This window comes from Asterias rubens, chromosome 5 (assembly GCF_902459465.1).
Source record: "Asterias rubens chromosome 5, eAstRub1.3, whole genome shotgun sequence".
NCBI lineage: Eukaryota > Metazoa > Echinodermata > Asteroidea > Forcipulatida > Asteriidae > Asterias > Asterias rubens.
The window spans coordinates 11,630,810-11,774,988 of NC_047066.1; the positions used below are offsets into that span (position 1 = coordinate 11,630,810).

General features: G+C 38.1%; 6 protein-coding genes and 2 long non-coding RNA genes across 10 annotated transcripts; 6 read left to right on the forward strand and 2 right to left on the reverse strand.

Moving 5' to 3' along the window:
* Positions 1–5,168: 5,168 nt before the first annotated feature.
* Positions 5,169–5,708, reverse strand: LOC117290163 (lectin BRA-3-like). Its single transcript, XM_033771419.1, has one exon. It carries the CDS (start codon positions 5,706–5,708, stop codon positions 5,169–5,171), a length of 540 nt encoding a protein of 179 aa, XP_033627310.1.
* Positions 5,709–9,522: 3,814 nt separating this feature from the next.
* Positions 9,523–31,366, forward strand: LOC117290556 (glutathione hydrolase 1 proenzyme-like). Its single transcript, XM_033771995.1, has 11 exons — positions 9,523–9,648; positions 19,384–19,602; positions 21,446–21,669; positions 22,937–23,129; positions 24,092–24,252; positions 25,642–25,788; positions 26,452–26,588; positions 27,205–27,389; positions 28,798–29,038; positions 29,903–30,016; positions 30,747–31,366. Exons 1-11 carry the CDS (start codon positions 9,581–9,583, stop codon positions 30,891–30,893), a joined length of 1,836 nt encoding a protein of 611 aa, XP_033627886.1. The 5' UTR covers positions 9,523–9,580; the 3' UTR covers positions 30,894–31,366.
* A 4,995-nt stretch (positions 31,367–36,361) lies between these two features.
* On the forward strand, positions 36,362–74,629 carry LOC117290411 (synaptic vesicle 2-related protein-like). The gene is made up of 17 exons (XM_033771800.1): positions 36,362–36,960; positions 40,317–40,397; positions 41,867–42,081; positions 45,316–45,401; positions 47,084–47,254; positions 58,865–58,989; positions 61,042–61,105; positions 62,093–62,218; positions 62,945–63,076; positions 65,207–65,283; positions 66,205–66,281; positions 68,376–68,480; positions 70,016–70,127; positions 70,903–70,984; positions 71,768–71,857; positions 72,242–72,355; positions 72,941–74,629. Exons 1-17 carry the CDS (start codon positions 36,812–36,814, stop codon positions 72,998–73,000), a joined length of 1,866 nt encoding a protein of 621 aa, XP_033627691.1. The 5' UTR covers positions 36,362–36,811; the 3' UTR covers positions 73,001–74,629.
* Positions 74,630–78,276: 3,647 nt separating this feature from the next.
* LOC117290165 (fibrinogen C domain-containing protein 1-like) lies at positions 78,277–82,256 on the forward strand. The gene is made up of 2 exons (XM_033771422.1): positions 78,277–79,833; positions 82,204–82,256. Exons 1-2 carry the CDS (start codon positions 78,924–78,926, stop codon positions 82,254–82,256), a joined length of 963 nt encoding a protein of 320 aa, XP_033627313.1. The 5' UTR covers positions 78,277–78,923.
* Positions 82,257–89,999: 7,743 nt separating this feature from the next.
* LOC117290575 (3-oxoacyl-[acyl-carrier-protein] reductase FabG-like) lies at positions 90,000–107,311 on the reverse strand. The gene is made up of 9 exons (XM_033772031.1): positions 107,172–107,311; positions 100,556–100,695; positions 99,460–99,552; positions 96,045–96,183; positions 95,523–95,563; positions 94,536–94,605; positions 91,875–91,911; positions 91,489–91,555; positions 90,000–90,398 (listed from the first exon to the last, which is right to left on the reverse strand). The coding sequence occupies exons 1-9, from the start codon at positions 107,206–107,208 to the stop codon at positions 90,234–90,236; spliced, it is 789 nt and encodes a 262-aa protein (XP_033627922.1). The 5' UTR covers positions 107,209–107,311; the 3' UTR covers positions 90,000–90,233.
* Positions 107,312–107,654: 343 nt separating this feature from the next.
* Positions 107,655–108,644, forward strand: LOC117290984. Its single transcript, XR_004519106.1, has 2 exons — positions 107,655–107,795; positions 108,399–108,644. It is a non-coding gene; the product is annotated as an uncharacterized LOC117290984 (long non-coding RNA).
* A 9,845-nt stretch (positions 108,645–118,489) lies between these two features.
* LOC117291004 lies at positions 118,490–124,668 on the forward strand. Its single transcript, XR_004519112.1, has 2 exons — positions 118,490–121,183; positions 121,746–124,668. It is a non-coding gene; the product is annotated as an uncharacterized LOC117291004 (long non-coding RNA).
* An 870-nt stretch (positions 124,669–125,538) lies between these two features.
* Positions 125,539–141,126, forward strand: LOC117290630 (phosphatidylserine decarboxylase proenzyme, mitochondrial-like). 3 transcript variants are annotated; one of them, XM_033772139.1, is made up of 8 exons: positions 125,539–125,619; positions 126,512–126,615; positions 127,715–127,908; positions 131,813–132,049; positions 134,047–134,190; positions 134,798–134,942; positions 136,645–136,805; positions 139,447–141,126. In XM_033772139.1, exons 2-8 carry the CDS (start codon positions 126,519–126,521, stop codon positions 139,693–139,695), a joined length of 1,227 nt encoding a protein of 408 aa, XP_033628030.1. In that variant the 5' UTR covers positions 125,539–125,619; positions 126,512–126,518; the 3' UTR covers positions 139,696–141,126. The 3 variants fall into 3 exon arrangements, with proteins under 3 accessions (XP_033628030.1, XP_033628031.1, XP_033628029.1); XM_033772140.1 differs by lacking the exon at positions 125,539–125,619 and adding an exon at positions 126,172–126,188; XM_033772138.1 differs by lacking the exons at positions 125,539–125,619; positions 126,512–126,615; positions 127,715–127,908 and adding an exon at positions 129,929–130,691.
* Positions 141,127–144,179: the final 3,053 nt, after the last annotated feature.

Here is a 144,179-nt window from a genome sequence, read left to right on the forward strand (position 1 = left end):
GTTGACTTCAAAACTAGTCCCGACTACCTGTTTGGTGAAACAGTTGTGTTGCTTACTACTATTCGCAACATAATTAATGTTGCGCTTGCGGCACATTGCGGCACAAATCTTGAGAATCCGTAATTTATCTCGACAAGTGTCGTAGTTGGGTTTGAGGTGCGACTAGTCGAGTAGTAAATTTCACTAGTCACCTAGGCCTATCATGATGGGAACTTGCATACTGAAAAATCCTGTGCGAATGGGCCCAATATGCTCTGCTCTGGAAGCAAATATTCAGTGCTAAGCAGAAGCAGTGTTTTCTGCGCTTACGTCAAGCGAAATAGACTACTAAGCAGGGATTTATTTTGTTTGTGTGCTTCCAAGCTCACACTTTGTATTACGTGCTTGCACAGTAAGCAGAAAATGGTGATCGTAAGCGCAGAGTTTGGTGGCCGTTAAGAGTAAAGCGAAATCCACTCGTGCTAAATCAAACATCAAACCACTCACCAAATACAAGGATTTTATCCTTAATGTAGTTTTTTTGTGACATGACATTGGACTCTTAAATTACTGCATTAAACTCAAGAAACCAACAAATCAAACAATCCTGAGTCAAATATTAGTTTTATTTACATTTATTAAACTTTTTATTTGAACTTTTTGAGATAAACATTTCAACTGAACATTTGACTAGTAATAACATCTCCTCAAGTATACAGACCACTCATATTACATACCGCCCTCTAGTGACAGTAAAAAATATTTAATGGAAGACAACAATAGCAATTTTGTAAACGCTTTTTGTTTCAGCCTGTTCTCCTAAACCATAACTTGAAAAGAGTTATATCATATATCAAATTAAAGACTAGGACCTAAGCTTAATTCCTCATGTAATTTTGTTTTTAAATTCTTCATTAATTAACCACGTGACCCTCATTTGCATATTTAATGGGGAATCTTTGTAACACCATATCTCAAGAAGTACCGGGCCGATTTTTAACCTGTTTTTAAACTGAACATTTGACTAGTAAAAAGGAGATGTTGATAGTTAGACCACTCATCTTACATACCGCCCTCTATTGACCAGTAAAAATATTTAATGGAAGAAAACCAAAGCATTAGTTTGTAAACGTTTTTTGTTTAAGCCTTATCTCCCAAACCATAATACGAAAGAGTGCGTTTATTATACTAAATTGAAGCATAGAACATAAGCTTTTCTTAAAATGTTTTTTTTTAATTCTTAATTAGTTAACCACGTGACCCTCATTTGCATATTTAATTGGAAAATCTTTGTAGCACAATATCTCAAGAAGTACAGGGCCGATTGTTACCCTGTTTGTAGTTAAAGACTCCTTGGGATTGGAGATTAATTTGGAAAAACCGTGACCTCAAGTTGACCTCTACTTCCGGGTCAACCAGAAGTGGGACCATATCTCAAGTACTGTACAACCGATTTTCAAACATTTTTAAGTTTTAGACCCCTAAGGCGTTAAAAATAAACTTTGAAAAACCGTGACTTCAAGTTGACCTCTACTTCCGGGTCAACCGGAAGTTGGACCATATCTCAAGAAGTACACGGCCGATTTTTAGACTGTTGGTAGTTATAGACTCCTTGGGGATTGGAGATAAATTGCAAAAACCGTGACCTCAACTTGACCTCTACTTCCGGGTCAACCCAAAGTGGGACAATATCGATGTTCAAACTTTTTTCAGTTAGAGACTCCTTTGGTATTGAAGATTAGCATTAGGTTACCATTACCCCATGTCGACCTCTACTTCCGGGTCAACCGGAAGTGGCACCATAACTCAAGACACTGTTCAACATGTTCAAACTTGTTTTCAGTTATAGACTCCTTGGTCATTTTAGCACATAATCCAATCATAAGAACACGGAACAGCTTTGTGTTTGTTCACAAACGCCTAATGTCTAGTTATGGAATGAGTTAATTTTCTTGTACAGTATACAGATATTTCATGCATCACCAGTGTGTCCGAACTAGAGCTATTGCAACAGTTCTGTTGTTTTGTCTCGATCTTTTTTCGTAAGCGATTATTTTCGATTTTTGGTTTTCTGCAGGCTTCATTAATGATTTTACTACTCTGTATACTTTTTGTATGTAAATTAATGAATAAATAATCAGCATTTATTTTTATAATGCATCTCTTTGAAACCGCTTGCCTTGTGTGTGTTTTCGTCTATCCTAGACTGTGTACCAGGCAACCCACCTGGATTTCCACCTTAAAGGGAAGGTACACGTTTAGTAATTGTCTTCTCACTTGGTGTATCCCATCATAAGCATAAAATAACAGCCTGTGAAAATTTGGGCTCAATCGGTCATCGAAGTTGCGAGAAAATGATAAAAGAAAAAACACCCTTGTTGGACGAATTTGTGTGCTTTCAGATAAGAATAAAAGACTTTTAGCTAGAAGTCTTTTATTATTTTAATGAGAAATTACCTCTTTCTCAAAAACTACGTTACTTCAGAGGGAGTTATTTCCCTCAATGTTTTATACAATCAACCGCTCTCCAATGCTCGTTACCAAGTCAGTTTTTAAGTTAATATTTGTTTTGAGAAACTACCAAATGTGTACCTTCCCTTTAAATAAAATTATGTCGTCTCGTACCATGAGTGGCTTTCAAGGAAAGGAATACAAGTCAATGTCCTGTATTTACAAGTCGGTGCTCAACATTGGGCATGATACCCCCCCCTCACATCTTATTGCGTCTCCATTGTGTTTGAAAGCTGACTCGGTGCACAGTGCATACTACATTGTATGTGGGAATAGACGATGCCCGATGAGGACGCCAGCGTGCTTGGGTCTCTAAAGACTTGATGCAGTTCTTCCATGGTTCTTCCAAGGTGTGGCTGGGAGGCAGGACGACGGACCATCTATACATGAACTGTTGCTCTACGAACTACCCTGAAGCCAGGTACGGCTTTCTTTACCAAACCGGGGGGGGGGGGTACTAGGGGCAGTGGGAGCAAATATTCCGCAACAGCGCCCCTATGTTTGTAAGGTCGCCGTAACCGAGTTGGTGCAAGTTACAACAGGCAGTGACAACAAGATAGTTTTGAATTTTAACGTTAGTTTATTCGGCGTATTTACAGGCTTTAGAATACAAATTATGTTTAAACGACAGCCATGGTTCTCCGAAATTTAAAAAATAGAACCAGAATTAAGTACATTGAAGTTACACAAGTAAATATCTGCCTATCTTTTCCAAATGTAAATTTGGAGATGCATTTTTTTCGAAGGCATTTATGCTAGGATTCCAAATGGTTATGCTATAACGTCTGAATGTTTGAGATATGGTGACAATGAAAACTACATCATAAAATTAGAAGCTAATAAACTGCGAATCATTAAGTCGAAAATAACGTGCATGTATATATTTTTACCTCAATCCACTCAGTAATGTTCAAGTCGGTAATATTTAAACTTATTTACACAATGTTGCATTCAAAGTGTTCATACAGTTTTGCATCTTTGATTAATATTGACAAACTACATTCACAAATTCTAATGCGCTTACAGGGATGTACTTTTTCCTAACACAAAACACAATGTCCACAGATTTACATTAAACTTACACAGTTTGAAGATTATGATAGTGGAAAGCTTCCCTTGAAATTTTACTCACTGAGGTGCTGTAGTTTTTGAGAAATGAGTAAAACAAATAATTTTCGTCTCAGTTTAAGCATGTAAAAACGTATAAACCAGTTATGCTATGTTATTTCATGACTGGTTAATGGGATTTTACTGGTTAATGGGATTTTACTGGTTAATGGGATTTTACATGCTGACATAATTTTCGTTTCATGCTGACATAGTTTAATGTAAGTCTGTGGACATTTTGAAAAAGTACCCGAATCCTTTAATTGATTTCCGGTCGCATGTATAGCCTACTCCCGTTTAGCGATACCTTTTTATATTTCAGCAACAGTTAAGCGGTTTAAAACAGGTGCATGTTGTCTACGATCACAGTTTTGAATACCAATGTTTCTCCACCATACGATACATTAAAAAATATTAACATTATTTAAATAATATTATTTAAAACATGAACACGTTTACTACGTCTGGTTGTTTTCATTAACTGATAAGATTATTGCGAACGAAATATTTGTTCTAATGGACCCTTCCCAAGAATTATGATAATTACATTCACGCATGCGTGAATACCCTATGGGAGACTTTCTGGGACGATAGAGGGCAGCAGACTTACCGGGTAAATCCATTGTTCTCAGAATTATGCGCATGTTCAGAACTACGTAAACAATGGAAATTTACCCGGTATGTCTGCTGCCACCTAGCGTTGGAAAGTCTCCTATTGGTTGTGCACTAAGCAGACGCGCAAACGCGTCTGCGTCACGCAGCCATTAGCCGTGTACAAACAGCGCGATGTTTCCTTATTATTTTTTGCCAACCAAAATTTTAGTGCGCTTGCGCTATGTGCAATTTACATAGTTTCGTGGGAAGGGTCTATTGCATCGAAAGAAATAAATGACTATAAATGTTTTTTTTGTTTGCCGTGATACTTCCAGTTCCTTGTTCAATAGACCATCCACAAGAGTAATTGACAGATATTTTAGTCCTCACACCGTCATCTGCAGTAAAACCGAGAGCAAAACTCTCGTTATAATTGCGGGGTCCTTGTATACAAGTACTCTGAGAGTCTGTCAACGATATAGTTATATCCTTTCTCTTTCGATTACAATATAAGCGCTCAACTTCAAAAGTAGTTTTTCTTGCGTTTGAAATGGTTTAGTCCTTTAAAATGCTGTAGAAACAGTTTGACATGCAACAGTCAGTTATATTTCTCCAATAACTTTCTGGATTTGTAGTCAACGATTCTTATTTCACTTTTGTCCACTATCCGATTGGATTTCATTGTTTAGTTCTCCATTTGCCTGATTTTGATTCTCAAACAGTGGGTTTCGCCCTTCTATACTGATGTTATTGTGGGTTGAGGCTCCTATAAGTATTGTTAGAAGCTTTGCATGGTGTGGAGAAATAAGAAGAAACTATAAATCAATAGTAAACTTGCAGGTACAACCATGTGTAAATCTCTTAGGGTGAGTGTCGGCTCTGAAAAGAGCCGGTTGGGTCTCGACGTTTCGAACAGTATTCCTATAGTTCAAACAAGTGGTCATAGATGCCTCCATCATTTTCTTCGTCAGTCGTTTCTAAGTGGTCTTGTTACCAGGCGGGCAATCTTGTTCCATCAGCTTGAAGGAGTGACTTCGGGGGTGTGATCGGCAAGACTTGCCGCACGACGTAACACCATTGCCCATTAGCTCCTTCATGGCGTGGTGTAGCAGGCACTGAGGAGTGAGGCGGCCGTTAATGTCGGTCTGCGTGGTGGATACCGGTGTGATATTCACATGTTGCACACAGACTGCGTAAATGTCTTTACGACTGCATTGAGTATCGTCCCATTGGCCATTACCTGTATCCCACATTTTGACACAATCTGATTGAGGCATATTGTTTGGTTCTCCGTCCGCCCAATTCTCATATCCTTTGGTCTCACCATTCAACGGGCAGTGCTGCCACTTTCCCTCCTCCTCGATGTCATTACAACCAATCCACAGACTGGTGTCTGGTGTTTGATCAAACTCATTCATGAATAGTTCCCATATGTAATCCTGTTCGGATTGAGAGGTTGGGATGGCTAGGTTTGCTCGTGACTCGGCACAAGTGCGATTTGCTTGAAACCAATCCATCATGTCAGTTATAATGAAGTAACATGACTCGCCGTATCGGTGCCAATCAGGAGGGCAAACTTCAGCCAAAATATGGCCAGAACAAACATACAGTGCAAGAATTACTTGAATAATGTTCATGATTCTGTATGACAGGAATAACACCACAAGAATAAATCAAATGAGGACTAAAATGTAGACAGCGATATAACCAATTCCAATAAGTTATAACAGTTGAGTTTAGAAACGGATGCTCTCTGGCGCTGTAAACTAGAAACGTTGTCGTTGGAGCCGAATTGTCGAATCCAGATTTAATCAAAACCAGCTTTGGGTAATACCATTGTCAACGTTTTAATATAAATCAATATTTTTTTTTTTTAATATTGACTTGCATTAAACAATGAGGTTGGTTGGTTACCTGCCAAAATAGCTTGTTTTGTGCACGCAATTTTAGTGGTCCCCTGCTACCCTTTACTTAATTAGGCCTGTACAGAATCTTCCATTGTTTAATTTTAATCTTATAGCTTGGCGTTCCCATTTTTCTCTTTAATCTTTCCCTCTAAAATGAAAGGCAAAGTCGCGAAATCTGTATATTTTTTTTATATTTTTTTTGGCAATGCTCAAGTTTACACATACATGTAACAATGCAACAAACAAGTATATCAAGGAAAAACAAAGAGGGGAAAAAAAAAACACACAAAAAACAGACAATCCGGTAACCTCGCATCTTATTTAAAAAAGGTCATTTCAAGAGCAGTCCACTTATTATCAAATTTGTACAGGTTGTTGTTGTCCAAAGCTATTTTTTTCTCATCCCATAGTGACTGCAATCACAAAGCCACGAGTCCACGTTCAAAAAATATAGGGAGCGCTTTCCAGGGTAAAGCACAACAATATTTCGATAAACACAAGTAATAAATGTTGTTAGTATTTGTACATGCATTGTTATCGAGGTGGACGATTAGGTTTAGAAAGCTGTGTGTGTAATATACACTGGACACTATTGGTAATTGTCAAAGACTAGCCTTCACGGTTGGTGTATCTCAACATATGCATAAAATAACAAACCTGTGAAAATTTGAGCTCGATGGTCGTCGAAGTTGCGAGATAATAATGAAAGAAAAACACCCTCGTCACACGAAGTTGTGTGCTTTCAGATGCTTGATTTTTGAACCTCAAAATCTATCAGTGGTCTCGAAATCATATTCGTGGAAAATTACCTCTTTCTCGAGACTATACGTTACTTCAGAGGGAGCCGTTTATCATAATGTTTATACTATCAACAGCTGCATGTACTAGCATGTAATGTTGGTAAAGAATTTGAATGCGTATCTCTATGGGTGCGTTCGATTAGCTTCCCTGGGTCGACCCCGCGGTGCTCACTCGGGTGAGGCCCTGACAAGAGCTAATCGAACGATCACACTCGTCCTCTCGTGGTGAAGCTCTTGCACCTCTGTTCACCCCCAAATGACCCACTCCACAAGCAGGGCACAGGGGGCTGACCAGGGTGAGCCCCTTGAATGACGTCAAAGCTATTCAAACGCACCGGGGGAAGACCGTGGTCGACCTAGGGAAGCTAAATGAATGCACCCTATGTGAACTGAATGTAGGTTAAAGGTGAATGTACACACCGTCTAGAGGGGCGGTCTCTGGCGTTATTCACGAACCTCGAAATGTGACGTCAGATTCTGTGGGATTCAGAAGAGGGCGCTATTGGAATAATTTTGGCGTGGTTTGTGCACAGTTCGCCGTGGGGGGGGGGGGGGCGGGGAACAGAATCTCTGGTGACAGAATCTCCCGCCAAGCCAGCGTACTTTTAATGAGCCTCATTAGATTGTGCACTTTAATCCAGGTCCAATGCCTTTTCGAAACCAGTGCTTAGGTTGGGCTTGGGCTCCGTCCACTACGATTGACTCCACATAAAGAAAGCGTACATTTACAATTACTAAACCTGACAATAAGCCCAAGCCTGGAAGCACCCGAAGTGGTTTCAAAAAGGCCATTACCAGCCTAAAGGTGGGGTTGTCGATGATGTGTTCTTCTTTGATTTGATTAGATTTTTTTTTTTTACGTTTGTTTCTTTATTCTTGTAAAACAATTATTGATCATTTATTGTCCCTATTCTGAAATGTGTACACGTGTTTAAGCTGATTTGGTTTGAATCCTGCTTTGTCACTATCTCTATACATTTATGTATGCCTATGTGGGGTAACATTTAGGTATTGGTTTGGTTTAGCTGAAGTGTTAATAATTTATTAATTAAATGAAAGATTCACTGGTTATACAGTCCTTCTTAAGAAATGTGTTCTCAAAGGCGTCGTTTTTATTTTTTTTTTTTTGGGGGGGGGTTTGGGGGGAGTTCGTTCGTTATTTTTTAATCGATTCATGTGACACTTATATCATTGTGTCGTGACTGCATGTCTTAATTGTGTTCTCATGAACTCTTTCGAAGATTTTCTCTTCTTCCTCTCTTTGTTATTCTTCTCTCTTTCTCATGCGTCTTCGGATGTGGTACTTCTGTCCAAGAGGAGAATAGTGGGTTTCAGCATGTAACAAATAAAAATTACGGCACTTTTTACCCGGCACCCTAGCTGCCAGGTAAAGTGCCGTAAGTTTTACAAACTACCCTTTCAATGCACAATTTGCAAAACTTCCACCGTGAAATTTACGGCACTTTACCTGGCACCCTAGCTGCCAGGTAAAGTGCCGTAAATTTTACGGATATTTTGTACAACGTTGGATTGTTTTGTGTGGTAGAGGCCTATAAGTTGTTTTCCAATTTATATGTAAAACACACGCATACACAAACTCACTGAAAACCAGTGACTAAGCAAAGTCCGCTTTATACACACACATCGCTACCCAAAAATGGCATATCAACCCAATAATATGACCTTGAATATTATTTACCTACTGCGACCGCCCTGTACGCTCAACCACTAATCGCCGCACTCTAAACACGATAAAAGTCAATTTATTTACTAAAAACACGGCAATGAATAATTATTTGCATAAGACACAATACTGTACACGCTTTATTTAAGCACACCCGTGTACAGTTTTGGCTGATAGTGACATGGTATTCGGTGGTTGTTTTTTTAAATAAAATTTGATTATTGTCCAACAAAAACACTGTCATCTCAGATAGAACCACGAGGATAGAGGACAGACTATGCGTTGGACCCTTTTCTGTGCGTGTGGTTGCATCATTTAAACACTTGTGTCATCTCAGATAGAACCACGAGGATAGAGGACAGATTATGCGTTGGACCCTTTTCTGTGCATGTGGTTGCATCATTTTGAAGACGTGTGCCTGCTATCTGACCTTTGCACTCCAACCCCTTAAGACTGGGGATATTTAAGTTTCCGAGTCACACGAATCAACCATGGTTATCTGAAAGTGGGGGACGTTCCAACTTCTGCTATCCTAGGCTACCTCCATTCACGAACAATGCACGTACAGACAAAGTTTTAGTGGAGTCAAAGATCGTTTAACAGCAACACCACACCCGTAGCAACGCTCTTGAACAGATAGATACACCATAAAGCAATTCACGTGTTCCCTGATGAGTTGCTCTTTTGTATTATCATCTAGAAGTTTCGTGTGACAGAACCACTTGGCACCACTGGTGTCGTTTCACTGGTGTTATCTCCAGGCCATTGTACAGCGACGAGCACCAGTTCGCCGAAGTCGGGCTACCCGTGAGTGGTTGATTGTTTATCTGGCATTTCTAATCTCTCTTCACACAAAGGCTTTGAAGAAAGCTGGGTCCGGATATCAAAGGCGTGCCACCTCCATCCACTGTGAAACACCCCCGTCGTGCATTCAGGTTATTGATGCCCGGTCCAAGCGATTCATGAACTTCTATTATACTTCTTAAAATCATTTTAAAATGGAGACTGAAAACGGGAAATCCACACAGCAGTTGACGATTGAGATTGAGGGGGTTCAAGATAAAGGGTAAGAATGAAACATTTAGTGAATATGATTATTAGGCTGGCTCAATCGATGTCGGTAACTTCGTACCCAAGTCATTTCGACGACCCAGTCATTTCGTACCTCAATGTTGTCTGACTCTGACTGATGTGGCCGGTCTACATCATCTTTCAGGTGGACATCGACATCGATTATATCAAAAACGACTTGCAGGAAGATCAAAATAAAAAGTTCCTCTTCAACCTTTGTTCAATGATCATGGACTCATATTATGCTTTCGTTGTCTTTAATGCATGGAGGTGGTAGAATAATTCTACCTCCATGCTCAATCAACGAAGCACTGTTCGTTCTGAGACAGTATCCCCTTCAGGTTCAAACGGTTTTGATAAATCTTTACCAAAAACATTCATTTGATGATGAGGAAACGACTCTTGCTTGAATCATTCTTCATATTTCTAATATGGGTCGATTACAAGTTTTGGTTTCCGTGATGAATGCTGCGGCCAGAAATACGGTTGATATAACGGCTGTCGTCTTCGCTAAACTTGGATGGGTACGACCTTTTTGATGACAATACCGAAACAGTGACTCTGTTGTTTTCTCTCTAAGTAGCCATTTTAATCCCGAATTTGATTTCGAGACCTCAGATTTAGAATTTGAGGTCTCGAAATAAAGCATCTGAATACACACAACTTCGTGTGACAATGGTGTTTTTTCTTTCACTAGTATTATCTCGCAACTTCGATGACCGATTGAGCTCAAATTTTCAGAGGTTGTTATTTTATGCATAAGTTGAGATACTCCAACTGTGAAGGCTAGTCTATTACAATTACCAATAGTGTACAGTGTCTTTAAAGACCTGCTTGAACGAAAATGTCAAATCGTGAACTTTGCTGAATTCCATTTAAAATGTTTTCAATGAATAAGGAAATCGAGTCATATGATTATAAATAGATTTTGATTGTGTAAAAAAACAATCATTTTGAATACCCTTATCCAGTGCTTTTCTGAGAGATTTGCGAAAAGCCCCGTTACGTAATCACTCTTAAAACGTCATAGTTAGGAGCTCCAATTTGTAAAGCCGCTTTGTTGCAGCGTGGAGGTATAACAAAGCAAACTCCCACAATGACGTCAGCGGCATTGTCCTTTGGCGCGCGCTCTCAACGGCAGAAGTGTTTTTAGTTTTTCAAAACCTTTCGGTTGGGGCCTGATTTTTTAATCGATAATTACGAAAAACTCAGAAGTGTAAACATATCAAAATTACATTAAAATGGTCAACAAGTGCATTATAAACAAGTCTAAATACCATTTCCGTTAAAAACCTTCCGCTCAGGTAGCTGTTTAACAAAAATGTTCGGTTGGTGCAGTCTGCAATGTTTTTTTTTTCTTTTCATTTTGACATTTTCTTCATTTTTCATATTGTGCTTAAACCACTGCATCCATGGAATGTACACCAGATTTCAATATTTACAGATGATTTTTTGGGAAAGGTATACACATTTTGTATAATAAAAAATAATAAATTACTGTAAAGCGCATAATGGCACTATCTCGGAGAGTCTCTATGCGCTGACGCGGTTGTGATTCTTATGGTATAAAACTTACTGATAGAAGTACAACAATTTTCGATAGTATAAAACATATCTGAAACCATTTCACTTCGAAGGTATAGGTGGATATAGAAATAATATAATTTGTTGTCCTAAAAAAATTGAGTCTGAGAGAGTTACTGTCATCAGATACGTTTCTTTGGTAGTATGTATTCAAATTACGGGTTAATCTTTCAAACGTGGACATAACCGCTCCGGATGTTCGGTAATGGTCTCAAAACGCGACCACATTGAAATATTATGCTTTAAAGACAGTGATGGACACTATTGGTAATTGTCAAAGATTAGTCTTCAAAGTTGGTGAATCTCAACATATGCATAAAATGACACCCCTGTGAAAATTTGAGCTCAATCGGTCGTCGAAGTTGCGAGATGATATTGAAAGAAAAAACACCCTTGTCACACGAAGTTGTGTGCTTTCTGATGCTTGATTTCGAGACCTCAAATTCTAAACTTGAGGTCCCGAAATTAAATTCGTGGAAAATCACTTCTTTCTCGAAAACTACGTCACTTCAGAGGGAGCTGTTTCTCACAATGTTTTGTACTCTCAACCTCTCCCCATTACTTGTAATCAAGACAGGTTTTATGATGATAATTATTTTGAGTAATTACCAATAGTGTCCACTGCCTTTAATTGTGCACATATACATTATCCCACGGTTAAAACCATCGAACGGTTCCATAAACGAAAGGCACAATTTCCCTTTAATATAGTAAACAAAAAACAATTTCTCGCAATGAAACACCGCAACCTTTTCGTAAAAAGCAGTTAGGTTGCAGTACTGAACGTGTACCGCCCGGTAAAGCTCTGCCTGGATTTCAACATAATGATTGTAAAAGTTATTTTCCAGGAAATGTCTTGCACTTTATCTCATCCAACGTTTATCTTCACGCTATGGAATTACTGGAACTGCCCTTAACTGGTTCTCTTCTTATCTGAACAACATAACCCAGCATGTTCTCATCAACAATGTTAAATCAGATCGTCATCATCTCTGGTGTGGTGTTCCACAAGGTTGAGTAGCTGGGCCACTTGAATTTATATTGTTCAGTGCACCCTTGCAAGACCTCATTGCTGCCCATGGTATTTCTAGTGTTGCTTACGCTGACGACACCCAGCTTTACATTACATTTGATCCAGCTGATCGCGCTTCTGCCATTGCAAAAAATGAAGTGTGCATTCAAGATGTCAAATCTTGGGCGTTGTCTAGTAAACTTGCTTTGAATGACTCAAAAACTGAGATTTTATTTTTGAGATCTCGTTTCGCAAAAAAGATTTCGCCGCCAACAATTCAAATTGCCCAGTCTGTCATTGAACCATCTGAATTTGCCCGTAACCTCTGTGTTATTATGGATTCATCATTGTGCATGAGTAGACATTGTGATAATGTTTGCATCATTGTGCATGAGTAGACATTGTGATAATGTTTGCAAAGGAGCTCTCATGGCTATTAGGAAAATATCACACATTCGCCGCTACCTGGATGAAGCAACTACTCTTCGTCTTGTTCATGCCTTCGTCACTACTAGACTTGATTCTTGCAATTCACTTCTGTATGGACTCCCCGATAAAGATCTTGCTAAAATTCAACGTGTACAGAACACTGCTGCTCGCCTCGTTTCTTGTCTGCCTCGTTCTCACCATATTACACCTGTACTAATGCAATTGCATTGGCTCCCAGTTAAGTTTCGAACAGTTTACAAAATTCTTCTGTTAACTTTCAAGGCTCAAACATGTCAATCTCCTGCTTATTTATCTGAACTTGTTCATCATTATTCCCCTACTCGGACTTTACGATCATCTCAACAGTCATTGCTTTCTGCAACTAGAGCTTCTTCCATTTTTTATGGCCACAGATCTTTTTCTTACGCCGCACCGTTTCTTTGGAATAGTCTTCCTGTGCATATTCGCCAAGCTAATACTTTACAATGTTTTAAGTCCTTGTTAAAAACTCATTTGTTTAAAGCTTCTTTTTTGTAATTTGCCTATTTGTATCTTGTATCTTTCTCTAATTGTTTATTTTATTGTTTCTTTAATGCGCTTAGAGGCTTTTGCATTAGGCGCTTTACAAATGTCTTATTATTATTAGCTGTTCCGACCTACCGTCGGAACAGGTGTTGTTTTCGTCGAGATTTTTATTATTTTTATTTATTATTCTTTGTTTCCGCCTAAAACCCCATAGCGTTTGTACAGCGTTTTTGTTCAGGCCCCTACTCCTAAAGTATGAGGATAAAATATTTAAATCATATATCAAATTGAAGCTTAGAACATAAGTTTTACTCTAACAAAAAAGTGTAAAAATTCTTCATTAATTAACCACGTGGTCTTCATTTGAACTTTTTAATTTGTAATTTTGATGCAGTCATGTTATTGTGAAACATTCTCTTTGGTTATACAACACAGTATGTACCTCAATGAGTTGTTGACTTCTTGAGAGGAGTCTATACTATTTTGTTTTCTACCCGCGTTCTGGACACATTACTCTGTACACGCACAAAGTACGGAGGTTTGGGATTTTCGTTAGAACGTGCGTTAAATTGTCCTTGTTTTTCTAACCGCGTTCTGGACCAATTACTCTGTGCATGGGTTTTCGTTAAAACGAACGTGCGTAATTAGATATGGGTTTTTGACGACATCGACGTCGTCGTCAAAAACCCCCTTAAGGCAATCTAATACTACATTTAAACCCTACTTAACAGTTATAAAATATTACTTGCTGTGGTGTTGTAGTTTTTGAGAAATGAGTGAAAAAATGTCAAATTTAGACTCCGATGTGTTTTCTTCGTGGACGAACGTGCGTAGTTGAAAAAAAAACCTAAAGGCATCAAATACTACATTTCAACCCTACTTAATAGTTAAAGGCGTTAGCAGTTCATATTTAGTGACAATGTTCGCAAAATCATGACACGAGAATTATTTCGCCGGATCATAATCCCCTCTGTTGAACAGGTTCCTTCAGAAAAATAGTTGTAGAGTTAGAAAATAATATATCTAGCGAGACCACACCACTTCCAGAATGGGAAACAACTCTTGTTTTCGAGGGGTCGCAATTAATACGCCCATTGATCTCTTAAATAAACAGTGACTGTCTGTTTCCTCTAGTACAGTAGTACTGGTAGCGTAGTGTTATGGTAGGCTATAGCCGGGGGTGTGATTATAAACAGTTTATTATTTAGTTTATGTATAAGGTAGAAGGCACAACAGTAATTGCCTCTGTTCTCCGGTATGGTCAGTAGTCTCATGACAACACTTCCAAAATGGCCCCATAATCAGTGGTATTTCTACCTCCATTGTTGTACGTCCCTTCTCTTAAAGGCACTGGACACCTTTAGTAATTACTCAAAATAATTGTAATAGCATAAAAAAATACTTGGTAACGAGCAAAACATTGTGAGAAACGGCTCCCTCTGAAGTAACGTAGTCTTTGCTCTGGAATTCAAGCATCTGAAAGCACACAACTTGTGCGACAAGTGTGTTTTTTCTTCCATTATTATCTAAACTTCGACGACCAATTCAGTTCAAATTTTCACGGTTTTGTTATTTTAACACCAAGTGAAAAGACAATAAGTATTTGACAATAAGGTGTCCAGTGCCTTTCATTCGATGATCACACAGCGTCAACCGCACACTCCTAGACTTGCCACAGTCCGAGCTGGACAATCTAAGTTGGGGCCTGAATATCATCCCATTACAATTCTTGTGAAATTGTGTCTTTAAAAATGTAGCCTGTAATACTTGGGCAAGTTTAAAGTTGCATACCGGAGCATGGGTGTATATCCAGAGTTTCACACCACAGTGTTATGAAAACGTCCATAAAGTAAAAAAGCCACAACAATGCAAACTTAACATAATTTAGGATGATTAATACCTGTTTCTTCTATAAAGCAATAATTTTTTGTGGTGAGCAAGTTCTTGTGCCTACGAGCTTTATGGAATTGGGCACTGGTGCTTTAAATCCATGGACAACTCGATCAAGGGTTCATGACAAAAAACAGTCAGAAAGATCTCCGTATCCTGCCATCACAACCTGCATTTTTACAAATTATCTCATTCCGATTAATTATATACTTATTTAGTCTTTATAACACAATGAAAAGGTTTGGCAGGATACGTAATATAGTACAGCCCCTACTCCATGAGCGCTTGTAAAAATGTGCACCGCATGCAACCACTGCAGGAACGTTTCTTTCCTGGCTAAAATAATTTCATTGTGATTCAGAAAATGGCCTTATTCGTACCAGTGGTCGTGCATTTCTTATGGTTAGATAGGTCAATCCTTTAAAGGCAGTGGACACTATTGGTAATTACTCAAAATAATTATTAGCATAAAACCTTTCTTGGTAACGAGTAATGGGGAGAACTTGATAGTATAAAACATTGTGAGAAACGGCTCCCTCTGAAGTGCCATAGTTTTCGAGAAAGAGGTAATTTTCCACGAATTTGATTTCGAGACCTCAGATTTAGGACTTGAGGTCTCGAAATCAACCATCTAAACAGGCTAGTCTTTGACAATTACCAATAGTGTCCACTGCCTTTGAGCCATCATGATATGTGCACCATTGTTCAAGTCAACATGCTGGAACACCATATTATTGACCCTGCAATCTGCAATCTGTACTTTCGACTCATATGGGTTTGTGTGTCGTTAGAAAACGCTGTACAATAAACGTCACCCGGTAAAAAACATGACGACGACGACGACGGAGTGTGCTGATGACACTGACACTGACAAGGAATGGGACGAAGAAACAGGTCCCCTTATCGTCAAGGAAAAGGGCCGAAAGGTTAGGCGTGCTGCAGCTGTGTAAGTCTTTCCACTACGTGACTATAAATATTCCTGTTTATAGCTATCGGGTTCCAACCCATGTTAAAATACAAAAACAGTGTTTGCTCAAGCTTAATTCAGTTGATATACGTTTAGTCAACACAAATTTGTTCAACGGTTTACGTATACAATGACATTGCAAAATGATCATCATGCGCATTTTCAACGAATCTTCGGGACCTGCATGTCTTTCTCACCAAAACTAATTCACATTGTCATGACTCGTGATTATTGAGGTCTCGATTCCTATATTGACTTTTACCCTTCATTTGACCCCAAAACAGACCGCGAGGGAGTGACGACGGGTACCAATACAGCACCTCTAGCCGCAGCATTCGCGAAAGAACACCACGGAAATGTGAATAATAGGGTGCGTTCGTTTAGCTTCCCCAGGTCGACCCCGGCGTGTGGTTGGTTTTTTTTTGTTCCAGGACGTACGTGTGCAGATAATAACCCACGTTCGTCCTAGAAAAAAAAACCGTTACACACCGGGGTCGACCCAGGGAAGCTAAACGAACGCACCCATTATCACTGATGAGGGGTCTGTCGTAATATTTTTTTTTTAACTGGGGGGGGGTGGGCACTTGGATAACCTTCTTTATGGGCACCACCACTTTTTCACTCAATTTTACACAAAGGGATACTCGGACTGTAGTCGTGAGAGCATTAGTCTCGTGGGGCCAGCACTCTCGCGAGAATACCGCGGGAATCGCGGGGAGATTCGGAATCTAGAGTCGCAACGCTATCACCGCGACAGATTTTAACGACTTGTCCACAAGTCTAGGCTCGTTAGGTTTGAGCTGTGTTTTGATACTCAACTACTGAACCTACTCCATACGGTCCAAGCTACCTCTAAGGTTCAAGGGTCTAACCATTGGTACTTGCTCTATGATGGTACTTGATAGTTGGTATTTATGGTATGTTTATGGAAGCAGAAAGGTAGTTAGGCGTTTCCAGAGTCGATGTGCACATTGCACAAAGGTGACGACAATGTATGTGTTGATATATTTACCTGTCAAATCACATATTCTCGTAGTGTTTCTCGAAAGAACCGACCCCAATCAAACAATGGGGGTAAACCGATCACAAATGTATGGGTAGATCGGTTATCACTTTTCCATCTATTCCTCGCTTGTTTGGTTAATAATCACCCTAACGATCACCCTAACGATCACACAAATTGGTTGGGAGCTGCTAAGTGACTCGTGTGAACTGCGTGTAACCCTAGCTTAATTGACGTATGCAACCGTGGGTGGTAAATGTTATTTTGTTTATTAAAAATACAAATAAATCCCCAAATCCCCAAGTTCCCCTTACCATGTTCTAACGAAAGCATGCGCTCTTTAAATCTTATATACAAAGAGTACAAAGCCATTATGTCCATTTCCTTCGTGGTCAATATTGTTCCACAAAACATTGGAGGCCCGTTGGGGGCAAATGTTGACACAACACCAGCCAAACCAACTTTTACGGTTCCATTCCGATAGGCCAACCACCATGGGCATACCTACCGGCCGAAGAAAACGATTCATGGATTAATCCTTTCTTAGATCCGAAGATTCATAGTAATTCATTATGGAGTAAGCCTATTTGCCCATCTTTGACAGCTGTTAAGATAGAAGAAACGATGTATGGCGTCTGTAAATTAGAGCATAGGTCTTCCGAATTTTGTTCGAGACCTCTGTCAGTGTCCGAAGAGGTGGTCGGTGTCGCATGCAATTATGTCCTCTATGCAACAATATCCGGAGGACATGATTGCATGACGGTTTTGTATATGCAATCGTGTCCGCCCGGACGCTGATGCATAATGCAATTGTGTCCGCCCAGACACATTTGCATATGCAGTTGTGTCCGCCCCCGTGCAAAACTGTCCTTGTAGTAAATGAAACGCCCTTGGTCGAAGGAACAAGTTCGCCAAGCACACAAACGCTCGTTTCCACAGTCCCACATACACCGCTATTCCACACACCGCTACAGCGCGCCCACAATCCTTGCCCGTGGGTAGCCTAGAAGCAAGATCCATGCATGGAAGTCACCCGGATTATCATGGGTACCAGACAACATATCCGGCCTTTTTATTGAAATTTTGATTTTTAGGTTGTAATTAGGCACCGGGGATGTGAACAATTTAAATGTGAATAAGAGCAAGAGAACAAGCACGAGATAAACAGTGTTCCAACGGCGCGAGTATCTTAATTAGATTACCGTTAAACGCAGTGGACACTATTGGTAATTAGTCAAAATCATGTTTAGCATAAAACCTTTCTTGATTACGAGTAATGTGGAGACGTTCATAGTATAAAACATTGTGAGAAACAGCTCCCTCTGAAGTGACGTAGTTTTTAAGAAAGAAGTAATTTTTCACAAGTTTGATTTCGAGACCTCAGATTGAAAGTCTCGAAACCAAACATCTGAAAGCACACAACTTCGTGTGACCATGGTGCGACAAGGGTGTTTTTTCTTTCGATATTATCTCTCAACTTCGACGACCGATTGAGCTAAAATTTTCACAGGTTTGTTATTTTGTGCATATTTATGTTGAGATACACCAAGTGAGAAGACTGGTCTTTGACAATTGCCAATAGTGTCCAGTGTCTTTAAATCAAAGAAATAAGAACAGCCGGTAACACGGTGTGTCTACCGTAGGTCAGTGGTCCCCCCCCCCCCCTCTGTGATCCTGGTTCCCGCCCCGGCTAAGGCCACATCCTATGTGTGTTGAGTTGTTGTGCAACAATGTGATTTCTTCTTGTGCAACAGGTTTTTTTTTCCGCCAGCAAGGCTCTCTGTTTTTTTCATCCTTCGGATAGGGCTCCGTGGTCCTTGAATGTGGTCACATGCTTACGGGTGGACCACATTGTAGCTGCGTAGCTCGCCATTCAGCTTCTCAGCTGTGAGCAAGAATACAATAGCTCACAAGTTATACATTATAGTCCGATGTCATTTATAAATGCTATATCTTATCTTGGTTCACAGATTTACAACACCAGTGGCATGAAGTTGCAGCTCAGTTAACGATAACGTCGTTAAGCAAAGGTTATAATAGTGCCATACAAACATCACCACGCAAGGCTGTACTTTATCTTAATTCCACGACCGCTACCAATTTTACACCTTCAAGATTACACATTTTTTCCTCTTAATGAGTTGGGGTGGTTCTGTAAAGAACCATGGGTTTCAACTCGACGTTTCGATCAGTATGCTCTGATCGTCTTCTTGGGATTAGTCATTACATGGTGTTACCGCAAACCTTTCCATATCGCATTTCCACCATGCAACGTTTCAAATCCTACATTTTTCCTGTTTGTTTTGTATTACCCCTCCAGAAGAAGCGTTGTACGGAAATGGCAGCTCGCCTTTGGTTGCTTGTTTTTTGTGGCAGCAGCAGCTGCAGTAACTTTGGGATTACTTTACTACTATAAAGACAAAGATGACGTCATCATCAAAATCACCGATGCACCGACACCAGAGGGTCCGAGTGGTCAATATCAATACGCCAAGGCAGCTGTGGCTGCCGATGCTGGAGCATGCTCAGAAATAGGAAGGTATAGCTCGACTACGTAATAGGCCGAGTAAAAAAAAGAAACATAGCGTCCCCGCCCGCTTCATTTTTAGAGGCCGCCTCCTTTTTATTTTATTTTCTATTTTAATTTTTTTATGCACATTTTCTTTTCTTTTTTATTTTTTTAATTTTTTTATTATGAAAAAGGGTTATTTTAAAAGATCTCAGCTAAAAACAATCTGACTGTCTTGTCTGAATGTCTTGACCAAAAGGTTTCATTTATGTATTGTGTGTTTAAGCAGAAGACAAAACAATGGATATTTGACATAAAAAAAAATGGCGGCCATCTTGAAATAAAAAGCCCATCCTCCTTCCTTTTTTGAGAAACCCGGACGCTAAACATGTTTCTTTTTTGACTCGGCCATAAGTTTAATTTTTTATTTTGTTTGCTTTCTTTTAAGGAGTGCCCCGTGAAAAACAAGCATAATATCCCATAAGGATAGCCAAGTGCTTATTTCAACAGACAATTCCACGATAAAAAAAAACAAGAAGAAAAGAAAGGAACTAATGCATTATTGGACTATGCCTCACTCACTAGTATACAAAAATTGACTGCTTCGAGTGCTATGGTTAAAACTATGACTCCCGAAGTGATCCCCGGAGCGTTCTATTTTCCCGAGGCGAAGCCGAGGGAAAATAGAACGCTACGGGGATCACCTGAATGCTACAATCCACGGACGACGCGAATACAGATTGCAAACACTTTTACTGTGCTGCATGTAGTGTCGTGCAATCCGAAATGGTTACAGACTATTAATTTGTCATCCTCGTACACGCAACGGACGTCTGGGTACTGCACGCCGTGTGCTAGTCTTCGGACTAGCGCATGGCAAACCGACGCACTATCACACGACCGTCGTCTAGCAAAACTAAGACATGTCATGTGACGCGCTCTAAACCAATGAGCAGGCAGAATACTTGCACGGGGTGTTATAAAAAGTGATGAGAGACACAACAATTAGCATCACACTGCAATCATAATTGCCGTAAAACAGGACATCGCACAACATCGGTTAACAATTTTGTCCAAAGGCCCACACTTCGTGTATTACAACTTATATTTAAAATAACAAACCTGTGAAAATTTAGGCTCAATCGGTCATTGGAGTCGGGAGAAAATAACGGGAAAACACACCCGTTTCCGCACTTTTGGCCGTGTCATGACATGTTTTTAAAAATCCGTTATTCTCGATATCGAGAATTGATAATTATTGTTTAAATGTTTTCTCAAAAAGTAAAGCATTTCAAGGAACAATATTTCAAGGGAAGTCTTTCACCATTACCTTCTGTAAACCCTGTAAGTTATTTGTAAATCTGTGAATGTTTAATTTTGTTTCTGTTCAGAAAGTGTCCAATGGCTTTAAAGTATTGTACAGTTTGATGGCCTTTGCTATTGTTGGCTGGCGTAGTGAATTGACCACACAAAACCAGTTCAATTGCATTGAATGATCAGTTGATATTGGGGTTAATTTATTGGATACAATTGGTAAAAATGTCAAAAACCAGTATTCTCACTTGGTGTGTACACAACTTCAACAGTTAAATTATTTTAGAAAAAAAAAATAGCTGTTGCAACCTGATCACCAACCAAAAGTAGGTATAGAATAATGCAAACAATTGTTAATGGCCTGACGTTTCGAACCTCTTTCTAGAAATGAAGATGTCATAATATATTGCATACATCTTCATTCACAGTGGGTAGAGATTCATGTCATGCCCAAAACCTTGATTTACAAAAGGTATCAAAACCCTTTAAGGTAACTGTTAGCTCTGTTCGAAATCCAGCCAAGGAAAGCAACTAACGTGAAAATGGTTTTCCATTCTAGGGACATGTTGATGAATGGCGGGTCTGCTGCCGATGCTGCCATTGCAGGGCTCCTGTGCGTCGGTCTCCATAATGCGCACAGTGCCGGCATCGGTGGTGGTTTCTTCATGATGCACCATAACGCTAGGACCGGAACCACCGAAATGCTGGATGCCAGGGAAGTAGCTCCATCGGCTGCCACAGAAGATATGTTTGCCGACGAAGCTCCTGACGCATCTCTATTTGGTGAGTGTACATGTATTTATACAAACCCCCATAGACCTTATCGCAAATACTTGGTACGCGCACAATAGACGTGGAATGAGGTGCATGCTGGTTCAGTTATCTATCAAATTTGATCACTAGCTAGACCAGCATGCACCTCATTCGACAGTTTCCGCGTTTGCAATGGTATTTGCGAAAAGGTCTATTTTGACCCTCTGCTCTGACGTCATAATACGTGGACACACTCTGCCCATGGTCTGCCATTTTGGGGGAATTCGAAATACATGTAAAGCATGCGCGTCTTAATATCTAGCCGAAATGGGGCAACCAGGTTTTAGCAGCGTGCCTTCCACTATAAAATAGGGAGAAAACAGAGCGTCGGACTCGTTAATATTTTGTAGACCCTCAAAATATTTTATTTTAGATAGATTTCAGAGCCAACGAAAAGGGATACATGGTAAAAACTTTGCCCAGGTGAACTTCCAGATTTAAAATTTAGTAATTTTTCCCCATCAGATGACACCAATTATCATCGTTGTGTTTGACAAGTTATCGTTTATGAGTGCGGTGTTCCCGTCTTTATTTGTTACAAACACTTATAAATGCCTCTTCTTTTACAACCAATCTTACAAAGGGTGAGCGTTTTACAGATGTATTGCTGTGTACAACTCGGTGCAAGGTGACACGAGTTCGGGAAGTGATTTGAGGAGTTTCGACTCGTGCATTCGACTTTGGGTGAATTTATGGCATTGAAGATAGATAAGAATACAAAGGTGGCCGGCTTAATCTGTGTTCTCTGTCACCATAATAGGACTACTGGATTATTTCTGTTTGGTGATAAAATTGTCGCGAACTTTTATGCAAGTCAATATTTGTACAATATGGAGTGTGTATTATAAGGGCCTAAATGTCTGCGAAAATAAAAATAACTTCTTTCGAATAAAACATTCGCTCTTGTTAAAAAAATAACAACTCTAATTAAAAAACCACCAAAATTAACGGGCTTTTGTATATCCATGCCCTTAAAAACGAATGAATAGTCCTTTTAACTTCTCGTGTAGTTTTTAATCGAATAATTAACGAACCCAAACGAATTGAAATGTTGAATTGAATTGAATCGAATTGAAAATTTGGTAAAACAAAACACATTCTGAAATGGAAGATAGAAGTAGAAGCTGCTCAAAAAAACCTTCTCAAAATTTGCCCTGTGAATAAATCGAGGAAATGCTCTGACCAACGATATCACTTAGAGAGAAGTAAACCTCGTTTTACCTCCCAACTCATGCAGGCGGTTTGGCCATTGGCGTTCCAGGGGAGATAGCAGGCTACTGGCTGGCCCATCAGCGTTATGGGGTCTTAACGTGGCAGGAGCTATTCCAACCATCCATTTTATTAGCTAAGAATGGTTTTCAAGTTCAGAGGGCACTCGCTTCTGCCATTTCAGCTCAAGAGGATGTTATAAAGGCGGACGCCAGCATGAGGTGTGTATAGTTCTGGTCCTTGCTCTATGAGTTCTTGGTTCCCGAAAGGCAGTGGACACTATTGGTAATTACTCAAAATAATCATAAAACCTTTCTAGATTTATGGGGAGAGGTTGAAAGTATAAAACATTGTGAGAAACAGCTCCCTCTGAAGTGACGTAGTTTTCGAGAAAGATGTAAGTTTCCACGAATTTGATTTCGAGACCTCAAGTTTAGAATTTGAGGTCTCGAAATCAACCATGTAAAAGCACACAACTTCGTGTTTACAAGAAATTATTTTCTTTCAGTATTATCTCGCAACTTTGATGACCAATTGAGCTCAAATTTTCACAGGTTTGTTATTTTATGCATATGTTGAGATACAGACTGGTCTTTGACAATTACCAATAGTGTCCACTGTCTTTAAATTATTGTTGGTATTCTTCTTGATTAATGTTTCGTATAAAATAGTTTTTATTTTTATTTATTTTTAAATACATGATAGTTCACGGTTGCACGGGTTTTGACTGGCACACCCCGAGCAAAGATATTTACCGAAAATATTATGAGAACGCCAACATAGTACTATTGATAGCTCAGATGGTAGAGCGCCGGCAAATTTATACGGTAATCGTTTGTTCAAATCGCGCTTTTAGTCAAATTGTGTTTGTTCAATCCTAAATCAAACTCTTGTTATAATTCATTCAAGTTGGTTTGATTATGATCTGGATTATTTTCTCTCAGTTGTTACAAGTGAATTTTAATTTCCAATCGGTTCGGGATTAATTGTCCATTCGGCTTGTTCAAGGCTTCCCTCGGTAATAGTCCAAGAAAGATTTTTTGCTAATAATTAAATTGAGTAATTACCAACAGTGTCCACTGCCTTTAACACTGGTTTGCAGTTTTTGGATCAATTTTAGCTCTTTGTGAAATCGGCCCCTGGTCATTATAACAGCCATTTTCTCCTTTATAATGTGTTACAGTGAGATCTTTCTGAACAGTACAGGCGGCCTACTTCGTGAAGGTGATATGATGACGAGACCTAAACTGGCAGAGACGTACAGGAAAATATCGCTAGAGGGCGGAGATGCTTTCTACCGAGGCGATCTTGCAGACGATATTGTAGCAGATGTTACAGAAAGAGGTTGGAGCTAAATTATAAACCCCTGAGATTAAACAATGGAAATCAGCGCACTACTCTAAGCCAAAAGGTCTTCTTGGGCATCAGTGGGCGCCGTTTTGGGCTTGTGTCATCGTATGTTTATAGGGGTCTATTGATAAACAAACCGCCTTGGTTTGCTAGACCGTCGAACGGTAGAATTCAACCGTGTTAACAGAACTGATGTTGAGACAAAATTCAACATTTTCTGCAACGTGTCAGTAAACAAAATACCAATAATTTTCGAATACAAATCATGTGACATTGTCACAAACTGCGGCCATACGGTTGTGTTTTGCATGTTTGGCTTTCCATGGTTTTCAAACTTCGTTTGGCAAAAACTCGGGCTGTGAGTGACGCGTTTCAGTTGAACGTCTGGTAATCATGCGCAAGGTGCACAACGTCAAAACGTTACGAAGTGTAGTATGGTGCCCACTGCCCAAACAAGCACTTTGTTTGTACGGACAACTAGAACATTTTAGTTAGGACAGTCATGTTCTTTACATTTTAATTGACCAACACGTTGCAACATCAAATGCATTTATCATAATGGTTAACTTTTACTACATGTTTGGATACTTAATTTTTATGCGTTAAAGCCATTGGACACTTTCGGAACAGAAAAACAATTAAAAGTTCACAGATTTACAAACAACTTACAGGGTTTACAGAAGGTAATGGTGAAAGACTTCTCTTGAAATATTATTCCATGATATGCTTTACTTTTTGAGAAAACATTAAAACAATATCAATTCTCGATATCGAGAATTACGGATTTATTTTAAACACATGTCATGACACGGCGAAACGTGCGGAAACAAGGGTGGGTTTTCCCGTTATTTTCTCCCGACTCCGATGACCAATTGAATCAAATACCCTTTGATGTTAACTTCTCAATTTCATTCTCTCACTTTTCTTGGTGTTTCCACTTTCTCAACTTTTGAACCAAAGAAGGTATCAACTTGGGGTTTTAACAGTATGAAAGCGTTATGCTCTTTTCAAAATGTATAATAAAAAAAAAAAAACTATAACCTGGGTCTACAAATGACTCATTTTGCTTGATCGCATCACATTGTTATCTTAGTGGAATGCCCACCTGCATCTCTCTGCCTTTAGTCTCTATAGGTAGAAGCATATTTTCACAGGTTTGTTATTTTATATATAAGTTGTGATACACGAAGTGTGGGCCTTGGACAATACTGTTTACCGAAAGTGTTTAATGGCTTTGAATGCATATTAGGCCTATTAGTTAAATGGTTTGGAAAACGTGCAGGAACAATGCTATCAGTACAATGTTTTTCAATAGAACCAGTCTTTTCGAATCTCTGTTTTTGTATTCCTTCTTAACCATTTTTTATAAATCTAACCTACCAGGTGGTATCATTACGAAAGAGGATCTTGCCCAATACCGATGTAAGAGAAGAACAGCTCTGATGATCGAGGTTGACGATGTTCACATCTACTCACCTCCTCCCCCTGGGAGTGGTGCCGTCTTTTCACTTGCAATGAACATTCTTGAAGGTAAGACCTTTGGCTGATTAGAGTGACGGGTGACTTGTGGTTTTGTTTTGCACTCTAGCCAATGCCAATGCCCGAGGAATATCTGTCCACCGGAGACACTGTCCCCTATAAATTATGGGAAATTAACATGGGCTGGAGGAGTATAAATCAAAAGAGGGTGCAATCAGAAGAAGTTTGTTCACAGGTCGCCAAATGGGGAGGACGAACTTCCACGGGGCTTTGAAACGCTAGGTGGCAGCAGACTCACCGGAAGAAAAATACATTGTGAAGTTTCGAGAATGCAAACACTATTCCTCAATCGATCGAATTCCCTGACAAGTTTGCTGCCACCAATTGTCCGCCAAAGTCTTTATAAACTAACTTGGTGGTTTAATTCTTTCTGAGGGAAGTTTAAGCATAGAAAGTGCATAGTTGCAATTCGAGGCCAATCTTCGGCATTGCTGTTTCACATTGACAATGTGCCCCCCCCCCCCATCTCCAATCGAATCAGACATGTTTAGTAGAGCGGCAACGGGGGCTTCCATGTGTCATATATATATATATGATACAATTTCTATAATCTTTCATTTTTGGAATCACTGCACCCCAGAATGTTTTCCATAATGTTGCTCTCGTTCACCAAGACTGATCAGAATGTCCTTCCTTCACACCTGTTCTGTGTAGGATATAAATTGAGTCCCGCGAGTATGGCCAACACTGAAAATGCGATCTTAACAACGCATCGGATGGTCGAGTCCTTCAAGTTTGCTTATGCTGGACGTTCTTTCCTCGGTGATGAAGACTTTGTGGACGTTAAAGAGGTGAGAAGAATTATTTGAGAGGTTTGTTAATCCATTTTTGGTTAGTCATTCATCTTGATATACAGGTACCCCCCCCCCCCCCCCCATACAAAGAAGAACACCCTATACAGAGGTTCTGCATAGATAAAGAGTAAATTCTGATCTAAGATCGGGATTGTCACTGCTTTGTTTATCGTTGCTTTGCTGTCCTCTTGTTTAAAGGAACTTTAAATAATCGGTATGAACAACAATCGTACAGATCACAGATTTACATAAAACTTACACGGTGTTATGATGATGATAGTAGAAAATATCCCTCTGTAAATGTAATTATTTTGATGTGAAATAAATAAAACTGAATTCCCGTTTGGAGTTTATGGCTCAGTTAGCGTTTTATTAATTCGATGTCATGTTAAAATGTGTAACCATGGCGGATTACATAAAGTGCTTCCACTGCCAGCAATTGTTTCGTTGGCACAACAAATTCTGTATAACGTGCCTTTCAAACAACCTTCCTCTAAGTAAGCGGTATTTTAGCCAATATCAGGATCTTGCTACAACGACAGCCCCCATGTATACATGTTACAATCACGGTTTAGTATAAACATTAGCTAATCTTCATGTTTCCTTGATCCAGTTGGTAGCCAACATGACGTCACAGGCTTATGCCGACTCGCTGCGTGCGCACATTGACGATAACGACAGTCACGATCCTTCCTACTACACATCGTACTTCAACCGGCCAGACAGTGGCACGGCACACTTGTCGGTTGTTGACGGCAATGGGAATGCCGTGTCTGTGACGAGTACAGTCAATACATAGTGAGTATAAAATGGAGATTCCAAGAAGTCGTACAATTGCGTGTTTTTTTCTGTCATTATTCTCCTGCAACTTCGATGACCAATTGAGTCAAATTTTTCACAGATTTGTATTCTTTATGCATATCTTGAGGTACACCAAGTGATAATGCTGGTCTTTGACAATATAATTACCAAAGGTGTGCATTTAAAGCTGTAGTTTTAGTTCTATTAGTTTTGCTCTTTCCAGCGCTTTGATCTCGATGAAAGGGCGCTTTACAAATGCTATGTTGTATGTAATATGTATGACTATGTAAAAGTAACATCGAAATTAAAGGTAGCAATACAAATTTCAACTTTATTTAGTTTATTCATGGCTGATGTTTTTTCACCCGATCTTGTCAATGTTTGAGAGTTTAATATTGGAGGTTGAAGACTGTCAATGGTAATACACCCATCCATCCAACTCGGCCCATAAACCCAGCCCATAAACCAAGCACTTAATCTACAAACAAACCAGGTTCAATTTCTGCAACGGAGCCTGTTCACTTTTTATATAAGGAAATGTTTTCTTACATTAGCATTACCGAAACTGCCACTCCAACAGTTTTTCCTTTCCTAATGGTTTTAGCAATTTTTGCCATGATCATTGATTAATCCACACTTTTTAAAGTCACCTGGAAATATAATTTTTTTTCTTTCAAACATAAGAGTATATGCTTACGAACAATAAAACAATTGTTTGTCACGATTTATATGTTTAAAAAATATATAAAGTTGTTTGGGGGGCTGACTCAGCCTACCCCTTTTGTGACGTCAATCGAGGCAGACTTTGCCTGCAATGCGTATTGTAAACACACGTGCAAAGTACATGTACGTCCAAGTCGTGAGTTGGTACATTTCAAAAAGTGTTTTTCTGCATTCCGCAGCAATACACCTGGTCGGCATTGCCGGGAAAAAAAATAAAAAATTGTGAAACGTACAAACTCAAGACTTGGTCCGTAAATGTACTTTGCAATTGTGTTTACTCTACGCATTACAGGCAAAGTCTGCCTCGACGTCACGAACAGCGCCCTCTCGGGTCGGGGTCTACTCTTAAATTTGTAAATAACATAAGAACTGATTTTTTAAAACCTTAGTTAACTGTTTATTCACATTACGCTCATCAAAACACATGAATTAGTGACATAAGCTTTATTTTGAAAAAAAAAACACTTCCAGGTGACTTTAAACTTTCCGTTCAAAACCTTTCCAAAAGAAGTAAAAGTAGTAACATGAAAACAATGCATTTCCTTTTATTTCGGTAACGTCATGTCTTTTTACAACATTTTGGTCGTCTAGTTTTAAAAGTATGTCATGGTAACATTGGTTTTCCCTTAATTTCTGTATCCATCACGTCTTTTTCCACATTAAATTTGTTATATTTGTCTAGTTTTGGCTCTAAGGTCCGTGGTAATCGAACCGGAATCATATTCAATAATGAGATGGACGACTTCTCGCAACCCAACGCCACAAATTTCTTTGGTCTTCCACCGTCTCCAAGCAATTTCATCCGGCCTGGAAAGCGCCCCATGTCCTCCATGGCTCCAGTTATAGCTATCAGCAAAGATGGAACCATCAGGTTGGTTGTTGGGGCGTCAGGCGGTTCGCGTATCACCACAGGGGTCGCACAGGTAATTATTAAAATCCTTAAAGGCACTGGACACTATTGGTAGTACATGTAATTCAAAATAGTTGTCTGCGTAAAAAAAACTTACTCGGTAACAAGCAATGGACAGCTGTTGATAGTATAACACATTGTGAGAATTGGCTTTCTCTTAAGTGTAGTTTTTTGAAAAAGAAATAATTTCTCACTCAAATAATAAAAGACTTTGGGCATGAAGCCTCTTTTATAGAACCCGCAAGTTTGTGCATTCAGGATGTTTTTTTTCTTCAGATTATGTTGGTGTACACCAAGTGAGATAACTGGTCTTGAACAAAATACACCAAAATGCACAGTGCCTTTCGAGATACGAAACGAAAGGTTTAGACAAAATAAAACACCTGAAAGAAACTCCAGGACTTGGCACCCAGCACGGTGTATTTGTTGACTGGATAACCTCTGCAACGAAGGACTATTGTCGAAGTGGCTAGGCAAACTCTATCAAGGAACACGTTGCCTTGGGTCGGACGAGTTGCTCTTTGAAAAGCGTTTGAAACCGTTTGTTTGACATGCACATGGTTAGAGAGATATTTTAAAGGTAGAATCCACACAAGAGTATCACTCGAAATTTCACCGTTTTCTCTTTGCCTCGCGAACTAATGCGGTCGGCCATTTTATGGAGTCAAAATTTTGACTCCACAAAATGGCCGACCGTGTTTCTTCGCGACGTAAAAGTAAATCGTGCACTTTCAAGGCATGTCTGTGTGGATCGTTATAATCTACTTTTAACTTATCTATCTAACTATTGCATTTCATAACAAACCGCTTCAAACGCTTTCCAAAGACCACCTCGACCGATCCGATGGTTTCTGAAATGACATTATTTTGTTTGCAGGTTTCTGCGGATACATTATGGTTCGGTGACGGCATAAAGGAAGCTATCCAACGCAGACGTCTCCACCACCAGCTTGTGCCAAACAACGTGACGTATGAAGCAGGATACGATCAGGTGAGTGCAAAGATGGAACGTCATTGGCCAATCGATCAACGTTTTGGTCCAATTAAAACAACTGTACTATCTTCTCGTTGTCTACTCATCTTACGGTTCACGTTATTGGTTGAATGTTTATATTTTCTCTTCCGTCTGTCACGTTCATCAATTGCGCACGCCAAAGACCAACCTTTCTTTATAAAAAGAAAATGACTTGTGCATTCTAGGGCATTTCCTGACAGACAAGAAACCACACTTGCCGTGTGGCAAATTACACGTTATATTTCATATTCCACAGAAATTCAAGAGTTTTACAAAATTACAGATGAACAAAGTTTGAAAATGTTTGAAATGTTACTCAATCTTCATATCAACGGACTATGAAATCTGGTGTGAAATGTTTCTTCCATTTGGCTTTGAATGTATAAATCTTGCCTCAGTGTAGTCATTTTTCTTCACAATACTTGCACATAAGGTTTGAATCAATGTAATTGATTAAGTGGTGGGAGACTCCTGAAAGCAAGTTTGTTTGGTTGAGACTCCCGATATTTATGTAACTGGATTAAGGAAGTACTGAGTATTAAGGAACCTAAACAGAATAGAACAACAACTTATTACGTAAACCCACAAGGGAAAACATAACAAACACTAAAGGTAAACACTATTAATTTGTTCTACCGATGCTGTTTTTAAATAATATCTTGTTTACATGTTGAAGTTTCTCGTGAATTCCCCCCATTCTCTATAGGACGTTATTGACGGTTTGAGAGAGAAGGGAAACTTCCCTTACGAGTCCGGTAGTAACTGTGTGGTACAGGGCATACTACGAGATTCAGACGGATTCCTAAATGCATACAGCGACGACCGGAAAGGAGGCTACCCCGCTGGCATTTAGATTACACTCTTTGGGGAAGTTTTGGGGAGTATTTTGAATACTTGTTTTTACTATGGGTTGGCCTATTGGTATTTTTTAAAGCTGTTTTATTATGGAGCTGGCCAATCTTATTTATGTCTTATCTAGGATATTACTACAGTTATTTGAATGGAATTGATTTGAACTGGAAAGGAGACTATTCGACCCGTTTCTTAGACTACACTCACAAGTGGAAATGGCAGGTAAAGACGACTGTAGGTAAGACTAGCCAGCTGGTTTTAAAAATTCTTGCATTAACATCTTAACTTGGGCTCGAATCCCCAACAAGACTGGTTTCAAACTTTCATTTAGAATAATTAAGAATAGTGTACAACAGTGTTTTATTGTCGAGTTTTTCTGTTTGATTCTGTGCTCTAGTGTGAAGAAGTTGTTGAGTTTCCTGATTTGTCTACCATCTGTAAACTTAAATGCACTGGACACTATTAGTAGTTACTCAAAATACATGTAGGTTTTAGTATACAAACTTAGTTGTTAACTATCAATGGAGAGCTGTTGATAGTATAAAACATTGTGAGAAACGGCTTCCTCTGAAGTAGCGTCGTTTTCGAGAAAGAGGTTATTTCTCTCAAACATTCGAACTTGGTTTCGATACCTCAGAAGTTGATGTTGAGGTTTCGAATTCAAGGATCTGAAAGCACACAACTTCGTTTGACAACGGTGTCTTTTCTTCCAATACTATTATCTCGCACCTTCGACGACTAAATGAGTTCAAATTTTCAGAGATTTGTCATTTTCTGCATATGTTGAGATACACAAAGTGAGAGGACCGGTCTTTGACAATTACCAAAGGTGTACATGTCTTTTAAGGATTGGTAAAGCTAACTGAAAGGGTCACAGAGATAGCTATTGTTTTGTGTGATCAACCGTACCGGTATATTTTTGGGATGAATCAGTTGTGCGTCAAGAGAAAGTAGTACAAGAAAACATGCACAATTTTAAGCATGTGCCACAATGCTGTTTTATTTTGGATCTTACACCTGAAATAAGCTGTTGCATTGGGTTTCATTATAATTTGGTTTTCAGATACTGTGACTAATAAAGTAATAATGACTTCTTTAGAGGGACACTGTCACAGGAAATTATGGTTTTAGTTTGAACTCCATGAACAGTATATAAGCTATCAGACATTACAGTAAAGAGTTATGTTTTATTCTGTAGCATACCTTCAGATTAACCCATGAACTTCATGTACACTGGCTTCAATGTTGCAGGTCATGGCGCATGGGCAATAGGTGGCAAAGTGAGGTTGACCTATAGACCTTTCTTTTGTTGATAAACACACCGCCTTGGTTGGCATGGTCGGCCGAATGTTAGTAAATCATTAAATCGTAAAAACAGATCTTTTAACAAAATTCAACATTTTCTTCAAACTTTCAATTAAATAAAATACCTCTCATAATTAGTTGTTTTGTTTTAAACAAAATTAACAAATTTGGTTCATTGTTACAAAAAAATATCGATCTTTTCTTGATTTGCACATATGGCTTTCCATAGTTTTCCAATCTGGGTTGGCAAAAACTCGGGCTGTGACGTTGCAAAAGAAAGGTCTAAAGTCCCCCTAAAGTAATCTTATTCTGCAATGTAATGTTTACTACCCCTGTACAGTGTGTGATATTTTTTAAACATTACTTTGAGAGTAGGAATTTTCGTGAACAGAATTATTATAATAATTTATTTGTAATGAGTTGAGTATAATGCTGTTTAAATTTGTAAGTTTGATGCTTAAGAAAGAATTTAAGTTATAAACATCGAAAACCAGCTCTTATAACTATACATTATAATACGAAGGATTATTCAATTGTCAAGCTTTAAATGTTTTTAGAGACAGTTTTCTTAGCAAAATACCTCGTTTTAGAGGGGCTGTTTCTCAGAGAAAAAAAATGCTTCAGTATGAAAGTGATCCTGTCTTGTTTTACCGAGTAGTGGACAAGTGGAATGTCGCTTTATTTTAGATTAGGATGGTCTTGGGTTCAATTGCAGGCCGCATTGTCTTATATTCTCACAGGAACCCAGTCAAGCATAGAGTAGTTATTAGTGACCACATTAATTTTAAAACAATAAGATACATGTTTGGGTGGCGCTTGGTGGCAGCAGACTTATACTTATTATTATTATTATTATTATTATTATTATTATTATTATTATTATTATTATTATATTATTATTATTATTATTATTATTATTATTATTATTATTATTATTATTATTATTATTATTATTATTATTATTATTATTATTATTATTATTATTATTATTATTATTATTATTATTATTATTATTATTATTATTATTATTATTATTATTATTATTATTATTATTATTATTATTATTATTATTATTATTATTATTATTATTATTATCATTATCATTATCATTATCATTATCATTATCATTATCATTATCATTATCATTATCATTATTATTATTATTATTATTATTATTATTATTATTAATATTATTATTATTATTATTATTATTATTATTATTATTATTATTATTATTATTATTATTATTATTATTATTATTATTATTATTATTATTATTATTATTATTATTATTATTATTAGTATTATTATTATTATTATTATTATTATTATTATTATTATTAGTATTATTATTATTATTATTATTATTTATTCGACCAATACAAGGTACAACAAACAAGTTACAATAGCACAAGACAGAACATTAACGGGGGAAAAAAAATTATAAAAAAGCAAGAGTAAGGAAAATAAATACAGAATTAAATAAAGGAATAAGTATAGGTTAAATTAAATTAACTTAAATAAATTATTTGAAAAAGAAAACAAAAGCAAAAAATAAACACAATAAGAGGGCGGCTGAGGGCGGAGCATGCAGGAGGAAAACAGAACCAAATGGGAACGACAACCAGAAGGGATAAAAAACAAAGACAAATCATGCGGGATACAAAATTATTTGTATACTTTTATTCAAAAAATTACAATATTTTGTAAAATATGCCGCTATATATTTTAAACATTGTTTCAGACACAGAGTTTTAAAAGAACATTCAGGTAGAAAAACTTAGCACGTAAAACCCTATAAGATGACTGTTATTCAATAATTTAGTTTATTATTATCATTTTGATTGCATCATGACACAAATCGTTCGTGTACAAGATTTCTAATTTTACAAAGACAATTCTTTTCCCCAAAAATTATTTGTATACTTTTATTCAAAAAATGACAATATTTTGTAAAATATGCCGCTATATATTTTAAACATTGTTTCAGAAACAGAGTTTTAAAAGAACATTCAGGTAGAAAACAGTTTAATGTTCCCCTTCTGAGGTATGGTAAACACCGGCCGACGAGCGCACTGTTTTGGGTGTCTAGTCAAACTTACCCAAACCAATAGTGCCATTGTTTGTCCACCGTATCTCGATATGGCGCAATGTTTTAGCATGATATTTTGGATATTAAGACGATGTGTATTATTTTCATCAGAAATCTAGGGCGGTGGTGAGGGATCAGTTTTTATTAAAATATGCGCATAATAATAGACCCACCAAGAGTGTCTATACATGTTTACGTCATTGCCCTAGTTTTAGTTATCATTATTGGTAGCACAGTTCAGATATGCATTCGTCATAAAACGTTCCCAGATTTGATTGTTGTTTAAGTGCTCAGTGTGAAGTGTTCTCTTATCAAAAAGATAAACATGATTTGGATATTTTTTGTCAGTGTATCAATTTAAGAGAGCGGTTTCGTGTGTGTGGCTTTCAACAATGTCTAAAGTCTAGTTTACTTTAATGGGTTGGCCAAGTGTCGTGAGAGTTCGGTTGACGGGCACTGATTGAAATAAAAAAAAACATGTACACAACATTGTTGCGGTAAATTGTATTAAAAGTATTAAAAGGTTACAGAAGTTTTTCGCGTTTAGTAGTCTGTTGCTTCAAGACCTAGTGTTTTTCTTTGGGAACAGTTTAACTACATAGAGGGCGCTGTGCATGAAAACTGTGTGAGGAAATTCGATGATTGGCTGTGGATATGGTCAGGGCCCAATTTCATAAAGCCTGTAAGCACAAAAACTTGCTCAGCAGATACAAATAGAAACAGTTTACCAAACAAAACACATTAAGTTTACATTGCTGTGACTGCGATGCGCTTAACTCAAATTTTGCTCAGCAAAGAAATTTGTTGTAACTGCTGATGACCACTTAGATTTTGCCTAGCAAAGAAATATCTTGTAACTGATGCCCCACACAAAAGATTTACTTTTATAGCAAAGAAATTTGTCAACATTATTTTCTTAATGAAGATGGACCAAGTTCCCTAGAAATCACCCTCGTGTGTGTGTTACGTTATTGATGAAGTCAACGCTGCAGCAGTTGCTGAATCTTTTCGAAACCGCGGGTTTGGGCTTTGGTTTGGGCTTTGGTTTAGGCTCCGGTATAGGGGTCTCGATCCACCGGAAAGCATGTTATTTCGGTATGAGGGTTTCAAAACAGCCGGACGGAACCTAAGCCGCAGCCAAGACCATTTAAAAGATGAGCCAAAATCACCCATCAGGTCTTCAGAAATTTCCTTCCAGCAGAGTGAAGTGCAAACCGCCGTGCGCCCTCTGTTGGCCAAATCACTGCTATCTTCAGGCGGCTAATACGCGGCTATGACTGGATTTCCTTGTCATAATGCGTTGAAGAGCACGTCTTTAGCAACAGCCGTAGCCGTAGCGGTAGCCACCAATTTGCATACGGCTACGCTTCTCTACACGCGTGTTTGTTTGTCATCTGTGGATCTCCTTTTTTTCGGTGGGAGGGTGTTTTGGAATGGTGTTTTGGGGAGAGGTGTTTCGGGTGTACTTTCGTCCAATGATCTGTTAGGGAAAGTATTATTAATTTATTTCATTTATTCCATAAGCTCTATCAAAAGTACAGGTGAAGTAAATGCATTTTCACCACAAATTCACCGGATGGATCAAGAACACAATTGCTGATGATATACTAAAAATAGGTCCAACATACATCATGTAGGCCCATGTTGTCATTATAAAGAATGGTCTTTTCTCAACTTGTACCCGGAGGAAGATATCTGATATTTTCTTCCGCCACGTTTTCTGCACCGGAAGACAGTATGAATTTACCGTGAGAGCTTGGTATTACAGAATGCAACGTGTCATTTCATGCCACTTATTAATTACGGGTATTAAATTCAAATTGGCCCCCGGGATCGTCCAAATAAACGGGTGGTGAGAGCTACCCCATAATAATACCTCCCCCACCCTCCCTCACCACCAATACCCCCCAGATACACAGCAAACTACATGATAAGCGAGAGGCATCGATGCATAACCAGCCATGAATAATAATAATTACAAAGCACATTGTTGTTGCTATCGAACGTGCCAGAGCTCTTGACTGTTGTACTGTGAGTGTAGGCTTTTTGACTGGCCGGGCGCCATATTGTATGTTGTCGCCTGCTGGAAATTGTGTTATAACTGACAGCAATTTGGGTGGCTGGCTATTTTCTTGTATTGCACCTTCCCAGTTGAAGGATACACTCTCATCGTGTCATCCTCCTCCCGTTTGTAAAACTCCTAGCTCGAACCCCCGACTGTGTCTCAATGCGAAATTTCACCAAAAAACGATCCCTGCTAATGCAAACGACAATAATGTATTGAAAAACGTTCGTCATCGACATACACCCCCCTTTGGGAGAATGGTATCAACCAGCTCTTAATTCGATGGAAAATCGAAACATGGTGGTTCGTCATGGTCGCATCCAATTTGTACACAGATCATTATGAAAACCGGGGGCAGTTTATTCAGTGTCTGGTGGCCATAAATTTACATAAATGATGTCAACATTACTCTACGTCAACTTCGAGCCTTGTATACGACAAATAATGTCTTATTTTCATGGTGACATTTATTGAGGAGATATTGACCAAAAGATGGACGAAGGGTTTTGCTGAATCTCGAAGGACATACAACGAAGACTGTATCCAGCTCCCGAGGAACGACTTCCTCTTTGCATGCTCTTTGGCATCTACGGATTGGTGTGATAGGTGAGTGAATGTAGATTACTATTCATTTGTTTGTTTTTTGTATGCTGCGGTATTTGTAACGACACCTTTAATTTTTGGAAGGCAGTGTTTGTTTTTCGTTCCCCTGGGAATAAGCTTATGTGAAACCTTAATTTTTGAAGTGTTTGTTTTCCGTTCACTAAATACGGGAAGAAATAATAATAAAATGTCAGTTATAATGTACAGGCTCATCTAACAGAGACGACTAGGAATAGAATGATTATGTGTAAACACAAAATCATTTTGTTAAAACTAACTGATATTATTTTATTTTCTGGAAAGGATGCTGACTGAATGTTCACTCATTATGACCCCAAAATGTCTTCTATCCAAATAAGAGTGTTTGGTTGTGTGTTTATTTAGTGTATTTTGTTTATTATTTATTTATTGTTTATTTGTTTTTTGTTTTCACAATGAGTGAACAATAATTATTTGCGATCTGTTGATAAAACATATCACCGTTTTATTTTCCATTGGGATTAAAAATCTAAATCTATTGTATAAAATAGGCCATGCAGTATGTATTCTAATCGAATATAATTTAGTAAAGCATATTAGGTCAACTATGGCACTTCAGAGGGAGCCATTTCTCACAATGTTTTATAATAATAATAAATAATAATAATAATAATAATAAGACTTGTAATGCGCACATATCCACCCTGCTGGGTGTTCAAGGCGCAGTAAAACCAAAACAGTTATACCATCAACCTCTCCCCATTACTCGTCACCAAGAAAGGTTTTATGCTAATAATTATTTTGAGTAATTACTAATAGTGTCCACTGCCTTTAACTCTAGATGAACCATGTATGAATAAGTGTCCCCCCCCCCCAACCGTGCTCTAACCAGTCACACTTTAATAGTACTCCAGAAGCTCTATTATATTATTGTAAAGTGTAACTTAAGTGCATAGGCTTACCAGTCAAACCCTCCATAGAACCATGGAGGTGGAAGATAGAACCGGGGAAGACAGAACACAGACGAGGAAATGCTCCTAAAAGATTCCCTCCCCCGGCCGCGTTTTTATTTTATTTTCCACACGACATTGCAATATTTTGTTCCGCTTTCCGTCAAAATTGGCTCTTTCCGTCAAAATTACGTCAAAATGAAATTGGCCTGCCCTTTTACCAGTCATTGCAATGTCGTTGGGGGGGGGGGGGTACAGCCCGGCCCCCTTAACCGCCTTACGCACCCCCACCTCCAAGCCCCCCCCCCCACCTCCAAGCCCAACATTTTGGTTTGTCCCACTTCATCAATTACCTGACAAAGCGATGTTGGGGGGGGGGGGGGTTACTGTCAGAATTCCACAAAAACAATTATTTCTTTTTCTCAACGGTGGGCATGTTGTGTTTATAGAAAGTAAAACGATAGCAAAGAATTTCCTTGGCTCTTCCCACAAAATGTGATGTGAAGTAAATCCCATTCACATTGGCGTAAGGCATTGATCACTATTATACGCTATCCATGCTGGTGACGTGTGTTGGGTATAATTATTTTGTTTCCCGCCAGGTCGCTGAGCACACATGCATGGTTACAAAATGGCGACCGAAATAAATTAGCAATCCTGGTCGGAGTGACGGAATGATAAAATTAATGTTAAGTGGTTCGTGTAATTACCGCCGGCCATCTGTGTAAATGCTGCACGGGTCAATGAAGAATGTGGTCTCACTCAGATATACGGCAATAATATTACTATTTATTATTATTACCATCTGAAAGAGGCAGTCTGGACACGTTTTACACTCAAATTAATTGGGTGCATAAAAACCTACCCAACGAGCAACGGAGAGATGGTGTTGGTATGAAACATTGTGAGAAACGGCTCCCTCTAAAGTAACGTATAAGAAAGAGGTATAATCGCACTCAAATAACTATTGAATGCAGTGGACACTATTGGTAATTTGAAAATAATTATTAGCATAAAATCTTACTGACGGTGACGAATTTCAAAGGGAAGGTAATGGCATACGTAAAATGGCAAACAATTTTTCGGGATAAAACCCTACTGCAGCTTTTCGATGTCTAATGCATTTTATAGAAACTTATCTGAGGCATTATTGTGGTTATGTTTGAATTTGAGAAGCGTTGTTGCAGTAACGCTTGCCAGATTGTGTTTAGTCTATCCGGATTTTCGGAGACAAATAAACGGAGCCTCTGGTCAGAACCCCCCCCCCCCCCGTCATACCCCTTTCCCTTTCAGTAAGTTTAACAAAATGCACACAATACAATGTACATAAGTTCGGTTCCTAGAACATCACATTATTCATATCATTGAAAATAATTACCATATTTCGCAAAAGCAACTGTAAGAACTGGTCACAATCGTTCACGTTCAGCATGTGTAAGAAGCCTACTATAATAGGGACACGTTTATTGTAAAATACCTCTTCTCACTTGGTGTATCCCATAATGTTCATAACAATAATAACAAACCAGTGCATTTGGGCTCAATATTGGTCAGCGAATTTGCAAAAGAAAAATGAAAGATTTATGCATTTATTTGTGTGCTTTCAGGATGCATAATAACGGGCTTCAGCTGAAGTCTTTCATTCTGTCATTTGAAATTACCGCTTTCTGAAAAAAATACTTTACTTCAGAGGGAGCTGTTTCTCACAATGCTTCATAACAGCTTTCCATAATTGCTCCTTACCAAGTACGTTTTTATGCTGATTTTTTTTTATATACAGTAATCCAATAGTGTCCAGTGTCTTAAGAATGGTGAAATTGTACTAATGTAAGGCCATACCAGTCATATTCCACTATTATGTCCATAAATGAAATAGAATTACTGAAACAAAATGGGAGTCATGTGCGCGAAAATGAAATTAGTTGGATGCATTAGCAGCTGAATAAAAATCCTTAGTTTGAATGAATTATAACTATTGAATGTGTGTTCATGCAACTGAATTTGATTCTGCTGAAATTGGCTGGCAAAAAAAAAAAAAAAAAAAAAAAATAGGCACATCAAACATCTCCGGAAAAAAGTACGAGATGTGTATTATTTTGTTGCTTGTAAGAGAGCAATATCCGCTAAATTTTCTTGAGCATTTTAATAATTGTAGAGACATTTTGTGCATTAGCCGGCTGCTTTATTTCATGCAATTAATTTTGGTTCTGTGTGTATTTTCCCGGTACTTTGCTTTCAACATTGTTGCTTTCGTGGTTTCTTCTCCTTCAATAGATGCTTGGGAGGACTGGGTGTCCGTTGGCCTCCTTGGAAAACCGTCCTCATTCGTGTCTGTTTCTAGCTATCTAAATGCTCTGCCTCATCGAGTGTAATGCTGGTATAATCCTGAAAATAGGTTTGACCAAGAATTTTAATTTCTTTATTTTGTAGACAGTGTGTTAAAAACCGTACAAAATCAAACATGGCATCGAGGTTTGCTGACGTCACCAGCCATCCTGAAGATATAGAACCGTAAGTTTAATTATTGCATTTAGTTTTTAGAACCTCCATACTCATATCGGCTGCATGTGCATCATAAGCTCACTAGGATTTGCCTGGATTGAGGAAAGAAAAAGCTTGTTGCGCGGCCCCTGTGGAAACTGTTAAGTTTTTCATAAACGTATTCCTTTTTAGACTGGAGGTTGTTAGACTTAGTTCCTAATCTATAATCAGTTTTTTTTTTCGGATCAGCCTGAATCGCCTGAAATAGCGCCCTCTTGTGGATTGAATGCCCGATGCTGAGAAATGAACTGCGATCTCAGACTTGAAGTAGTGGGTTGTCATAATAGACCCATCAATGCAGTCGCGATAGAGGCTGATGGCTGATTCAGGTGGAGTTCAAGCTTTTGTTGTATCACTTTAAAATTGGAGGGCCGGGGACCGATAGGCCTACATAGGTTTTTTTTTTTTTTTTTTTTTTTTTTTTCAATCTTCTAGATTTTTAAATGCTAAGGATTTTTTTTTTGTATAATTGAATTTTAATTGCTAAAGATTTAAAATCTTAAAAATGGATTGGTCCCTCATGAAAATCCTTTAGATTAACTTTGACACCATTCCTTCTTAGAGTGCACACATGTGTGTGTTTGGCTCAGACAATTTTTACATGGATTTTTCTAATTTCCTTGCGCGCAAGTATTCAAAATTCAGTGTGGCAAATTGCTTTTAGTTTACTTGATTTATGCATGGAGGTAGAAATGCCTTTGAGAAGATGGCTTTTCAGCCAGCTTTTGGAGACCAAACCACTTGGCCTTTGTGTAAAATCTTGAGAAATCTGATAATAATTGACATCTCAATTTCATCAAGATAAAGTAAACAGGAAAAAACCATGGCCATGCCAGTGCTTGTGTTCTTTTTGTTCATTCAATTCACTGCATCTGAAAAAAAAACCACACAACTTGTCCGACAAGGGTGTTTTTTTCTACGACTATTCTCTTGCAACTCTACAACCAATTAAAAACCTGTGTGCACAAAAAAAAAACGAAAACAAAACATGTAAACCACCAAACAAGCTGTGCTTTCAACGATCGAATTTCTAAATGCCGCCCTCTGTTGGTTCAAACGTGATCGATCAAATTAATTGTACAGCTCATACATGGGTGATTTGATACAAAACGTCTCATCTCACACGTACCCAGCTGCATTGGTTTAGTTCAGAAGACAGAGACATGAAATAGTTAAGTGTAGCTGTAGCTAGCTACTGAAATGTCACACACGTTTTACGTTTGTTTTCGTTTCATCGCGAAAAAAGAAGTATTAATTTGTGAGGAGTGGGTGGGTGGCGGTTGGTGGTCTATTTCTTCCTCCATGTTTTATGATGTTTAGTCGTGGTCGGACACACTTTCCTAGCTGACACTCTCTCCCCATCGTGAAATAAACTAATTCCGTGTATCCATCTTTTATGAGCTATTCAGCCAAACACCGTTCATGAATTTTCTTGCCAGGGTGGTGAAATTTCGCCGGGGACTGTCAAGCGATGGTTCGGCACCGGGAGGAGACCCTGGGAGTTACGAGGATGTGGACCTCGGGACGTTGGGGTCTGACAGCATGAAGGCTGCCGGGAAAGAGCGACGAAACACGGCCGAGCTGGCGAGCGGGTTCGGTAGCATCGTCGGGGACGTGGGAGAAGTGGACCCGAACGCTTTGACTCTCTGTGAAGGTTGGTTTATTTATTCGTCATACTATGGAAATTTGATGATTTCTTATTTATAATAGCCAACAGTAGGGCCTACTATTAATTTTTTTTATTACATTTTCTATAGACTAAATTGGATTGTTCGTAAATATTTTGACAAATTGCACTAAATTAAAATAATAAATAGGCCTACATCAATCATTATCATATTTTTTTCAACGTACGAAACACAAAATATCAACAGTTTGTTGTTAGTTAGTACAGACAGTGCCACTGGGTGTTATGTTTGATTTTATTTGATTATAATAGAGGTTTTTTTAATAGTTTTTTTGCTGTTTTTCTTCAAAATAGCATTTTTTGCAAAGTTCCTTTGCAAAGAAACTTTCAGGGATGAAAGGTATTGGTGGACTCATAATCCTAAAACAATGACGTCATGATGAAATCAGCTGTCACATGACGTCATCTTGAAGGTAATTAATTTGAACATTTAAAAAATCTACATTAAATCAGCCACAAGAGACCGTAGTTTTTTTTTTGCGGAATTGCGTTGGACAAAATTTGGTCTTCATTTTATTTTGTGTGCGTAACCTCACATGACCTCTATTTCCGGCTGAAACCTGGGCTCGATTTCAAAAGTAGCAAAAGTTATAGAGTTGCTTTCAACGATGTTAGTGTCTGGCAATGGTGGGTAGTTAAAAAAAAATATTGATAATGTCACAATACATTAGAATTGTGAATGATGATGTCATCACAATGTATTTTTATGATTTATTTTTAATTTTTGCATCTTTAGGCCTCAGTCATAAATTGCTAACTGTACATGGTATAAATATAATCTAAAATCCTATTTAAATCGGCTAAATTTGATAGGTCATAATTGCTTTGAATACAAAAGAAATTTCATTCATTTTAGAAATTTGAAAATGTTATGAACGAAAAATGCAATCATGTAAGTTTATTATTGTTATTATTACTAAAATAAACCACACAAAGCAAAAGAAAGGAAAAACAATTAGGAAAATTGTTAAAGAATTTTTTTAATTGAGAAAAATTACAATTTTGAATCGGTATTCACAGTTTTTAACAATGCTAATATTCTGTACTTAGAAAGTCTTTTATTTTAGAGGAACACGCTATGTGAGCGTCGCTCACATAGTTAAAAAAAAAAAAGGGAACACATTGCCTTGGATCGCTCAAGTTGGTTTTTGAAAAGCGTTAAAATGCATCGTTTTCAAAGTATGATCCACACAATTTGCCTCGAAATTGCGTTGATTTCGTTTTTTGCTTTGCGAACTAACACGTTCAGCCAGTTATTGGAGTAAAACAATTGGCTCCAAGAAATGGCCGAGCGTGTCAGTCGACGAGGTAAAAGGAAACCACGCAATTTCGAGGCATATTTGTGTAGATCATTGTACTCTACTTTTAAAACATCTTTCCAACCATGCATTTAATAGCAAACAGTTACAAATGCTTTCCAAAGACCTACTCGACTGATCCAAGGCAACGTGTTCCTTGTAAGCAGAAGCTGGCAAAGGCACACTTTAAAGTAAGGACTGTAGTTCTGATTACTGTGTGTACAATTTATTATCCAATTCGCAATAGCCTGTGAGGCTTATCCAGCTGACTAGGATAATGAATGTTTTAGTGCAAAACCTAATAGGGTGTGGATGTGCACAGCATGCACAGCTGTTAGAGAATTGTAACACAACTGTATGGTCAATCAACAAATGCATCAATACTGTGTTTTCTTGGGTGTCAGTGGTTTATGAAAACAAAAAAATCAATTTAGAACAGGTTCAGTGCATATCATTTGAAGGGATTTGTGGAGCTAGAATAACATTTTGGATTGTTGTCAATTCTGTAAGATTTTGAATCAGTTAGGCCTTAGAAGTGATTAGTAGGCCGGGTGCACAGCCTTTTCAAAGACATCAGGGCACAGTTTAATGACTCTGATTACTGCCAAATTCTGCGCAATTGCGATCATTATTCTTAGCTAACTTTGCAAGTGCTGAATTTTTATTCAGTTCTGAATTGGTCTCAACGTTTCGACAAGCTAGTCGAAACGTTGAGACCAATGTTTCGACAAGCTTGCTCTAGTCATCGTCAGGATGACTAGAGCAAGCTAGTCGAAACGTTGAGACCAATTCAGAAGTGACAGTTAATTACGATAAGCTAAAGTAGTAGTCCAGTCTATTTTCTATACCATCCGCCCTGGTAATAGTTAAAAAGCAGGACAGTTCTTTTCAGAACTGAGAAGTCTCCCGAACCTCCGATTATCTACTCCTCGGCTGTAGAATAAAGCAAGACAGTTCTCTTAAGAACAAACTCTACCTGGCAAGTAGATACACACATAGTGTTACCGCAAACCAACACATTGATATCCCACCATGCAATGCCTCAAATCCTATATAATATAAGAACAATCATGAAGTCTCACAGCTTTTTACAGTATAGGGGAAAATTGTATGGTTAATTCCTAAACTTAAAAGACATAATTAGCAATGGATGTGTGAACACAGGGAAGCCTAAATATGCAAATATTGAAAGGGCTAGGGCACCAAGGCATTTATATCCTTGGTAAAGGGCACCTTACATTTCAATCGCCTTCGTTGCCTCTGTGCCAGGCCTGCACACCTGCAAACCAATTGATGCATCAAATCCCATAAACCCACCATGTTTGTTCTGGTTATCAAGGACATTTCTTTGTAATCAATTAGTTTATGCAATGAGGTACTCTGGTTTGTTGTTTTGCAGTGTCCCTATTGGTTTTGTAAATACAAATTTTAACAGGGATTTCTTTGGTCTTGCGCACCACCCAGATCCTTTCCCTCTTTACCAAATAATAAATAATAGTAATAATCGCATAAAAGGACATGTGTACGGTGTAGCCCCTGTTACAAAAGTTTCAAAGCGCTGTAGTAAAAGAGCTCAGAAATTTTGTTCCTCAAATTTCTTATGGGTAATTTGAATTTTGTGAATGGAAACAAAATCATCAATATAAACCACAAGGGAAACTGACTGGGTATTATTACAGGTTCACAAACCACAGCAATGATGTATTGCATGTATTCTTGAGTGGAAATCAGACAATAGTCTGGTAAGTAAGGACATGTAAAAAATTCTCGCTGCCACAGTAAATAATATTTGAAATTCAAACACTGGATTCCATGTGTGATTTGTATTTAAACACGTTTAAAATTTACACTTTTTTGGCAATATTAGTTACCATATATATTTTGTGGATTCTTTTCATGACAGATGAGTTTACCGTTGAGCAAGCAGTGGAGGCGATTGGGTTTGGCTGGTTCCAGATCAAGATATCTGCCCTAGTGGGATTCTGCTGGGTATGTTAGACTACCAATTTCTTCACCCCTTGCCCCCTTTCCTATTCACCCTTCCCAATACCCCAAGCCCCCCTTCAAATGTCAGCCTCCGACTCACCCTTTACCTTCATCTTTCACCCTCTTTAACCTCACTCCCTTCACATTTAATGCTTCACGTTCTACCCCCAAAAATTCAAACTTTCTCCCTTAACACACTTCAAAATGTTTACCTAATGTTTTCCTAATGTTTTCCTAATGTATAAAACCTTCACCCTGTTATGTTTAGCCTTCACCATTTAACCTTTACCTTTCCTCTTTTTACCTTTACCTGATCACCCTTCACCCTTTAACCTTTACCCTTCCCCTTTTCACCTTTAGCCTTCATCCTTGAACCCTTATCCTTTTAACCTTTACCCTTCATCTTTAACCTAAAGACGATGTGACCTGTGACATCACATCAAAAGAGCCACTAAGCTTGGACTTCCTGCAGGCACGATTTGTACACAGCTCAATGGAAGAAAACAAAAAAACTTATATTTTATGGAGATTACATTGTCCAATTCTTATCAACTTTCAATATGATTAGAGGGGCACATCTCAAAACTTGTCTGACAGCTTTTACTTTCATAACACTTGGATTGTTGTTGATATTATGACACAAAATGTCAAATTTCCCATAATAAGACCACAGTATCTTGCCTGCCAGACTAGCCAAAGAATGTATAAGGTCACACTTGTGGTAAACATGGTCTCTACCCTTCCGCTTTTTACCTTTACCCTTCACCCTTTAACCTCTACCCTTTCCCTTTTACCATTACCCTTTATCCTTTAATCTTTACCCTTCCCCTTTTACCTTTATCCGTGCTCCTTCACATTTCATTCTCCACCCTTTAACCTTTACCTTCCCCTTTTTATCTTTACCCTTCACCCTTGAACCTTTACCCTTCACCCTTTAACCTTTACCTTCCCCTTTTTATCTTTACCCTTCACCCTTGAACCTTTACCCTTCACCCTTGAACCTTTACCCTTCCCCTTTTACCTTTTCCCTTCCTCCTTCACATTTCATTCTCCACCCTTCACACTGCACATTTCACCCTTCACCCTTTAACCTTTACCCTTCCCCTTTTACCTTTACCCTTCACCCGTTAACCTTTACCCTTCCTCCTTCACATTTCATTCTCCACCCTTCACACTGCACATTTCCCCCCGTCACCCTTTAACCTTTCCCTTCCCCTTTTTATCTTTACCCTTCACCCTTGAACCTTTACCCTTCCCCTTTTACCTTTACCCTTCACCCGTTAACCTTTACCCTTCCTCCTTCACATTTCATTCTCCACCCTTCACACTGCACATTTCCCCCCGTCACCCTTCAACCTTTACCCTTCCCCTTTTTACTTTAACCTTTCACCCTTTAACCTTTACCCTTCCCCTTTTTACCTTAACCCTTCACCCATAGACCTTTACCCTTCCCCTTTTACCTTTACCCTTCTTCCTTCACAAGTCATTCTCCACCCTTCACACTGCACATTTCACCCTTCATCATTTTACATTTACCCTTCACCCTGAATCCACTTCATCCTTCTTATTTCACCCTCTTACATTGTACCTTTACCATTCACCCTTCATTCCTCACCCTTCCACTTCACCAAGTTACCTTTGATTCACACCTTTTGAATCTAATATTCATTCACTGTTTCCCCCAGATGGCCGATGCCGTGGAGATGATGTTACTAAGCATCATTTCTCCAGAGCTCCGCTGTCTCTGGAACCTGGACCGTTGGCAAGAGGCCATGATAACAACAGTGGTCTTTATCGGGATGTTCACTAGCTCCACTCTGTGGGGGAAGATCTGTGACAAGTACGGCCGCAGGACGGTGAGTAGAAAGGGGAACACTATGTGACTTCTTAAATGGCGCTCTTATTTGTCACTCAGTGACGCTTAAGACGTCTTAAAGCCAGTGGACACTACTGGTTATTGTCAAAGACCAGTCTTCTTACTTGGTGTATGTCAACATATACATAAAATAACCAACCTCTGAAAATTTGACCTCACTCGGTCGTCGGAGTTGTGAGATAATAATGAAAGAAAAAACACCCTTGTCACACAAAGTTGTGTGCGTTTAGATGGTTGATTTCGAGACCTCAAATTCTAAATCTGAGGTCTCTAAATCAAATTTGTGGAAAATTACTTCTTTCTCGAAAACTATGCCACTTCAGAGGGAGCCGTTTCTCACAATGTTTTATACCATCAACATCTCCCCATTACTCGTTACCAAGTAAGATTTTATACCAGTAATTATTTTAAGTACATTGTAAGTACCAATAGTGTCCACTGCCTTTAACTTCAGTATTTTTCTGCAAGGTATGTGGGACTCCATTTGAATTACGAGGCCTGGTACTCCTTTAAGCTATGTTAAGATGTAATTGTTATTCCAAGGTACATGTATTTGGTGCAATATGCTGCCAATCAAACCAGAAACATCAGGGCGAACCCCTTCTCTTTTCAATAAGTGCACTGGTTTTTTTTTTACGTGTACACAACCAACAGGACCAATGGCTTTACGTCCCATCCGTCTATTTCTAAATGATTATGAATTGGTCAACGGAAAATTGTGATTTAGTAAACTAGACATCTCTTTTTCTAGTTATTGTGAAATCAGTTTATAAGCTTGGCTGTATTTGAACCCAAAACCTTGTGATTGCAAGTCCGGCAGTCCAACCACATGGCCACCATGACACTTAGTTTTTATTATGCATCAAAACTCAACGCAGAAATAAGATTCAAGACCTTGGATATTACTTTCTAAGCAGAACCTCTTCATAACAGTGTGATATAAGAGTAAACCATAGGTTTTGTAACTACCTGTACGTAAGTCCTGAGACTTAATGCTATCATTGTTACAAGAGTTAAGAGGGTCGAACCCAAAACATAGAAACTCATCACAGAAATAAGATTCAGGTGTATAGCAGTCAACCATAGTTTTTTGTAATTGGGTCCTGGAAGACTGGCCAACGTACTCTTTCTAACAGAATGCTGTTAATGTGTATAATGTAAGAGTTCAGAGGATCTCAAAACATAGAAACTCAACACAAAAATAAGAATCAGGATGGATCCTTCAGATTGAACTACCGGTACATAATTATAAGCAGAACTAAAAAAAAAAAGTACTCTTTTTTATCAAGGGTTGACTGTATGATTATCTTCTTTTTTTTTACCATGATAATTTTGAGCCCGTTCATGCATTGTAGCGCATGAACTAACTCTGTTTATTTGCAGCAGAAAAGATGAGTGCATCATAATGAACTGTGAGTCTGGCTTGCTTGTTGATGTAGAACAATAATTTGGTTCAAGGATATTCCTCACTCAATGTTTGTTTACCAGCTGGGTGTAGTCGTCATTAGAATACAATATCTTGACAATCATAAAATGAATGTGTTTTTTGCATACCTCGTGTATGAGTGATGCATCACTGGTTAAAAGGCACTAGACACATTTGGTACTAATTGTCAAATACCGGTATCTTCACTTGGTTTTTATCCCAACAAGCTTTTAAAAAATAAGAAATCTGTGAACATTTTGTCTCAATTGGTCATCAAATTTGCAAGAAAATAATTAAAGAAAAACACCCTTGTTGCATAAATTTGTGTGCTTTCAGATGCCTTAAGTTAGGCTGCCAGGCCTGAAGTCTGTCAATATTTGGGTAGGCCTATTACAAAAATTACCTCTTTCTCCAAAACTACTTGTATGTTTCTCATTCTCACAATGTCTTATACTATCAAAAGCTCCCCACTGCTCGTTACCAAGTAAGTTTTTATGCTAACAATTATTTTGAGTAATTACCAATAGTAGTGTCCAGTGCCTTTAATGAAGTACATTAAGTTTTATCCGTTTACAACTACCAAGCGACGTACTTTGTGCAAGAGCGTTTTATCTACTCAAAATTGCATAATTTATGTCACGCATGAGTTCAGAAATTGTAAATTCATAAAATCTCGCATAAAACAAATCCTAGATGTCTATTGAAAATGCTTGGGCACTGAGGTATGACGTTTTTTCCCAGGGCCTCTCTCGTGCAGGATTCAGTCATTATTAAAAACACATTTATAATTTCAGTTATTACAAAAGATAACTCTTTTTGCACTGACTGTGATGGCATGCATTTTTATATGACATACAATCAATGTTGGTATCTACATGTACTGTATTTCAGCATTCAAACACAGCTCTTTGCCTTTAAGCTGAGGCAAGTTGTAGCAAAAGAACCAGGGCTTTAACGGCACTGTACACGTTTTGTAATTGTCAAAGACCAGTGTTCTCACTTGGTGTATCCAATCATAAGCATAAATAACAAGCCTGTGAAATCTTGTGCTCAATTGGTCATTGAAGTTGCGAGAAAATGATGAAAGAAAAAAGACCCTTGTTGGACGAATTTGTGTGGTTTCAGATGGGAATAAAAGACTTTTAGCTTAACCTTTTAATATTTTAGTGAGAAATTACATCTTTCTCAAAAACTACATTACTTCAGAGGGAGTCTTTTCCCACAATAATTTATACTATTAACAGCTCTCCAATGCTCGTTACCAAGTCAGTTTTAAAGTTAATATTTGTTTTGAGTAATTACCAATTGTATACCTTCCCTTCTATTTGTCCACCCTGGACGGCGACAAATAAACATTCATGAAGTATAACCTTACAATCTTACAATGCGCCGTAAGAATTTACAGACTCACTTGAAGAAAGAGTCACGATAAAGACGTTTTATGTGAATGTATTAGTTTACGCTTTGACCAGGAACAGCAGGACGTGTTACCATAGTAACCACATGAAAAGGGAATCAGGATGTAAGGGTTGCCCGGTGTGGAAATGTCAATGATGAGGTACTTGCTAACTTAGGGATATTGACGGGATCGATTCTGGGAAAATAAGGGAAGGGTCTGATGAACAGGTAGTGTTTCATAAAGAGCGGTTTAATAATTCTGATGAACATATGTACACTGTACTGTGTGAGGACGTAGCAATGAACAAAGATTTGGGCAAATTTTCCTGGGGAGAGGCTTTGTCGAGAGGTTGCCAGGGTTTCAAAGGCAAATAATACCAATTGGCTTATATGGAACCTTTAGATTGTTTTAATCCTATTAAAATGTAGATATGCACACATAATAAAAGTACATGTAACATGTGACAATTTCATTTCAAAAGGTGGTCGCATTGCATATCACAGAAAATTCGGAGCCAACATTTCCATGCAGAAAGAATTTCAATCCCAAATAGCATGAAGAGGAATATACAATCTGAGAAACAATAACCAGAACTAGAACTTACAAGGACAGTTAAACGCCACAAGCGATTTAGCGATCTATGCCATTGTCATAAAAAAAACATGTAGGCCTTACATTTGTACGTATGTACATGTAGATTTAAAGGCACCAGACACTATTGGTAATTGTCAAAGACCAGTCTTTTCACTTGGTGTTTCTCAACAATATGCATAAAATAACAAACCTCTGACAATTTGAGCTCAATTGGTCGTCAAAGTGGCGAGATAACAATGAAAGAAAAAACGCCCTTGTCACACGAAGTTGTGTGCCTTTAGATGCTTGATTTCGAGACCTCAAATTCTAAATCTGAGGTCTCAAAATCAAATACGTGGAAAACAACGTCTTTTTCAGAGGGAGCTGTTTCTCACAATGTTTTTTTTACTATCAATAATTATTTTGAGGAATTACCAATTGGTATTAATTTGTCAAAGACCGGTCTTCTCACTTGGTGTATCTCAACAATATGCATAAAATAGCAAACCTGTGACAATTTGAGCTCAATTGGTTGTCTAAGCGAGATAATAACGAAAGAAAAAATGCCCTTGTCACACAAAGTTGTGTGCCTTTAGATGCTTGATTCGAGACCTGAGACCTTTTACTTTCAACCTCTCCCCATTACTCGTTACCAAGTAAGGTTTTATGCTTATAACTGTTTTGAGTAATTACCAATAGTGTCCACTGCCTTTAAGATAGGGAAGCTTCATCAGAATGAAAATTACAGGACTTGTCTCTCCCCTTGCCCCTTTACTGTTGTACAGACAACAAGAATGTAAATTCAATATTTTAGTGGATTAAGAATGCATCAAAAGTAAACCATTAGAGGTAGTGGACACTGTTGGTAATTACTCAAAATAATAAACAGCATAGAACCTCATTTGGTACCAAGTAATGGGGAGAGGTTGATAGTATAAAACATTGTGAGAAACAGCTCCCTCTGAAGTGACGCAGTTTTCGAGAAAGAAGTAATTTTGAGCGAATTTGATTTCGAGACCTCAAGTTTAGAATTTGAGGTCTCGAAATCAAGCATCTGAAAACACACAACTTTGTGTGGCAAAGGTGTTTTTTTTTTCTTTGAAAGTTATCTCGCAACTCCGAAGACCAATCAAGCTCAAATGTTCACATGTTTGCTATTTTATGCATTTAAATGTTGAGATACAGCAAGTGAGAAGACTGGTCTTTTACAATTACCAATAGTGGTCAGTGTCTTTAAAGTCAACAATTGTAGCCATACCCTACAAAATTGTACAATGATTTCACAGTCTTTGATGAGCTTGAATAGAATGAAACAAAACACTTGCGCAAATACATTATGTGCGGGAACACTTATCCTTGGGGCTTCAATGCAAAAAGGGTGCTTTGTTTTAGTTCATTTATGTTTCTTTTTATTTTGTGACCTACATTTATCTTTTTGTTTTCAAGGATGTCTGAACCAAAATTATCTTCCTAAAGGACATCTTTAGAGTTGGTCGCAATTGACAAAAGATATTTACAGATTTCTTACCTCTGTTTCATTTCGCTCTGTATTTTTTACCTCTTTATTCAGTGTGGGGAAGTTGTAGATTCCATGGCTGCTGCTTGTATTATGGGATTCTGCAAAAGCCCTAGACTTGTGGACAAGTCGTCAAATGTTTGTTGCGATGATAGCATTAAAGACTCTGGACACTATTGGTAATTGTCAAAGACCAGTCTTCTCAACATATTATTTGCATAAAATAATTAACAAATCTGTGAAAATTTGAGCTCAATTGGTCGTCGAAGTTGCGAGATAATTATGAAAGAAAAAACACCTCTGTCACACGAAGTTGTGTGCTTTCAGATGTATGAATTCGAGACCTCAAATTCTAAATCTGAGGTTTCTAAATCAAATTCCTGGAAAATTACTTCTTTCTCGAAAACTATGTTTCTTTAGAGGGAGCCGTTTCTCACAATGTTTTATACTATCAGCCTCTCCCCATTACCTGTTACCAAGTGAGGTTTTATGCAGATAGTTATTTTGACTAATTACCAATAGTGTCCACTGCCTTTAGAAGTCGGGAGCCAGCAGCCTTGCGTAGAGCAGATTTGTTCTTGGGAAAGCAGTCTTTGATTTAACAAATCTGGGGCGGATTGCAATAAAACGGTCTTAGTCAGCAGTCTAAGACCAGTCAGTTATAGCAGGCTATCTGCCTTAGACGGTCTTAGCTTAGTCAGTCATTAAGCCTGTTGCAATAAGTCGGTCTTAGATAAGTCGGACGAAAAGTAATGCAATACGAACAAAAGTCCCATAAGCACTTCTGCAGGCACTGGCGGTATGGCATTGTTCTTATTGCTTTGGTTTGAATCATCGGATATCCAATCTGTGAGTTGTATCATTTTTACTTTTGGGAACATACATTTACGATACAAAGTATCAGCACATTATGCCTCCAATGGGTGTAAGCTATTTCTAAAATAAAATCTCATCTCATCTGGAACTCTCTACCACTTAATCTTCGATCTTGTGTTTGTACCGCAAAATTCAAGTCTCTTCTCAAAACTTATCTTATGTCACAGGTTTTCAATGACTAATTTTGTTGTGTCTGTTTTTCTTTGTGTTGTGTTTTGTTTTTGTTTTGTTTTTGGTTTTACTGCGCCTTGAACACCCAGCAGGGTGGATATGTGCGCATTACAAGTCTTATTATTATTATTATTATTATTACCTGCATACAAATTGACAATTGATGAATTTATGAAATATAACAATTTACTACCCTCGACAAGGGTAGTAAATTATTTAATTTCATAAAAAAATTTGAGGCATAATTTGTGTGGATTGTTATATTTTACTTTTAAAACATCTTTCTAACAACAGTTTCAAACGCTTTTCATAGACCAAAGCGCTTGATTCAATGCAACGTGTTTCTTTAAAGATGGTTGAAATTGAACAAGAAAACTTATTTGAATTTGTCACATTATTCCAGGTTGTAGACTGTCAGCCTGTTCTGCAATAATTACATCCTATCTACTGATTTCTTTCTTTGTGTTGATCTTCAGAAATTACAGATTAGCATTGTAACTGCTTTCCTCAGAAAGCCTGTCCCCGATCTCGGCTCGATTTAATATTTCACAACATTGATATCACCAGCGTGAGTTGTTTATCGCCTCAGAAAAAAAATTCATTAACTTGACATTTATCATTCTAAACTACCTGGGTGGAAAAAGAGCTTTGCGGCATCTAAAGCTTCATTCACACTTTAGTGCAATACAGTCTGTCACGAACGTAGAGTTATATACGTATAGGCTAGTGTCTGACGGGGGATTTTTTTTTTCTTGACTTGAACTGTGTGGACAGAATAACATAAAAACGTCCATATGGTCGGGTTTTAGTGGGAGTGACTTGTGTAGCTCAATCTGTCATAGTGTGTGTTGTACTTGCGGTGTGCAGTTAGTGTTAGTAATAATTTATACAGGGAGTTTCACTCAGTTGCACACGAAGAGCACATGTAGGAGATTAAAGCGCATTGTGACAGTTTGGCCGGGTATATTATTTATTCAGTTTGATGTGTACCTACTGTGCTGTGTAAATTTGTTCATTGAGAACTGGTCTGACTATTTATTTTATCGCAGCAGAGTAAATTTTGGTATTCAGAAGAGGCTCTGAAATAAAAACAGAGCCTAAACCTCATAAAGCTGCTGAACAGCTACATTAACAGCTTACTGCATGAATTTCCATTTCAAAGCGCTGCTAACCGTAAACTCTAGATTCTAATCCCAAGTAATCTATGAATTTTCTTTTCAACACACTACTTTCCAAAGAGTATTGTACATGTAGGCAGTGCTTATCACACATCAGTGTAAGGTAAAACCAAACATTAGGCCTATATTATGTCTTTCTTATTTGGTTTTATTATTATATTTCAACATCAGACAGCACAAGCGCCAAATAAAGAACTGATCTAAAGAATTAATAAAAACAAACAAATAGGCATATAAGGTGTGTAAGGCAAAAAGACCTCTTTAAACATTTACAGTAAGAGTTCTGTAGATTTGTTTTGTATAGATTCTGTGGTATAGAAATTGTATAGAATTTGTATAGAAACTGTATAGAAATTGTATTATAGATCATAGATTTTTCTATAGATTTTTTTATAGAAATTCTATAGATTTTTTTATATAAAATTCTATAGAACTTTTTTGTAAGGGAAACAAATAAGAATCTACACTAGAACCAGACGTGGATGGCTAAACAAAATTGATACATGTAGGGGCTTTCTTGTTGTATATTAAGGGAATCAATGTGTGGTGAAGAGGTTTTCAACTAGTGGTTTAATCCCAACGAGGCCTGGTTCTTGATAATTTTACCGAGACGAAGTAAATTATAAAGAACCAGGCCTCGGCGGGTTTAAACCACTAGTTGAAAATCGATTCAACACACTTTGGATTCCCATTCATAAATACCTTTTCGGTCAAAAACATCATCACTTTTTGGTCAGAAAGGAAAATGATGAAAGAAAAAACACCCTTGCTGGACGAATTTGTGTGCTTTCAGATACAGTAGGAATAAAAGATTTCTACGTAGCTAGAAGTCTTTTATTATTTTAGTGAGAAATTACCTCTTTCTAAAAAACTACGTTACTTCAGAGGGAGTCGTTTTTTACAATGTTTTATACTATCAACAGCTCCCCAATGCTCGTTACCAAGTCAGTTTTTAAGTTAATATTTGTTTTGAGTAATTACAAAATGTGTACCTTCCCTTTAAAGGCATTGGACAAGGGACACTATTGGTAATTGTTAAATACTAGACCTCACAGTTGGTGTATCTCAACATATGCATAGAATAACAAACCTGTGAAAATTTGAGCTCATTCGGTCATCGGAGTTGCCAGATAATAATGAAAGAAAAAAAACCCTGTGTCACACGAAGTTGTGTGCGTTTAGATGGTTGATTTCGAGACCTCAAGTTCTAAATCTGAGGTCTCTAAATCAAATTCGTGGAACATTACTTCTTTCTCAAAAACTATGGCACTTCAGAAGGAACCGTTTCTCACAATATATTTATTTATACACTGTACCATCAACCTCTCCCCATTACTCGTCACCAAGAAAGAATTTATGCTAATAATTATTTTGAGTAATTACCAATAGTGTCCACTCCCTTAAAGCAACTACAATCGATTTGCAGTAAACATCAATCTTGGGTCTTTGTGAAGTCGGGCCTTAGTCTTCCCTGCAATCTTTACTACATCTTCCCTTATCGTTTTTTAACTGGATCTTGTTATTATGTATTGCCATTCTGTCAATATTGTCCATATTGTCTGCCAGTCCTTGCTACATATGCCCTGCTCATTTCCATTTCATTTTGTGAATTTAATTTGTGATGTATTTCACTTTTCTTTTGTCTCTAATTCTATTGAGGTATCTGGTCTCCCGGTGTTATCCAGTTTACCTATGATATTTGATCAGGTTTTCATGATGTGATTGAAGTATTTTAGAGTTTTGTGAGTATTATTCTTTAATAGCCAAGGCTCGTAAACATTTATGAGGGATGTTTAGAAAAATACTGGCTTCCGGCAGACTAGTCAAGAAAAGAAAAAAAACTAACGCAGGCCTCGAATTTCAAGGAGGCCACGGAGGCCATGGCCTCCATGGCCCTTGTCTTGGCCTAAGTGCCCTTTCAAAAATTCCCATAGACTTTAAGATTTTCCAATGGACGTGCCCTTTTCAAAATGAAAATGGCCTTGCCCTCCCAAAGATGAAATTCCAGGCCTGCTAACGCAATACATTCAATACCTTCCAATAATTTCCTCTCTAATGGAAATATTTGGGGAAATAATGTAAGATAATGTCCGTGTGCCCTTGTTAGGCCTTTTATAGTTGTTCAAAGATTTCTATGACCTTTCTTATAGAGTTGCCCTTTCTTATAAAGCTTATAAAGTTGTTTAAAAACATTAGTTTAAGTGACAATACTAAAAATTTGTCCATCAGAAAAATACATTAACAATTATATCAGGGGTCGATTTCACAAAGAGTCAGGCAGCGTATGGCTAGTTTTAAATATTAGTCATAATATTTTTCCTGGCTTTTCATTTGGGAGACATACGTAGGCCTGTTGCGTCAGTTATATTTACCCTTATGCTCTCCTGGGCATCCCACTGTTGTTGAACTTAAAGGAACACGTTGCCTTGGACTGGTCGAGTTGGTCTTTGAAAAGCATTTGTAACCGTTTGTTATAAAATGCATATGATTAGAAAGATATTTTAAAAGTATAACAATGATCCACACAAGTATCACTCGAAATTGCGTGGTTTTCCTTTTACCTCGTCTTATGGGAGTAAGATTTTTGACTCCCATAAATGGCCGACTGTGTTAGTTCGCAAAGTAAAAGGAAAACCACGCAATTTCGAGGCAAATGTGTGTGGATCATTGTATTCTAAAAGCTTTTCAAAGACCAACTCGTCCGCTCCAAGGCAACGTGTTCCTTTAAGTTTTTAAATTACTGGTTATGTGTGTTATGTACTTGTGAACGTTTTTCCGGAATAAATACTATTTTTATTACTATTACAACTGGGATTCAAGAACTGAACATTTGCATAAATAGAGCAATACAAAAAAAACATTAAAGACAATAAAAGTGAAAATAGAATGAATGCCTTGACAATGATCTACAGAAATATTGATTTTGATAACATGGGATGTTTAAAAACAACACACAGACAAGATGAGGCCTCTGAAACCAGCTGTTTTTCTGTTGACATTCCAGCCCCAGGCCTGTATGCTTTGTTTTGGAAATGGCAAGGGCACCAAGGTGTTTTCTCCTTGGTAAAATCCCATCAGGAAATATTAAATAGTAAAGTGAAAGGGAAACGAGAAACGTCTTGCACCAAGACTAATACAACAAAAGCCCCCCTTGCTTGCCTCCCATACACCACTGTAGCCGAGGCTTAATCAAGCAACTCTGCAGTGTTCATGCAAAAACCTTTTAATTCATTAGGCCTGCAATACCAGGAACTCATATAGATAAAATCTAATTACGGAGTGGTTTATACGCAAAGTTAATTTTGCCTGTCTGTGATGGTTTTAATGAGACTGTGGAGGAAGGCATTTACTTGAGATTAGTGAACCTGTAACTCTGTGTTTTCATAAAATGTGCCGGTATTGTGTGTTGATGCAAAGATGATGCTAGCTTGTTGCCTTGGTGACTGTAGTCAAGGCCATCGTAATAAATCTGGGCTGGTAGCAACCATAATATTAAAACCCTATAAAACAAGCTGGTTCGTTACATACAATAGTCCTACTAGTATTTTAATTGGGATGGAAAAGCATCACAAATTTGACTCCCATAAATGGCCGACCGTGTTAGTCGACGAGGTAAAAGGAAAACCACGCAATTGTGACGCGTATTTGTGTGGATCATTGTATTCTACTTTTACAACAGCTTTCCAACCATATGCATTTTATAACAAACGGTTACAAAGGCTTTTTATACTGCCAACTCGTTCGATCCAAGGCATTGTGTCCCTTTAACTCTATCTCATTCCCTGTTCAAGAAATCAGTTTGTGCTCAATGTGGTAGTTGAGCTAATGGCCAGATGAGTTTCAGATGAGTATCTATCTGAGTAACAGTCTTTACTCACTTTCATTCCCTGAAGCACTCGGGTTAGCTCAGTGTTGTGGTTCTGCAATGGCTGAATGAGTTAAAGATGAGTTCCCACCTGCAGTGAGTAAGACATTAACTCAGACTGACTCTTCTGTGGTTTGTGGGTAGTTCAGCTATGGCTAATGAGTGACCAAAATAAGAGTCTGTCCTGAGTGTAAAAGGCAGTGGACAATATTGGTAACTACTCTAAATATTTATTAGCATTAAACCGTTCTTGGTAACAAGTATAAAACATTGTGAGAAACGGGTCTCTCTGAAGTAGTGTAGTTTTCGAAAAAGAAGTAATTTGATTTTGAGACCTCAGAATTAGGTTTTGAGGTCCCAAAATCAAGAATCTGAAAGCACACAACTTCGTGTGAATAGGGTGTTTTTTCCTTTCATTATTATCTCGCAATTCGACAACCAATTTAGTTCAAGTTTTCACAGGTTTGTAATTTTATGCATATATGTATGTTGAGACACTATAAGTGAGGAGACTCGAGTCTTTGACAATTACCAATAGTGTCCAGTGTCTTTAACTGTTTACCTTTTTTTCTAATTCTGTTATCAGGGACTCATCATGTGCTCAGTCTGGTTGTTCTACTATGGCTTGATGAGTAGTTTCTCACCTACCTACATATGGATTCTCGTCTTGAGAGGCTTGGTCGGGTTCGGAGTCGGAGGCGTTCCACAATCGTGAGTCTTCTATTTATCACTTACCAGTTCCTTCCTTACTTTGATCCAACAAAATCCAACACCATTGTGGTTACTCAAAACCCAAACTGTTGGAAATAATGTACCTGCCCGGCCTATATGTTTAGTTTTGCAACATTGACAGGGCAAGGGCACCAAGGCATTTCCTCCTTGTTAATAAAAGGGCACCCCTATGAGGAATTTCTACTGGAGCGTTTCTTCACAGGCACCAAGGCATGGAGGCAATCGACTTTGTTGCCGCCGTGCAGTGTCAGGCCTGGCCTGCCCCTGTAAAGCATGGTCAGTTTACTTGTGCAGTTCTCCATCCAACAGAATTGAACAAAACATGCAGACGTGTGGATTATGTCATTGGGGTCAAGGGGTCATTGAATATCATTATCATACCTCTTGGCTGAAAAAGCCGCACGGAGAGGTGCATTTTTGACTTGAATTATTCATTACTAAATGCAAATTTTAAGCGTAAAAAGGTTATATACTGGTAGCAAATCTACCTCCATGCTAATCACTAATAGGATGTCTATTTTGCCAAAAAAAGGTAAACAGTTAAAATATTGAGATTATCATGTAGCCCCTGTTTAAAATGGAACACTCTACAAATGGAATACGCAGTTTTGTACATACATGTACAGTGCACCCACAAATCCGTGCCTGAGGTTTTTTTTCTTATTTAAAAAAAAATCTTAAAATAAATACTCGAGCACAAACTGCAGCCATCCACACATCCATGTACAAGAATTCCAGGCAGGTTCCTGTGACAGTGATATTGAGGAAACTGCATAAACGAGTCTTGAAGCAATATCGGAGTACGTGGGAAGAAAAAGAAGAAGTTAAAGGAAAAGAGCACCACATTAGGAGCAGGGCAAATTGAGTGGTCAAATTACAAGTCAACTTCAGTCTGTTTTCGTAGCCTCGTTGACATTTGACTCGCTTCAGCGCATAAATGACTCAGAGTGTAGACTTGGGGTTTCGTAGGTACAGCATGTATACGTACATGATGTATAGTTGAATGCAGGCGTGTGATTTTTTTCTTGGTTTCAGGATGTTCTATACAAAAATCATTCAGGCTTCAAACTTTGTTGAAAGAAGTAAATCAGGCACGAATGGGAGAAAAAAAAATAGTTTTGTTTTTTTGGTGATGCAAAGTGTTTGTTCGTATGTAAATCTCTTAAATTATATAATACAATCTGACCCATAAAGGGAAGGCACGTTTGGCAATCATTCTTAAAATCAATGGCAATAAAAAGTTACTTGGTTTGAAATACTTGGACAGCAGCTTTCATTAGCATAAAGCATTTTGAGAATAATTTCACTTTTATGTAAATGTAGGTATGGGAAAAATGATAATTTGTTTTACAAAAAATGTTTTTTCTGAAAAGCTTTACTAACAGTAACATTTCTCAGATTGAGAATTTGAATTGTTGATTATTCTTCCTGAACCCCTGCAGATGTAAACTCCTTTTGAAATAAATTTTATAGCGATATTTAAAAAGGATTTCAACAATGAAACGGTTTCAAAAACCAACTACATTGGTATACTTTTAAACCTCCTGAATTGTAACATCCGGGAGGTCCCACTGTCTTACATTTAAGGGGAACCCAAGCCCAGAAGCCCCTTTTTCAGGAATTTTTAAAAACATTTTAAATTTCAGCTGGGTGTGTACAACAGAAAATTTTCACTGGATAGTTACATACAAGTAGTTGAGCTTGATTTGTTACAATTTTTTTTACTATTTCCAGATTTACTCAAGATCTCCTTCACCGTAAAAAAAATCTGTAAAGTCTTACAAAACTTCCACTGTGAAATTTACTGCACTTTAACTGGCATCCTAGCTGCAAGGTAAAGCACTGTAAATTGTACAGATTTTTGTTACAGTGTGGAGTAGTCCAAATAAATATTCTTGATGGAAGCAAACCAATTTACCAAAGAGCAAATGAGATTGTCCACATTGTGTGGAAATTGACCAGTGCATGTGGTTGGTGATCAGTCAGTAAGAGTAAGAATTTATGTTTGTTTGTGTTTTTTTTCCTATCTAGAATAACCCTGTATTCTGAGTTTCTGCCTTCCAAGAGTAGAGGAATGTGTGTGGTGTTTACCTCAGTAAGTATCTCTACATAAAGCATGGATTGTTTACTGAATCCATCTTTGCTACATGTACATACAGCCCCTTGCAGCAATGTCATAAACGGCTACTGTCTGCCACGATCACCATTTTGGAAGGCAGTAGCACTCCGCACTAATAAAGTAACTTTTGCTCAAAATACCCGGCTGTCAGACAAACATTTCACCACCTACATGTACTTGATCACTGTATCATCAACTCACCACAACAAAAATTGGGAAAAATCAAACACTTTCGATGTGCTTCGTGGTCAAAATGGGTGTGGCTGGCTGCCAAAGTCGCCCTTGCATGCCTTTTCCTCAAACACGTTTTAGCCGCATCCTTTGCAATTCAGATCTTAGCTGCGAGTAAGGATGATTAGCCTCCCAAATTAATATTTTTATTAAAATGGCATTAAAACATACCTCTTGCTTGTTCTGTATTCTGGTTGTCTGAAACGCGGTCACGTGGGATGAACTAATATAGTCTAGTGATCCTGCCCGCTTGTTTTGCAGGAACCAGTTCCCGAGCGGGCACTAGTCTTTGAAAATAGTGCCCAGTTACAGCGCCCTCTCTTGACTTGAACCGTGAACAGCAACTACAAAACTTTCTTTTCCAGATTTCTGTTCTTATTTCACATTTTAAGACCGAGCTGTGTTATAAAACACTATTCTGACATAATTCGGTAACTAGTGTACATGTACGTCTATTCCCCCTAGGGCCAGAGAGTGACCAAAAGAGGGGCTTATTTCCCTCGGCCTTCGGCCTCGGGAAATAGGTCCCTCTTCTGGTCACTCAAAGTCCCTCAGGGGAATAGACGTACACTAGTTACCTCATTACCAGTCAATGTGTGTATACTAGTGTATAGTCAGTACACACAAGAGACAAATCAGGATCTGGAAGTTTACTTGAAGAACTACATGTACCAAGAATTGCTCTAAATCTTGTCACTCTAACTTAATAACTGTTTTGTTTGGCGTCTTTAGGTATTCTGGGCATTGGGAACAGTACTTGAGGTCCTCCTTGCTCTCATCGTCATGCCAACGCTAGGCTGGCACTACCTCCTCTTGTTCTCATCTATACCAGTCCTCATCTTCGTTATTTGTTGTAAGGTAAGATGCCTCAAGCCGTGCTTCCATTGGTCTCATTCTCCTGCTGCCATGCAAAAAGTTACCGTGACTGGCGTTGCTGTAATTCAACCGTGCTTTCCCACCGGGGCCCAATTTCATAGAGTTGCGAATCACAAAAAATCGTTCAGCATGAAATTTCTTCCTTGGTAAAAACAGGATTACCAACCGAATTTCCATTTGTTGCATATTGCTTGTTACTGGTATTTAGCTGTTGTTTGCTTATCCTGAAAAATCACGTCGAAATTTGGTCGGTAATCCAGTTTTTATCAAGGCAAAGTTTTCATGCTCAGCAGCTCTATTAAATTGGGCCCTGGACTTATATACCGCAATGCTTGCATAGCGTTTTACAGCATTGTTGCGCTACGTAGGTGTACAGCATGGAGCTGTTCACATTGTACTATAAGCAGCCTTGTTAATTTACCGTGGGTGCTCGGAAGTTTTTTTGCAACCTCTTTCGGCAACAAGCTAGTTTTACATCACGGTCGTTACAAGTTGACAGGGAGGGAAGTTCTCTGGGTATTTGAAGTTGACAAACTAGTTCCCAAGACTTCACCTGGGGACTAGTTTTTACTTTTATAAGCAAAACAGTAAAGTTTTTACTCATGTCTGTTTCTATTTGTATTTAAGCTTTGAAGTCTGGATATCCAATTCTGTGTTTTGTGTTTTGGTTTATTTTTTTAAATACTTTTGTTAATGGTTTGATTGCAGTGGCTACCAGAGAGTGCTCGCTACTATGTCGCCTGCGGCAACCAAGAAAAAGCTCATGAAATCTTAAAAGCTGTTGCCATGACGAATAACAAACCCATGCCTCTTGGTAAACTCAAGATTGAAGAAGTAGCGGTAAGTTAAGAAAGGCTTGACCAATTGGGCATTGTCTTGGGTTTTAATTTAGACATGTAGGACTAGCAGGATACTCTCACATCATTAATAATAATAATGAGGGTATCAATGTGTGGTGAAGAGGTTTTCAACTAGTGGTTTAAACCCAAAGAGGCCTGGTTCTAGGGGTTTAAACCACTAGTTGAAAACCAATTCAACACACTTTGATTCCCATTTTTATAATACCTTTTTGGTCAAAAAACATCAACACTTGTTGGTCAAAAAGTAAAATAAATGCAAAAATTGTAATTGTTCAATGATTTCTTTCAACACAACCCCCCTCCAGCTTTGAAATGGTAAGGCCCTTGGGTAAACAACTCCTTATAAGGGAATGCTTTGCGCGTCGCACGTATCGCGTGATGTGGCACAATTGTTCCAGCCGTTGCTCTCGACCAATAGGAATGAAGAAACTGTCTAATAAGCACAGGTGCAAGCTCGCGTGTCACGCCATGTTTCAACACTTTTTACTGGTGTTATATCATCCGTTCAAACACCCCCACTTGTCGCCTCTCGACCAATCAGAATGGATTAACTGTCTTAGGTATTTATGAATAATAATTATAATAACAGTTGCATTTCTATAGCGCCTAACGCCTCACAAAAAAATCTCCAAGTACTCAGTACTTATGTATAATATGATTGTTTTCAATAAACGTTTATTCCATACTCTTGTTGAAAAAAAAAACAATTGTGAGAATTAAACAGTACATAGAAATTTAACAAATCTAAAGTGTATTAAATTATACAGAAAAACAATATAATCTAATCTGTTAGATAAGCCGTGGCTTGTAGACAACAGCCTTTATACAGACAAGAAAACACACAAACAAACAAACAAACAAACAAACAAATAAGCATCAAAGAAGAAACAAGGGCAAGACAATTACGCAATGACAATACAAAATGCTGACGACAAAAACACAAAGAATGTTAAACCAGGCTAACTGAAGACGACAAAAATAAATAAATAAGTGGAGATGATGAATTGAACAGAAATATTTTGGGAAGAGTCTTGAAACTTGAGATAGTGTTGGCTTGTTTTATGTGTAGAGGGAGATTGCTCCATAAATGAGGTGCAGCAAACTGAATGGACTTGTAGCTCAACTTTTAACCTCTGTTTTTTTTAAGTTGTTTGATAAAAACCATTTTGTATAATATTGTTATTAATTTCTGTTAATAAAAGCAAGGGCGCTTTTGCTTTGCAAGAGTGCCTGATCACTGTAGCTCGCAACCCTGCGGAAACCATTATACCAGAATGCTTGCTGATCCAGAAACACAGGGGTTAATGCCCGATCACTACAGGCCCCGATAACGAGAATGAAAACTAGATCGATAAAAATGCACGCCCTCGGTTGGTTGAATGAGCGTGGGCGTATTCTGCGTGGAGTAATTCAACCAATATAATGTGTTCTCTTTGTGTCGTTATCGTTATCTTTATTGCTGCAGCGTGGCTTGGCCTTACCTCTACTCTTCCACAAAGGGTTGTGGGTCGGGTTCTAGCACTGCCTGTCTTTATAGTGCAGCCGTCGATTTCACAAAACTCTTCCTAACTTAAGACTAATCTTAGGATTTAGGACGAGTCCCAACCCTGCACTGTAGCATGCAGACCTTAATATTAATCCTAAGTTAGGACGAGTTACTCATCCTAACTTGAGATAAGACAAGTCCTAACTCTTTGTGAAATCGACGGCAGGGGACCTATGGCTCCAAGTTCCATACGAAGGATCCAAATGAATACGCTTGGACCTACAGCTTTACATCCCATCTAACATTCTAAAGGAATAAGTTGAACCTACGGTGTTGCGTCCTATCCAAAGGAATTAATCAGACCTTCTGCCGTTTCTCCCATCCGAAGGAAAAAGTACTTATGGTATAAGTGTCTTACTCAGGGGGTACTGACCAGGCAGGCTCAGTCTGAGCTAGGAACCCATGCTGTGAATAACAGAACTTCGCTAGAGAGCACTAGACCTCTTGCCAACAATTCTTCCTTAAAGTCAAACCTGTTGAATAGTTCTTTCACAAATGGAACCTTCACACAGATTTGCCGCAAACCACACTCTTTAATCTGTTCTTTGTGTTTTTCATTTGTAGTTGGAGAGGGGCTCGTATAAAGATTTATTTAAAACTAGAGAGATGACATTTACAACTGTACTGCTGCTCTTCATTTGGTAAGTTACAGACTAGGATGTGACAACATTGATTTATAGTTCATTCATTAAAGATTTGTTGTTTTGAGTAGCTATTTGTGAAAATTAAACTGAAGTATGAGTGAGCTTGTATGTTCTTAAACTACAGTCTGTAAATTATCTGATGTGTGAAACCAGGGGGACCAACACCTCAAGTTGAAACCTTTTTTACTTCATGTATGTATACATAGATTTATATACTTCATACGTTTATTTTTGGGTGGTTTTTATTAAAACCAGGGCCCAATTTCATGGCTCTGCTTACCATAAGCACAGAATCAGCTCATTTTATGGGTTAGCGGTGAATGTTGGCTTCTGCGCTTGCAAGGCTAGTGCAGATTTTTGGCGCTTGCAGGTAAGCGGGGAATAATGAAGCCTGAACTGTGATGCATTGTAATGTAGAGTGGGTTATCATCCAGTCCCTATCTGATTGCATGAGTTTTCCTCTATTTTTGTTTAGTTATCCTCACACATCTAATAAAATTGACATTTCGTCACCATCTTCTCTACACAGGTACTCAGGCCTCAGTCATGGACATCATATTGGGGCACACCCCCCCCCCCCACTTTTGTTATCATTATGCCACTGCTAAGCCATCCTTACACAGGGTTTTTGATTTAAAGACTTGTTGTAAGTGGTTAATAAAAATAATAGTTAATAATTTATTTATGTATAATAATCCTGATCCCTGTATAAAGCAAACCTTATTAACCATGACTTTGGCGTACTATTTCAAATGGTTCTATTCAAATATTTCTATTTTTCAGAAGTAAAAAAAAAAACCAAGTCTAGTGACTGTGAATCGTGACAGCAAACTTCATGGTTGGCTGATTGAGACTTTAATATTAGCTTTGTGTTTGAATGAGTGTGGCATTAATTACCATTCAATATCTGTTTTATAGGTTTGCTAATGCATTTGCCTACTATGGAATTGTTTTGCTCAGTACCGAGTTATTCGCATCTGGAAACACATGTTCAGGTCAGTTGAGGTTTTGGTTGTTTTTCTCTTTTTTTTTTTTTTTTTTTTTTAAATATGTGTAACACCTTAGAGGCAGTGGACACTATTGGTAACTGTCAAAGACTAGCCTTCACAGTTGGTGTATCTTTACATATGCTTAAAATAACTAACCTGTGAAAATTTGAGCTCAATCGGTCATCGAAATTGCGAGATAATAATGAAAGAAAAAAACACCCTTTTCACACAAAGTTGTGTGCATTTAGACAGATGATTTCGAGACCTCAAGTTCTAAATCTGACGTCTCAAAATCAAATTTATGGAAAATTACTTCTTTCTCAAAAACTATGGCACTTCAGAGGGAGCCATTTCTCACAATGTTTTATACCATCAACCTCTCCCCATTACTTGTCACCAAGAAAGGTTTTATGCCAATAATTATTTTGAGTAATTACCAATAGTGTCCACTGCCTTTAAAGGGAAGGTACACGTTTGGTAATTACTCAAGACAAATATTAACTTAAAAACTGACTTGGTAACGAGCATTGGAGAGCTGTTCAAACGGCTCCCTCTGAAGTAACATAGATTTTGAGAAAGAGGTAATTTTCACTAAAATAATAAAATAATTCTTGCTAGAAGTCTTTTATTCCTATCTGATAGCACACAAATTCGTCCAACAAGGGCATTTTTCTGTCATAATTTTCTCGCAACTCCGATGACCAATTGAGCTCAAATTTTCACAGGTTTGTTATTTTATGCTTATGATGAGATACACCAAGTGAGAAGACTGGTCTTTGACAATTACTAATAGTGTACCTTCCCTTTAAGGAGCCATTTAAAAAAGTTAATATTAAATAAAAAAAACATTAAAAAACTTGATTTGAGCTAACCATCCCAACTTTTGATTTTCTTTTCAAATTATTTAATGGCTTTATGTCATAATCTGTACACTTAAAGCAAAGTAATGCCTCAAAAAAAATATAGCCAAGTTTAAGATCTCCAACATCAGTGGCTTTCAACAGCTTTTCCCTTTTAAAAACAAATCATTTTCACATTTTATTTTAAAAACAGTGGACACTATTGATAATTGTCAAAGACCAGTCTTCTCAGAGTTGGTCTATCCCAACATATGCATGAAATAACAAACCTGTGAAAATTTGAGCTTAATTGGTCGTTGAAGTTGCGAGATAATAATGAAACAAAAAAACACTCTTTTTACACAAAGTTGTGTGCTTTCAGATCTGAATCTGAGGTCTCGAAATCAAATTTGTGGAAAATTACTTCTTTCTCAAAAACTATGTTACTTCAGAGGGAGCTGTTTCTCACAATGTTTTATATTATCAACCTCTCCCCATTACTCGTAATCAAGAAAGGTTTTATGCTAATAATTATTTTGAGTAATTACCAACAGTGTCCACTGCCTTTAATCAGGAATGAAATTGACGATTTTGGTCAGATGGATATTGATCGTTGACCAATGGTGCTGCTTTTCCCCTCTTGGCGTTTTTCTCCCCCATTTAAAACTGAATTAAAGACCCTGGACACTATTGGTAATTGTCAAAGACCAGTCTGCTCACTTGCTGTATCTGAACATATGCATAAAATAAAAAACCTGTGAAAATTTGAGTTCAATCGATCATCAAAGTTGCGAGATAATAATGAAAGAAAAAAACATCCTTGTCACACGAAGTTGTTTGCTTTTAGATGCTTGATTTCGTAACCGCAAATTCTAAATCTGAGGTCTCAAAATAAAATTTGTGGAAAATTACGTCACTTCAGAGGAAGCCGTTTCTTACAATGTTTTATACTATCAACCTATCCCCATTACTCAAAAAAAATTATTTTGAGTAATTACCAATACCTTTAAACAATAAATGTACTTCGAATCTGTACCATTTCCTTCTTGTACAACCATGTCCATCCGGAGACTATAACACCTCCTTCAATCTTAATTGGCAGTGGACCATGATCCAACGATTCTGCAATTTTACAATGATTTCACTTCTTAATCATCATACATAGTAATTTTGGAAAAATGTCAGGAAAGTTATGAAGAAACGGACATACAGTACATGGTTTTGTTTTATCATTTTGTAATACTTTCGGATTGTATTTCAGTGACAACCAACGCAGAGAAAACTTTAGAATGCAACGACGCTTGTCAATCCCTAAATGCTGAAGACTATGGGCTCCTGCTATGGACAACTCTGGCTGAATTCCCAGGTATGTAGGTTTCTCACTGTCTTAAAATTGTTTTTACATCCATTCTTGTAGTGATTTGTAACCGGTGCCCACTTCATAGAGCTGCAGAAAAATGTTTCTTAAAAAACACGGTTGGCTTGTGCGTAAAGCGCTCGCCTCTCACCAAGGTGACCCCGGTTTGATTTCCGGTCGGGGCTATAATGTGAGTTGAGTTGTGCGTTGGTTCTCTGCTGTGCTACAAGGGTTTTCCACACTCTCCGGTTTTCCTCCCTCAGGAAAAAAATCAAACACTTTCGATCTTGGCTGTGCTCTGTGGTCATAATGGGTTGATGTGGCTGGCAGCCAAAGGCGCCCTTGCATGCCTGCCTCCTGAACACGTTGTCAGGTTGTAGCCGCGCGAGTAAGGACGATTAGCCCCCCCAAATTATTATTAACAAAACTAAGAAAGAATCCAGTCATAAATGTGACATTGTGTTTTGGCTGGTGACCTTAATCTGGTAAGCACAATTGTTTTAACAACCAGTCACCAGTTTTATGCCAACCTGCGTAAGCTTGGGCGATATCGATTTATTTTATTCACGATATATCGCCGACAATATATCGCGATATTCGATATAATCGCGATTAATGAAATTTGACATCATCAGTCTTCAAACTCCAAGTGAAAGTTGTAGAAGAGACAGTCATAGCTTAAGAGAGGTGTTCTAATGACCTATTCTTCTGGTTTTACTCCAAACCTATGGGGTGCAAGATGTCTCAGCTAGCAAATACATCGCGATATTTTATCGATATTTCGATTAAAACCAAATCCATCCGATATCGAAATCGTTTCCAAATTAATATCGCGATATTCAATAATATCGCGATATCGCCCAAGCTTAAACCTGCGTTCTGCATTACATTTCCTCCAGGCCAAAGCTTTGGTCTAGCTCAAACCCCAACTTTGATTCGGGTCTTGTTAATCACATATCGGTTCGGTGAACATTCTAAGCTACAAGTCCTGCAGTCTTTTGGATTTTTCACCCATATTTGAGCCCTGGCAATTAAATTTTGTTTTTCTAAGCCAGAAGGGTCAAGGCCCAATTTCATAGAGCTGCTTAGCATAAAAATTTGCTTAGCATGAAATTTATTCCTTGATAAAAACAGGATTACCAACCAAATTTCCATTTGTTGCATATTGCTTGTTACTGGTAATCAGCTGTTGTTTGCTTATCCGGAAAATCACGCAGAAATTTGTTTGGTAATCCTCTTTTTTATCGAGGCAAAAATTTCATGCTTAGCAAATTTTGTGCTAAGCAGCTCTATGAAATTGGGCCCTGCACATGTCAGAGGCTTGAGACCAGGGTCCAACAAAGTTGTTCAACTGTAATCACGCTTTCTTACGTACTTCAGCTTTAAAACATGCGTAAAGCGAAAGTGTGTTCTTTTGACGAGATGAAGTATTGCATTTTCAAAAACATTTTTCTCCAATCACATATTTTTGCCTTTGGTGCATTATACTTTAGTTTGTCACAAGACCGAAATGTTGAGAGCAATTCTTTCTTTGTTATTTTCAGGTATCATTTTAACGTTCATCATCATCGAGGTATTAGGAAGGAAGAAGACAATGGGAATAGAATTCTTTTGTTTCTCCATTTTTGTATTCCTGCTTTTTATCTGCTCAACGAGGTAAGATTCTCCTTTAATTAGAGACTTAACTCCATAATAATTGTCATCTAAAAGCAGTTTTTAATCCTGTATCCTGATTGGTCAACCCATAGCAACAAGAGTGTGATTTTAACCTTTATCTTCCAGTAAGCGCTAATCCACCAATCAGAAGCTCGAACTACTAGGGGGATAAAAATTATATGCTACGACTTCTGTTTTATATCCTACTTCCTCTATTTTTATTACACAGTGCGTATTGTGAAATGTCATTTTGTCACACTCTGTATACGAACAGTGCAAAAATTACATTCTAAACCTTGTGCGAGTGAACTAACGCTCTAAAGTTTTACATTTTGCACATTGCAAGTGAGACTGGAAGATAAATTTGTTATCACACGCGCGCTCGTGAAATACGAAAAAATATAGCGCGTCTGCGTCCCATATCCAACTCGGCCGAACTCGTTGGATATGGGACGCAGAAGCGCTATATTTTTTCGTATTCCACTCGCGCTTGTGTGATAACTAATAATATACTGTATGCCTTTCCTATATGCATGGCGTTATCATTGTAATCCCAAGTTATGCTACAGGCGCAACGCCAAATGGTGATCACAGATTATCTGATTATGATTGGTCAAGGAAAAGCAAAACTGACACTAAGCGCAGAATTCTGCAGAGCCATAAAATTGAGCCATGACCCCTTCCTCTATTAAACCCTAGATAAAGTTCATTGCAATGCCTCATACATACGTATCTGTATATATGTTTTTGTTGTATGTTATTTACTTGTTTACAGGACGGTGTTGACAGTCTTCTTGTTTGCAGCCAGGGGGTTCATTTCAGGAGCTTTCCAAGCAGCGTACGTTTACACACCAGAGGTAAGAATCAAGAAATGTGCCGAAATAAAAAAGTTACATCCCCTTAAAAGGGTCTGGGTACTTTTTGTAGGACACAAAACAGAATGTCCACAGATTTCAATAAACTTACATCGTTTGAAGATGATGATTGTATATTACCTTAAATTATTACTTGCTAAGGAAGGTGCTGTAGTTTTTTAGAAATGAGTTAAACAAGTCACACAACAAGAAAATGTCTCTTAAGACTCATTTCCCCACAACAATAGCACCTCAACATCTAATATTTTAAGGTAAGCTTCCTATTATCATTATCTTCAAACTGTGTATGTTTAATGTAAATCTATGGACATTGTGTTTTGTGTTACCAAAAGTACTCAAATCCTTTGGGATAACCTTTCTCCTGTTTCATAAACTTGTGATTCCTGGCAAAACATGATGATCTTCCATCCACCGCCCCTTTTCACTTTTTAACACCAGATCTTTGTCAGTGTTGAATGCAGTAAATTTTGTGTAAAGTTGAATAAATGTTGCATTGAGTTTAACAGATTTAAGCTTTCGCTCCTCTCTTGTACATAGTTAATTTATAGTTATTTATTTATTATTTGCTTGACATTATATTATTTTTGTTCACTTTTATACGCGTTTAACTTGGTTACATTTCTATGTACTGATTATAATTCTTATAATTGTTCTCTACTTTTTAACAAGAGTATGGAATAAACGTAGTCTTGAACTGAATTGAATAGAATGCATTGTAGGTTTATATTGCATATGTTTTCATTTATCTATTACTTTCTTTCCCAGGTGTATCCCACAGCTACTAGAGCTCTTGGCATGGGTTCATGCAGTGCAATGGCTCGGGTTGGAGCAGTACTTACTCCGTTTGTTGCTCAGGTATGTTTCATTCAATATCCTTGCTAACTGAATCTTCAAAGGATCTAATGGTCTGTCGCGGTGAGATAGTCAAATCGTGGTGATGGCGTAATGGTTCAGGTCTCCATGATCAAATACTGTTCTTGCGCAAAGCTACTGCCTGACGGCTACTCCACCATTAACTGCACACAGCGCGAGAGCATTAGTTTCGCCATGGAGGGTTTCGCAGGGGCCAGCAGTCTCGCAGGAATACCACCAGTGCTGCGGGAATCGCATAAGAGAGTCAGAACGCATCACCGCGAATGACACTTAAGGACTTGTCTACAAGTTTACAAATGATCAAACGTGTGATTTCTTAAGATTTGTTTCTAATAACTAACTAGCGCCCTCTGTTGATTGATTCAGGTCTTGCTGGGTGTATCTCCACATCTAGCAATCTCATGCTATGGAGGAGTGGCTTTGTTAGCAGCAATTGCTTGCATGCTTCTACCTATAGAGACTAAAGGCAGAGAGATGCAGGTAGGTATTCCAGTATAGTGAAAGTGTAGAGTGTCATGGCCGAGTGGTTAAGAGCATCAAATTCAAGTTCTGGTGCTAAGCCACTGAAGTGTGGGTTCGAATCCCGGTTGTGACACTTGTGTCCTTGATCAAGATACTCAACTATAATTGCTTCTCTTCACCCAGGTGTATAAATGGGTACCTGCGAGGGTACAGGTTGATATTGTGAATGAAAAAGCCTTTGGAGCGATAAAAACTGTTGCCCAGGTAGTATATACTCCCAAGGGAGCTGAGAAACATTAAAAAGGGATGTTATTGGCCCTATGACCAGGGCACTAATGTAAAGCGCATTGATACGGTTATTGTGAAATGCGCTTTATAAGAATTGGTTATTATTTGTTATTAAAGTGACATTTGTGAAGGCCGGTTTATAGTCGGTTGGGCTCACACATCGGATTAAGCCCACATTTTAACACTTTTATTATTTCATGTACATGGTTCATAACACAAAACATGAACACTAACTGCGACTATTTTGCCAGCTCTACCAATCCTGTAAAAGAACGATTTCACTTTAATTTTTTGTTGGTTCTTTTTTTTTTTTAGACTGTTGTCAAGAAATCAGTACCAAAGAGTGGAATGCCAGAGACTGGAACTGCCAGGTGATGTCTGAAATAGGAAAGGAAATGTACACTTTGTAAATCGACAACTGCTGTAAAAACAATAATAATATATGTAACATTGTTAGTACTTATTGACAGGGATTTGACAGGAGCTCTCTCAACTAACCTCCAAAATCCTCCGTCTGTGTAAACCTTTTCCCTGGGTGTTGCCAGTGTTTGGTGGATTTACACTTCTAGTGTGAGTCAGGAAAAAATACTAAAAAAAAACATTCACAATTTTATTAATGTTCTAAGATTTGTACCATCTGGAATCAGCTGTTTAGAACTACAGGGTCGTTTAACTTTACGGGTGATCAGAAGTCCAAAAAGGTATAGTAGCAAAAGAGAGATTAAATGGCAATCAATTAGCTGTGCTAACAGGTATAGTAAGCTGTACTCCTGGGTGAAGAGAGGAAACTACTGTAGGGTAAAAACCAAACGTTATAACTTAAGTTCGATGACCTTAAGGGTTATATCTCCCCACATGTTTCCAGTTGTACCCCTATGTAAAGAGTAGAAACTTAGAGTGTTGAAAACTATTTTAAAAATGCATGTGCGATGACCAACAGGGATTACTCTTACAATGGCTAGTGTACTCCTATGCAAAGGGAAAAAACCTATGACAAACAAGGGTTAATCTCAACACCACTGGTTCCCATGTCTACTCCTGTGCAAGTACAAGAAAATCAACAGGCTATGTTAAGGGTCGGTATCAAGTTACGTTGGTCTTTTCTGCCTGGCTTCCAAGCCCATGTGGTTACGTTTCATTCATGCTTCGAATAGTGTGAACGCTACCAAAGGCAACAAAATGACGTCTTTAAGTCAATGTATTGACACCGGGTGGCGCCTAGTGTTCTTCTGTGTGCGGTTAAACACGCGGCGGTGCGCTTTGTCTGGTGACGGTTGAATTTTTTGCTGTCATTTTAGGGTCCTGCTTCTTGTTCGTCGAGTGTCTCATCAACAGGAAATTACAGGACATAACTGTTGTTTTTAAAACAATTATGAGGACCAACATGGTTTTATACTCATCCCAAAGATTCGCGGGTCTGCTCCTGGCGAAAGAGAAGGAATTATGTTTTAGCGTGAAGGTTTCAAAAATGAGTCATGATGACCAATGTTGACATGCATTCCGTAATTGATGTGCAAAGTCCAACAGACAATAAATGATGTTCAATAATAGCTTTATGGAGAGAAATATCATTGTAATTATATCAATGTATAATTAATGTATTGATGTATCTTAGTCTCATTTAAGTGCCAATGGTTGTTTTTTATAAACTTTTAGTAACTGTTTGCGCTTTCGAGTCGTCCATGATTTACAGAGATGGTAAAGCATTAGTCGTGTATTTTTAACTTGGGATATTACACCGTGTGCGACTTTATAGCAGGCAATGGCCAGATCAGTGGTGACGTCTGTTCTTTTTTAGACTTATGAACAAAAGTTGTTAAATGTTTGTTGTGGTGTATGTTCTCACGCGATTATTATTGCTGGTTCCTGAACATGGGGCCATCATCACGAGCAGTAGTTTGGGGAATCACTGCAAGAAACACATAATTATAACGACATTCCCACAAGTCTAGCTCTACGACAATTATCTTTGTTTCTTGGATATCCCGGCATGAGAATTACAAGTTGTGGACAACTTGATCATTAAGCCAATGCCAATACACACTAGGGTGTCAACTTCTTTCCCAGTGGCGTACGATCTCGCATACCCCCCCCCCCCCCCCCAGAATGCATTAGTTTTATAAGGTGCACTACCCATCATCCCATTGTAGCGAGGCTGCCAACGCATGTTCCAACTTTGGGCGTGTTAATTGTTGCAAACTCTCTGCCAATCATGTTTGTATATATCATTGAGTCACGCGCCTGCAAATCTGCTGAACGCCCAAGTTTTTGCAACTGCAATCCTCATAGGCATGTGGGTAAGTTTTACAAAATATTAACCGTCCTTTACACAAAAAAAGACCTTAAGTATGTAAAAGCCAAGTCATACTACATAACTTTGAATTTCATAAATCATCGAAGAGAAAATAGTCCAGTGCAACTCTTACAGGCTTCTGGTAGGCTACAGCCAGTTTGGGTGAAATGGGCGTGGCTTACAGTGGAATAACCTATGTTGAACACTTAATATTTATATTCAAAGTTATTCAAATATTCATATTTTATTTAAATATTCATATCGGTCTGTAATTTGCAATTTTAAAACGGATTGAAGTAATAATGCAACCTGTTTTTTCCTTTTAAAAAGCATTAATTAGAAACAAAGGAATAAACTTTATCTACATTTTACACAATTATCCCATTAGTTATGGTCCTACCTGTTCATCTTTTAGGAAAGTTAAATATAGATCTAGTTTATTGAAAAAATAGTGAGCTTTGTGCTGTGAAAGCTCGTATTATAAAACTTTAAAGTATTGCTTTGTCTATTTTTATTTTAGCTTACAAAAAGTACATAATATGAGTGTCTGTATTTATTTATTACAGTTACCTGTGCAAAGGTATAAATGATGGAGAGTCTATAACAATAAACTAAAGTAACTGTTAACATTAATAGTATCGGCTTATTCTTAAAGGCAGTGTACACTATTGGTAATTATTCAAAACAATTATCAGCATAAAACCTCACTTGCTAACGAGTAATGGGGAGAGGTTGGTAGTATAAAACATTGTGAGAAACGGCTCCCTCTGAAGTGACTTAGTTTTCGAGAAAGAAGTGATTTTCCACGAATTTGATTTCGAGTCCTCAAGCTGAAAAATTTGAGCTCTCGAAATCAAGCATATGAAAGCATACAACTTCGTGTGACAAGGGTGTTTTTTTCTTCTTTCATTAGTTATCTCGGAACTCCGACGACTAATCAAGCTCAAATTTTCACGGGTTTGTTATTTTATGCATATGTTGGGATACAGCAAGTGAGAAGACTGGTCTTTGACAATTACCAAGAGCGTCCATTGTCATTAGGCCTACTACTTGTTACACTTAATTGAAAGAATCTTACATGAACCAAATTAAGACCTTTGTTTTATTAAATATCTATTGGAAACTGGAATGGAAATAATCGAGTTATCCAGCAGTCTTTGCAACCTTTAGTTTTAAACTAAAGGAATTTATTACCTAGGCCTATACATAGATTGATGGCAAAAAAGTAGGGCAGGTATAAATTGTTTTTGATTTCGTTTTAATAGTAATTGATTGATCTTTCAGTTGTGACACTGCACGTAGCAACCGCTTTTACCAACACGTTCAAGGCCTCATCAAAATGAGCTTATTTTTCTGTACAGTGACACAATCCACAATCGATCACCGATGTCAATGCAAAGAGTACGTTATCAAACTCCGTTGTTGTCCAGTGCCAACAGTAAACCATTAAAAGTGACCTTCAGTTAAAGGCAGTGGACACTATTGGTAATTACTCGAAATAATTATTAGCATAAAACCTTTCTTGGTGACGAGTAATAGGGAGAGGTTGATGGTATAAAACATTATGAGAAACAGCACCCTCTGAAGTGCCATAGTTTTAGAGAAAGAAGATATTTTCAACGAATTTGATTTCGAGACTCCAGATTTAGAATTTGAGGTCTCGAAATCAACCATCTAAACGCACACACCTTCGTGTGACAAGGGTGTTTTTTTCTCTTTCATTCATATCTCGCAAATTCGACTCCGTTGTTGTCCAGTGTCCAGATTTAGAATTTGAGGTCTCGAAATCAACCATCTAAACGCACACACCTTCGTGTGACAAGGGTGTTTTTTTCTCTTTCATTCATATCTCGCAAATTCGACTCCGTTGTTGTCCAGTGCCAACAGTAAACCATTAAAAGTGACCTTCATTTAAAGGCAGTGGACACTATTGGTAATTACTCGAAATAATTATTAGCATAAAACCTTTCTTGGTGACGAGTAATAGGGAGAGGTTGATGGTATAAAACATTATGAGAAACAGCACCCTCTGAAGTGCCATAGTTTTAGAGAAAGAAGATATTTTCCACGAATTTGATTTCGAGACTCCAGATTTAGAATTTGAGGTCTCGAAATCAACCATCTAAACGCACACACCTTCGTGTGACAAGGGTGTTTTTTTCTCTTTCATTCATATCTCGCAAATTCGATGACCGATTGAGCTCAAATTTTCAGAGGTTTGTTGTTTTATGCATAAAATGTTGAGATACACCACCAAGTGAAGACTAGTCTTTGACAATTACCAATAGTGTCCCACTGCCTTTAATACAGTTATTTGGCCCAATGTTTAAGCTCATTAATTTTCTCTGCTTCCCAAAGTCAAGATTGTACATCGACTTCAATCCAGGTGCGTGAAAGATCTTGTGAGATTGCAGTTTGTGGTGTCGTTGTTTGCAAATAATATATTTTGACGTTCTGATGTTTTCTTCATTGCTGTTCACTGAACAGAAGGAGAAAACTAAATTTTATTGATCGAGGAAGAGTTGTGCACATGTTATTACCAGTCAGCTATATAGTCTTGGTCCAAGACGTTTTTTTTTTAGCTCATACCTGTAACGTAACGTGATGCATGGTAGCGAAGCTAGGAAATAATCCTTTGTAAGGTCTTGGGACCAAGACTACCAGTCAGCAGATGGCTGTTTCTCACTCGGTTTATTGCAGACACACGCCCCTTTTGTCAACCAGTCGCTGCCTTCAAACGAAGGAACACTCCTGTCCACAAGTTACAATCTCTTATAACTTCCACGAACCTGGATCGAAATTGATGGATAATCTGGACTTTGGTAAGAAGAGAAAAACAGTAAGCTTAAAAGTGGAGCCAAATAATTTAAAGGACACTATTGGTAGTTATTCAACTAACTGTTATAGGCCTAAATAGCACAACATCTGACTTGGTAACGAGCACTGGAGAGCTGTTGATAGAAGGCCTATACAGCAATTTCATAAAACAAAATGAGAAACTCGGTTTCCCCTAAAATAACGTATTTTTGTTGATAACAAGACAATTTCCGACCCAAACGTTCAGGCCTGAAGTCTTTCAATATTTTGTTATTGCATGTCTGAAAGCGCAAAGAAACTTTTGACAACCATCGTGTTTGTCTTCCAGTATTCTCTTGCAACTTTGATGACCAATAACGACTCCAAATTTAAAGACTTTTTATTTTGGGAGACACTAAGTGAGAATAATGGTCGTTGACGTACCAGGAGTGTGTCCCGAGCAGCCGATTTCACGAAACGCTTACGAGTTGGGAAGAGTAGGCTAACTCGTCCTTACTTAAAATGGGTTCAATGCGTCCAACGTCTATTGGATACGGAACTGAACTCGTCCTAAGTCCTAAAATTAATCTAAAGTTAAGAAGAGTTTTGTGAAATCGATGGCTGTGCTTTAAAAGAGGGAACACTTCTGATCAAAAATTACAATATCTTATATATTATTACTTTTATTTCCCCACGCACCTTGATTTAGATTGATGAATGCTCTTGACTTCGGAAAGAAGATAAAAACAATCAGCTTACAAAATTGGGACAAATAACTCTATCAGCTGAAGGTCACTTTCATAGCTGGACGACAACAAAGGAGTTTGAACACGCACCCTTTGCCTCGCCGTCAGTAATCAATAGTGGACTGTGGTATACTCTAGAGAAAGGCTCAGTTTTAAACGGTTTTCTTTACAGGGGTATTCGTGTTGAAAATTTAAATTCGAGTTTTATAATAATACCTTCGTCGAAGGTCGCTGGTTGAAGAGGATTTAACTACCGATAGAAGAGGACAAGGATGGCGATAGGTTTGAACACGTGGCTGCAGTCAACCAATCGTTTTCTCGCTTTGATCTGGAGCAAAAGTCGCGTGTCTAAAATATTTAGCTAAAGTTTTCAGATTCAGCGCAGAAAGCAATGAGTTGCGAACGCTTGCTTTGGTCTTGATAAAATCGTTGACATTATTAGAAATAACAGCATAACGTTGAGATGGCGAAACACTTGTTACAGTGCCTTTTTCTGTTGATTTCATGTTATTATTCGTGTGGGCATTACTGCGGTAACTGCCCACAAATATTTATGGCTGCGGATAACCGGGCACTTGCGGCGTCTTCATACCGTAAGCAAAGCGTCAGTTCTCGTATCCACTGTGTCCGTAACTGCCATGCTGATTATCCTAACTGTAAATCGGTAAATTATGATGAAATTCATCACCTTTGTGAGCTGAATAATGCCACCATTGCCCAGTTTCCTGATAACTTGATTACACACTTTGGTAGTGTGTACTACGATGGCAATATGGACACACCTCTCCTGTCCCATGCACACCCTGATACAACCGTCTCCTCTATGCCTCGTTACAGCAGTTGCCAGGAGCTTCTTGAGGCGGGTCAGAACGTCAGTGGTGTCTTTACAATATTTCCTGCCCGGTTTGCTGATGGTTTGCAAGTGTACTGCGACATGGAGACTGATGGCGGAGGCTGGATCGTCTTTCAGAGGCGTCAAGACGGCAGTGTTGACTTTTATCGCGACTGGGCCGACTATCGTGTCGGGTTTGGTAATCTGAGTGGTGAATTCTGGCTTGGCAATGATATCCTACGCAACCTGACTGAATATGACGAAGTAACATGGCAGATTCGCCTTGATATGACCGACTGGAACTTTGAAGACATTTGGTTCGAGTATGGTGAGTTCCGTGTTACAGGGGATCAGTATCAGCTCAATGTTGGATCGTACAACACAGAAAGTACAGCAGGCAACGCATTAGATAATATGTACGAAGAAGGCCGCTATTCGCACAATGGCATGCTATTTACTACCAAAGACAACGACAATGACCGCCGTACACGACGTGATGATTATGACAACGAGCTGAATTGTGGGATATCCCGGCGTGGAGGTTGGTGGTATAATAACTGTTATACATGTAATCCTAATGGTCAATATATTGAAGGAGGGTCAAGTGACGAAGCTTCAGCAATTACATTTGTTAATGCTGACAAAAAATCTATAAAAACATGTACAATAAAAGTACGCCCGGTTCTAAAATGAAAAGACTGAGCCACTCGAGTCGGGTCGCGGTTAACTAAAACCCAGTTCGAGCTTAAAACCACACGAATTAAGAAAGCAACGTGGCGTAGTTTTATTGCATCACGTGGTACTTTAAAATAAATTATAACATCTGTCTGAGCCACCCTGATCATCATTTGACAAAGCGTGCACGTCTATAGACATATCTCCAAAACTAAGTCGCATACCAGAGATTGTGCCCCTCAAGCCGCTGCTCCTCGGATGTAAGGGGGAATAGTCTATAGTCAATCTGTGGTTTTGACATAATTATAGACCAAATTGCAACAGAAATGATTTTGGGTTTTTTGTGCAGCATTTGTTTCAAACCCTCCAACACAACATATCAAACAAGTAGACCAAGTATTAAGCAGGGGAAATGTGCATTGATTTGCATAAAATTTGCCGTTTTTGCCTCTATTGATACTTACATACGCCCTGGTGGTAGTAAAATTGATATCGTTTCCTTATCAAATTTGCATGAAAAATTTCTCCTCAAACATTCCAAAACAAAGTATCAAAAAAAAATAGATAGTTTGCATAAATTCAATTGCCGCTTCCGCCCCTATTTTCACTAGTATTGTTTGTACACTTGACTAAAACTGCAATAATTGCCAAATCAAACAACATATTATTGGTTAATTTATCGGTTTATTGATCAATCAATAGGATTGGTTGCCAAGCAACCAACGTATTGGTCAGTAATGGTGTGCCAGTCGCGATTCGAACTGCCTGGGTGGTCTAGTTGGAATGACACTGCTCTAGAATCACGAGGGTCGTGGGTTCGAATCCCACCCGAGTGATGTGCCTGTGATCTTTTTTTTACAGAACTCGGTTAAGTAGGCCTACTGAGTATACAGTGCTAACACACATCTGTGTGTAGGCCTATGGGTAAAAACCAAAATGAATGTTATTTATCCCCGATGCAAATTAACTTAACATTACTGAATCTCTCTTATTGACGTTACGAGTGGTAATTATACCGAAATCCCGCTACGGATTATTGCCGTAAAATACAGGGTGCGTTCGTTTAGCTTCCCTGGGTCGACCCCGGTGTGTGGCGGGTTTTTTCCCCAGGACAAACCTGGATAATTATCTGCACACGTTCGTCCTGACAAAAAAAAAACGCAACACACCGGGGTCGACCCGGGCAAGCTAATCGAACGCCACCCACTGACAGCGAAGGTTGCATGTATTGACAGCGACCCATAATGTACAAAGGAGTGCCTCTGGATGCGCGATCTTCTGTATACAAAACATTTTCAGAATTAAGATTTACGGGTGAAGAGCAACGTTCAACACACGTGACTTTACCAGCACGTGTCGAACATTAAAGGGATGCTGCAGCGAATTAAAATAAAACAGTTAATTTTGCTGTCATTTATTTTTTGTGTGTAATAATATTTTGCATATTGTGTTGCGACTCCTGATTGTACAGTACAATCATAGAATAATTTATAAAATGTGGTAATGCTGGTCGTTTTTGAGGGGCGAATACATCTAAGATAGAGCCGTTGCATTTTTCCTACTTAAGCTCAAGACTATAATTCTAACTATTTTGAAACAGTGAAACCGAACCTTTTCAATACATACACAAGTGTTGCAAATTTTGTAATCTTTGTGAATCAATGATTGATCGAGAACTTAATAACAGATGCCGTTATTTTATCGAAAACCTACAGCGAGATTGTCCTACTTCAGTATCATTACTCCAAACATTTTGAGAAACAAGTCCCAAAACAAGAAACGAGAAACACGTCCCCCAAAATGTTTTTTTTAATAGATCTGAAAAACGTTTCTCAGATTGTGTATTCCATTAAAGGATTATTCTAACTGCTGACCGCTCATCCAGATTTCATTAACGGATTATTCTAACTGCTGACCGCTCATCCAGATTTCATTAACGGATTATTCTAACTGCTGACCGCTCATCCAGACTTCATTAACGGATTATTCTAACTGCTGACCGCTCATCCAGCTTTTTGGCACTATCTCAAAAATGTTACCCATCAAGTTTCGAAATGAAATTTCATACAGAAATTAATAATGTATTGTATATCTACGTGGGAATAAAACAATGTAAACAGTTCAAAAAACCAAAGGGATAACTTTGTCTTTCAAAACTTAAAAATTGAGTAACTTCGCGCGTGAACAGTAAACGTACAAAAATCTCTGTTTGTGTGTGTGTTTGTGTAACTATTAGACCATAGTGACATGTGCACCGGCAGTCTGACTCCCGTCATTGATGTATATTAAAGTCACCTGGAAGTTTTTTTTTTTTTCAAAATAAAGCTTTTGTCACTAATATATGTGTTTTGATGAGTGGAATGTGAATAAACAGTTAACTAAGGTTTTAAAAAATCAGTTCTTACGTATTTACAAATTTAAGAGTAGACCCCGACCCGAGAGGGCGCTGTTCGTGACGTCAATCGAGGCAGACTTTGACTGTAATGCGTAGAGTAAACACAAGTGCAAAGTACATACGGACCAAGTCGTGAGTTTGTACGTTTCAAACTAAATCTTTTTTTTTTTTTCCGGCAATGCCGACCATGTGTATTGCTGCTGAATGCAGAAAAACACTTTTTGAAATGTACCAACTCACGACTTGGACGTACATGTACTTTGCACGTGTGTTTTCTATACGCATTGCAGGCAAAGTCTGCCTCGATTGACGTCACAAAAGGTGTTGGCGGAGTCAGCCCCCCAAACAACTTTATATATTTTTTAAACATATAAATCGTGACAAACAATTACTAAAAAAATTGTTTTATTGTTCGTAAGCATAAACTCTTATGTTTGAAAGAAAAAAAAATCTATTTCCAGGTGACTTTAATAGTTCTCACTTGGGAATTTAATTTTATCAAAAACCCTTTAGCTTTTGCAAACTTGTAAATATTAAACGCTCAGCATTATTAAATGCATGAATTTGAATGTATTTTTAAAATTTATATAGTACCTGTTTCATGGTTTGACGAGATGGAATTTTTTTTGGAGGGTATCTTGTTGACTTAAAGATCTAGGTCAATGTTTAAAGATCTAGGTCAATGTTTAAAGATCTAGGTCAATGTTTAAAGATCTAGGTCAATGTTTAAAGATCTAGGTCAATTAGTTTTCGAAAGACGTTCAGGGTAAATTTAAAAAAAAACGCGAAACAAACATGACAAAACAAGCTATCTACGGTACAGTGATATTTCGAATTTCTTTCAAAGAACTTTTTCTGACATTTTAATTATTATCAATGATTGATCAAGATTTCAAATTAGACAAATACCGGACCGGAATCTATCGGTTAGGCTGACCGTGACCCGGAGAAAGTGGTTTAATGGAATTTTATTTTGACCCTCTTTGGGAAGTTGTTAGCCATATTCAGGTCATACTGACCCAGTAATGGGTCAGTTAGCCACACAGGGCCCAGATCGGGGTCAGATGTCCGGAAGTTTTCGGGGCAACTTTTGTTTTTGCAAAGTTTGTAAATCTTAAACGCTCAGCATATTAACATGCTCTATTATTATAAAATGTTTTGTGTTTACCAGCAGCCGATTTCACTAAACGCTAGGAGTAATCCTATCTCGAGTGTAAAGGCCCGGTCGCACAGGCCTCGATAACGAGAACGACAACCAGAATGTTAACAATGCACGCCCTTGATTGGTTGAATGAGTGTGGGCGTATTCTGCGTGGAGCATTTCAACCAATAGAATGCGTTCTCTTTGTGTCGTGAGTCATCGTTTTCGTTATCGCTGCAGTGTGACTTGGCCTTAACCCGTCGTAACTTAGGATGGGTTCAATGCGTCATAACGTCACTATGGATACGGAATTGAAATCGCCCTCAGTCCTAAGATTAACCCTAAGTTTAATCGACGGCTGAAAACGACGGCTGTTCTGGACCCAATTTCATGGCTTTTCGCGCTTACGATCACCATTCTCCGCTTGCACGGCAAGCGCCGAGTTTTTGCGCTAATTAATTAGCCTTGTAGGCGTGGAATGCCTATAGTTGGAGTACGCACGCGCAAAAGCTAAACAGTTCCCGTTTACCCGTACAAGCGCCGATTCTTTGCTAACGGTAAGAAGAGCCATGACATTGGGCTCCGTTTGATGTGTTGGGCTCCGTTTGAAAAACCGAACGAAATCTCCTGTAAAAATTCGTTAGAGTTTTAATAAGGGCCTATCTAAAAAAAAACTAAAAAAAAACGATAACTACATTGGTGAAAGGTTGTAGATATTAGGTTGTATGCACGTTTTTTGTTTTTTTTGTTTTTAGATTGACAAAGCATTTAATATTGTAATAGTTGGTATTTTGTGACATTTAGTCATGTTGTTGTACTCTGATATAACAAATGTAATAATGCAATGATTGATCCAGGCGCATACAATAAATTTAAATAAAACAAAATTATTGATGGGGAAAAAAGCAATGGAAAATAAAAGTGGATGAATTTGACCGACAAGGCCCGATATTCTTTAAGGGGTTACCAAAAGGTGATTATGTATTTTATATTTTAACAAAAATTGCCGTTGAGTTTTGATTTACCGGCCAGTCTGGATCCATCAATGATTTTCATGATCTCACTCGAGGATTTGTTATTTATCTGTAATCATATTTTAAATGGCTTGATGTGGATAATAATGTTATTTCAATTTATTAGTTTGTACAGTAGTTAAATTTATTAAAATTACCTTTTCACTCCTTAGTGTTCTAACTGACATTCACACAATGCACAAGTTTGTATAAAACATCGATCAAACTTAAAGGAACACGTTGCCTTGGATCGGTCGAGTTGGTCTTTGAAAGCGTTTGTAACCGTAAAAAATGCATATGGGTAGGAGGCTGTTGTAAAAGTAGAATACAATGATCCACACAAACATGCCTCGAAATTGCACGGTTTTCCTTTTACCTCGTCGACTAACACCGTCGGCCATTTAAGGGAGTCAAATTTTTGACTCCCATAAAATTAATGGCCGACCGTGTTAGTTCTTACAGTAAAAGGAAAACCACGCAATTTCGAGGCAAACTTGTGTGTATCATTGTATTCTACTTTTAAAACATCTTTCCAACCATATGCATTTTATAAAAAAGGGTTACAAACGCTTTTTATAGACCAACTCGTCCGATCCAAGGCAACGTGTTCCTTTAAAGGCACTGGACACTATTGGTAATTGTCAAAGACCAGTCTTCTCCCTGACTGTATCTCAACATAAGCATAAAATAACTAACCTGTGAACATTTCAGCTCAATCGGTCATCGAAGTTGCGAGATAATAATGAAAGAAAAAAAAATACCACTGCCTTTAAAGAAACACGTTGCCTTGGATCGGCCGAGTTGGTCTTTGAAAAGCGTTTTTAATCTTTTGTTAAAAAATGCATATGGTTAGAAAGATAATTTAAAAGTAGAATACAATCACCCAGACAAATTTGCCTCGAAATTGCGTGGTTTTCCTTTTACTTTGCGAACTAACATGGTCGGCCATTTATGGGAGTCAAAAATTTGACTCCCAAAAATGGCCGACCGTGTTAGTCGACGAGGTAAAGGGAAAACCACGCAATTTCGAGTGATACTTGTGTGGATCATTATATTCTACTTTTAAAATATCTTTCTAACCATATTTTTTATAACAAAACGTGTTCCTTTAAAGGCACTGGACGGTAATTACTCATAATTATTAGCATAACAACTGACTTGTTAATGAGTAATGGAGAGATGTTGATAGTATTCAACACTGTGTAAAGCGACTCCTTCTGAAGATATAACGTATTTTATGAGAAAGAAGAAATTTCTCACTAAAATAAATATTTTAAATTATTTCGAGACCTCAGCTTTGGTCTCGGATTCAAGGCAGCTGAGAGCACACGACTTGTGCGACAAGGCATTCCCTCCCCCCATTATTCTCTCGCAAGGCTTCGACGACCAAATGAATTCAAATTTTCACAGGTTTGTTGTTTTATGCATTCTTTGTTGAGATATTATACCAAGTGACATTACTGGTCTTTTACAGTAACCAATAGTGTCCAGTGCCTTTAACGGAGCAAGGGTCCATTCTTGGCCTAAATCTGTTGTCAAAATTCTTTCAGAGTTCATAGGCTACAACAAGATTGGTGAATTTGTAGACATTGTATGCACGCGTGTTGTTTTGGTGAACAAAACATTTGATTGTAATATTGGTATTTTGTGACATTTCATAATAATATTTTACTTATAACTCTATAGTGAGATTCCTAACAAAATATAATTTATTGATTGATCCAGCTTGCAAAAAAATAAATTAATAAAAATAAAATGACTAATGGAGACAATAATTTGAAAAACAAAACTAAAAAAAATATTTCTTTTTGTAATATTAAAGTTAGATTTTAATCTAACTTTAATATTACAAAATATCTTTATATCGATAGTGTTGCCTTTTCTTTTTCTCATTTGTTAGCCCAACATAACATGTGTGCATGCATGACACGATGATGTTTGAAAAACACAGTAAGCGGAAAATGGTGATCATAAGCGCAGAATTGGGTGGTTAAGAGTTCTGTGAAATCAAATCGTACTAGATCAAACATCAAACTACCGACCCCCAAAAATGTTAAAAATCGTAATTAATTAACCACGTGACCCATATTTGCATATTTAATTGGGAAATCTTTGTAGCACCATATCTCAAGAGGTACACTGCCGTTTTTAGACTGTTTGTAGTTAAAGACTCCTTGGGGATTGGAGATTAATTTTGAAAAACCGTGACCTCAAGTTGACCTCTACTTCCGGGTAAACCCAAAGTGTGGCAATATCGATTTTCAAACTGTTTTCAGTTAGAGACTCCTTGGGCATTGGAGATTAGCCTTAGGTTACCATGACCCCATATCGACCTCTACTTCCGGGTCAACCGGAAGTGGCACCATAACTCATTCAGCATTTTCTTCTTTTTTTCAATGATAGACTCCTTGGTCATTTTAGCTCATAATCCAAGCAAAAGAACACGGAACAGCTTTGTGTTTGTTCACAAACACCTAATGTCTAGTTTTATATTTAAGTTGTGATACACGAAGTGTGGGACTTGGACAACACTGTTTACCGATGTTGTGCGATTGCTCTAAGGTTTTACAAAAAGGCGATTATGTATTTTATAATTTAAAACAACTTTTGCCGTTGAGTTTTGATTAACCGGCCAGTCTGGATCCATCAATGATTTTCATGATCTCACTCGAGGATTTGTTATTTATCTTTAATCATATTTTAATGGATAGTGATGTCATTTTGTTTCTTAGTAGTTCCAACTTAAAATCACATAACAAAAAAACAAAAGCAAAATCAATCTAAATCAAGTGTTAATGTCAGATAATAAATATTATTTTTCGAGGCAAACTCTTCGAGGGTCTCGGGAAATAAGTCCCATTTAACAAATCTCCCTTATCACTCTAGCTCCATTTGAAATAACGTTAATGAAAATGGGAAATTTTAATATTACCGGAAGACATTCAGTCTTTTATCCAAGCAGGGTTGGAAGTATCAACGGTGTTTGTGAACAAAATGTGAACAACGTCGGTGTAAAAAAAAAAAATCACGAGTTTTAGCTCATACCTAATGATTCCCAAATTGAATTCAAATTTTACAACTTGTAGTAGGCCATATTACACTGATCGCAGTACAGTCTGGTATTAGGTGAAATTATGTAATACAAAATGACAATACCTTTATAATATATGATAATACATTGATTGATCCAGATGAATGAGATTTGTTTTGTTTTGAAAACACTTAAATAAAAGTTGATGAATTGGATCGACAAGGACCAATCTAATTTGTATATAATACTAAAAGATGAATTATGTATTTTACTTTAAAATGAATAACAACAACATTTTTGCCATTGAGTTTTGATTCACCGGCCAGTCTGGATCCATCAATGATTTGCATGATCTCTCTCGAGGATTTGTTATGCATATTTTAAATGGCTTGATGTGGATTTGCTGTTGTTAATTTTGTTTGTGCAGTAGTTTCATACATAGAAAGTACCATTTCACTACTTGGTAGTTCCAACTGAAAATCACAAAAAGTGTACAAAAAACTACAAAATAATGTTAAAATCAATTCACTCTCGGGCAATATTATTCGAGGCAAATTCTTCGAGGTCTCGGGAAATACCTCCCATTTTTTTCTTTTTTTCTTTTTAAGCATCTAGCTCAAATAAAAAATTAAAAAATTCATGGAAATTGGAAATAAGTTTACGAGCAGAAATAAATGTATAGCAAGTTGGAACTATCAATGGTGTTTTTGAACAATGTGAACAACGTCAGTAAAATAGCGGTGTACAAATAAAACCTGACCTTCAGATCATACCTATACAATGATTCCCACTTTGAGTTCAAATTAATTTACAACTTTTAATATATAGTATACTGATCGCAGTAATGTCTACATAATATGAAATAAATACGTTGATACATGTCAGGTAAAATGTTTTGCTTTACAAAACCCGTGGATTATTTCCTGAGCGTCATATTTGTTTTGTTAAATTTTTTATTTTGTTCCTTTTCCCAATTTGCAGTCGCGGTTATTTTTTAAATTTAGTCACCCACTATGTCTTCATTACTAAGATGCATAAACATTATTGTAGAGGCAATGTTACATCCTGCCTAAAGGTGAACATGTCCTTAAATCGACCGCGACATGTCGTCCCCCCCCCCCCAATCATAAAGGGATACAAAGCCTTGTAAGATATGCCCTCTTATAAATATCTGACTATATAATAATAGAAGAACCGATCGGCACACCCTGCTGATCAAACATCAGTGCTTGAATCAGGTGCTCTTAACCGCTCGGCCATGACACTTTCACAGTGGATATAGACGATGGTGACCTCTGACGTCACACGAAAACCATAAAATGATTCGCGCGCATCCGCCGGGCAAAACCTTTGTGTTTTGGCAGCCAGCTAGAAAGTGTACGCAATCTTACTATGACTAAGCAACTCTTTTCCCGGCGAAACATGACGTATAATAGTGTTTTGTCAACAGAGGGCGGTTTGAATGTAAACATAGGTCACATCGTCTATACTGTTCTGTAAAATTAGTCGCAGGTTCACATCCCAATCTAGTACTTTCAAAGGCAGTCCGTCTATAAGTGTATACAAAGTTTCTGTTGAAGGAATATTATGGAATTGGTTTTTGCTAACAACCATGAACACATTAACTGGCAGTGTAATAAGTTTGAGATCGATCGGCCATTATTGGTCACTCATTCCTTATTACAGGCCTGTAAATTAAGTCTCTGCTTTAACGAAAACGATAAGGATCACAACGCAAAGAGAACGGAGTCTATTGGTTGAATTTCTCCACACAGAATAAGCCCACGCTCATTCAACCAATCGAGGGTGTGCATTGAATAACATTCTCGTTTTCGTTCTCGTTATCCAGGCCTGTGTGACCGGGCCTTAAAGGGGATATCCGCTTTTTTATTGATCAGGGCAATTTTGTTTCTTCTTCATAGCATCTTTCTCTCCTGAAGACGAGCAGAGTATACTGTTCGAAACGTCAAGACCCAACCGGCTCTTAACCGGCTCTTTTCAGAGCCAACACTCACCCTAAGAGATTTACACACTTGTACCCGCAAGTTTACTTTTTATTTATTATAGTTTCTTCTTATCTTCATATACATTACTTGTTCTTCAGAATGCTTTCCCCTTTATATGCCTTAAAGGCAGTGGACACTATTGGTAATTACTCAAAATAATTATCATCATAAAACCTTTCTTGATTACGAGTAATGGGGAGAGGTTGATGGTATAAAACATTGTGAGAAACAGCTCCCTCTGAAGTGACGTAGTTTTCGAGAAAGAAGTAATTTTCAACGAATTTGATTTCGAGACCTCAAGTTTAGAACTTGAGGTCTCGAAATCAACCATCTAAACGCACACAACTTCGTGTGACAAGGGTGTTTTTTCTTTCATCATTATCTCGCAACTTCTACGACCGATTGAGCTCAAATTTTCACAGGTTTGTTATTTCATGCATATCTTGAGATACACCAAGTGAGAAGACTGGTGTATGACATTTACCAATAGTGTCCACTGTCTTTAAAGAAAACTTCAATTATGTGAGAGTATAAGCCGAGATACTGGATTAATGGGGGTGCCCGTATTTAAACAGCTTAGTGTAAGTGCGTGACACGCGCTCACTTGATGCTACACAACCATTCTTACATCATGTGGTGTTTCTCAGCTCTCTTTTTTGAGGGTCCACTCACAGGCCCTGTTACTCAGTCGCGGTCGTGAGGAGATGGCTTCCACCATCGACAGTGATGAGTTCTCCGGTGACAAACGACGAGTCGTCGGATGCTAGGAATGCTATCACCTTGGCCACCTCGTCCACGGTGCCTACTCGGCCCATGGCATGGGTGTGCTTGCATTTCTCCAGAAACTAGCGTAAAAAACATTAAAGAAATTTTCTAAATGCATTGAATTGACAGGTTTTGTAGAAACAGTTGTTACTAACTATTTGTAATTTCCTCACTATTAAAACAATGGTTTTATCCATACACATCATGGCCCAGTGTCATGGCTCTGCTTACTGTAAGCAAATAATCAGCGCTTGCAGAAGCAGGAAATGATGTGCTTACGTCAAGCGTATTTCACGAGTTAGCGACGAAATTTGACTTGTGCATGTGCGTACTCCACCTATGTAATTAGGCATTCTACGCTTACACAGCAAGCGCAGAATTCCAGCGTTTGCAAGTAAGCAGAGAATCGTGATCAGAAATGGAGAATTCAGCGGTAAGCAGAGCCATGCAATTGGGCACAGGTGTACAGGTAAACGCAAATTTTAATTGTGTACATAGGTAATGACTCCCGAAACACTTTGTGTGAATTCTATCAGACAGCCTCGTCATCAAAGTGGTAATGGTAGTAAGCATTCTGTGAAATCATTTATCTAAAAGCCCCCATTGATTACAATTTTAAATGACCATGGTTACCGTCTGTCAATGCTGTGAGTCCAGAGATGCAGTTGGTACCCACTGTTACGGTTCAATGTTCTTGATAAAAATACTGCGACAGTTTTTGTTTTACTGCATCTTTTTTGAACAAATTTCCTATAAAATAGCATCACATCAGCATCCAATCTATGACCATTTTGTTAACTTCTGGCATGTGAGACGTCCTCTTTTCAGCTGATTACCTCTTCCTTGGTTTTGATTTTCCTCTTTTTTTTCTTCTCTTTCTGTGCACAAAAGTATAGGAATATTATCTTTTCCCTTTTTTTTTCTTGCCTGGTTTCAAATTTCTCTTTTCCACTTTTTTTTTCATGGATAGTAATACTCACATGCCTGTAACTTATAGACCTTTATCACAGTGCAGCCATCTTGAATTTCTCCCATTGGTATCAATGTTACCAAACCGAGGCTGGCAGAACAAATTAGTCTGGTTCCTAATTGCAAGACGATTATTAGCATGCAATATTGTTATTCGATACGAGGAACATGACCAAGATGGAGGCAGCATGATATACCTACCGCTTCATATCGTTTGTTAGTCTTCACTCCAGCTGGTAAGAGTATCTCAGTCAAGATTACTCCAGGGCTGTCAAATAAAAGATAATCAATCTATTTAATCATTCTTATTAAGCCTGGGCGACTATGATATTTACTACTGGACTAGTCGCGCCTCAAATAGTCCCGACTTTGACACAAGCCGCAGTAATTTTTAAATCCCCAAATGCATCCCAGTATGATAAAAATAATAATAATAATAATAATAACAGCTCTTATCCAGTAGAAATTTCCCCATAGAGTGCCCTTTATCGAGAAGAATATGCGTTGGTGTCCTTGCCCTTTCAAAAAACGAAGCATTTGGGTAAGACCCGGATTACCAGGGAAACATACAATGTGAATGTACTCACTTTACAGAATTGACACGAACTCCGTGTGGGGCCAAATCTGTGAGTGTAAATGGGAGAAAGAAAACTCAAGTTTTTACTGAACGGTCTGTAGTCCATCAGACTCGATTTCTGATGTCTGAATCATCAGAGTGGTGGTTCGATTCCAACTCATGACACTTATTAACTTGAGCAAGGAACTTAAAGGAACACGTTGCCTTGGATCGGACGAGTTGGTCTATGAAAAGCGTTTGAAACCGTTTTTTTATAAAATGCATATGGTTGGAAAGATGTTGTAAAAGTAGAATATAATGATCCACACAAGTATCACTCAAAACTGTAAGGTTTTCTTTTTACACGCAAACTAGCACGGTCGGCCATTTATGGTTTTCAAAATTTTGACTCCCATAAATGGCCGACCGTGTTATTGGACAAGGTAAAAAGAAAACCACGCAATTTCGAGGCATATTTGTGTAGATCATTGTATTCTACTTTTACAACATCTTTCCAACCATATGCATTTTATAACAAATGGTTACAACACGCTTTTAAAAGACCAACTCGACCGATCCAAGGCAACGTGTTCCTTTAACCATAATTGCTTCACTTCATCTCTGAATGGAAGCCTGGGAGGTCTGTAAGACATTTGTTTTGCGATGGATCAATCCCTTAGCACCAATTAAAGGGAAGGTACACATTTGGGAATTTTCAAAGACCAGTCTTCTCACTTAGTGTATCCCATCATAACAAGCCTGAGAAAATTTGGGGTCAATCGGCCATCAAAGTTGCGAGAAAATGATGAAAGAAAAACCACCCTTGTCGGACGAATTTTAGTGCTTTCAGATAGGAATAAAACACTTCTAGCTAGAAGTCTTTTATATTATTTTAGTGAGAAATTACCTCTTTCCCCCAAAATACGTTACTTCAGAGGGAGTTGATTTTTACAATGTTTAATAATATCAACAGCTCTCCAATGTTCATTACCAAGTCAGTTTTTAAAGTCACCTGGAAATATAATTTTTTCAAACATAAGAGTATATGCTTACGAACAATAAAACAATTTTTTTAGTAATTGTTTGTCACGATTTATATTTGTAAAAATTATATAAAGTTGTTTGGGGGCTGACTCCGCCTACCCCTTTTGTGACGTCAATCGAGGCAGACTTTGCCTGCAATGCGTATAGTAAACACACGTGCAAAGTACATGTACGTCCAAGTCGTGAGTTGATACATTTCAAAAAGTGTTTTTCTGCATTCAGCAGCAAAAAAAAACACCTGGTCGGCATTGCCGGAAAAAAGAAGTTTTTTTTTTAAACGTACAAACTAACGACTTGGTCCGTACATGTACTTTGCAATTGTGTTTACTCTACGCATTACAGGCAAAGTCTGCCTCGATTGACGTCACGAACAGCGCCCTCTCGGGTCGGGGTCTACTCTTAAATTTGTAAATAACATAAGAACTGATTTTTTAAAACCTTAGTTAACTGTTTAAACACATATTAGTGACAAAAGCTTTATTTTGAAAAAATACCACTTCCAGGTGACTTTAAGTTACTACCTGTTTTGAGTAACTAACTAACGTGTACTTTCCTTTTAAGCAACCTTGGGTTGTAGAAGAGAGTTCAGAACATTAATTGCTGAACGGTCTCAGCCTGCCTGATGATCAGGGAAAGCTTTGAATTTGCTACTGGGATCATACGATTATGTGTGTTCCATCCATGGATGAGAGTTGACGTCTGTGAAAAATTCCTCAAAAATGGCCCCTACTAGAGTCCGCCACCTTTCAGATGTTACAATTCAGGAGATTTCCAGACTTTGTACATCGCCAAAAAAAATGTATACATGCTTTGAGACATTATTGACCATATCTGTCCCTCTTAGGTGACTGCTTTTAACTTCTTTTCGGACAATTTGAAGGCTCAAGGAGATTTTGAGCAAAGCCTGAACTTTAGGACAATTCATGAGCAAGCACATGGCTGATTATCTAAGAACCAAGTAATGTTCCTTCTGAAATACAATGATGCAAACCTTAATAAGGAAAACATTGCATCTGAAATGTTGCATTGTGAAATATGAATTGTGTGAAGTGCCAATACAAACAATTTAAATACATAATAGGTTTTCCCGGCAAATTTCATCAAAAATCCATTCATTTTAACTCCTGGCTCATTCGTTTTAGTATTAAAAATGAATGCATTTTGAATCAGCATTCAAGATTCATTTGTTTTCCAGCGATCCTGAGCTCAAGAGATACTATTGTGTCTTACGTCCAAGCCACACTAGGCAACTAAAGGCACTGGACACTATTGGTAGTTACTCAAAATAACTGTTAGCCTAAAAACTCGCTTGGTAACGAGCAATGGAGAGCTATTGATAGTATAAAACAGTGTGAGAAACCGCTCCCTCTGAAGTAACGTAGTTTTCGAGAGAGAAGTAATTGTCCACCAAAACATTTGAATTTGATTTCGAGACTTCAGAATTAGATTTTGAGGTCTTGAAATCAAGCATCTGAAAGCTCACAACTTCGTGTGACAAGGGTGTTTTTTCTTCCATTATTATCTCGCAACTTCAACAACCAATAAATTGAGTTTCAATTTGCATAGGTTTGTTATTTTATGCATACATGTATGTTGAGATACATGTAGAAGAGAGTTCAGAACATTAATTGCAAGATGTTTTTATTACCATGTGCGCTGTTCAATGTCAGCGAGTCTATAGCACTCTTAGACATGCAGTAGGTTAATATCCAAGGAAACTGTCAAAGGGAAAAAAAAAAAATGAAAATATTGCATCAAAAAACAATTAGGGCCCAACTTCATGGATCAGCTTACTGTCAAATTCTAAGCTGATGACCACCTTTTCTCCGCTAACTGTACAAGCGGCGAATTTAAAACTCCTGCTAACCTGTGAAATACGCTTGACATGTGCGGACCCCCTACTTTTGTAAGTGCTGATTCTTTGCTTACGATATGCAGGGCCATAAAACTTAGCCCCCACAGCCAATAGCTTAAGGATTCTTCAGAGGATTGGGGGGGGGGGTACTTCTGTACAAGATGGGAAGACTGTATTAAGAATAAGGGGACATAGGGTTGGGGGAACACCCTCTGTCACATATCACGCATGGTATAGCTGCATAAACTGCGGAAGTGTCGTGTTCAAGCGGTTAAGAGCACCGAATTCAGACTCTGGTGTTTAAATGATTTGGAAAACGATAATTGGATTTGAACCAATCACCTCATGATAAAGATGCCGCAGCTCTACCAACTGAGCTATCTACAATCCCGGCCATGTCTCGTTGGGCCCCTGGCCGCGATTTTTCTTCTTCCCAAACGACATTGCAATATTTGTTTCCCCTGCCGCTGTGATTGGCTCTTTCCGTCAGATTACGTTGGCCTGCTCTTTTACCAAATCATTTGGGGAGAGAATGTTTAGTGTCGGGGGAAGTGGACAGGGAATACTTATTTTTAGCGTTGGGAATGGGTGGCCAAAGCATTTGGCTGGGATTGTAGCCCCATGATTGCAGTCTCCCTAGTTGATCAATATCTTCGTTCCAAGGGGCAAGTCATACTTTTTAGTATTTTGTTGGGCCTAAACCATAAAGAATGTTTTCTTAAGTTACAAAATGCATGTATTAAACTTGAGTTATTAAGAGTTTTGATGTTAAAAACTTACAGGCATCACACCGTTCACACTGGAAACATTCACAATAGCACCTGGAACCAGAAACACATGTCAAATTAACTCTACTTTATTGACAAATATCTATTTACTACAAATCCAACTGTACAATTAGTGCCAATGGCAGGATGACGAGGAAACAAGAAAGACTCAGTTTTAGATGCGGGAAGAAAACCCCAATGGTGAAAACCAATCCAAATCAGCCCAATTGTATATGCATCCGCTTCCCCCTCGAATCCCGCGCTTGTGATCACCAATTCCGGCCTACTACTTCAGTAAGCGCAGATTCTTTGCTTACAATACAATAAAATTGAAAAATGAAAAAATGAGCCCAAGTGTAGGGAATGACAGCCAAATACGCATGCAAGACGCCAGTTTGTGTCAGCAGTGGTGAAAGCTGGAAAAGAGACAACTGAGTCAACCCATGGAGGGTCCACCTGATCTACAGAAATGTATACCCTACTTTTTCCTACAAGAATCCACATTAACTAAAAAGACAATAGTTTATTATCATACCCTTTGTTTTAATGAGGTGGGGTCTCAACAGATGCGTGAGCTGCAGTGGTGCACGGACATTCAAGTCAAACGTCTTGTCAAACTGCTCCAAGGTACAGTTTTCTATTCCAGCAGGGTATGCCTTGCCAGCATTGTTCACCTGGTAAAACAAAACATGCATTTGCTATAATATGATGCTCCAGCGCTGGTTTAAGAGCACGGACTCGAGCGTTGGGGTTCTGGTAGAGTGTGGGTTTATTAGGTGTGTTACTAGAATATAAATCATAGACCTTTTCGCGAATACTGGGGCGCGCGCGTTAAGCTTGGAATTAGGTGCATTGTGGTATAGCTGGTATCCAAATTTGATCCATATCTATCCCACAATGCACCTCATTCAACAGTCTGCGCTTGCGCATTGGTATTTGCGATAAGGTCTATGCCTCGAAATAACCCATGCCACCCCATCAATAATATTGTCGTGATGTCCTGTGCTTTTGCTTTGTGCCCTGGCCAAAGTTACAACCCAATATTTTACATTTTCCTCGTAGATCTTTGATAGAAGTAGTGCCCCCTCATCAGAGGAAAATTGCTGTGCTCCTTCAACAACTAAGTTCAAGGCCTTGGAAGTGATAGGCTTAAATGAGGAAGATTCTAGTATACAAATGTTGTAAAAGGTAATGTGGGGGCAAGGGAGGTATTCTTACAGGTAATAATCATTTCGTAGGATTGGATTAGAAATTGTATTTACAATCGGTATTTGTCATTAATGTTGTATTTTGATAAAAATTCATTGTTGAGCGTGCACAACTTAGTTGTGAAACGTCGCGACGCGTCGCCTCCCCTCCTCACCTTCTCTCTTGCAGTCTCCAACTAAAGGAATTGGTGTTTGTTTCTGGAATTGAGCTTTAATATTGGGGATGGGTATACTTGGCAATGATGGTACTTGGCATGATATGTAGGGTATTTCGTAATATTTTAGTGTTGATCGAGCGGGCCAACGCATTATCCGTAATGTGGATTATGTTTCGCCTCTTTTACGCATAGTTTTAATTCAATCGGCTTTTGTCATTGTGTCAATTTTGCCACCGCACTGAGTATTTCCCAGCTAAGATGGCTGTAAGGGTAATAATGCTTAGTCGACTAAAAATATAGCACGTACACTGCTCCAATGACACACTTATTTTATTGTGTTAAGCACATTTGGTATAATTCAGTTACACTTGGCAAAATGTACATCCTGAGTCCCACCCAAACTGCTTTCATTATAGTTACGAACTTTGTGAAACATTTGCCTTGTTATTTTGAGGGCCTGTTCGTCCAGTTGGTTAATTTATATGGAGATGAGCCAATCGGACAATGTATAACACGCTGAATGTGGAATCAGCAGTGGTATTTGGTTCCCTTAGCAACAAATCCATAGTCACCGATAGCCACGGATTTGAGTGGTCTAAGTCTGGTCTCCCTCAACAATAATCACCGCTACTAATAGCAGAGGAGAAATCCGACTAAAAAGGCTTGTATGAAAGTGGTACCCTCTTTTAAAACAAACTCATAATCACAGCCACTATCTAATAGCCGCGGAGTTTATCTGACTGAAAAGGAAGCTTCGAAGAAGTTCTGGTATACAGCAGATTAAAAAAAAACGCGTCAGTTGGTATGGACTTTAACGACAAAGTCAATTTCTGCAAAATTGTATTGAAAATGTATTTAATGATTGGTTGCTATAACTGTTGAATGATTTTTGCTGTGTTTCCAATGATGTGTACACGATTTTAGAATCTAAGCGATTTATTGAGCGTACGTCCAACGACGCATACAAAGTTGTCTGAGCACCAAATGAAGCGAGTTTTCGGAACATGCGGTGCAACATCTAATCTACTGTTTTTACCACCGCTTTTGGGAGTAACAGAGCGTTGGCCTCATTAATTTTTAGTTTATTCTCATATCAATTAATTCTCATATAAACTTTCTGGTCAACATCCGCCGGGGCGCGCGCCCCGCGTGACGAAGTCCCCTGATAAAACATCGAATTTTATATGTTATCATAATTATCTGTGGAACCCTATACGAAACTAAAATAATAGAAACGGTAATTTTATTGGTCTTTAATAACTACTCCTACATTCTTTTACTTAATTCACTTTCAGAAAACATTTGCCTAGTTATTTTGAGGGTTTGTATGCCAGCTACCCCTACATCCTCTCACTTAATTCACTTTCAGAAAACATTTGCTTTGTTGTTTTAAGGGTTTGTAGGCCAGTTTGGTTAATTTTGTATGGAGAAATTCGTAAAAAGTACCCGATTCAGCTGCACATGAGGGCTCTTTCGATAACAAAACCCGACGGCCGATTGCTTAATACAAAACGGATTTGGCAAAATCTACATCCTGAGTCCTGACGTGACCAAACTGCGTTCTAACAATTGTTGTTGCTTCAGAACTTTGAATGGAATGTTCGTTTACAGCTTCCAAACAGCCGTTGATGTTTCACAAAGTTCGTAACTATGAAAGCATACTATTCTTAAACGGAGATTTCATGTACTCTTTTGTAGGTTTAACTGGCAAAACCTATACAATGTATATGAAAAGAATCAGTACTGTATTTACTTTCTTTTTGAAAATGTTTCAACTTTTGCGTGTATACGTTCTGTGTGTGGGAATGACTATGGACTGTGCCACTAATGGTGCAGAGTTAAATGGAACAAATAAAGTTTCACAACAATGGGTTGCTGTTTGATGCGTTTAAAAAATGCTGGAAAGTTGGGTAGGCCTACATGAGTGACTTAATTGTAATAAACAATGTAACAGATGCATGTATTAAGGCCTAATGTTTTTTTATTTAACACGCGAAATTAACCCCCCCCCCCCTGTACAAAATGGTATATACACAATGCCATTTACCCCTCTGCGAAACATCAATGAGTCACTCTGGAATGTTAATGGGAGGGCGAGGTTGCCACCCACTTCAAACCTAAAGAGGTGGCTCTGTGTGCAGCCTACAGCTACCCCCCCCCCACCTCCTTAGACCAACAGGTGGCCCATATCAAAACCAGACAACCACACATGTAAGGAGATATCGCTCGTGACTCCAGCCAATCAGACAACTCGTAAGAGGGAGTTCGGTTCAGGGTTTTGTAGACTTGCAACCCGACGTCTGTAACGACACAACCGTGTTGGATTCCACAAGGATGCCATGCCACTGGACCTTCTAATTTTCAATCCAAGATGGCGCGGGTTACGCTTTTAATAGTATAGATTAATATTTTTACAAAACAGATTTAGGGTACAACAACAGTACTGTAAATATGTTTTGTATAAAGTACACAACGATTCACGTGTACCCACAAGTTTACTAATTATTCAGTCTTGACCTTGACACTTTTGCTGCAAAAATCACCGCAGACTCCCTCCATGAGTCCATTTGCTTTAGTTACTCACCAGTACATCTATCTGTCCAAAGCGCTCCAAGGTTCGGTCAGCAATTCTCTTCACATCCTCCTCTTTCCACAGGTCTGCCACAGTAAGTAGAATCTACAATGTATAAATATGAACAAAAATAATACTAGCTCCCGGTCGAGTTGGTCTTTGAAAAGCGTTTGTAACCGTTTGTTATAAAATGCATGTGGTTGGAAAGATGTTTTAAAAGTAGAATACAATGATCCACACAAACACTCCTCGAAATTGCACGGTTTTCCCTTTACCTCGTCGACGAACACGGTCGGCCATTTGTGGGAGTCAAATTTTTGACTCCCATAAATGGCCGACCGTGTTAGTTCGCAAACAAACGGTTATAAACGCTTTTTATAGACCAACTCGTCCGATCCCAAGGCAACGTGTTAAACAGCGCTTATCACTATCACACCCTTAGGGTTGTATCTAAGTGCTCAGTATTTATTACTGTAAAGGTGTGTTGAGCTACGTTTTTAAGTAAGATCTATTCCTTTATAGCACCATGTAATGGTTCACAAGGTGCTGGCGGCTCATTATGCTGCCGATCAGAACAGGAACACCGGGGCGAAACCCGCCTAATTATGATAAATATTACACAAAACCCAGGACTTATATAGGTAGAGCTTTTCGTCCCCATCGTAATGCAGGACCCCTCAGCTAGTTAACACACAAGTGTCACGACCGGGACTTGAGAGGGGAGTTGTGAGAGATAGTCTCACATCACAAGGCCGGACGGCCACTTCAAGGCGAGGGCTACTCTTAACTGATTTGGGCTGTCGACCCAAAGCAACTGTCACCAGCGGCATTTTCCCACCTACCCCTGGGGCTGAAACAGGGTTACCCCCTTCACATTCCAAGGATGTAGTCATGGGTATCATTCACTAGGAGACTTGCTGGCAGAGCAGAATGCACTGCCCACCTTTTTCCGAAGCAACTATGAGTGCATTGCTTCTGGGCATCAGTGTCTGACCGGATTTGAACCCACACTCTGCTGCTTTAACAAACAACACCAGAGCTTGGGTCCGGTAAACTAGACTGCTTCACAACGACACGCCATATGGCAATGGATTTTCTCTCACATTACCTTGTCTTTAGGTAGTCCTTTCTGTTGGCATTCCTCAGATACTTGCTCAAGATTCTTCTCTCTGCGTCCGGTCAGGGAGACATAGCACCCTAAGGAGGCGAAGTGCCTCGCTGTTTCAGCTCCAATGCCAGACGTTGACCCTTGGGAGAAAACGTGTTTCAAACATGTACAGAAAAAAAATGTTTTTAAGTCATAAAGTTTTTTTTTCACAGAACTTGGGAGTGCCTCGCTGTTTCAGCTCCAATAGACATTGACCCTTGGGAGAAAACGTGTTTCAAAATGTATAGAAACAAATATTTTAAATTCATTTGTTTTTTAAGAACTCAGGATGAAACATGTGAAGGGGGTAAAATTAAATGTATATTCTTTATCCTGGATGCAAACTAACATCAAGTCATTTATCTTCCAGGAGCGCCCTATTTTTCCGTATTCCACTCGCGCTTGTGTGATAACTTATAATAGACTATACTTGGGACTTTGTCTACCTCCATGAAGCTTGAACATTCAGTAAATTATAAATAAACAAATAATAATACAAGTGGTGTTTGAATTGAAGCTCTGCCAAGCCGCATAATAATTGCTAGGTAATTGATCGATTGTGTGACAAACACGACTCATTAGCTTTAATTAAGAGTCAGTTCAGGTAAATAATTGACATACTTGCTCACGGTCAAAAAAAGGAATTTTTTTTATACTTTGTGGGTGGAAGGGCCTTGGGGTGCAAGTAAACAAAATTGCATTTTTAATTCTATATATAGCCCGTTGCCATGGTTACGGCTCATTTTGTTTTTTTGCCATTTTAGGCCAATTTTGGGGTCTGAAAAACTGTTTTTTAGCTCATATTTACAACTCCAGCCCACCAAAATGCAAAATTATTTCGAAAAACCTTTTATATGTGTGTGCCTCCATATGTGACTGGATTAACAGGCTTTCGAGCTCCAGTGTTTAATTGTGGTTTAATCCCAACGAGGTCTGTTTCTTGGTGATCTTACCGAGACGAAGTCGAGGTAAATTACCAAGGACCAGGCCTCGGCGGGTTTAAACCACTAGTTGAAAACCGATTATACACACTTTGATTCTCATTCATAAATACCTTTTGGGTAAAAAAATATGAACACTTTTGGTCAAAGGTTAAACAACTCCTTATAAGGGACTGCTGTGCGCGTCGCGCGTATCGCGTGATGTGGCACAACTGTCCCGGCCGTTGCTCTTGACCAATAGGAATGAAGAAACTGTCTTGTGTAAGCACAGGTGTGAACACACAAAGTGTCGACGTATCAGTATCCGTATCTGTATCCTTACGCTTGAGTCGCGACTACTGTTTTTCTCTACTCCGTTATCGTACCCACACGTTGACTACATAAATTGTCCCGACTACCTGTTTGGTGAACCAGTTGTGTTGCTTACTACTATTCACAACATATTACTTAATATTGCCCTTGCGGCACATAGCGGCACAAAGCAGAATTCGTATTTTATCTCGACAAGTGTCGTTGTTGGGTTTGAGGTACAACTAGTCGAGTAGTAAATTTAACTAGTCACCCAGGGGTCGATTTCACAAAGAATTAGGACTAATCCTAACTTAGGACTAGTCCTAGAAGATATACAAATTGCATGGATAGTCCTAAGTTAGGACGAGTAAGTGGTCCTAACTCGAGTTAAGACTAGTCCTAACTCTTTGTGAAATCCACCCCTGGCCTCTATCATGATAAGAACTTGCTTAATGAAAACTCTTGTGCGAATGTCATGCTCTGCTCTGGAAGCAAAGATTCAGTACTTAGCAGAAACAGTGAATTCTGCGCTTACGTCAAGCGAAATAGACTGCTTAGCAGGGATTTATGTGTGCTTACAAGCTCGCATATATTCCGCGCTTGCACAGTAAGCGAAAATGGTGATCGCAAGTGCAGACTTTGGTGGTTATCAACCGGAAGTGGGACCATCTCAAGAACTACACAACCGATTATCAAACCTTTTTTTCAATTATAGACTCCTTGGGCATTCAAGATTAGTTTGAAACAACTTTGACCCGCGTTCACCTTTACTTCCGGGCCAACCGGAAGTGGGACCATCTCAAGAACTACACAACCGATTATCAAACCTTTTTTTCAATTATAGACTCCTTGGGCATTCAAGATTAGTTTGAAACAACTTTGACCCGCGTTCACCTTTACTTCCGGGTCAGCCGGAAGTGGGCCCATATCTCAAAAAATACAAAGCCAATGTTCAAACTTCAGTTATAGACTCTTAGACAATAAATATTAACTTTGGAAAACTGTGACCCCGTGTTGACCTCTACTTCTGGGTCAACCGGAAGTGGGACCATATATCAAGATCTACACAACCGATTGTTTTAACTTTTTCAGTTAGTTAGTCCTACAGGAAGTAGGACCATTTCTCAAGAACTACACGACCGATTTTCAAACTTTTTTCAGTTGTAGACCCCTTAGGCATTAAATGTTAACTTTGAAAACCGTGACCCCATGTTAACCTTTACTTCCGGGTCAACCGGAAGTGGGACCATATATCAAGAATTGCACAACCAATTTTCAATTTTTTCCAGTTATAGACTCCTTGGGCATTCAAAATCGAGCTTGCGTTACCGTGACCCAGAAGTGACCGTTACTTCCGGGTCAAACGGCAGTGGTACCATATCTCAAGAACTACAAAACCGATTTTTGAACATGGGTTAAATTTTATCAAAATAATGACCATTATACCATGTTGACCTTTATTTCTGGTTTTAAAGCTCCTTTCGATTCAGTATCACATACAAGACCAGGTAATCACATGTCATAAAGTCATTGAAAAACCGTGACCCCATGTTGACCTTTACTTCCGGGTCAACCGGAAGTTGGATCATATCTCATGAACTATACACAACCTGATTTTTGAACTTGGGTTAAATTTAATCAAACAATGACCATGACGCCATGTTGACCTTTACTTCTGGTTTTAAAGCTCCTTTCGATTCAGTATCAGATACAACATCCCACAAAACATGTCATATGGTTGTAAAGTGTGAGTTTTTATTGAAGCATTGAAAACTGTTATTAACAAAAAAATCGGAAACAGCTGTGTGATTGTTTACAATCACTATCTCTAGTTATTATTATTATTATTATTTCGGTACAGAAAAAAATAATAAAAGTTCACAGATTTACAAGTTACTTACAGGGTTTACATAAGGTAATGGTGAAAAACTTCTCTTGAAATATTATTCCATGAAATGCTTTACTTTTTGAGAAAACATTTAAACAATATCAATTCTCGATATCGAGAATAACGGATTTATTTTAAACACATGTCATGACACAGCGAAGCTTGCGGAAACAAGGGTGGGTTTTCTCCCGACTCCGATGACCGATTGAGCCTAAATTGTCACAGATTTGTTTTTGTTTTTATAGAAATTGTGACACGAAGTGTGGGCCTTGGACATTGCTGTTTACTGAAAGTGTCCAATGGCTTTAAGGCAGGTACTGTCACAACAGGATACAAAAAAACCAAGTGTTTCTCCCCAGAAGACATGAAAACACCAATAATCGCCCCAATCACAGCCGAAAGGGAACTCTTTCAAAAAAAGAGGCGCTATTCCCAAAAATTGTTTTATGCAATGTCAAGAAATATGATTGGGGCTGGGCCGGGCAAATTCAAAGATTTAGGTCATCAACAGTTCCTGATCAATGTTGGGTAATCCACTAAGCCTACAGAGTGCTTACGAAAAGCTGCAAGATTGATAGAATTATTACTTTTTAATATTAAAAATTCAATATGAAGAAAAAAACAATTCAAAATGCATTTTTCTGTTTTGGGAAAAAAATCTATTTTTGAGACAGTACTGTTACATCAGGATACACTTGCTCAAGTTTTTCTTACCAGAAATAAAATACCACTTTTGGCCCTAATTAAAACTGAAAGGAAAATATTATGAGACCCCTGAAAAAAGGAAATTTTGAGGGCAAAAAATATTATGGTAAAAATGTTGATTTTGCAAGTTCTAAAAACATACTCTAATGCACGTTCTAAAATAGCACAAGGGTGAAATTTATAGCAATAATTTTTTGTCTCAAGTAAAGCCAAGGATGATACTTTGTAGTGATGGAAAAGGTTTGTTGAAATATTTGTATTTTTTGGTGGGGTGGAGTTGTAAATATTAACTTTAACAAAAAATTCAGACCCCCAAATCGGCCTAAAGTGGCCTAAACACAAATGAGCTGTCACCATGGCAACGTGGTATATTATGATTTGAAATGTAAATTTTGTTTATTTGGACCCCAAGTCCCTACCATCCACAAAGTATAAGAAAAATATTCCTTTTTTTTTACCGTGGACACGTAAGTCAATGTTATGTGAAAATACCCTTAAAAAAGCATTTTTCACTTTTTTTGGAAAAAAGTCTAGTTTTGAGGCAGTACTGTCACAACAGGATACAATTGCCCAAGTTTTTCTCACCAGATATGAAAAGACCAATGTTGGCCCTAATCACATCCGAAAGGAAAATTTTCTGAGACCCCTGGCAAGTTGACATTTTGGGGTCCAAAAATAGGGTAAAAATTTCTAAAAACACACTGTAGTGCATGATGCAAAAAATAGCACAAGGGTGATATTTAAAGCAATAATTGTTTTTCTTAAGGAAGGCCAAGGATGATACTTTGTAGTGATATAAAAGGTTTTTCGAAATAATTTTGCATTTTGGTAGGGTGGAGTTTTTCAGACCTTAAAATCGGCCTAAAATGGCCATAAAACAAAATGAGCCGTAACCATGGCAACGGGCTATATATAGAATTAAAAGTGCAATTTTGTTTACTTGCACCCCAAGGCCATTCCACCCATAAAAAAAATTGTCAATTATTTACCTGAACTGACTCTTAAATTTTAAAAGAGCCAACACTCCCACCAACGAGTAGGCATACCAGCAAGTTTGATTTATAAATGTTTATGATAATAATGAACCATTTTTGTAGAGCGCATATCACAATCACAGAGAAGTCCCTATGCGCTTTGAGAAGAAAACAAAAGAGAAGTAAAAGTTAATAATTTTGGTCTCATGAGACCAAAATTATTTTGTTAGCATGTAAAATCCCCTTAACCAGTTATGGTATCATACCAAAACCATAGCATAACTGGTTAATACGTTTTTACATGCTAAAACTGAGACGAAAATTATTACTTTTACTCATTTCTCAAAAACTACAGCACCTCAGTAAGTAAAATTTCAAGGGAAGCTTTCTACTATCATAATCTTCAAACTGTAAGTTTAATGTAAATCTGTGGACATTGTGATTTTTGTTAGGGAAAATTACATAATATGGTTTAATTGATATCTCACTAACCGTAGAAATTCCAACCAGCAAAGTATCGGGGTCAAAGGTTCGACACTGTCTTGGGCCATTGTAATGTCTCCAATTTATGTAAATGAATTAACATAGTTGTTCAATTGGGTCAGATCCCATGCTACTCGTACTCGTGAAGGGACGGACTGAGAAGTTCATCTGGTTGCTTATGTTTGTTTAGGAGTGTTAAAAAAAATAAAAAAATACACGCTGCTTATTATTCACATATCAGTTGTGCTCTACTATTGTGGGGAAAAAACGTTTTACCCCCACCCCCCCCCCACCCACCCACAACATAAAGACTTTGCAATTGAACAAACAAAATGTAAAACACGTGACGGGACGGAATGAAGAAATTATGCAACTGCTGTAGACCTAATCTGTGTACAATACTAATTTTATTCAAATTGAATAAGAGGAAAACAACAATTGTCATGCCATTGAGTAAAACTATTGCCCTTCACACTATAGGGCATCATAGATTGATCCTTCTGCAAATAAAAAACACTTATATTTAAAAACAAAATGGTAATGTGACCGGACGTTAATGACGGGACGGAAATTAATGTTGTAAATGTATGTGTAAATTGTGGGTTTGGATCTGAAATCTTTAAAAAAGCTTGATAAAAAAACTATGATAAATTTAAAAATTACTGGCATTCAAAACACGGTTTTCTTCTTTAAAGACACTGGACACTGTTGGTAATTGTCAAAGACCAGTCTTCTCACTTGGTGTATCTAAACATGTGCATGAAATAACAAACCTGTGAAAGTTTGAGCTCATTTGGTCGTTGAAGTTTCGAGATAATAGTGGAAGAAAAACACCCTTGTCACACGAAGTTGTGTGCTTTCAGATGCTTGATTCCGAGATTTCAAAATTCTAAATCTGAGGTCTTGAAAACAAATTCGTCGAAAATTACTTCTTTTCGAAAACTATGTTACTCAGAGGGGCCGTTTCTCACAAGGTTTTATACCATCAACCTCTCCCCATTACTCGTTACCAAGTAGGGTTTTATGCTAATAATTATTTTGAGTAATTTAACCGAAAGTGTCCACTGCCTTTAATGTTTATAATAATATGCAAAAATACCGGACAGCGTTTTGAGATTCTTGCTTATGTAAGACGCTATATCAACAATAAAATACTATTGCTGTAATGTTTATAAAAACAATACACACATAACCCCCCCCCCCCCCACCACCACCCCCCAAAAAAAAAAACACCAACAAACTACAATAACAACAACAACAACAAACAAACAAACAAATTGTCATGAAACACTCACCCGTTATGAGGGCCACTTTGCCTTTCAATGAGCTCATGGTCGAGTCTATAAATGAAAATACTCTTTGGAAATGAAAGTAATGAAAAACTGAAAATTAAGTTGATCTAGCTGGGCGAACTTCCAAACATATTAGTTTTGAAAAGACAATTTTACTGTATGCACTTGCAGTATACGCATGCAGATATAGCAACTGTATGTTTTCTAAGTACACACAGATTTATGTGGTTTATTTACCCGCATTATTTACTACTTATTCAGCCATTCTCATGTGACATTTATCAGAAAATTTTATGGCTTCGGCTAGATTTCCACGCCATCATATCATGTTGAATTAAGTGAAGGACGTCATTTGCTGCTATACACACTTAGCAACAGTCGTTGCCGTATAGCTGTATAGCTGCGCGTCGGATACGGCCTGAAGCCTTTAGACTTAATAACTTCAAGTTGGAAATCACATTTGTAATGATACAACTTTTTCTTGCGGCAGCCATTAAAATCCTCGGTTACCGTTCAATAATATTGACAAATTTGGCTCTTTTGAGGGTGTTTAACTATTAATAACAACAGTCTTCACCTGATATATCACCCATGAGAAGGCGAACAATTTGCATCAATGATATTAAGGTAAGTTTTGTTATAAATGTAATTTTTTATGATAATTTACTTCGCGTTAAAAATGACGGATACAAGTATGTGTGGCCGATACACTTAGTGCTGCATCTAATTCGTGAAAATTGTCTTTTGGTTTTATTCTCAACATTTACTGATGAAGAGAAGCTACATTCGGGAATTATTTGACAGGATAATATTTGTGAAAGTAGGGCCTGTCTTCTTAACTTGTTTATGGTTTTATTTTTCGTTGGCAGACATCAAATTCCTTGTCTGCATGCTGATTAAAAACGAAAGTTGTTTATTATTTAAATACGTATAAATAATATAATCCCCAGGCGGAGAGAGCTAGACAGTGATAGATATTAGTTATAAATATTGCGGTTTTGTTTAAGCTGAACCGTTTTTTTTTTTACAAACATTACATCGAACACTGTTGTTACTTATGAATAATATTTCGCTTTGTTCCCTTTTTTTCAAGAAATGTTTTGTTGTAGGCCTACTTTTTTAATAATAATATTTTATATATTGTTTACTTCTGACTGATGTACCGGGTATTTAGTAATTTATTTGAGTTTTTGATCATACTCAAAGGATTGTATCTACTTCTCATTTCAGTTACAAGGATCTGCAGAAATGCGTCAATGTGAGAAGCGTAACATGTGCTAGCCAGTTCCGCATCGAAGCGAAAGGCCTGTTAGTTCATTTCAGAACAATATAAGATGTCATCAGTAGGCCTGGACAACAAGTGAAGTTTACTACTCATCTAGTGTCAAAAACATTGTAGTCACGACTTTGACACTAGTTACGACTATTTTAAACTCCTAAGATACATTGCGGCAAGTTGTTTGCCGCAGGCCCAATCCAGTAAAATTTGTGCTAAAAGGATTGAAGTTGTTGGGAATAGTCAAGAGCGACACAATGGGAGACTTTCCAACGCTAGGTGGCAGCAGACTTACCGGGTAAACTTCCATTGTTTACGTAGTTTCGAGCTTGCGCATAATTCTGAGAACAATTGCTTTACCCGGTAAGTCTGCTGCCACCTATCGTCCTAGAAAGTCTCCTGTTGGTTAACCAAGCAACAGTCGTGACTGTTTTTGTAGTAGTCATGGTAGCACGTCGACTATCTGGTTAGTTGAAAAATGGTATTTTGTAACTTGACAAGGCTATCAATAGTCTCCACTTCAACACTTGTCATACTAGTTGCTCAGGCTTAGTCATCGGTAGAGGAAATATCACCTGTGATTCAGCAGAAGAAACTTCACCAGTGTCGATAAAGATATCAAGCTCAATTCTAACTCTGTAAAGTAACATGAAGCAAACTGATCTGTCCTTATTTGCTAATTTTTGCTAGCAACTATTCTACAGCTGAAAAATACAGTCAGAAAAAGCTTGACAATTCCGAAATACTAACCTACAGTAACAGTTGACGAAATAATCATGTTTCTTGACTTTAAAGTGGAGATCATCATAATTGCAATGAACTTAAAAGAACTTAAAAGAACTTAAAAGTAACCTAACATTTTCCCAGCCTAATGGGAGAACACAAACAATTATTTATTAGCATCGTCTTTGTAATCTTAAAATAGTTATTTAAAAAATCAATCGCTGTATTTTGATATTTCTTTTGTTTAAAATTAACTCAATTTATGATAAAAATAAAGTTTTCATTGTAGTGCATTATAGCTTGTATGCAGTTTTTACTTGATAGTCAGAGTATATTATTTTTATTCGAAAAGAATACTCTAGTTTTCAAATAACAGAACTTACCTTTCGAAATTTCCCTGCTTTCCAGTTTCAATGCAAGGCATGTTGTTGACATATATTACAACAAAATAAAGCTATGTTTTCAGAACATTTTTGGTCAGTTTCGTTGTTGATGAAAACAACCATCATTTGTTGGCTTTCACTAAAATAAGTCATTTTTCAATCAAGTGAAGCTAAAAAGTGGGCTGCTTTAATTATTACAAGTTATTGAGGTATTTTTACAATATTACCCATCAGAAAGCGAATAAGCGTTTGTTACAATACAAATGGTATGTTTTGTGGTGGTTTTAACTTTTTTTTAATTTATTTTTACAATCATTAAATAAATGCCTCACACACAAAAAGCAGACGACGCACGTTTATTCTCGTGCATTATTATTTCCCCCATGATCCACCACGCGGGCCACATGAAGCCTAAGCCAGTGAAGCCGAAGTGTTTCGAAACAATTTCGTCGCAATGTTGTTTATTGTGAAGCCTGAGGCTCACTGAGCCGGAGCCTGAAAATCCCAAGCCTCAAGCCTCAAGCCTGAGCCTTCGATTCGAAAACGTCTCAAGTCTATCTGAAGCCCTGAGCCCGAGCTGAAGCTAGCCGCATTTCTGGCCCTATTTCTGGCCCGATGTTCTACGGAAGCATGACTCATTTTCTTGGAGCTGCTAAGCACAATTTGTTTGCTTAGTCTGACATTTTTGCCTTGATAAAACAGGATTACCAATCAATTCCACATGATGTTCAGGATAAGCAAACAACAGCCGCATACCTGTAACAGGCAGTATGCAACAAATAGAAACTTGGTTGGTAAATCTGTTTTTATCAAGGAAGACATTTCATGTTACGCAAATTTTTGTGCTTAGCAGCTCTATGAAATTGGGCAACGGGCCGTGTATTCAGGAAAGGAAAACAGAACACGTTCTTATTCTTATTCTTTATTTGGCCATTAAACAATTACAAATACAAGCAGACAGTATGTCAAATAGATAATTATGAGTACATGTTGAAAAGTAAATACAAAGCAAGAAAAACAGTAAGGGCACAGGAAATTACAAAACAACCCTAATGTGATGGCCAGGATAAACAAAAGTGTAATAAAACACTGTAGCTCTAAAGCCTGTTAATCCAGTCACATAGGGAGGCAAACACACTATAATACTCTCTTTGGAAAATAATAATAATTTGAAGTAAATATAAATTTAAATAATCTGTATACACAAAGCACAATTTAAAATAACAAACCAAAACAAGAAATTAGACAAGCAAAAAATGTAATAGCTAATAAATAAATAAACAAATAAATAGTTAATTAACAAATATAAATAAAAAGTATTAACAAATAAATAAATAAATAATTAGAAATATACATGTAAAAAGAGATAAAGCAACAAAAATTCAATATAGGGATGGATTTAAAGCCATTTGGACTCTTTCGGTAAACAGTATTTTCCAAGGCCCACACTTCGTGTATCACAACTTCTATATAAAATAACAAACCTGTGGAAATTTAGGCTCAATCGGTCATCAGAGTCGGGAGAAAATAACGGGGAAAACCCATCCTTGTATCCGCACGTTTCGCCGTGTCATGACATGTGTTTAAAATATATCCGTAATTCTCGCTACCGAGAATTGACATTGTTTTACCTTTTTCTCAAAAAGTAAAGCATTTCATGGACTAATATTTCAAGAGAAGTCTTTCACCACAACCTTCTGTAAACCCTGTAAGTTGTTTGTAAATCTGTGAACTTTTATTTGTTTTTCTGTACTGAAAGGGTCCAATGGCTTTAACAAAAAATTAAGATTGCTTAATCAACGAAAACGTTAATTAAGCAATCCCCTTTTCCCACTATAAATACTCTTACATTTAATAAACAGATGATTAAATGTGAAAGTAATCAAAACAACCAATCGATTAATAATAAAAATAAAAAAAAATTTAAACAAGCAAATAAATAGTTAAATTAAATTAATAAAACATATTGAAATTTTATTACCTTTTACATGCACTCATCTATCTATCTATCTATCTATCCACCCCGTCATTTATTTATCCACTCAATCATATATGATAAAATATAACTAAATAGATGAACAGATAGAACAAATAAACTAACAAACAATAAGTAGATGTAAATTCAATGTATGCAATTAAAGGCGGTGGAATTTGGTATTCCCTTCATTATAATTTTAACGAACTCGGAAAAAAGTATTTAAAGGCAGTGGACACTTTTGGTACTTGCCATAGACTAGCCTTAACAGTTGGTGTATCTCAACATATGCATAAAATAACAAGCCTGTGAAAATTTGAGCTCAATCGGTCATCGAAGTTGCGAGATAATAATGAAAGAAAAATAACCCTTGTCACACGAAGTTGTGTGCGTTTAGATGGTTGATTTCGAGACCTCAAGTTCTAAATCTGAGCTCTCGAAATCAAATTCGTGAAAAATTACTTCTTTGTCGAAAACTATGGCACTTCAGAGGGAGCCGTTTCTCACAATGTAGTATACCATTAACCTCTCCCCATTACTCGTCACCAATAAAGGTTTTATACCACTTTTGAGTAATATTACCAATAGTGTCCATTAAATTGTTTTAATGTTTTCTCGAAAAGTAAAGCATTTCATGGAATAATATTTCTAGTGAAGTCTTTCACCATTACCTTCTGTAAACCCTGTGAGTTATTAGTAAATCTGTGAACTTTTTTTTTCTGTGCCAAAAGTGTATAATGGCTTTAACCGGTATATACGCGCCATTTTCTACCACGTAAAATCGTGCAGCCCATCATACTCAATCTTAAAGGCGGTGGACACTATTGGTAAGTACTCAAAATAATTATTAGCATAAAACCTTACTTGGTAACGAATTATGGGGAGCAGCTGTTGATCGTATAAAACATTATGAGAAACGGCTCCCTAGCTCTGCAAGCATAACGTAGTTTTCTATTTCGAAAAAAGAAGTAATTTTCCGCGAATTTGATTTCGAGACCTCAGAACTATAGATTTTGAGGTCTCGAAATCAAGCATCTGAAAGCACACAAATTCGTGTGACAAGGGTGTGTTTTCTTTCATTATTATCTCGCAACTTTGACAACCAATTGAGCTCAAAAAAGCTCACTTATTATTTTATGCATGTTGAGATATACCAAGTGAGAAGACTAGTCTTTGACAATTACCAATAGTGTTCAGTGTCTCACTGCAGCGACAACACGAAAACGATAAAGATAGAAAACGACGCAAAGAGAACGCATTCTATTAGTTGAAACTAGCTCCACGCAGAATACGCCCACACAGTAAGTTCAACCAATCGAGGGCGTGCAACTTTAACGTTCTCTTTTAACGTTCTCGTTTTCGTTCTCGTTATTGATTGCAGAAAAAGATTATTCCATAATCTGATAGACCATACCATGGGCATAGAAGCTAAATCGGTCCACTAATTAATACTGAATGTGATTTTGAGGTGCGAAAATCCAATGTGATGATTTCCAGGGCCCAGACAGTTGATATTCAATAAAGATAGTGATCTTTGAGATTGACCATAATCCTATTATGTGATTTCTGTCTGGGATGTGACAATGAGATACGGATGTGATATTGTATAATTCCCTACCAGTATTACATCCAATTATACCGTTATTTTTAGCAGAGAAATCACATCCAGGCCGTTCACAGTGAAAGCGTCTGTTGCATTTTCACCCGTACAAGTGGGTGCGTTCGTTTAGCATCCCTGGGTCGACCCCGGTCTGCCCCGGTCGGTACGTTCGAATAGCTTCGACGGGGCTGACCCGGGTCGGCCCCCATTGCCCTGCTTGTGGAGTGGGTCACTTGGGGTCACCTGAGGTGCATGCCGTCACCACGAGAGGGCGAGTGTGATCGTTCGATTAGCTCTTGGCAGGGGCTCATCCGAGTGAGCACTGCGGGGTCGACCTATAGGGAAGCTTATCGAACCATGATCGAACGCACCCATTATGAATGTTATCCAACCCCCCCCCCCCCCCCCCCCCCCATTTGTTTTGCACTTCTTCTGGGAATGAATGCATCTTATTTTACTTTGTCTGAATGTCACACCAGTTGGGCCAAATTTCATAGAGCTGCTAGGCACACAAATTTGCTTAGCATGAGATTTTTGCCTTGAGAAAAACAGGATTACCAACCAAACTTCCACGTAATTTTCATGATAAGCAAACAAGTATAGTGACAAGCAACACGCAGCTATAATCGAAATTTGATTGGCAATCCTGTCTTTTATCAAGAAAGATATTTCATGCTTATCTCATTAATTTTTTAGCTTAGCAGCTCTATGGAATTTGACCCTGGTCAGGCATGCCTGACCGCAGCCAACAGGATAATTGAGTGTTAGTCTGCGGCTAGGATCTTAAAATTTGGGATGGGTTGTTGGATATCTGTGCGTTTAGATCTACTTGATTGCATAGGTCGAAGACTCGCCCCAAGCGAATTTTGCTGGTATAGTGTTATCCGGTGTCGCATGCAATTATGTTCTCTATGCAATACTATCCGGATGACATTATTGCATATGCAATAATGTACGCCGGACGGTTTTGCATATGCAATCGTGTCCGCCCGGACGCTGCTGCATGATGCAATTGTGTCCACCCGGACACATTTGCATATGCAGTTGTGTCCGCCCCTGTGCAAAACCGTCCTTGCAGTAAATTAAACGCCCTTGGTCGACGGAACACGTTAGCCATTTTTGTTACAAGCTATTGTGCATGTTATGAATGCCATGGGAAATGTTCGGCCGTTGGGTATTCGCTGCAATCATAAAATACGTGAATATTCATGCTGCATGTATGTAGCTTCAGTGCGTGCACGATCGCTACGCACGCACATACGTATGTACGGTCTACTACATGTCCGCCGGACGGCGCCGGACGGTTAATGCATAGCCCCGGACACATTTGCATATGCAAAAGTGTCCGGAGCGGACAGTATTGCATGGCGGACACTAGCCCACCTTGTTGAGCTGTAAATGGCTCCGCTTCTAACATCGGTCTCATCACTGTCGCCATGATTACAGTGATGAGACCGATGTTAAAAGCGGAGCCATTTATAGCTCAACAAGGTGGGCTAGGCGGACACAATTGCATCTGACACCGGCAATGTTCCATGAAGGACCTTAAGGATTTTTGACTGTGCCTTAATTGAGTAGACACAATTTGTTTACCAAGGCACAGCTGCTGAATGCGAGATAGCTCTGCACAGAGTACACAAGTTATGACATATTAGTTTTATTTATTCATCAATGTCTCCCTGAAAAAGGGAGAACATTTCCCGAGACACAACCATAGGCTCCCCAATAATTGAAATTGCTTCACACCCCAATCAATTCAGCTTCTATAATTGCACAATAACCCCTGGAATCTGCCTTTGAAAAGCTGGAAACCCCTCATCGGTGAACAGATATTGTGAACAAACCCCCAATAAATTAACTATTTCATACCCCCGCCCCAATAAATTAACGATTGATTTCATATCCCCGCCCCCCCAAAAAAAAAAATAAAAAATAAAAATGGGGGCAGTCAATCCAGATTGAAGCCTTTAATTGTTCTCGACTTGTTTTTTTAAACATTATTTTTACCAAAACATGGCAGTTTTTGCCATGCCATAGCCATTCGATTCAGGATTTATATTGTTAACGTACACCTGTTTTGGACATTCCTCCAACTGGGGTTTATCTGGAATGTCACTCCATTGAAGATCGTCATTGTCCAGTTATGCAAATGAGCTAGTTTTGCGCTCGCACTTCGAAGACTGCTTGTGGAAAATAACTGCACATCATCATTCGTCTGTCGCGTACTGGACTGGAGGGCTGCATGGCGGCCGACGTTCTTCTCAGCTCAACGGGGGACTCGGACTTCGTCTTTTTCTGATGAACTTAACTTGCAAAAAATATCAAATTTCTTACCAAATCACATTTTAGAACAAATTAAGAGTGATATTCTTTAGCAAAACTTGGTCAACAAAATTGAAGAAAGCTACATGAACCTTCTATATTTTTGTCATGCAAGCCACGTGAACCATGTGCGTTTTGCCAAGCAAGCCACGCCTGTTAGTGCATAGTCAACACAGAGTAAAACTTTTGACTGTCAAAACTGCAGCACATCATTTGAGGCAAAATTCACAGATGAACCCATCAGAACATTATTATGAGTTTATTGAAGCTCTCGAGTTTTGACTTCTGATAATTTTAAAGCAAATCCTGTGTCGAGATATGCGACGAGTGGCCGTAGCTCCATTATTCCACCATCGGCTTACTGCAACACAAAACTTCATGACCAAAGCTGAACGCACTAGTTGCTCTATGGTTCCACCGACATCTTGTTAGGTAAGGCTAATTTTGGGGAGCATGACCAACAATTATTTTACCACAATAGAAACGTGTAATATTTTGTTTGTCTTTGAACATGACTCCATTTGCCTTTTGAAGTGACACCTGTAATGTTTATGGGTGTAATTGTTTTTTCTCAACAGCGTCGGTAAAAATGACCGGGACAGCAGAGGTGCGCGCTATGGACGGACCAAGACGGGGAACAACGAGGCGGAGAACCACCCAGCCAGAGCGGGGAGCTCCCGGTGAGGTCGAGCCAGGCTTCATCAGGCAGTATTGAGGGGACTGTTTCGGTGGGGTTGCCTGTCTCGCTAATAGTACAGAGCCCTTTTTGGACAGGTAAAAACAAACTAAAAATGAAATATAATTTCATGTACTAAGTTCCCTCAAAATACAACTTTTTTTTCCTCACAAATTAATATTTTGTTCCTATCTTGCCACCACTTTTTCATTTGTTGTGAAATATGAGTATAAAAATTGACTCAAGTAAGTTATTATTTGTTGGTAATAAGAACGACTGTTGGCAGGACATGATATTCGTTCCCTTTGTTCTCTCAAACATTATTTCAATTTGTTTCCTAAAATTATGTATTTTGTTCTGCCAAAATATTATTTTGTTGAGGATTGAATGAGAAAAGTGATTTTGAGGGACATAGTTCCCATTCCAGGAAACAGAGGAGTACTATTTCAAGGAACAATTTATTTTGATATATAAATATTTTATTAATTTATTTAATTCTTTTTTTTTACCTGTCCCTTTATAGGTGCTCTGTGAGACAGATGTTGGCTGATTGTCGATGGATTTGTGGTTTGTGGACGTACAGTGGAGTCATCGCCGGAGTCATCGCCGGATTCAGGTAAGGAAAACTTGGCGAAATCCGACCTCCACTTTTCAAGTTTGCTCAAGTGAAATTCTCTTCTTTGATAGAAATTTATAAAACCTTTTATGGCCTTAATTGCCATCTTCAAAAACACTATTGCTATACAGGAATTTAGGAGAAATTAAAGAACAAATCCAATTAAAGTTTTAAAAAAGAAGCCTACATCCCCTCCCCCCTAAAATAAATGGAAGAACAAAAAGTCCACAAGAATTTGATTATTATTTTGCAACAGAGGCACAGAGTGCCATGCGGGTCTCCCATAAACTGTCAATCAAAAATAGTTATTATTCCCCATTGAAAACAATTTATAATAATATGTGAACTACAATTCATGTTTTGTTTTGGACTTAATTACCCCTAACCCCCCCCCCCCCCCCTCCCCCTTTAATCACTTGAGCAACTTGCAAAAAAATAATAAATACTTAAAAAAGAAAGAACAAACATTTTACTTTAAAAAAACAAGTTGTGAGAAAATATTGTTTTGTTTCAATTTGACTTTTCACACAAAAAAATGAGAAGAAAAATACATTTTTGGAATGCAATAGTGGAGGTCGGAAAATGCAAGTTGTCCTTTTCAAGATCAAGACAAGACGAAGACTTCAAAGTGTAAGAGGAGATCTAACCCGTTCTCTTGCAGAGTCCCACCCCTCGTACCACCCCTTCCTCTCCAAGATGCTCTTCAATCTTGTTGATGTTGTCCTTGCTTGTGCAGCTTTCAAGGTGACTTCAAAGTTTCTTGGCATTTCTTGATGCATATTGGTCGAAGCCAATGATGCTTTTTAGTTAGTAGACTAGTCTTACTGGAAATTTCTGTTGAGGTTGATACTTCAAGTCATCAGTTGTCATGTTTATTTATAATTGTCATGATTTTTAACGAAGGATGCAAATCCAACTTAACATTTATAATAAGTTTCAATAAATCCTCAAAAAAAGATGAGTAGTTGTTTTGAGCATAAAAAGTTGCTCATATTTTATTTATAATTATTTATTTGTTATATTTTTTGTATATAAATATATATGTATTTTTGGGGGATGCTTACCCTATGGTGCGCATCGCTTTCACTGTAACTAAAATCATAAGTATTGTAATCTGATGTGACATGCACAAATATTCGAGTCTAATCACCATTCATTTTGATGGCCAATGTTTGATTTAGGATTATTAAATATATAATTTAGAATAACTAAATTAATATTTACATATGCCTAATGACCGCATTCCATCAATTATGAATGCAGACATTTTACACTTAGCAACACTATTTTAAAAAGCAAAATTAGTAAAGTAAATAAAAAAGTACCTGTGACCCTGTGACCCATTCAGAACAAATTTTAACTTAAAGAAAAAAAAAACAGATTTTAAGATTAATTTGATGTTTGATTTAGGAGATTTAAATATATAACTTATACAAGATAAGTTAATATTTAAATACTCTAAAAGTCAGCATTAGATCAATTCTGAATCTGGACATTTCCATCCGTAAAAACAATAAATGAACAAAATTACAGCAACCCTTCTTATTAAGATTAAAGGTCAAAGTAACAAAAGAAAAGTTTGAAAAACTTGTAACAACGCAATAATTTTTCTGAAGCTGTAGTTTCAGAATTGTGTTTCAGAATTATTTTAGGGTACATTAAAAAAAACTTTTCCTAATGGAAAAGACACAAAAAAGAATAAGACTAAATACTCAACACCAAATAGAAGAAAGGAGGGGGGGGGGGAAAGCAAACCATCCAAAGAAACGAAACTTCCAGGTGGTAGAGTGGTAAGACAGAAAGGCCTAGAGACAAGACTAACTCTCTACTCTTTCATTGGGCGTACTTGTATAATATACAAGTACACCCACTGAAAGAGTAGTGAGTTAGTCTTATCTATATTATAAGGTTTACGGTTTAAGTTGTGACTGGTGTAGTACTTAGTCTTGATTCAAGTTGCACAAACTCATTTCCTTTGCAGTGACACATTTAAAGGACAGTAAAAACAACTGTCCTTATATAAAAAACAAAACAAAAAAACTTGAATCAAAACTAAGAACTGTGCCGTCACTATACTTTGAGTAGATGGTGAAGTCTCATGTGCAATCTTTTTGTTTTGTCTTCCATAGTATCCTGCTCTTCCTAAAGTGGATGTTGTGACGAGTGCTTGAGTATTGAAACCAAGAAATTGAGCTGAAAACTCCTTTTGGTGATCCTGATACAAGGACAGAGGTCAGCGGGCCCAGTGACCTCGGTCCTTGTATCCCGCGCGGGGTGTGTATTTGTTTTCCTAAGACAGATGAGGCCGCTTACCATAAGACGCATGCTTAGTGGCCTTATCTGTCCTGGGAAAAAAAATACGCGCGCAGGGTCAATGAAGCCAGGTGGTTGTGGCAACGGTTAAGTATCAGGTTAAGTATTGGGTAAAGTATGTGTGAGGTTGGGTGACAAAATCTTGCCCTTCACAGCTTAAGTTTCCTAAAAAGAAGGGTTCATGTGAATGCGATACTAGTTTTGACGTCACATAGCCCTGTTTTCACTGTGAATGTTTCGCATGAGTTGCAGTCCAGCTCTTCCGAATCATTTAGTTCAAATTTGTGCATCAAAACTTGTACCGCATTTGCATTGGTTGGGAGTATATGAACCGTGCTTAACCCTGTTTTTGTTTTCTATTGTCTGTTTGCAGCTACTGCAGAAGTGGATGTTGTAGCAAGGAATCATTCACTGATGACAACTGGGAAACCGTAGGTTGCATTGGTAAAGTATAAGGCACTTTCTATAAGGTTATCTGTGGTGAACTTGAATTTGGCGAAAGCCAGATTCATACTTCCTGTGAATTTGAAGTGCATTTTGATGTCACGGCTGTTTTCTCACGATGTTTCGCAGGAGTTGAAAATAGTTCAACTGTTGCAAATTGTTCGTTGCTAGTTTGTTACGTCAGTTATTAGCTTATTTGCATTGGCTGGAAGTATAAACCAGGCTTACTTGATGTGACCCCAAAATGCTTACCTTTCAAGATTTAAGTATTCCTTACAGAAAGCAGAGCATTCTTTGTTCCTGAAGTTGATGAAGGGATTTGTGTGCTGACATTTTGAACTGTGTTGAGGTGATGACTACCAACAAAGACTGGATGGGGTCATGCAAAAGGTTTGGTGAAATATATCGAGACTTGCAAGTTACTGGTGAAGAAATTATTTTAGTTCCTTCAAAATGGCACATCTCTAGAAATTTTGAGAATTATAAACAAATCTAAACATCCTAGAAGTTTTGGAAACAAAAACAGTTTTTAGAATCTTGCATAAAATCTCTGAACAAGACACAAGCAAAAAGTATAGTAAAAACAAGCAGAAAGAGTACTAGCATCGTTTGAGATTCGACATCCATGGACAACCAGCAAACCAGCAATAAAACTTTTTATTGGTTCACAAAAACTTGAGAATGAAATAACTTGGTCTATAAAAATTGTGTTTTGTACAATTCCCCAAAACTTCAACAGTTCCCGGAGCAATGGAAGTCATCTCTTCGTAATGTACGGTGAACCTGAATTTGATAAAAGCCATGTTAATACTTCCTACAAATTCAAAGCTAATTTGACATCAGTTTGTTTTATGTCAATATTCGCATTTGCAGGAAGTATGAACCAGGCTTGCTTGATGTGATCCCAAAATGATAACCTTTCTAGATTTAAGTTTTTCTTACAGAAAGAAGATCATTCTTTGTTCCTGATATGGTGAAGAAATTTGTCTGCTTAACATTTCCAACTGTGTTGAGGTGATGTCTACCAATAAGGACTGGGGTCATGCAAAAGGTTTGGTGAAATGTATCGAGTTTTACAAGTTACTGGTGACAAAAGTACCTCCAAAATGGGACATCTCAAGACATTTTGAGAATTATAGAAGAAATCTAACCATCAGTTTATTCTTGAAATTTCGGGGGGAAAATAAGTTTTGAATCTTGCAAACAAATCTCTGAACAAGACAGAAGCAAAAAGTATAGTAAAAACAAGCAGAAAGAATACTAGCATCGTTTGAGATTCGACATCCATCGACAACCATCGACAAATCATCAATAACAGTTTTTTTTTTTTCAATAAATCTTGAGAATGAAATAACTTGCCCTAAACAAATTGCGTTTTGTACAGTCTCCTAAAGCTGCAACAATTCCTGGAGCAATGGAAGTCAGCTCTTCTTTCAATTTATCACAGAAATTTATGAACCCACGATGACAGATTGGTCTGTCTTTACTTTTCTATTTCCTCAGTTGAGAAGTCTTTTGACTACAACAGGAGCTTGGAATGAGCATCGGTGGAGGATACAGTGTGTACCATTCTGGATACCGAGAGCGTCTTGAGTAAAGGCTACATTCTCATGTGTCATGGCTACTACCTGTTGTGATGTCAATTGTGGAAGATACAGATGCAAATTGACTCAAGATAAACCACTTGGTAAGCTTGACAAACAAATCAATCAAAACTTTTCTTAGCAACCGAACAGAGTCGAGCATTCTCCTCAAGACAATCAGATGACCAAAACGTTGAGTTGTCAACCACCAGTTCTTCTCAGAACCAACACTACTCTATCGAGATTTACACGTGCTGGTACCGTAAACCTCACCTGATTATATTCCCACTATAAAAAGTTTCAAATCCCACCTTAAAGAGAAGGTTCATCCCACAAATTTGGCAACAGACATAGTTGAAGGTTTGAAATCACATTAATCCGGCCATCCTGTCTGCAGTAAACACCTTACATTACGACCAAGTCGTCAAAACTTTAGTGGAAAAAAAAAGTTAAAGATTTTTTAGAAAAAGATTTTCAAAAACCTTATAGACAAAACAAACATTTGGAATGTTTTGCCCATTGTTGGATGAGTTGGAGAACTAATCTGACCTGGAGGAGAATTTTCTTGCACAAAGCATTCACAATCATTACACTTTCTTGCACATAGCATTCAGTCTTCTTAGAACAACTGATATTAATCTCTGACATTTTTATTTGCTTCCACAGATAGATAGAGACAAGTGACCTTGGAGATGACATACATGAGGTTAATCAATAATCATAAAGAAGGACTGTGTCAAGTTTAGCAAGATGACTCTCCACTACAAGTTCAACCGTTCAAGTTATGCGAGGGATGCTGAGGCTATAACCAATGTATTTCAGACTTTGTGCCATGAGCTGAAGGACTGTGTCAAGTTTAGCCAGATGACTCTTTGTTGTGCCCGAGTGACAGAGGGATGTTGAGGCTAAGCAACAATTTTTCAACGATGTTCCACCATCTAACTGTCTACAGCGAGATGAAATCTGCTATAATTTCAACTGTTGCAATGGCATATGGATATTCAATATTCATGTTAAGCAGTGCTTCTTGGACAGTGTGCCACAAGCCGAAGAATTGTGACAATTCTAGCCAAATTATGACTTGTTGCTACAAGGATGCGAGGACGAGAGATTTTTGGATGGTGTGCCGTTACCTGGAGGATTATGTTATGTCTAACTATGACTCGCTGAAGTTCAACCATTGAATTGGTATAGGGATTGTTGAGGCTGCAACAACTTTGCCATCCACTGATAAGACTGTAGTCTAGGACTCTAGGCATTTGATTCGCCAAGCGTTGACTGAAACAATTAGCTGGACAATGACCGCGACTTAATGTATAAAGACACTTAAGAAGAGGACCCATCTTTTAGGCCGCATCTGAGTTTGTGACTGCAGAGTGGCTGTGGCTGTTGCTGTTGCTGTTGCTATGGGCCTCATAATATTATGCGTAAGGCATGATCAAGTCACAGCCACATCGGCAGCCACTAACTCTGCCATAGTTTAACATTACTCATCAATAGGCTTTTCTTGAATCCATCAAACTCCTACCAATGTACAATGTAAAACCACATCAGGGCCCAATTTCATAAAGCTGTTCAGCAGAAAATTCTGCTAAGCAAATTTCTGCGCTATGTAAGAGATGACAGGGGTTACCAGTCCCAGCAGTGGTAACTGTAGTCCTCCGACTGGTAACAAGTTTTTTTTGCTAATAAAATTTTGTTGTGTGCCAAGCAAGTTGTTGTGCAACAAGCTTTATGAAATTGGGCCAAGTTGATTTAAAAGTGGATGCCTTGGCTCATGCCATGCATCGTTGGTTTATCAGAATAAGATTAATTACATTCAGTACAAAACCCGTACGATTTTGATGGATTCACAGTGGTTAGGAATAGAACTTAAAAAATGGTACAGCTTCTGTCTTCAGACAAGAAAAATCAAAATTTGTAAGCGCAATATGTAAGCGCAACTTATAATGAAGTGATTTTGCTTCATGGAACACTCTGACTGAAAATGTAAAAAACATTGGTCACATTCTTTGCAACTGGAGAATTAAATTAATATTAATTAATTATACATCTTCAGATAGCAAAAGCTGTACCACCAAAAAAAAATTGTAAACTAAGGAGAATTATGTGCTTGTCTGTGATTAAATTCAAAGTCATAAAAACATTTTTAGAAACCATGGCAAGAAATGCTCATAATGTTGTAGAAAAACGCCTAAGATGATCGAGGGAAGATAATCAGACAAAATTGTCCCACCTGGGTCTTTGGATTGGGCCCAAGTTTAAAAAGCTGTGTTTAAAAGCAGAAAAAAACTGCTGAGCAAACTTCTTTTCTTATCAAGAAAATGGGCATGGCACCAGTCACAACAATACAAACTTCATGGACTTTTGGCTGGTAACCATTCCTGCTAAGCAAACTGTGCTGAACAAGTTTTTGCAGTGTATACATTTTTGTTTTTAAAATGGGTAAAATTTATGATCATTTTGGTTAACTTTGTAAGATTCTAAAAACCAGTTCACTCTTAATCAAAACAACACTTAGTCATACGCGACATAATTTTGACTAACTTACATCAAAGTCATGTCTCATTATGACTTATTAGTGTTGTTTTGACTAATGTATTTTTATCTACACACCTGTACCAAAGCACACTGCTTATTATGAAATATCATTCAAAGATGTGTGGGAATTTTCAAATTGTACACTTGAGCGCAAATAGACAGACACATTTCCATGAAGACATTTGCAAGAAAATTTTGGTATGTTGCAGAGCGAACACAAACCTACACCACAATTACAGCACTAAGGCTCAGTTTCACAAAGGGCTAAGATTTATCATAAATTATCAATCTTAATTGCTAGGCAGAGTGTGATGTCATGAAATCACTACTAGCTTATTTTAAGATGAGTCTTGGTGTTTATTGAAACCATGCCCATCAGCACTCCATAACCCTTACCCTAACACTGAACTAAAAACTTCATTCTTTAATCTAACCTCTGCACTAAACCATAACAATGTCACTCAATAATGTTTCATTTGAACACTTAATCCATGCACCAACCTCTGTTCAATCTGCCCAATGCAAAAATAGTAACAATCATTTTATAAAAACAAAATGTGTCCACTTGCGCTCAAAAACAATGTTGTGTTTATTTACTAAGGTTATTTGAAGTAGGCCTAATGACTGTAGCAGCTAGACCATAAAATACATTTATTTATTTAATAATTTCTAATTGGTGTTTTCTATGACTGTATGGGGGAAGGGGGAGGGGGGGGGGGCGTAAGTTAAAATGACACATGAATGGTTTATCGTCAAGTATATAAAAATGAAATTAAGTTTGGTAATAATATTCTTTAATCTGAGAGCTACCTCGCAGGCCCAGTTTGAGAAGGGCACTTCCATTGGGAAATTTTAAAGTCTATGGGAAAAATCATTGAAGGTTGCCGCTAGGCCAGGGCCCAACCAAGATCTGTGCTAAAGTAGCAGCAATATAATATGTCAAATAATCTTAATATTTTTAAAATTGGCTGTTTCTAGCCATAACTGTTGTTTTTTTATAATGTATGGAGGTTGCCTTTTGAGGATGAATAAAGTTTGTTGAATTGAATTTGAATTGAATTTAATTTAATTAAGGTATTTTTTTTGGCTAATAATAACCTTTGTTGATTAAAATTATATTTCTGTACCATGGCAAGTTTGTATGCTTTACTTATATGCTTTATGAAACTCACTGGGTCATTTGGCAACCTGCCAAGTCCTCCATGTTACAGGCATGCACTGATTGTTTGACTGAACACATTGGAAATACATCTAAGACCACACTTTGTCTTTTAATTTAAAAGAAAGCTTTCATATGGGTCTGTAAACAAGTTCATTTATTTATGAAAGAACTTGCGTGCAAAGTGGGTGGGGTCTTGTTGGCACAGAGATAGGTCAAAGTTAAACTTTCACCAATATTGCGTTTTCGCTAATAAACAGACTCGGTTACCTCGCTCGCAAACCATCAATAAAACAGTTTACATCTAATGACAAAAGGAATCTTGGGATCTCTGCTAATTTGAACATTTTCTAAGTAGTGCCATTCTACATTAGCCTAGAATTTGCACAACAATGTTGTCAACATTCACTTTTCTCATTATACGTGCCTGTTCCAACAAGATCCTGTCAATGTTGTGTAGTATTTGGATATATAATTCAAAAATTCGTTAAAAGTAGAAAGAATATATAGGAGTCCCCAAATTCCACCTCCTTTAACTACATGGGTTATATTTCCCATAATTTCTGAATATGCGGCCGACCGACGCGGCCGGCTAGCCGCCTGAGCCGAATATGGAGCCGAAAAAAGAAGCGATTGAAAAAGATTTTGGACTTGTACAAGTCTAATTAATTAGTCTGGCGACAAGTTAAGTACAACGTTGGACAGGTGTACGTATACGTCTAAGATGCATACATTCTGCAGTTATTGCGCAACTTCCGTAACCCTTCCGTACACATACACATGTGCGTAAATATGATCACGATGATGTAATACACTTCGAACTGTCGGGACCATCTCTCGGTAAGACCATTGTTTTAAAAACTTTAGCTTGTTTGTTATCCACCACTTTTCGTAACACCGTATCAATTATTAGGGACTTTGGTACTTTTTGTTTTGCTACATTTTGTTGTAAACATCTTTCAAATCAAATATCTGAACTTGAGTTCGTACGTCGTAGACGTACGTAGACCCAGGCAGTGTAAACTGTAACTCACCTCTTATGAACTCACTAACTGGGGCGCTGTACTCCTTTTTTCGAATTTTGACATTAATATCGGTCGTACGACAGAGAATGTCAAAATTTCGAAAAAAGGAGTACATCGCCCCAGTTACTGGGTCTAGCAGTGGAGTTATGATAGCAAAAAGCAATGGATGGAGACCCAGTTACTTGGGTGCTGTTCGCCTTTTTTCGAAAGAAATATTCATTTCAGTTGGTCACTTGGGCTCTGTAGTGTAAGTTGTAATCCTCTTTTCAAAATTTGTCGTTCTCAGTCGAAAATTGCAAAAAAAGGGAGAACAGCGCTCCATTTGTTCGTGGTCTGAGCATGGAGGAAGAAATAGAAGGTGATACAATGACCAGCCTATCAAAGGTTTAAAATTAAACTCTAATTCCGCAGTCGTAATCCTAAATTGTGTTTGATCAACGTAAACAATGACCAGATGGGTGCTAATCCCATAGTCATCGTCTAGAAGACCCAGACTACAGCCGCGGTGCATTGTTGTCTGAGCTACATGTAGCTGAACATGCAGGTAGAATTTAGTAAGAGTGAGGAAATGTGATTACTCCCATTGTTTCGGAGTAGAAATTTTTAGATTTCAATTTTTAGGAGACCCCATAATCTACATAAAAAAAACCAAATACATAGTTAATGATCATGTGAATTATAATAGTTTGTATTTATTTTGCCGTCAGCATAATCATGGAGGTATTTGTACACCGCTGTCGCTGCAGAAAGCAGAGGACATATTGTGCAACTAGAGAGTCACCAAGGATGTACGCAAATGACGCTAGTAAAGGTAATCAGTCGGTTTAAAAGTGACAGTAAACATTTGTTTACAAAAAGAGTGATTTGTGTACAATCCCAAGGCACTTCTTGCAGGCAAGAAACTACAGTTTGGTTAAAAAGTGAAAGAACACAGTTTATTAATTTCAACATCAATTCAAGTTGTAATAACAGACCTGTGTGCTTCGGTTTTGTAAGGGCGAGGGCACCAAGGAACTTTCTTTTTTGATAAAGGGCACCATAAAAGGGAATGGATAATTTCCACTAGAGCATTTGAAGGGCACCAATGCAATGACCAGTGGGTATGGAGACGATCCTCTTTGTTGCCTCTGTCAAGTATCAGAGCATTAATAATGGGACACAGTGCAAACGTTGTTCTGTGTATTAAAATCATGCCTACATGTACATGAAGCCAAGGCATGGATTGCTCTTTTGTATTTTATATGAGATGTCAAAGGTAACATGGTCTATACTAGGCCCCAATTTCATAGAGTTGATGAAAGGCACTGGACACTATTGGTAGTTCTCAAAATAAATATTAGCTTAACAACTTACTTGGTAACAGTCTGCTTGGTAACGATCAATGTAGAGCTGTTGATTATGTTGTGAACTTAAAGCCATCATACACTTTCAAAAAAAAAAAAAAAGGAACAAAAAAGTTCACAGATTTACAAATAACTTACAGGGTGTACAAAAGGTCATGGTGAAAGACTTCTCTTGAAATATTATTCCATGAAATGCTTTACTTTTTGAGAAAACATTATAACAATTATCAATTCTCGTTGTCGAGAATTACAGATTTATTTTAAACACATGTCATGACATGGCGAAACGTGCGGAAACAAGGGTGGGTTTTTCCGTTATTTTCTCCCGACTCCGATGACCGATTGAGCCTAAACTTTCACAGGTTTGTTATTTTATATAGAAGTTGGGATACACGAAGTGTGGGCCTTTTGACAACACTGTTTACCGAAAGTGTCCAATGGCTTTAAGACTAAAAGGCCTGAAGCCTTTTGTTAGGCATAATTTTTGAAAGCACACGAATTTGTTTTGTTCTTCTATTTTTTTCTTGCAACTTTGATGATCATCCGAGTACACAATTTTCTTTGCAGTTCAAAACAATTGGACAAGGCGCATCGGAGCAGCCTTCATGAATTACTGCAAAACTTTAAAGTGGACACCCATTCCTCTTGGAGTAGGCTTTGCGTATATCTGTTACTTACAGTACGGACATATTAAGAAAAGAGAGAAACGGAAACAGTTGAAGGGGGTCACCCCAGAGGAGGGCTTAGCATCGCCGTGGCAGGTAATTATTTCACTTGAAAAATTCCATCTGATAAGTTCAAATTGTGGTCCCATTTTTCTTATTCAAAAAATATGTGCTAAAATAAGATCTGGGCCCAATTTTATGGCTCTGCTTACCGTGAGCAAAGAATCCGTGTGGGGAAGCAGGGAATTCCCCACTTACCTGAAGTAAAGTGTCACAAGAGGGCGCTGTTGAAAATAATAATTTCATTATTTTAAATGCATGTAATTAATTAACTTGTTGTCTTTTAAAGGGAAGGTACACACTTGATAATTGTCAAAGACCAGTCTTCTTACTTGGTGTATCCCATCATAACGATAAAATAACAAGCGTGTGAAAATTTGGGCTCAATTGGTCCTCGAAGCTGCGAGGAAATGATGAAAGAAAAAACACCCTTGTTGAATGAATTTGTGTGCTTTCAGATAAGAATAAAAGACATCTAAGCTAGAAGTCTTTTATTATTTTAGTGAGAAATTACCTCTTTCTCAAAAACTAAGTTACTTCAGAGGGATTCATTTCCTGACCCACAATGTTTTATACTATCAACAGCTCTCCAATGCTCATTACTAAGTCAGTTTTTAAGTAAATATTTGTTTTGAGTAGTTACCAAACGTGTACCTTCCCTTTAACAGTTGAACAAACAGCAATGTCTGTTTTTCTACTTTGAATAGTTTTTAAGTCCTAGTTTCGATGAACAGTGAACACACCATCAATGAACATCGGAAAATTCCAAAATTGTTTTGCTATTAAATGTATGTGCTTTAAGTTAAAGCCTAGTTGGAAATTGCAACCTGTGATTTCAGTGTAATTTTTACAAGACTTACTATTCATTCTAGGTTGGTCCATTTTCTTAAGACATATTGATTAAATATAATTTGCATTATCAATATACTTGAAATATACATGCATGCAATTGGAGTTTTTGTTTATGTACCTTTGTATTGAAGCCAATTGCATTCTGAATATCGATTTATGAGCAATAATCAATTTCCCTTAAAGGCAGTGGACACTATTGGTAATTACTCAAAATAGTTATTAGCATAAAACCTTTCTTGGTGACGAGTAATGGGGAGAGGTTGATGGTATAAAACATTGTGAGAAACGGCTGCCTCTGAAGTGCCATAGTTTTCGAGAAAGAAGTAATTTTCCACGAATTTGATTTCGAGACCTCAGATTTAGAACTTGAGGTCTCGAAATCAACCATCTAAACGCACACAACTTCGTGTTACAAGGGTTATTTTTCTTTCATTATTATCTAGCAACTTCGATGACCGATTGAGCTCAAATTTTCACATGTTTGTTATTTTATGCATATGTTGAGACACACCAACTGTGAAGGCTAGTCTTTGACAATTACCAATAGTGTCCACTGCCTTTAAAGTTCCTAGTTGGGTTAATAGAATTCACAGTTATTATATTTGAAATATGCATGCCATTGGGGGTTTTTATGTGTATTTTTTAATGAGGCCAATTGTTATAGGCCTTTATAGGCCGAGATACATGTATATAAAAAAACAACTGTAAATTTGTAAGCCTGTCATATTTATCAAGCCAAACCAATTTTTAATTAACTAAACGAGAGAGACTTAAATATGTATCATAACATTTAGTTTTGACAAACAGACCACAAAATGTTTTCATACTTGTGGATTTTCTGTGTTATTTTTCAAAATAATTGATCAGGGGGGCATTGAGTAATAAATTTTGGCTTAAAGTTATCGAAATTTACTCCACTCCTTTTGTCCTCATTTACAAAGATTATTGGATAGTGCCTAATTAATTAAACTATGGAAATTATACCAAAAGGAGTGTGAAGTCCAGTGGCCACACTCTTTCCAACCCTACTAAAATCATCTGTATAATAGAACAGGGGAAGAGATTGGGGCAAGTCTAATGTTCACCTGTTCTGGCTGTAATAAATTTGAACGTGTAGATGGATGTCAATGCGTTAAATCACACACAGTTCAGTTTGAACTACACGTTTAGATATCCAAACAAAATATCGCCTGATCGCTGAGGAAACTAACTGGGCACGCGCACAGCGAGGCGAGACGGCCGGACGGACGGACACATGTACTGTTTGATGGGGCGGGGAATGAAATTCGATGTGTTATTGACAGAACGGAATCTATAATCTCATAATTAAAATCATAACATTAAACAAAAACCACACACCACATGTTATATTGTTTGATGAATTGACCAGAGCTTTCGAGACTGTCAAAGGAATGGCGTAACACGGTTTATTTTGTTGAAGAACGCGACCGAGCGACCCAGTCTGTTTCTGTTTTCAGACCGCTGATCGATCGTAACCAACCGCCGGCCGGCGTCTTCAGAAGTCGGCTAATGAGGACAGATTCTTGGACCTCTGGAAACAAGTGACCTCGTCACCTTCTCAACTCAAAATGGCCATCGAATCTCTGCTGGTTATTAGCCAGTTTCCTATGCTCTTGTCTGTCTTCGTTCTACTTGAGCTGTGGTACTTCATCTACACGAATCTCTGCCCCTTCCTGGACCGTATCCCGTATTTCCAGAGACTGAATCCATGCAATGCCTGTCTGCGAATCGGTTTTCACCTCCTGCCACTGGCCCGCTTCCTTGCTGTTCCATCGGACGGCGACCCGGCCGCTTTGCGGCTCCCGATAGATGCTGAAAAGGATGAGGATTTTAACGTGGATTGGCTGTTCAAAGACGATGAGATTAATACAAGTAGCAGCACAGAAAATGGGGAAACAACATCTTCGGATTTTTTGACAGTTGGAGAGGGGAAGTCGACTTCGAGAGTGAGTGGAGTGCAACCTGTTCATGAAAATATTGAAATTGAATAAGAGAAGAAAACGAAACCAAAATGATTGGCTGAGCTGATTACTTGGATTCTTTGGAATTTAATCTTTGCATGTTCATGTGTACAATGTAGTTTTTGTTTGTCAAATTCCAAGTGTCACTGGTCGGCTGGTGATCTTTCCACTGTTGATTCAAATAATTTGTACATTTTTAAATAATTTCTTAATTCTAGGGAGGTGCTTCAGACAAAATGATTTTGCAGGATGCTAAATAAACTATTTCAAATAAAAAAATAGCAGAATTTTTATCCAAGTTTAAATGTTAGTATATGAGTTAGGCTTGGATAAAAGTTACGCCATTTCTTTTGGGGGTCATTACCAAATCTATATGACTTTTATTATCATGATTATTATGAGGTTCTATCTATCTATCTAGTATCTTATCTATCTTCCAATGAGTGCATCCCTTCAGAGGAGTATAGTCGTACTCGGGTGCAAAAGTGCTTCAGCAGGTCAGTTGCAAGTTTGATGACGCTTGCCGAAGCAGGAAATTGTATGCCTAGCAAAGCGTATTTCACCGTTTATCAGGGAATTTTTGCTTCTGCGTAATCCACGTAATTAGGCATTCTACTCTATGCTTACTAACACAGCTAGCCGTGCAAGTGGATAATAGTGGTAGTTGCAGAATTTAATTGGGGGTAAACAGAGCCATGAAGTTTTGCCCTGACATGCCTGATGAGGTTGGTGGGATGGTGTGGTTGCTAAATAGTCAAGTGGTTAGACTGCAGGACTTGCAATTACAAGGTTGTGGTTCGAATCCCCCAGCTAATGTAACCGCTGATTTCACAATGACTAGAATATTATAGTCGGCTAGTTGAATCACACTTTCTTGATTTGTGCAGTTCATTTAAATCATAGATGTTGAACCAATGTTTGTATGAGAGAGATTAGATGATTTCCAGCTTGGCATGTATACAATCATGCATCCCCTTGTTGGAGTTTGCTGAGTTCCCTTTTGGGAAGATTATCTGAATAAAAAAACAAACAAAACAAAAAAGAGTACTGTTGGCCCTAATTACAATTTTTTAATGGCATTCTTTTCCTTTATTTTGTATTTCCAGATAAATGTCTACAAGGCGCTACCATTCCGCTTCACATCTCGTCTATGGGGTCAAGTTAATAGTCTGGATGTACCCCACATGCTTAGGAAGCCTATTTATGGACTCTATGCACGTCTTTTCAACTGTAATGTATCGGAGGCCTTAGTTGAAGATCTGACGTGGTACCAGAACCTTAGTGACTTCTTTCGCCGTGAGCTGAAGCCTGGAGTAAGACCTGTGGAACAAACAAGATCTCTCGTAAGTAGATAAAACGTCACCCATAAAGCCCAATTCAATCATACTTCCTGCGAATGCTATTGCGATACAAATTTTTTGGCGTCATAGATTCGCAAATGATGAATTCGCAACAGTTGAGCTGTGTTCAACTCCTGCGAAACATTCGCTTCGAAAAACAGCTAAATATGGATGTCAAAATTTGCTCTGCATTCAGAGGAAGTATGAACTGGGCTTTATCCTTCGCAGAAAGATTGGCCACACAAGTCTTGTGTTGATGATAAGCTGTGTTTTCAAATTTCAGTTGAAGTTCCTGTAGATCAAGGGCTGGTATTAGAGGTTGTAGCCAGAGCTGTATGGTAGCTATAGACCAATTTATGTGGTGGGAAATAAAGCATTTCTGTTTTCAAGTTGACCAAGGGTGAGCGTTACATCACTTCTGAGTATCCATGTTTTGTTATGGGGCCATCATTGATGAATTGCAAGCTTCAGACAAGATGCCAGCTTTCAAAACTGTTTGTGTAATGAATGGGGCTGTGGAATTTTACCCAGCATTCTGAGCAGAATAAATTGTGCTGCCCAGCACAGATTTTCCCCTATTAAGGCAGAGTCACACTGCAGGGATAATGATCATGACGCAAAAAGACTGCATTCTATTGGTTGACTGAGCTTGCACGTATTCTGCATGGAGCAATTCAACCAGTAGAATTCGTTCACTTTGCATCATGATCGTTATTGTTATCGCTGCAGTGTGACTCGGTCTTCACATGTAGTTCAAGCTATTGTTACTTACATACATGTACAATGTAGAAAAAAAAGTATTGTTTAGGAAACCTGGCATCATGCCTGAAGACATAAATAATGGCAAACAAATAAACATGAAAGCAAAATTGTTGATCCACTTGTCCTTGGTGGACTTTGGACAAATTTTATTTTAGCTCACCACTAAAATTGGTCTAGCTACAACTCATGATCTCGATGTTGTTTGATTTTCCGATTTGATCTCCCTTCATAAATTCAGCTGCCATTCCAGAGTCCATAAGAATCAGATAGTGGGTTTGTTTTTGCTCCTGTTTTATTGTCATTTATTTATTTATTTATTTATTTATTTATTTATTTATTTCAGTTTATCTAGTGCTAAGGTCCAACTGAGTCAGTCAGGTTTAGTTGATGTTTATCGTGGAATGTGGAATGGATGATCAGATTCGTGGCTTTTGTTTTGGTCTTGACGTCATTTCATTGAAATTAAAGCCCCAAAATAAAGTCCTTTTTTTTTGGGGGGGGGGAGGCTCAAGCTGAAAAAGTAGCTAATCATAACATAACCCAATTTAGCTTTACCAAAACAAGGTTGCCAGCCAAAACCATGTCACATATTTTCACTGGTATACTGCTCATTTCTGCTTGGAAGTAATATTTTCTGTTTTAGCAGTTCTATAAACTGAACCCAGAACTGGTCAAAAGACCCTTCCCATCCCAAGATGTAAATTATACATCGCGCCTTTTTGTATTGGCATGATGGTGGCGTGACATGGCGCAGACGTGTTATAGTGCATATCTCTAACATTGGGGGACATATAACTTGCCAACCAATAGTGCAAGGTTGAAGGGAATTGGTGGCATGGTTGGCGTGTGTGATAGCGCTTGCCTCTCACCAAGGTGACCCCGGTTCGATTCCCGGCCAGGGCCATATGTCATGTATGTGAGTTGAGTTGTGCGTTGGTTCTCTGCTGTGCCACGAGGGTTTTCCAGAACATCCAGTTTTCATCCCTCGGGGAAAAATCAAACACTTTTGATCTCTGGCTGTGCTCCGTGGTCATAATGAGTTGATGCCATAGGCGCCCTTGCATGCCTACTTCTCGAACATGTTGTAGCCGCGTCCTTCGCAATCCAGCTCTTAGCTGCGAGTAAGGATGATTAGCCCCCCTAATTATTATAATTTCATGTGAAGGTTCACCATGCACCTATTGTTACCTTTGTGCCCCTTGTGGTTTTTGATTAACTGTATCTGTTTTCATCATCAGGTCAGTCCATGCGATGGGAAGGTGCTCCACTTTGGCAAGGTTGAGAAGGGATGGATGGAACAAGTGAAAGGAGTGACTTACACCCTGCAGGGTTTCCTGGGGCCCAGTATCAGGGGACAGCCACACACAGAAACAACCAGCGAGGTAAATAGATTGTAAGCCAGTTTGAGTTTGCTGATCGATGGTAGACTTTTGGACAGTCCTTTTTCACAGTAGTGCGCGTGATCAGACCTACACATGCAATTATAAGCATGTGCGCACAATGCTCAGAGCCACAAAAAAGGACAGGTGTCTGCTGCCGCCAGCGTCTTGAATGTTTTCTATTCCAGAAGAGGGAACGGGTCTGATTTTTGTTTTTAGAGGTTACCAAGAAAATGAGACTGCAGCTTGCCTGTTCACCAAAGTTTTGAATTGTTACATGTATCATTAATTCTCATACAGTAAGCACGAGAAGGTTAGCTTGATTTTGGTGTTCTTACGATTAGCAGCACTATGAAACGGAAACTAGAGCACTACATGTATGAGCACAAAATCAGCCTTTAAGCAGCTCTATGAAAGTAGGGCCTGGTTATTGCCTTGGTGCCCCTTTGAAGTGCCCTGTACAACTACTTTAAGAAAGACTTCTAGTTTTTCTTACGAAAACCAAATACAATGTACAACATTTGAGACCCTATAAACCATTCAGTGTGGCTTGAATGTAGAATAAGTCAATGTATGCCATTTGAGAAATGTTTCTGATTGTTCATTTTAGATCCCTGAGCACGATTATCAGACGTCGTTAAGCATTAGACCGGGTAATAGCCTGTACCAGTGTGTCATTTACCTAGCGCCCGGAGACTATCATCGATTCCATTCACCAACTGACTGGACTATCAACCACAGGAGACATTTCCCAGGCTAGTAGTAAACATTTGTTTATGACGAACATCTATTTGTTGTGTTCCGTTTTGTAAAGGCTTCAGTTTTTATTCATTTTTATTTTTTAATGAGATATCGCCCAGCTTACATCACGCATTGCCTTTTTGTGTAGTCAAAAATTTGACTCTAAATTCTACTGGAGCATTTCAAGGGCACAAAGACAATGACCATGGGGCACAGAGGCAACTGCCTACATTGCCTCTGTGAACAGTCGTTGCTTACGTGAAATATTAAACCTGAATGTTTGCGCGCCTTTGTGTCGTACAAAAGTACACACACTCTTAAAAATGCGACTTGGTGCAGACCTGAGCAGCTCGACAGAGTTAAATATTTCCATTCTGTGAGGAGTGTTTTTAAAATAATTCATTGTATTGCATGCAGTCGATGCTTAATAAAATGTATAATTGAAAACAATTAATGCTGGCAGGCTTAATGGATTTTATGATAATTACCACATATAACCAACTTTAACACCGGTTCAGGCACAAGCTCCAGAGTTGCGCCGAACCAAATAGATTAGGAGCGACCTGACCCAACTAAATTTTGGTTTTATACAGGCGAACTTAATAAACTGTACATTTACATTAGAGTCGGCTCGTGACAAGATCAATGTCTGAAACAAATTAATGCACTCTGCAGCAGTCGATCTTTCGACTTCTAGCGCGTGCAGTCGCTCCCAACTGTTTCATGTACTTAATTCTGAATTTGGTTCGGCGTGGCTCTAGAGCGCCTGTCTGAAATGGGTGTCAGTCTGCACTAGTCTACCTCAAGTCGCACCTTTTGGTCATTTTGCTCCCCCACTCTTCATCAGAGAATCTGACGCTTTAAATGCAGATTCATCCAGTGTATGAACAATTATTTATACCCACAAAGGGACACGTTTCCTTGGATTGACATTAATACATGTATGCTTAGAAAGATGTTTTAAAAGTAGAATTACAATGCAATAAACACGCCTCAATGTTTGATTTTCTGTTTACTCTGTGTGAACTGATTCTGTAGGCCATTTTGTGGAATCATTAGTTTAGTGTCAAAAATTGTAGCTGGTTTTTGTTCTTGAAGTAAATAGAAAACTCCACAGTTTGCATGTATATTGGTGTGGATCATTTCACTACAAATGCTTTTAAACGCTTTTTATAGTGTCCCTTAAGTTCTTGGTGAAGTGCCACTTAAAGCCACTGGACACTATCCGTAATTACTCAAAATAATTATTAGCATAAAACCTTACTTGGAAATGAGTACTGGGGAGAAGTTGATAGTATAAGTCTAAAATATTCTGAAAAACGGCTCCCTCTGAAGTGACGTAGTTTTCGAGAAAGAAGTACTTTTCCACAAATTTGATGTTGAGACCTCAGATTTAGAATTTGAGGTCTCGAAATCAAGCATCTGAAAGCACACAACTTTGTGTGACAAGGATGTTTTTTCTTTTATTAATATCTCGCAACTTTGACGACCAAGTGAGCTCAAATTTTCACAGGTTTGTCATTTTATGCTAATGTTGAGATACACCAAGTGAGAAGACTGGTCTTTGACAATATTACCAATAGTGTCCAGTGTCTTTAATAAATATGCATTTTAATTTTTCCCAGTGAGGGATAATACAATTTTATCCGTCTATCTATCTGTCTTTATGTATGTAACTGATGCTGATTTGCAGTTGTTGTCCTTCTCCCCTCGCAGGTCTGTTGTTCTCGGTCAATCCAGGTGTCGCTCGTTGGATCCGTGGTCTCTTCAACATGAATGAGAGGGTTGTCCTACATGGTGAATGGGAGCATGGGTTCTTCTCAATGACTGCTGTAGGGGCTACCAACGTGGGCTCCATTGGCATTTATTTTGATGAGGTAAGCAGGCCTTGAGAGTCGTTAGGGAGAGGGCACATCATGTTTCCTGGGCCCAATTTCATAGAGCTGCTAAGCACAAAAATTTGCTTAGCATGAAATTTCTTCCTTGATCAAAATAGGATTACCAACCATTTTTCATTGTGGTTTTCAGGATAAGCAAACAACAGCTGAATACCAGTAACAAGCAATATGCAACAAATTGAAATATGGTTGGTAATCCTGTTTTTATCAAGGAAGAACTTTCTTGCTATGCAAATTTGTGTGCTTAGCAGCTCTATGAAATTGGACCCTGGGCACTTCGATGAGGAAAATTTAAAGGCACTTGACACTATTGGTAATAACTCAAAGTGATTGTTTGAACAAAAACTTACTTGCTTACAACATAGTTTTGAGGAAGAAGTAATTTCTCAGTAAAATATTTGAATTGATTTTGAGTGGTCTCAAAACCAAGCATCTGAAAGCACTAAACTATGTGTCACAAGGTTTTTTTTCTGCTATTATTGTCTCGCAGCTTGACTTCAAATTTTCACAGGTTTGTTATTTTGTGCACATTTTGAGATACACCAAGTCAGAAGACTGGTCTTTGACAATTACCAAAGGTGTCCAGTGTCTTTTAATTTGAACTTTGCAAAGGGCACCACATCTAAAGCACAGGGCACCACAGATACCGCCATGATTATGTTCACACAGGAAGAATAATTCATAATTGGAATGCACAATCTCAGAGATGTTACTGCCAGTAACACTTCTCAGATTCAACTTTGTTTTCATCCCAAACCACATAATTTCAAAGTGAAATGATTCTCAAAATGCTATCGAAAGCTGCTGTACTTATAACCAAGTCAGTTTTTAGTGCCATTGATTTTAAGAGTGATGACCAACTATGTACATGTACCTCCCTTTTTTAAAGACATGGATACTATTGGTACATGTAATTGTCAAAGATCTGTCTTCCCACTTGCTGTATCTCAACATATGCACGATGTAACAAACCTGTGAAAATTTGAGCTCAATCGATCATCGAAGTTGCGAGATAACAATGAAAGAAAATATACCCTTGTCACACGAAGTTGTGTGCTTTTTGATGCTTGATTTTGAGACCTCAAATTCTAAATCTGAGGTCTCGAAATCAAATTCGTGGAAAATTACTTCTTTCTCGAAAACTGGGTTACTTCAGAGGGAGCCGTTTCTCAAAATGTTTTATACTATGAACCACTCCCCATTACTCTTTACCATGTAAGGTTTTATGCTAATAATTATTTTGAGTACTTACACATGGCAGAGATGCCAACATTGAATTTTAAAAAAGAGTAGCATCTCCCAAATGTTAAAGGCGAGCGCATCTTGGGCTCCCTAAACCGATCTTTCTATTACTCTCTACAATGCTAATTAGCTCATTTTCAGGCATTGTTGTGAAATAACAATTACCTGTATGCATCAACAGAACAGCTACAAATGTTTATAATGGCCAGTGAAAGAAAACTTGGAAAAAAAAACCTGATTTCCCTCATCTTCTGACTATGTTTCAAAAATAAATGTAACATAAAAAAGGGTGGCCTTACTTAAATGTAACATAAAAAAGGGTGGCCTTACTTAAATGTTTTTGTTTTAATGATCAGAAACGCAACAACAAGCTATTGGGAGAGTGAGGAGAGAAAAAAAAAAAACGTGTCCGGATTTTGGGCAAAAAATACGTGTCCGTATTTTGGGCATTGTCTGGGCATTGTCTGGACATCGGCGCAACAATTACTGGTAGGAAAACATGGAAACTGTCTAGCTTAGACCTCACAGGCCACTCAGTTGAAGGTATTTTTGTTCAGAAGGTCTCCTTTTTTTGTCGCCATTATTTCGTACTTTTTTTGCCAAGCTTCGATAAAGTACATGTACAGCCAGCGTGGGCACAATAATAGTGGATACATGAGGAATGAGGTTACTGTGACACGTTAGCTCACACACAACCTCATTCCCCACGCACGTGTGCACTATTCCCCCCATCGTGTAATAGAGATCAATGGGTACGATCTTGCAGAAATGCACTAGCGTAAAAAATGCACACTCAGCCGGCCAGCCAGCGGGGGAGGGCACGCAACAATCATGCCGTTGAGACACGTACATTGTTCGAGTGAATTCTCCGCTATTATTCAACACTGCGTTCTAAAATTAAAAGTGTTTTTTTCTTTTCTGTTACAATTGTTTTGATATCTTTCTTAATTTTTATTTCCATTTAATAGTTCATTAGTTGTTTGCATGTATTGTTCGATTTAATAAAATTATATTGGCCGGCTTGTTTAGCGTGTTTTATTGAGTATTATCGTAGCCTCGTAGTCACGGCTCGAAATCGTATTTGCTACGCCCAAATCGTGTATGTTGGTATCTCTGCCAATAGTGTCCACTGCCTTTAATTGCTCAAAATTACTTTTAGCATAAAAAACTTACTTGGTAACTATGGAAAGGTGTTGACAGTATAAAACATTGTGTGAAACAGCTCTAAAGTTTCACAGATAGTCATTTTGTGCATGAGTACATGTACATGTACATACACGTATGTTGGGATACACCAAGTGAGAATAAACAAGTCTGTGACAGTTACCAAAGGTGTCTACGGTGCCTTTAATGAGTATGGCTCTATTTTATGCATTAGGATCTTCGAACCAACGTTCCAGGCAGGTTCAAGACAGGGGAGTACTATGACCACCACTACAATCAGTCTTCTAACAACAACACCAAAGATAATGCACCAGAGGGAGTCCAAGTAGTCAAAGGAGAGGGCGTCGGAGAGTTCAATCTAGGATCAACGATAGTTCTGATCTTTGAGGCACCGAAAGATTTTGAATTTTCCTTCAAGCCGGGGGAGAAGATTCGCCTGGGAGAGGGTATTAGTTCACTTTGAGGATGAGTTGGTCTTTGGTTTAGCAATCCTATCAGGAAAATGTCACCAGCAAGAGCCTTCTTCTTTGGTTCAACTCTTCTTTAGAATAACAACCCAAGGAAGGATTAATCAATTGAAGAAAAATCAATTTCTTTTTCGGTACTTTTGCTCAAAATGCAACTATTTGTTGAGAAGAGAATTTTAATGTTAGGACAAAATGCCTAAGTTCTGTGAAAATTGCATTTCACATAAAACGTTCTTGCTGTTGTGTCAGCCTGTAACTTAAAGGAGACAATTGATGTAGTCATTGCCTTGGTTTCTGTTGAAATGTTATGATGAGAAAATGTAATATTTTCCTCTGGAGGTGTCTTTAATCCAGGTGTTATCTTTGACCTAATGAAGTGCGAAGACGGGTACTTTCAAATCAATTTAGAGTGAAGTTCGTTCAGACTTTCACTCCCAAAAGAGCGAAACTGACGCCACTCGCACAAAATTGTCCCTCTTTTATATTATGAGAGTAATATTGATTTGCTTAGCTACTTTGTATGCGTAAGAAATTATACGATTGAGGCAGGGGACTTCAGGTGGACTTCTGATCATGCTGGTCATGTTGGTTGTGCATTTTTCTATAAAGCCCACTTCATACTTCATGCTCGATACAAATTGGAGATACCTGCCCTGTTTTGGCAGTGAATGTTTCGCAGGAGTTGAACACAGCTCAAGTTTTGCAAATTATTTGTTGCAAATTTCGCTTCGCAGGAAGTATGCACTGGGCTTACCTTGACACTTCAATGGTCAATGGATTTATATGTATGTGTGGAGATACTTCAAGGTGATGTGTACAGTAACAAAAGTGTACATTCTTATATTATCTGTAACTTTATGGGAGTTGAGGGACAAAACATTTACAATTTATGTATTTTTTACTAGATGTATATGACTTTCTTTTTCACTGTGCAGAGTCACAAAATGAGCACCTTTTGAAGGTTGCCGTGTCTGAATTAGGCCGTATCCGAATTGACGTCTTCAGCTGTTGCTAAGGATGTCCTATGCCTCAACGCATGATGAAGTGAAATTGGAGCCGTAGCCTAGCTGTAGCTGCCAATTCGGACATGGCCTAAGAAGTTTTCCAGAAGTTTTACAAACGTGGACGGGGGACTGCTGTAAGTTTTTACTTTGCCTTGTCAGTGAAGTGATCACTGAACAGGTTAAACTTAAAGTATCACTTTATTTAACAAAGCCCGTACTTAACCTCTATGTATTAACAATTTAGGTAAATAGTGTGGAATTCCCATCTGACTACAGTGAATGTATTATGACATTCTTATGAACTGATGTACATGTACAACAGTGGTCCAACATGGTCCCAAAACCATTAAATAATGTGAATTATAAACGAATAACAACTGTGCAGTCATTTTGTGTGTGATTAAAACTGCTGGACTGAACCCTCTTATTTATTTTTTTAATTTTAGATCCAAATTGGATAAGTACACAAGGCTAAAGGCCTTGTTAACAAGGCTATAGCCTTGCACATATTTTCAGGCAAAATTTGACGAGTACACAAGGCTAAAGGCCTTGTACATATTTTCAGGCAAAATTTGACGAGTACACAAGGCTAAAGGCCTTGCACATATTTTCAGGCAAAATTTGACAAGTACACAAGGCTAAAAGTCGTGTACACAAGGCTATAGCCTTGCACATATTTTTAGGCAAAATTTGACAAGTACACAAGGCTAAAGGCCTTGTTATCAAGGCTATAGCCTTGCACATATTTTTAGGCAAAATTTGACAAGTACACAAGGCTAAAGGCCTTGTTATCATATTTTCAGGCAAAATTTGACAAGTACACAAGGCTAAAAGTCGTGTACACAAGGCCTTGTACATATTTTTAGGCAAAACTTGACAAGTACACAAGGCTAAAGCCTTGTTAACAATTGCACATATTTTCAGGCAAAATTTGACAAGTACACAAGGCTAAAGGCCTTGCACATATTTTCAGGCAAAATTTGACAAGTACACAAGGCTAAAAGTCGTGTACACAAGGCTATAGCCTTGCACATATTTTTAGGCAAAATTTGACAAGTACACAAGGCTAAAGGCCTTGCACATATTTTCAGGCAAAATTTGACAAGTACACAAGGCTAAAAGTTGTGTACATATTTTTAGGCAAAATTTGACAAGTACACAAGGCTAAAGGCCTTGTTATCAAGGCTATAGCCTTGTACATATTTTCAGGCAAAATTTGACAAGTACACAAGGCTAAAGGCCTTGTTAACAAGGCTATAGCCTTGCACATATTTTCAGGCAAAATTTGACAAGTACACAAGGCTTAAAGCGGTGTACACAAGGCTATAGCCTTGCACATATTTTCAGGCAAAATTTGACAAGTACACAAGGCTAAAGGCCTTGTACATATTTTCAGGCAAAATTTGACAAGTACACAAGGCTAAAAGCGGTGTACACAAGGCTTGTACATATTTTCAGGCAAAATTTGACAAGTACACAAGGCTAAAAGTCGTGTACACAAGGCTATAGCCTTGTACATATTTTCAGGCAAAATTTGGCGAGTACACAAGGCTAAAGCCTTGTTAACAAGGCTATAGCCTTGCACATATTTTTAGGCAAAATTTGACAAGTACACAAGGCTAAAGGCCTTGTACATATTTTCAGGCAAAATTTGACAAGTACACAAGGCTTTAGCCTTGTACATATTTTCAGGCAAAATTTGACAAGTACACAAGGCTAAAGGCCTTGCACATATTTTCAGGCAAAATTTGACAAGTACACAAGGCTAAAGGCCTTGTTATCAAGGCTATAGCCTTGTACATATTTTCAGGCAAAACTTGACAAGTACACAAGGCTAAAGCCTTGTCAACAAGGCTATAGCCTTGCACATATTTTTAGGCAAAATTTGACAAGTACACAAGGCTAAAGGCCTTGCACATATTTTTAGGCAAAATTTGACAAGTACACAAGGCTAAAGGCCTTGTTATCAAGGCTATAGCCTTGTACATATTTTCAGGCAAAATTTGACAAGTACACAAGGCTAAAGGCCTTGTTAACAAGGCTATAGCCTTGCACATATTTTCAGGCAAAATTTGACAAGTACACAAGGCTTAAAGCGGTGTACACAAGGCTATAGCCTTGCACATATTTTCAGGCAAAATTTGACGAGTCGACAAGGCTAAAGGCCTTGTACACATTTTCAGGCAAAATTTGACAAGTACACAAGGCTAAAAGCGGTGTACACAAGGCTTGTACATATTTTCAGGCAAAATTTGACAAGTACACAAGGCTAAAAGTTGTGTATACAAGGCTATAGCCTTGCACATATTTTTAGGCAAAATTTGACGAGTTGACACGGCTAAAGGCCTTGCACATATTTTCAGGCAAAATTTGACAAGTACACAAGGCTAAAAGTCGTGTACACAAGGCTATAGCCTTGCACATATTTTTAGGCAAAATTTGACAAGTACACAAGGCTAAAGGCCTTGTTATCAAGGCCTTGTACATATTTTTAGGCAAAATTTGACAAGTACACAAGGCTAAAGCCTTGTTAACAAGGCTATAGCCTTGCACATATTTTCAGGCAAAATTTGACAAGTACACAAGGCTTAAAGCGGTGTACACAAGGCTATAGCCTTGCACATATTTTCAGGCAAAATTTGACGAGTCGACAAGGCTAAAGGCCTTGTACATATTTTCAGGCAAAATTTGACAAGTACACAAGGCTAAAAGCGGTGTACACAAGGCTTATTTATAGCCTTGTACATATTTTCAGGCAAAATTTGACAAGTAGACAAGGCTAAAGGCCTTGTACATATTTTTAGGCAAAACTTGACAAGTACACAAGGCTAAAGCCTTGTTAACAAGGCTATAGCCTTGCACATATTTTTAGGCAAAATTTGACAAGTACACAAGGCTAAAGGCCTTGTACATATTTTCAGGCAAAATTTGACAAGTACACAAGGCTAAAAGTCGTGTACACAAGGCTATAGCCTTGCACATATTTTTAGGCAAAATTTGACAAGTACACAGGGCTAAAGGCCTTGCACATATTTTTAGGCAAAATTTGACAAGTACACAAGGCTAAAGGCCTTGTTATCAAGGCCTTGTACATATTTTCAGGCAAAATTTGACAAGTACACAAGGCTAAAGCCTTGTTAACAAGGCTATAGCCTTGCACATATTTTCAGGCAAAATTTGACAAGTACACAAGGCTTAAAGCGGTGTACACAAGGCTATAGCCTTGCACATATTTTCAGGCAAAATTTGACGAGTCGACAAGGCTAAAGGCCTTGTACATATTTTCAGGCAAAATTTGACAAGTACACAAGGCTTGTACATATTTTCAGGCAAAATTTGACAAGTACACAAGGCTAAAAGTCGTGTACACAAGGCTATAGCCTTGCACATATTTTTAGGCAAAATTTGACAAGTACACAAGGCTAAAGGCCTTGTTATCAAGGCTATAGCCTTGCACATATTTTTAGGCAAAATTT

Excerpts from the sequence above, each read along its gene's own strand:
- LOC117290163 (XM_033771419.1), bottom strand. The coding sequence starts at position 5,708 with ATGGATTGGTTTCAAGCAAATCGCACTTGTGCCGAGTCACGAGCAAAC.
- LOC117290556 (XM_033771995.1), top strand. The coding sequence starts at position 9,581 with ATGGAGACTGAAAACGGGAAATCCACACAGCAGTTGACGATTGAGATT. Across the intron at positions 21,670-22,936 it reads TCCTGACGCATCTCTATTTG|GCGGTTTGGCCATTGGCGTT; the intron begins GTGAGTGTACAT and ends CAACTCATGCAG. Across the intron at positions 29,039-29,902 it reads TCACCACAGGGGTCGCACAG|GTTTCTGCGGATACATTATG; the intron begins GTAATTATTAAA and ends TTTTGTTTGCAG.
- LOC117290411 (XM_033771800.1), top strand. The coding sequence starts at position 36,812 with ATGGTGACATTTATTGAGGAGATATTGACCAAAAGATGGACGAAGGGT. Across the intron at positions 42,082-45,315 it reads CGCTTTGACTCTCTGTGAAG|ATGAGTTTACCGTTGAGCAA; the intron begins GTTGGTTTATTT and ends TTTTCATGACAG. Across the intron at positions 70,985-71,767 it reads CGTACGTTTACACACCAGAG|GTGTATCCCACAGCTACTAG; the intron begins GTAAGAATCAAG and ends TTTCTTTCCCAG.
- LOC117290165 (XM_033771422.1), top strand. The coding sequence starts at position 78,924 with ATGGCGAAACACTTGTTACAGTGCCTTTTTCTGTTGATTTCATGTTAT. Across the intron at positions 79,834-82,203 it reads TGGGATATCCCGGCGTGGAG|ACCATAGTGACATGTGCACC; the intron begins GTTGGTGGTATA and ends TGTAACTATTAG.
- LOC117290575 (XM_033772031.1), bottom strand. The coding sequence starts at position 107,208 with ATGAGCTCATTGAAAGGCAAAGTGGCCCTCATAACGG. Across the intron at positions 99,553-100,555 it reads AAGGACTACCTAAAGACAAG|ATTCTACTTACTGTGGCAGA; the intron begins GTAATGTGAGAG and ends TATACATTGTAG. Across the intron at positions 90,399-91,488 it reads CTAACAAACGATATGAAGCG|TTTCTGGAGAAATGCAAGCA; the intron begins GTAGGTATATCA and ends TTTTTACGCTAG.
- LOC117290630 (XM_033772138.1), top strand. The coding sequence starts at position 130,314 with ATGGCCATCGAATCTCTGCTGGTTATTAGCCAGTTTCCTATGCTCTTG. Across the intron at positions 132,050-134,046 it reads TGGAACAAACAAGATCTCTC|GTCAGTCCATGCGATGGGAA; the intron begins GTAAGTAGATAA and ends TTTCATCATCAG. Across the intron at positions 134,191-134,797 it reads ACACAGAAACAACCAGCGAG|ATCCCTGAGCACGATTATCA; the intron begins GTAAATAGATTG and ends TGTTCATTTTAG.